At 44.1% G+C, this 144,179-nt stretch overlaps 2 protein-coding genes across 2 annotated transcripts; one reads left to right on the forward strand and one right to left on the reverse strand.

The window, feature by feature from the left end:
• Positions 1-8,526: 8,526 nt before the first annotated feature.
• On the reverse strand, positions 8,527-39,747 carry SLC25A32 (solute carrier family 25 member 32). Its single transcript, XM_082259158.1, has 7 exons — positions 39,473-39,747; positions 29,371-29,521; positions 24,298-24,383; positions 22,552-22,712; positions 17,651-17,764; positions 11,325-11,470; positions 8,527-8,786 (listed from the first exon to the last, which is right to left on the reverse strand). Exons 1-7 carry the CDS (start codon positions 39,636-39,638, stop codon positions 8,651-8,653), a joined length of 960 nt encoding a protein of 319 aa, XP_082115284.1. The 5' UTR covers positions 39,639-39,747; the 3' UTR covers positions 8,527-8,650.
• A 103-nt stretch (positions 39,748-39,850) lies between these two features.
• DCAF13 (DDB1 and CUL4 associated factor 13) lies at positions 39,851-85,986 on the forward strand. The gene is made up of 11 exons (XM_082257923.1): positions 39,851-40,005; positions 42,181-42,380; positions 47,119-47,226; positions 49,045-49,134; positions 55,093-55,248; positions 57,457-57,534; positions 61,154-61,236; positions 63,174-63,338; positions 66,344-66,479; positions 83,034-83,197; positions 85,827-85,986. The coding sequence occupies exons 1-11, from the start codon at positions 39,936-39,938 to the stop codon at positions 85,912-85,914; spliced, it is 1,338 nt and encodes a 445-aa protein (XP_082114049.1). The 5' UTR covers positions 39,851-39,935; the 3' UTR covers positions 85,915-85,986.
• Positions 85,987-144,179: the final 58,193 nt, after the last annotated feature.

Below are 144,179 nucleotides of genomic sequence, written 5' to 3' on the forward strand. Positions count from 1 at the left end.
CGATTTTTTTTGCGGGACTGCGACATTGCGGCGGACAGATCGGACCCTTAACTGACATTTTTGACACTTTTGGGGGCACCAGTGACATTTCTATAGTAATCAGTGCTATAAATATGCACTGTTACTGTAAAAATGACACTGGCAGGGAAGGGGTTAATTTTATTGGAGAGGGAGGGGTTAATGTATGCCTGGTGCTTACTAACGTGTGTGGGGGGGAGGTGACTGAGTGACACAGGGACAGATCGCATGTTCAGCTATGCTGAACCCTGCAATCTGTCACTGTTTGTCACTGAGGAGATCCGCCCGCATTGTTTACACAAGCGGGCGGATCTCCAAACTCGATTCCCCGACGATCGGGGAAGAGCAGCGGCAATCGCCGCTGCTCCTCCCCTGGCCCGACTCCCGCTGTGAATAAATACAGCGGGAGCGAGCCTCCGGCGGCGCGCGAGCGCCACCCACAAGGGGAGGAGTCCAGCGACGTAGTACTACCGCAGTAGAGGCACAGTGAGCGGTCGTAAAGTGGTTAATTATGTAAAAATTGCCATGCCTAAACTTCAGCTTTAAAAGGAAACCTAAGACAAAAGCAGAGGCAATTCAAAATGAGCATATGATATAAAAATGTATGAGCAGTTGTTACCGTCTGTGAAAACTGCATATTAAACAGATCAGTAGAATCAGAGTTATACAGTCAGGTCCATAAATATTGAGACATTGACACAATTCTAATCTTTTTGGCTCTATACATCACCACAATGGATTTGAAATGAAACAAACAAGATGTGCTTTAACTGCAGACTTTCAGCTTTAATTTAAGGGCATTTACATCCAAATCAGGAGAAAGGTGTAGGAATTACAACAGTTTGTATATGTGCCTCCCACTTTTTAAGAGACAAAAGTAATGGGACAGATTAACAATCATAAATCAAACTTTCACTTTTTAATTCTTGGTTGCAAATCCTTTGCAGTCAATTACAGCCTGAAGACTGGAATGCATAGACATCACCAGACGCTGGGTTTCATCCCTGGTGATGCTCTGTCAGGCCTCTACTGCAACTGTCTTCAGTTCCTGCTTGTTCTTGGGGCATTTTCCCTTCAGTTTTGTCTTCAGTAAGTGAAATGCATGCTCAATCGGATTCAGGTCAGGTGATTGACTTGGCCATTGCATAACATTCCACTTCTTTTCCTTAAAAAACTCTTTGGTTGCTTTCGCAGTATGCTTCGGGTCATTGTCCATCTGCACTGTGAAGCGCCGTCCAATTAGTTCTGAAGCATTTGGCTGAATATGAGCAGATAATATTGCCCGAAACACTTCAGAATTCATCCTGCAGCTTTTGTCAGCAGTCACATCATCAATAAATACAAGAGAACCAGTTCCATTGGCAGCCATACATGCCCACGCCATGACACTACCACCACCATGCTTCACTGATGAGGTGGTATGCTTTGGATCATGAGCAGTTCCTTTCCTTCTCCATACTCTTCTCTTCCCATCACTCTGGTACAAGTTGATCTTGGTCTCATCTATCCATAGGATGTTGTTCCAAAACTGTGAAGATTTTTTTAGATGTTGTTTGGCAAACTCTAATCTGGCCTTCCTGTTTTTGAGGCTCACCCATGGTTTACATCTTGTGGTGAACCCTCTGTATTCACTCTGGTGAAGTCTTCTCTTGATTGTTGACTTTGACACACATACACCTACCTCCTGGAGAGTGATCTTGATCTGGCCAACTGTTGTGAAGGGTGTTTTCTTCACCAGGGAAAGAATTCTTCGGTCATCCATGACAGTTGTCTTCCGTGGTCTTCCGGGTCTTTTGGTGTTGCTCACCGGTGCGTTCTTTCTTTTTAAGGATGTTCCAAACAGTTGATTTGGCCACACCTAATGTTTTTGCTATAGCCCCGTACATACGTACTGATCGTCAGCCGAACGATCAGCTGTCTTTTGTCCAGGGCTGTAGTGTCTGTTGAAAACTTCAAAAGACTGCACACGAATTTTGTCGGCCAACAACAGCCGACTGCAGAAGTGATGTCATGTGATGGTTAACTTTCCTTGTCTTTTTTCTTTTCTGAGCATGCCCAGTCTTGCTAATCTGCTGTCTGTCGGCCGAAATCTGTACTGACTGGCGAACAATCGGCCGTTCTGGTGTTGGCCAACAAAAATTTTAATGCCTGCACGACAGATTCTGTTTGGTCAAAAATGCGCTGTCGGAAGCATCATACTAACAAGCCTACAATTGGCCGATCGGTCGTCGGCCGAATATTTACGGCCTACAATCGGTACGTGTGTACGGGGCTTATCTCTCTGATGGGTTTTTGTTTTTTCAGCCTTGCTTCACTGATAGTGACAGCTCTTTGGATCTCATATTGAGAGTTGACAGCAACAGATTCCAAATGAAAATAGCACACTTGAAATGAACCCTGGACCTTTTATCTGCTCCTTGTAAATGGGATAATGAGGGAATAACACACACCTGGCCATGGAACAGCTGAGGAGCCAATTGTCCCATTACTTTTGGTCCCTTAAAAAGTGGGAGGCACATATACAAACTGTTGTAATTCCTACACCTTTCTCCTGATTTGGATGTACAGTGCCTTGCGAAAGTATTCGGCCCCCTTGAACTTTGCGACCTTTTGCCACATTTCAGGCTCCAAACATAAAGATATAAAATTGTAATTTTTTGTGAAGAATCAACAAGTGGGACACAATCATGAAGTGGAACAAAATTTATTGGATATTTCAAACTTTTTTAACAAATAAAAAACTGGAAAATTGGGCGTGCAAAATTATTCAGCCCCCTTAAGTTAATACTTTGTAGTGCCACCTTTTGCTGCGATTACAGCTGTAAGTCGCTTGGGGTAGTTCTCTATCAGTTTTGCACATCGAAAGACTGAAATTTTTGCCCATTCCTCCTTCCAAAACAACTCGAGCTCAGTGAGGTTGGATGGAGAGCGTTTGTGAACAGCAGTTTTCAGTTCTTTCCACAGATTCTCGATTGGATTCAGGTCTGGACTTTGACTTGGCCATTCTAACACCTGGATATGTTTATTTGTGAACCATTCCATTGTAGATTTTGCTTTATGTTTTGGATCATTGTCTTGTTGGAAGACAAATCTCCGTCCCAGTCTCAGGTCTTTTGCAGACTCCATCAGGTTTTCTTCCAAAATGGTCCTGTATTTGGTTCCATCCATCTTCCCATCAATTTTAACCATCTTCCCTGTCCCTGCTGAAGAAAAGCAGGCCCAAACCATGATGCTGCCACCACCATGTTTGACAGTGGGGATGGTGTGTTCAGAGTGATGAGCTGTGTTGCTTTGATGCCAAACATAACGTTTTGCATTGTTGCCAAAAAGTTTGATTTTGGTTTCATCTGACCAGAGCACCTTCTTCCACATGTTGGGTGTGTCTCCCAGGTGGCTTGTGGCAAATTTTAAACGACACTTTTTATGGATATCTTTAAGAAATGGCTTTCTTCTTGCCACTCTTCCATAAAGGCCAGATTTGTGCAGTATACGACTGATTGTTGTCCTATGGACAGAGTCTCCCACCTCAGCTGTAGATCTCTGCAGTTCATCCAGAGTGATCATGGGCCTCTTGGCTGAATCTCTGATCAGTCTTCTCCTTGTATGAGCTGAAAGTTTAGAGGGACGGCCAGGTCTTCGTAGATTTGCAGTGGTCTGATACTCCATCCATTTCAATATCGCTTGCACAGTGCTCCTTGGGATGTTTAAAGCTTGGGAAATATTTTTGTATCCAAATCCGGCTTTAAACTTCTCCACAACAGTATCTCGGACCTGCCTGGCGTGTTCCTTGTTCTTCATGATGCTCTCTGCGCTTTAAACTGACCTCTGAGACTATCACAGTGCAGGTGCATTTAAACAGAGACTTGATTACACACAGGTGGATTCTATTTATCATCATTAGTCATTTAGGTCAACATTGGATCATTCAGAGATCCTCACTGAACTTCTGGAGAGAGTTTGCTGCACTGAAAGTAAAGGGGCTGAATAATTTTGCACGCCCAATTTTTCAGTTTTTTGTTAACAAAGTTTGAAATATCCAATAAATTTCGTTCCACTTCATGATTGTGTCTTACTTGTTGTTAATTCTTCACAAAAAATTACAGTTTTATATCTTTATGTTTGAAGCCTGAAATGTGGCAAAAGGTCGCAAAGTTCAAGGGGGCCGAATACTTTCGCAAGGCACTGTAAATACCCTCAAATTAAAGCTGAAAGTCTGCAGTTAATGCACATCTTGTTTGTTTCATTTCAAATCCATTGTGATGGTGTATAAAGCCAAAATGATTAGAATTGTGTCAATGTCCCAATATTTATGGACCTGACTGTAGGTGGATTGCTTTATGTTGAAATGTTGACTCCTAAAAGTAAAAGTGGTGCTTGGCTGTGCCTTTCCTACCTTTTGAGTGTCCCTATTGGTCAACAAGGCTACCCATCATATCTACTAGGGTATGACACACTCTGCACGTGCGTGCATATACATATATATATATTTTTTTTGTTTATTATAAAAATATCTTTTATCTTCAGCTGCTGATAGCTCTGATTTGCATCCGCTGATCATTTTAACATGTAAAAGACAACATGTGCTTATGCATTTGGAAAAGAACAAGGGTCTCCAAACTTTTCAGTTTGAGGGCCACATTGTATTTTTTTACAAATATTTGTGGGCCAACCCCCTTACATTAGGGTCCCCCATCCTATCCCTCTCTAACATTAGGATCCCCAACAGTGTCACTATCAGAGATCCCCTTTACAGATCCAGGTGCAGGTTGTGGGGAGAGTTGAAGTGGAGACCATAGGCAGCCTCTGCTGACCTTAATCCTCAAGCCCTGCACATTGAGGATAGGGCCAAGCTGCATGCCTTTATTAAAAAAAAAAAAAAAAGCCATATGTGGCCGGTGAACCCTAGTTTAGAGACAGCTGGTATGGAAGAATCCAGTTGGTGAAAAGGGTAGCACAACTCACTGTGCTATAATTAACGATGCTGGCACTCATTCTACTTCGATTATTGCTCCGAGGATGGATTGAATGCTTCCCGGTCAATCATTTTGTTTGAGGAATGAGGAATATTGCCTTGAATCAGTGTGAGAAACAGCACCCCAAGGGCTGGAAAAAGACAAGCAAGGGGCGCACGTTGGAGAACACTAATCTAGGATTCTAAAACAAGTCGCACTATTAATGAGTAATGTAGATGTAAAGTCCATAAAAGTCCATCAATAGGTAAAAACTCAGTTTCCGGACCAGGCTCCTTATGGATGTATGCTTACCAGATAAGGTCAAATAAAGTGCAGGTTCTCTATAGTGAATCTTGTCCCCTTGACGGAAGATCAGAACCGGTATACTCGTGGTGATTCAGTGGCAGAAAAATTGTGTGTATAACCTCCACCAGTGTGAATGTTCACAAATCAATAATTATAGGAATAAAGAAAAGATCCCATGCAATAGGACACCTGATATGTACCCCTTACCAATGTGAAATAAGGGCAATCGCATATAACAATGAAGAGTATCCTTCACCAGCTGAAATCGCCTCTTACCATGCGAAAATAAGATAAATGCCAAAGTGAATGGAAATAATCATGTAAGTTTGCGTGCTGAACCTCCACCAGCTGAAATTGCCTCTTACCATGTAAAATAAATGAACAAGCCAAAGTGTACCAAAACCATCAAGTGTACCACTTACGGAACCAGTGCCAGCCTTCACCAGTAGAAGTCGCCTCTTACCACATTTAGATGTTAAACACGCCTGTAGATAAATCAGACTTCCTGGATAGAGACACTTGACCTGCAGTATGTTCTAGCCCGGATGACTCCAGAGAAAACCAGGGTATTCACCACCATAAAGAGAGAAAGGCTCCCATAGCGTAAAACCACTTTAAAATTTATTAAATTATGCAAATAACACTTACAATAAACCAGGAAGTACAGAGCCTTGATATTAGCCGCCGGCCGGACGACTCCGCTCGTCCGCACTCCCTAGTCGCAATCAGATGACGTCAGTACACCGTGTCCTTACGACGTTTCGTCACAGATGACGTTTTCAAAGGTGTGACCTGTATTCCTATAATTATTGATTTGTGAACATTCACACTGGTGGAGGTTATACACACAATTTTTCTGCGCCAATCACTGAATGATCACTATGGTGTCTCAGTCACTATAAATCGTTTGTGTTGGGTTTTACGCTATTGCGTTTTTCATTTATTTTTATGATTCAAGGACCACTGAATCACCACGAGTATACCGGTTCTGATCTTCCATCAAGGGGACAAGATTCACTATAGAGAACCTGCACTTTATTTGACCTTATCTGGTAAGCATACATCCATAAGGAGCCTGGTCCGGAAACTGAGTTTTTACCTATTGATGGACTTTTATGGACTTTACATCTCCATTACTCATTAATAGCGCAACTTTTTTTAGAATTGTTTTTTGGGGTGTGGTCACACTTGAAGTTGCAGCTGTATATACATTTTGTTTCCATTAGCACGGTTACTATCTCCTATTTTTCACGAATCTAGAATTGTTTGGCAACTCAGTCTTGTATGATCTAGTTGCTGGATCAGGTACTTGTTTTATCATGCCAGTGCCTACGTCACATAGCCATGGTTGATCTACATGACACTACTACAATACCTTATTTTATGTACAATTACATTGTGGCACTTATTCTGCCCCAGCAACTTATTCCAGTGCATTCACTGAAATGTCACATAGAATATTGCAGTGCTAGACAAGCCTGCCCTCTTGTGTTCTCTATGAGAATAACAGCCTGCAAAGAATAACGTTGGCTTTTCAAACTCAAATGAAGCAGTGGGCTGAACACAGCGGAAATAATCTTCGAGGGGTCGTATCATGTCCAAGGGCCCTTTTTACTTAATTCCAACAGAACCCTGCAGTACCTAACATTAAAATAGCAATCGTAACAAGTACTAAACTACCCAACTATGTAAGCGTAAGAGAGCAAGAGGGCCAATGCAACCACCACTTAATCAGCTGTAAGCAACTACTGGATCTATTGTATCTGATAATTGGCCCCCCTCTCAGGCTACTACAGCAGAGAAAAGGTCATCAAAATTGCCTTCAGGATTAGAGGACAGAAAACAATTTGACATACTAACTTCTTATCTTGGAAGTCTTATAGGAAAGACTGCTAATTCCATTAGCCAATAAACAGATGATTACTAAGGAGAGCAAAAAATAAATAAAAAAACTGTATATTAAATACAATAATCAAAATATGGAACAGCAAAGTAATAATTGTTTGCAAGAGCTCTATTACAATGATATGCAAAATGATCACTTACTGCAAATACACTATTGTTCCCCTTTAAAGCTGGAGGTTTTAATTTGCTAATTATTTGCTTTCCTTGGTTCTTAAATCATCCATCAACGTGGTAATGACATTTAAACATAAAACCATTTTTTATTATATACCTTATTTTAGGCCCACTGATATCACTAGGTCTTTGTGCATCTCTATGCAATGCATGCAAATCATGACCGGTGGGAAGGGGCAATCAGGATGCTGTACAAGGCTTCCTGAAAACATCACCAGCCCTAATGGAAGCAGTGAGCTGGGCTCTTGGGTGGAGTTATGCACATTATAAAAAATGCTTAATTAGGAAGAGATGTCAATCTGGAGGAGTGGGAATCCCCAGGCAGGCTGCATTTGCATGTAGACACCCGCATGTGAATCTAAGCCTCCATGATTGAAAGTACTGAAATCCAATAAATGAAAGGGGTGGGCCAGGAAGAGTCAAGACTGGGAAAATAAATGCTAGACGATTCTGGGAGTCCTCCAGACTGGAAATGAGGTGAAATCTGTCTGATTTCACTGCACACTGCTTCTCACAGTGTGCATTAGAAGCTGGAGCAAGTCAGAGTAAGTATTTTCAGTACACTTGAAGAGCTTTTGGTTTTATCAATTTGGTGCTTTATCTCTCACTTCTGTACATGGAGCTAAAACAATAAGCACTTGCACAACATAATTGCATCACCAGCAGTCTGAAAAAAAAAAAATGGTATGCACTTTTCAGTGATTAAAAAAAATAAATAAAAATACTAAAAAAAAAAAAAAAAAAAATGGACAACATTTCAATTTTTTATTGTTCTAGCTAACTATAGCAGCTCTGGCTCAAACAGTAAAAACCTTCTTATAGCAATAGGCTTTACGCAGATTCCTTTACCCTTACCGAGAGGTAAGAAAATATATACCTTGCACATTCTCCTTATACAGTACTTGTATACTGTAAAAAAAAAAAAAAAAAAAAAATTAAAACAATCTGATCTGTATAAAAAGAATTACATTCCCAAGGTGTAATAAAAACACAATTCACTCATATATACACATAGAAAAACCTTTACAAAAATATAATAAATTAAAAAGAAATCCACTCTTAAATTGCCCATACACAGTAAGACGAGTAGGCCAACCAACTAGGCAGCCAGCAATTCCATTTAGTACTGGGGAGCCACAGAAAGCCAACTTCAATTACTGTGTAGACACGCGTATGGGTGCAAAGTCCTGAATAAATGTCACTATTCCTTCTCTAGGCTATGTCCATTTTCCTGGGTCTTCCCGTTAATCCTGGAAACTTTACACAGAGGGACCCAAATGTGTCCGGAGCAGCATTTAATTCTGGTCTTTCCGCAGACCTAGCAGGAAACGGGAGACATTCTCATAGACTACAAAAGTGATACAGCATGCCGGAGTGACTCGAATCACATTGGTCACACTGCCTTTGTAGAATCCTTTGATGCCTTCTCTCCTTTGGGGAAGAATTAAAAAAAAGAAAGATGTCAGCATGTATAGTCACTGTAATAACCCCCAACATTTTCCAGTTACACAACCATGAATAAACAAGTAAATAAATATAGGAAATGCCGCGCAATATGAAGTGCTTGAAAAAACTTGTATGTGCAAAATCTATGCAATAAATATATAAGGCTGCATTCACATGTCAGCGTATGGATCGCGGGCAGAATCGCCGCGATTCCGCCCGCGATCCGGAGATCATTGCAAATCGCGGGACGCCTGTGCGTTGCCCGTGATTTGCAATAGCACCCCAAACGCTGAGCGATGTTGCCGCGATTTTCGCCTGCCGAATCGCGGTAACATCGCGCAAAAAAAAAATCGCGGGACGCATTACACCCAAAAAAGTACAAGAGCTTCTTTGGAGCGTATTGCGTCCCGCAATTTTTTTTGCGCGATGTTACTGCGATTCAGCAGGCGGAAATCGCGGCAACATCGCTCAGCGTTTGGGGTGCTATTGCAAATCACGGGCAACGCACAGGCGTCCCGCGATTTGCAATGATCTCCGGATCGCGGGCGGAATCGTGGCGATTCTGCCCGCGATCCATACGCTGACATGTGAATGCAGCCTAAGGTGCATCCAAGGTTGGTGGGATACTGTAACAGATAATCTAAAGTGCATTCAATATATTAATACATCAAACATACAATGAAAAAGGTAACTTCAATATTCTAGTGCTCAGTATAATTAATGTTTTTGCCGTAATAATAAATATTAAAACAAAAATAAGTATTTCAAATGATAATTAATCAGAAATAAAGTGCATGCCGTGCCCGAATATATAAAAACAATGGTATAATAAATAAACCTGTGCTGTTAACAACTAAATGGCAATAATATATTTATATTTAAATTTTTTCCAAAAGTTCAATAAAAGTGCAAAGAGTGCTATTTTCCAGTGCTAAATATTGCACTTCCCATTAATATCCGGAGAATAGTTCATTAGTGTGTGTATCCAATATTGATTTAGAGTGACCTCCACCGCAACACCCTGTGAGTTTGGGTTCTCACCTCCACTCATGAACAGTCAGTAAAAGCAAAACCTTTAGAGGGGACATGTCCCCCCTCAATCACACAAGGTGGAGAGCTACAGCTTTAATTGCAGGGATCCGTTTTTTATCTTTTAGGGTAGATGAAGACACCAAAGTCCAGCTAACCTCAGTATAAAATTATGAAATCCATTCCAGGTACTGTACATCAAAACAAAAAGGTGAAAAAGCCCAACTAAAAAATAAATGATCCCTTGCAGCGGGGCTGTGCATGCACCTCAAGGGTTAGGTGCTCATTTTTGTCTTGCAGGGGGAAAAAAAAATTTCACCCGATCCTCCACTCTTCCCTGCAGCTAAAACAGACCACGGAGCTTCTGCACCCCCACGCTTCAGCAGTCTGGGATCCTGACCAGACCAGGGTCTATAGCCCTGCATTAGACGTGAGGAAGCAGAGAGAAAATCCACTGCCGGATCGGGGGGGGGGGGGGGGGGGGCACTGCCTGCCAGGGAAGCAGAGGATCAGGTAAGTAAAAATGGTTTCTTCTCTCCCCTAGACAAAACAAGCTATTAACCCTTGTAGTGAGGGTACAACCCCACTGCAAGGGATACTTTTTAGTTGTGTAGAGTTCCCACTGTATCCAAAAGGGAAGCCTGTTGGACAGTGGAGGAAACCCAGCCAGTGACACACAGGCTTTTGTGGCAGTCCCAGTGGGAAGCACAACAGAAGTGCATCCTGGGATTGACCATAAAAACTGAGGGCACATGTGACAGGGTGTCTTTGGCAGGAAGCAGAGTCCCAGGAGAAGGATGATGGCTGTCTCTCCTTCTGCAGTCTGAGGAAAGTGGTTACAGGCAGTCGGCCTAGTAAACCAGGTGTGGAGCTGAGCCTTGAGGGTCCTGGAAAAGCTAACGGTAGAGCAGTGGACAGAGCTACCTGGGAAAAACAGTGTCCGTGAGTACCAGGGGGCTTGTCAACGGGTCTGCCGAGGAAGGGGGAACACTCCAGTGAAGTCAGTGGACAGAAGGTCAGCTCACACAGGCAGTAATAGAAAAGGGGGTGCCAAATAGAACCCTGAAGAGTAGAGCAAAGGGGGTTGTCAACTGGAACCCTGAAGAGTAATCTACCAAGTAGTTTGCCTTTCTATTACTTCACTTCAGTGGCAAGGTGAAGCAGCGGCCTTTCCGCACTCAACATAGCTAGAAGTCCTCAAGTTGTGCATATTTTATCAAGTTGGGAGTATCCCACTCATCCCTTCTCCTATCCCAAGTTCTAAAATAAAAACAACAAAAACCAAATCCCCTGGACTGTTTTCTGACTGAGCCAAACACTTAAAGTACTAAGAATTCATAAGTTGTTGCTATGGGAAACCCAGGGGAATCCGTTTCAAGCAGCTCCCAAGGGAATAGTGCTACATATGGATGGGGGAAATCGGTTGATTTTTTTATTGTTCAAACTGTTTTGTTGAACGAAAAGAAAAGTGGATCATGTACAGCTCTGCCTTACCTCCATGTCCGTCTAATAACATCTATGACCCCAGAATAGCGGTTGTGCTGATCTTGAAGACGCGCTCGAACAACTTGGTAGGGGTAAGTAGCTGCCACTGCAAAAATCTTCGACAAGGCTGCCATTGTGATATACTCCATAGTATTCTGAAAGAACAAGCAGTGTATGAGCTTCTGTAGAAATGACTCAGGACAAGTGAACAGATTTGGCAATGTGTGTATGGACAGCAAAAAACAGCTACACAGTGTCAAACCTGTATAAAACTTTTTCTAGGAGTCTACACATGCACAACCCGCCTTGCCTCCCCATGCTGATGTGTTTCACTCTGCAAGCAGAGCTTAGTAATGTCAACACAGATTTTCCTGAGGTCTGCTAACAACCTTCATAATCACAATGAAAATATTCATACGTCACAAAAGGCAAATTTTATTTTATAGCACACTGGGGTTGTGGCAAAATCAGACCTTTGTGGTCCCAGATTACTGCCTTCATTTCCTCCTATTTTGCTTTACCCGATATTTGTAATCCCACATGGTGTATGTTGGGTATTTTTGAAGATTTATATGTTTGCGCCACACAAACAACTCTTCAGGATTCTTCTGTACTATGCCGGAAAAACAGTGGTGCCCCAGTAGATACACACAGACCCTATCATTATTAATCTTTCAAAAAAATGTATGAAGCCAGGGGCTTTAGAAAGTAGTCAAGACTATGGGGTTGATTTATTAAAACTGGAGTGTACAAAATCTGGTGCAGCTCTCTAGTTTTTATTGTCAAAGCTTAACCGCTTCCATACAGAGCAGTTAGACACCCTTCCTGCCCAGACCAATTTTCAGCTTTCAGCACTCTCACACTTTGAATGACAATTGCTCAGTCATGCTACACTGTAACCAAACAAAATTTTTATCATTTTTTTCACACAAATAGAGCTTTCTTTTGGTGGTATTTGATCACAACTGGGTTTTTTTTTTTTTTCGTGATATATGCAAAAAAAGAGCAAAAATTTTGAAAAAAAACACACTTTTTTTTAGTTTCAATTATGAAATTTTGCAAAAAATTAATTTTTCTTCATACATTTGGGCCAAAATGTATACTGCTACATGTCTCTGGTAAAGTTAACCCAAATTAGTGTATATTATTTAGTCTGTGTGAAAGTTATTGAGTCTAGAAGCTATGGTACCAATTACTGAAAATTGATCACACCAGATGTACTGACTGCCTATCTCCTTTCTTGAGGTCCTGAAATGTCAGGACAGTACAAACACCGACCAAATGACCCCTTTTTGTAAAGTAGACAGTCCAAGGTATTTAGTAAGAGGCATGGTGAGTTTTTTGAAGTTGTAATTTTTTCCCACAATTCTTGGGAAAATGAAGAAAAAATTTTTTTTTTCTTTTTTTTCCCACAAAGTTGTTAATTTATAAGCTATTTCTAACACATAGCATGTACACAGCAAAAATTACACCCAAAAATACATTCTGCTACTCCTTCCGAGTATGGCGATACCACATGTGTGAGACTTTTACACAGCCTGGCCACAAAAAGAGACTCCACGTCCAAGAAGCACATTCAGGCGTTCTAGGAGCATAAATACACATAAAACTTTCTTACTACCCATCACACTTTTCAAGGCCCTAGAGCACCAATACAATGGAAAAGTCCACAAAATGACCCCATTTTGGAAAGCAAACACTCCAACGTATATTCTATGAGGCATTATGGGTCGTTTGAACATATTTTTTTCCACAGGTTTTTGGAAAATGTGGAAAAAAAAGAAAACTTTTTTTTTTTTTACACAAAGTTGTCAATTTATAGGATATTCCTAACACATAGCATGTACACAGCAAAAATGACACCCTAAAATACATTCTGCCACTCCTCCTGAGTATGGCAATACAACATGTGTGAGACTTTTTCACAGCCTAGCCATATAGAGGGGCCTAACATCCAAGGAGCATCATCATGCATCCTAGCCACTTGCCTAGGCCTATTTTTGACATTTGGTGTTTACAAGCTAAAATCAGTTGTTTTGCTAGAAAACTGCTTAGAACCCCCAAACATTATATATTTTTTTTTAGCAGAGACCCTAGAGAATAAAATGGAGATTATTGCAATATTTTTTATCACACCGTATTTGCGCAGCGGTCTTCCAAACGCAATTTTTTTGGAAAAAATTCACTTTTTTTTAATTAAAAATAGGAAACCAGTAAAGTTAGCCCAATTTTTTTCCATAATGTGAAAGATAATGTTACGCCGAGTAAATAGATACCCAACATGTCATGTTTGAAAATTGCGCACGCTCACGGAATAGCGACAAACTTTGGTACTTAAAAATCCCCATAGGCGACAATTTAAAAATTTCTACAGGTTGCCATCTTTGAGTTACAGAGGAGGTCTAGGGCTCAAATTATTCCCCTTGCTCTAACGATCGCGGCGATATCTCACATGTGTAGTTTGAACACCGTTTACATATGTGGGCGGGGTTTCTGTATGCGTTCGCTTCTGCGCGCGAGCTAACGGGGACAGGGCGCTTTCATTTTTTTTTTTACTATTTATTTTATTTATTATTTTTTATTTTTACACCGTTTAAAAAAAAAAAAAAAAAATTGATCATTTTTATTTCTATTAAAAGAAATGTAAATATTCCTCGTAATAGAAATAGGCACGACAGGACCTCTTTTTTGTGAGATCTGGGGTCAAAAAGTCCTCAGATCTCACAAGTACACTAAAAGATAGAAAAAAAAAAAAAAAAAAATTATTATATAAAATGAAAAAAAAAAAAAAAAAAAAAGGACCTTTAAACCGGTTGCTAGGCAACAACATTTTCCGTAGCTCCGGTCCTCCAAGACCATAGAGTCAAGTGAGGGCAAGCTTGCCCTCACTCGACATCCTGTCTGTGAGGATTCGGGACCGGATCGTTTTCCCCGCTGCCGGCGGGTCCGGTAAGCGGGGAAAAGGACCGGAACGCGTCGGGAGGGGGGGGGGGCGCCTCTTCCGCCATCCCGGAAGGGTGATCCCATGGCGAATCCGCCGCTGGGACCACCCTTATCGGAAAGCCAACCGTCCACCGTTTAGAAAAATACCAGGGTTATGGCAGCTATCTGCTGCCATAACACCGGTATTTAGGTTTAAACGGAGGACGTATATAAACCTTTTTGGACTTGGACATGGTGGCTGTATGAAGGGTGATAGGTACTCGGGTACTTTGTTGGGCAGGTGACAGGTACTCTGGTACTGATGAGCAGGTGGCAGGTACTCGGGTACTCCGATAGGCAGGTGACAGGTACTCGGGTACTCCGATGGGCAGGTGACAGGCAGGTAATAAGTACTGATGAGTAGTACTGATACTGATAGGTGATACTGTACTGATGGGTACTGATGATCAGTACTGATACGTGATAGGTACTGATGAGTACTGATGAGTAGTGATGGGTACTGATGAGCAGGCGGCAAGTACTTGGGTACTTCAGGCGTCAGGTACTCTGATGAGCAGGTGGTACTCGGGTACTCTGTACAGAGTACTCGGGTACTCTGATGGGTAGGTGACAGGTACTCAGGTACTCTGATGACGGGTACTCCGTTGACAGGTACTCAAAGTACCGAGTACCTGTCATCAGAGTACCCGAGTACCTGTCAGAGTACCCATCATCAGAGTACCCGTCAGAGTACCCGTCATCAGAGTACCCGAGTACCCGTCATCAGAGTACCCGAGTACCCGTCATCAGAGTACCCGAGTACCCGTCATCAGAGTACCCGAGTACCCGTCATCAGAGTACCCGAGTACCCGTCAGAGTACCCGTCATCAGAGTACCCATCATCAGAGTACCCGAGTACCCGTCATCAGAGTACCCGAGTACCTGTCATCAGAGTACCCGAGTACCTGTCATCAGAGTACCCGAGTACCCGTCATCAGAGTACCCGAGTACCCGTCATCAGAGTACCCGAGTACCCGTCATCAGAGTACTCGAGTACCTGTCATCAGAGTACCCGAGTACCTGTCATCAGAGTACCCGAGTACCTGTCATCAGAGTACCCGAGTACCTGTCATCAGAGTACCTGTCATCAGAGTATCCGTCATCAGAGTACCTGAGTACCTGTCATCAGAGTACCCGAATACCTGTCACCAGCCCATCAGAGTACCCAAGTACCTGTCATCTGAGTACCTGATGGGCTGGTGACAGGTACTCGGGTACTTTGATGGGCTAGTGACAGGTGCTCTTTATTGGGGGTGGGGGGGCAATCAGTGTGATTGGGGTGCACTGTAGTTGGTAACTAGCTGTTACCACAATCACTTCCTCACACAGGATCAGTGTGTGAGGAGGAGAACACGGTGACAGCTAGTTACCGTGTTCTCTGTTGACATTTGTGACCGGCTGTGATTGGACACAGCCGGTCACGTGGTAAAGAGCCAATTTTATTGGCTCTTTACCTAGATCGGGGATCGACTCTGTCCGAGGGACGAGCCTCGTCCCCGATCGCTGCTCTGCGCGCCCCCGGGGGCGCGCATTGCAGAGAGAACGAGCGGCTCGTGCTGGAGCCGCTCATGTGATCGGCTGTGATTGACACAGCCGATCACGTGGTAAACAGCCAATTTCTATTGGCTGTTTACCTTGATCAGGGATGGGCTATGTCCGAGGGACGAGCCTCATCCCTGATCGCGCCGCTGCGCGCCGCCGGGGGCGCGCACTGGCTGCTAGAACGGGCCGACGTCATATGACGGCGGCCCGGATCTAGACAACCACTTTGCCGACGTCATTTTACATGACTCGGTATGGAAGTGGTTAAAGTAATTGTAAAAGTCTCAATTTTTTTAAATTTGAAAATAACAAACATGTCACACTTACCTCCTCTATGCAGTTGGTTTTGCACAGAGCAGTCCAGATCATCCTCTTTTCGGGGTCCCTCGCTGCTGCTCCTGACCCCTCCCCATGCTATTGAGTGCCCCCACAACAAGCAGCTTGCTATGGGGGGCACCCGAGCTGCAGCTCCGTGTCCATTCAGATAAGGAGCTGCTGTTCGGCCCCGCCCCCTCTCTCCCCTGATTGGCTGGCTTTGATTGACAGCTGTGGGAGCAAATGTTGCCGCAGCTGTGTCTCAGCCAATCAGGAGGGAGAGTCCCGGACGGCTGAGGGACCCGTGGACATCGCTGGAGAGAGATGGGGCTCAGGTAAGTATTAGTGGGTGCTGGAGAGGCTGCTACACAGAAGGTTTTTTATCTTATGGGCATAAAGATAAAAAATAAACAGGCAAAAAATTTGGGGGAGCATATCCATGTATTTCCAAAGCTGCTGCAGCTATGAACCAAAAGACATGTATATTAAAAAAGAATAGCGCGCAAATGCAAAAGAAATTACTACCAAATCTGAAGAGAGTCCATAAATAAAAATGGGGGTTTGGTCCCACCATATGGCCATATCGTGCTCAAGCCCACTACTGCGTCAAAGTACCCCATTATCAGTGGGTCCTACACTATCCATGAAAAAGAGATGAATCCAGCCTTTCTAACCCTTGGAGATAATACTCCTTGCTGGGAAAAATGTGCAAATGGATTGTCTTCAGATTTGGTAGTAATTTCTTTTGCATTTGCGCGCTATTCTTTTTTAATATACATGTCTTTTGGTTCATAGCTGCAGCAGCTTTGGAAATACAAGGGTATGCTCCCCCAAATTTTTTGCCTGTTTATTATGTATTCGGTCTGACCAGACTATCGAGGTTGAGCAGCCCTCCCCACCCCCCACATACACCTGTACTCAGTGTCCACCATCAAGTGGATATAGGAGGAGTCCCCTGTAGTGCATTTGCACATTTTTCCCAGCAAGGAGTACTATCTCCAAGGGTTAGAAAGGCTGGATTCATCTCTTTTTCATGGATAGTGTAGGACCCACTGATAATGGGGTACTTTGACGCAGTAGTGGGCTTGAGCACGATATGGCCATATGGTGGGACCAAACCCCCATTTTTATTTATGGATTGTCTTCAGATTTGGTAGTTATTTCTTTTGCATTTGCGCGCTATTCTTTTTTAATATACATAAAGATAAAAAGCCTTCTGACTTTGCAACTCCTTTAAATGAACAAGCAGACAGAAGCTGATTTGGCTACCATGCACAGCTGCACCGGATTTTACACACTGCAGTTTTAGTAAATCAACCCCTACACTTCAACATAAATAGGCAACCATCATTTTCAGGGGGAGAGGTCAGCAATGGCAGCTGGTTTTGGATGCAGTTAATATAATGTAATAAATACTTTATATTATCACTTATCCAGTCATAGCCTTTTGTTAATGGAAATACAAAGCAATACTTATCAAACACACAGAAGCTTACCAATTTCGTATCACTTGGGCGATTAAGGTGCTTATTATATTCCAGTTTCAGTTGTTCATATGCCATAAATTGAAGGGCACCATGTGACGTTCCAAAAAGGCCTGGCACAAACCCCTGCAGACAGGTCAGTGACATAAGTTATTATTAATGCACACATCATCATTCATATGGGAAATAATTTATCACAAACTGTAGAGTAAACCTCAGCAGTGTCAGCAATATGTAAATAGAATGTGTTCCATAAAACATGGTCTGCCATCAGGCTAGAATATTTACTTGGAAGTTTCTCCATCATCAATCATGGGACTTCATAATAGCATCCATACCAGGATAAATAAATGTTTTCTTATTTATAAAGGGGAAATCTATTAATTTCAGTTAAACATGGTTGTAAAAGCTGAAGGTTTTTTTGAATGCATAAAAAAACCTTCTCTGTTCAACCCCCCCCCCCCCCCAATACTTACCTAACCCCCAGTGGCTCTCCTGGGTCTCTCCATCAGCCGCCATTGGCTCCCACAGCTGTCAATCACAGGCAGTGAGGAGGGAACGGGAGAGCAGGGCCAAGCAGCATGCTGTGTATCTTATGGACACATAGAGGCGGATCAGGAGCAAGAACGCAAGAGTGCCCCCATAGCAAGAGGCTTGTTATGGGGGCACTCGGCAAGGGAGAGGGGCCAGGAGCGCCAACAGGGGATTCGAGAAGAGAAGGTTCCGGGTTGCTCTGTGCAAAACCATTGCAATACCTCTTTAATATCCCTTTAAGTCTGCCAAACGCATTCCAGGTGAATTAAAACAATTTGTTCAATGTCAGTTTTCCTTTTAAAGCAGCCACAACATAAGAAACCCTGTCCTATTGCCATTAGATGCAGTGAGGGACCCTTAAATTCTGTGTGAAAGCAATAGACCCACTGCAGAGTTCCAACAAGCACCCTAGTGGGTCAGAGATATAGCTCTGCAAATCAGCAAAGTTCATGTTTCCAGCTAATTGTCTGGAAGCCATGGTCTCCCTACAGAGGTCTGACATGCCCCTTAATGAGCTACAGCACTGCAGAGAGCAAGTCTCCTACATTGCAGCATGCTGGCAGGATACAGGCTTTACTGCTCAGGCGATGGCTGATTTTAGTTCCTCTCCAACTAAGATTTTGCACTCCTTTTGCTTTGATGGAATGTATTTAGCACATTTTTACTGAAATTTCAATTGTTCTTTAAAATTGATGATTAAATTGATGATGGGCAGGGTACAATAAGATCACTGTTCATTTTAAGAGTCAATTTTAAAAGTCAGTTGCCTGTTCTTTACATTATTAATTTATGAGCAGAGAGAAGCTCCTATTTTTTTTTTTTTTTTTGCTGTATTCTTCCACATGTGTATGTATGCCTGTTAGAGCTCAGGAGACCCTATAAACTAAGTTTTTTTCCCCCCCTCAAAATTTAAGATTGCTGATAATCTCAAGAGAACTTCAACTGTACATCTGCCATGGACAGTATGCTGGCTTAGAATAAGATCATCATGCAAGTTTGCTATAAAATAATAAAACTCACTAAGGGTCCTTTCACAAGATCCGCCTTCCGACGATGAGCTCCGTTGGATCCGCTGATCCCCGCTGAGCAGGCAGATGACCGCTCCCTCTCCGCTCACTGTGTGCGGAGAGGGAGGTTTCAGAGCCCCGCTGCTCTCTATGGGGGAATCGATTGAGAACGGGCCGTCTGTCCGCTCTCATCCGATCCCCTGGACAGATGGAAAATAGGGTTTCCATCTGTCCGGATTTCACAGATAGGAATGGAATCGGATGGCAGCGGGTGTCAGCAGAGATGTCACCGCTGACATCCGCTGCCCCATAGGGATGCATGGAGGATCCGATCAGGTCTGCCTAAAAAACTGACAGGCGGATCTGATCGGATCGTTCGTGCGAAAGGGGCCTAAGGGCCAGTTCACACTATAGAAACACAGTCCGGATGCTTTCCTGCATACGTGTTTTTAATGCAGTCCAGTGCATTTTTCTTAACCTTAAATAAGGAGATGTGTGTTCCAGTGCATTTTACCATGTTCCAGTACAGTCCAGCTCAGAAGAAATGCAGCATGTTCTACATTTTTTCTGCAACTGGAATGCCCTGGAACGGACCACACTGGTGTGAACTAGGCCATTAAAAATCATATAACCTACTATGCATGCATTTTTGATGCAGAAAAAAAAAAAATGCACTGGACTGCCTGTGTTGTGAACTGGCCCTAAATCTATAAATTGTGAGAAAACAAAAAGGGGGTGTCCCAGGGGAAATTTGATTGGGTAGAGCTGTAGTTTGTATAGTACGTGAAAAAGTGCAGAAGTAGATAAAAAGTAGTATTAATACATTTTAAAAAAATGCACAGAAAGATGTACAAAATATCATAGAATACATATACATAAAAACACAATACAATGGGAAAGAGTGTTCAATTCAAAGGCTGGCGAACCAGTGTGTATGAGTGTGGTCACTAGCTCTTCATGCAATGAAAATGTTCAACTTGTTTCGGAATCTATCAAATGATTCCTTCCTCAGGGAATTAAGAATTGCAAGTGACAGGCTTAAAAGGGACACACACTAGGTAAGTAAGACTGGTGACTGAGATTGAACACTGACTGAGGGTGTAGTGTAGTACCTGAGTATCTGTGAGTACCTTTTACTACCCAAGTGCCTGTGAGTACCCATTACTACTGTGAGTGTTGTGCAACTGACCGGGCTGTGCGACGGAGTGTTGTGCAACTGACCGGGCTGTGCGACGGAGTGTTGTGCAACTGACCGGGCTGTGCGACGGAGTGTTGTGCAACTGACCGGGCTGTGCGACGGAGTGTTGTGCAACTGACCGGGCTGTGCGACGGAGTGTTGTGCCACTGACCGGGCTGTGTGACTGAGTGTTGTGCGACTGGGAGTGTTGTGCGACTGAGTGTTGTGCGACTGACCAGGATGTGCGACTGAGTGTTGTGCGACTGACTGGGCGGTGCGACTGAGTGTTGTGCGACTGCAAGTGTTGTGCGACTGACCAGGCTGTGCAATTGTGAGTGTTGTGCGACTGAGTGTCAAGTGAGTGTAGCGGAGTACCAGAGGGTGAGAAAGCAGAGTTAGGAAGCTAGGAAACAGCCACATAGGATAGACTAAAATTACTGAATCCCCATTAGATTAGATTAGTAGGTACAATGCCCGGCGGGTGTGGAGATGCGATCTGGTGTGCATCTTGTGATATGTATGCGTTCCTCGATCATGCGATCGAGGGCGAGTACAAATGCGCAAAATGTAAGCACGTTGGTCTTCATCTACATTTTCCATACTAATATAGAGTAAAAATTATATACTAAATTAGTATATACCCTCGTGCCTCTGGAGAGCCTAATTATAGGGGGTGCCTAAATAAATAAATAAATGTGTAACTAGTGATGTATATAAATAAATTAATAAATGGGTGAATAAATAATAATTAGCAGCTGCTATAGTTTAAAGTATATAGAGATTTGAATCCCACGGGGGTTAATATAGCGCTTGCTTCTAATCAGTCAGGGGTGAGCAATTCCTAGTACACACACCTGAGTAGTGAACAATCAAGTGAAGAAAATTCATTTCCTAAAGGTGATAGCAAAATTGTATAAACATATGATAAAGTGCAAAGTGCTGGGTGAAGTTAATTTACATCAATAGATAAATAAAATTAAAATCAATTCATCAAAGTATTATAAAATATTATAAAAGTCCCAATGTGAAATTTCTTTGTGATCTTGTGCAAATAATGTCCTAGTATTATTTCTCCAAAATTTCAGCTGCTGGTATAATCCGCATACGTTGTTTCATAAGGGGTGCACACTCACCGGACTTGTTGGGTCTTGAGTAGCGTATAGTACCAAGACCTTATGAGCTTATGGCTTCCCAAGCCTGTAGGTAACTGCTGGGCTCTATGGTTCACTCTGGTCCGTGGTACTCCTGTGTTTGAAGACTGATCCTCCAAGTCCAAATCAAGAGAAGGACAAAAAAAGTGCTCCGATAGTGCAGTACCCTTAAAACGTGTTTTATTAAATTTGCCGTTAAAATATATTGTACAAAGTAAGAATCGAGTAAAAGCAAGTAAAAATAAGTGAACGCCAGCTATGGGTAAGTTCCTGAGAATGGAGAGCGGCGACTGCCGGTTTGCGTCCCACCAGGCTACCCGGAACGCACGCCGTAAGCTTCCGGGTAGCCTGGTGGGACGCAAACCGGCAGTCGCCGCTCTCCATTCCCAGGAACTTACCCATAGCTGGCGTTTACTTGCTTTTACTCGATTCTTACTTTGTACAATATATTTTAACGGCAAATTTAATAAAACACGTTTTAATGGTCCTGCACTATCGGAGCACTTTTTTTGTCCTTCTCTTGATTTGGACTTGGAGGATCAGTCTTCAAACCCAGTAGTACCACGGACCAGAGTGAACCATAGAGCCCAGCAGTTACCTACAGGCTTGGGAAGCCATAAGCACGTAAGGTCTTGGTACTATACGGTACTCAAGACCCAACAAGTCCGGTGAGTGTGCACCCCTTATGTTACAACGTATGCGGATTATACCAGCAGCTGAAATTTTGGAGAAATAATACTAGGACATTATTTGCACAAGATCACGAAGAAATTTCACATTGGGACTTTTATAATATTTTATAATACCTTGATGAATTGATTTTAATTTTATTTATCTATTGATGTAAATTAACTTCACCCAGCACTTTGCACTTTATCATATGTTTATACAATTTTGCTATCACCTTTAGGAAATTAATTTTCTTCACTTGATTGTTCACTACTCAGGTGTGTGTACTAGGAATTGCTCACCCCTGACTGATTAGAAGCAAGCGCTATATTTTCCATACTACTCCAGTCTATAAAATTATGTACATTAAACTACCTTATAAAGTCCAGGGATTCCTTCTTGCCTGTATATTTTAGCCAGAGCGTGGAACATGCCTCTGTACTGGCGTTTTGATGGGTCAGCTCCAGCATCGTACTGAAGAACAAGGCGAGTCTTGGTAACCCATATCGGGTTTGTAACACACAGAGTTAAGGCTCCTGTACAAAGAAAGAAACATAAAAAAAAACAAAAAAAACACACAACTCAGTAAAGGTTTTTTTTAAATATTTATAGTCTATATATAATTTTTGCGTTTTGTACAGGTAGTTGGATGCATAGTGGTGCAAGCTGCTTCCTATAGTATATATATTTGAGTCATGAATGATTTATGCACAGGAATAGAGCGGAAAATTTTTACACATTTCCGAAATATTGCTTTTCCATGTGTAACATCATTCCTCCCAAGTGTCAGTGTTCTTCAAAAAAATGTTTAAACTGGAACTAAACCCAATTTAATGGTTTCTCAAAACAGTTACATTCAAGGAATGCCATTAATGATATTTGTCACAGTTGCTTGTGCTCTCAACTGAACAGTCAAGCCATCAAATGGCTGGTGTCATAACTGATCAAATATGCAGCACCATAGCAACTGCAGATCAAACAGAGGCAGCCTTTCTGCCTGTAAAGTGCTTAGTTCCTCTCTAACTAAAAAAAGGAGAGGGGTGTTTTTATGGGTTTTTTTTTGTAACATATTAAAATCTATATTATTTCTGGAATTAAAAAAAAAAGTTTTTTTGGTCAGGTAAATATGAAATAATTATATATTATATTTATTTTACTTAATATAAAAATTATATTAAAGTTGTATATTATATTTATTATATATAATAAAAATTACATTATAGTTGTATATTTATTATAATAAAAATTACATTATAGTTGTATATTTAAAATTATATTTTAGTTGTATATTTAAAATTATATTTTTTATATATATATATCTATATATATATATATATTCTAGATTGTAAGCTCTAACGAGCAGGGCCCTCTTATTCCTCCTGTATTGAATTGTAACCGTATTGTCTTCCCTCACATTGTAAAGCCCTGCGCAAACTGTTGGCGCTATATAAATCATGTATAATAATAAATATGTATGAAATATCTCTATATACATTATATATATATATATATATATATATATATATATATATATATAGTTGGAGTTGTTTTTTTCCTCAGTAGCTCAAGACAAAATTTACATATACAAATGTGTGCATCAGAGGAGTTACTCTCAGCATAAAGCAGGCAATAGATCATGCATTTTTTTTCTTTCAGCCACTGACTAGGTTGAGGGGGGAATCCCTCCCTCTGCATTATTGTATTCGGACAGCGGAAGGGTTCCCCCACCGTCAGAATACAATGACCACTGCTGGCAGCTATAGCTATAGCTGCTGGCAATGATTGCATGAGGAAAACCCAACAGGCTGGTTGCACTGTTCAATCGATCAATCTATTTCAGTACAAGCAGCCTGCCCATAGATATATCGAACATCAATCCCTCTATGGCTGGCCTAAGCCTGAAGGCAAACATGCACTACTGTGCGGTTCTAAAAACATCATGCTTGGTAAATACCATGTTATGGATGCCCCTGTATTAAAATTTTATTTGTAAAATTAAGGTTTTTATGCGTACTGCATATTTCTATAAATTTCTTTTAAAAGCACAATTTTAACAAGAAGGTTTCTAATGGTCAGAGCCCAATCCATCTACAAATTTCATCAGTACCAACAGCTACTTACCTGCTCCAGCTGCTGACAGGAGGTGTTCAGTGGCAGTCAGGTTTTCAGCTCTCCCCTCCTTCTTGTATGCTTTGATTGCACCATAGCTGCAGGACAAATCAATAACGCATTAATCAGAGTACATCATGCTGTTACATTCACTCCAAACCACGGACCGATCTGAATGGGTCTGGGAGAAATACGTCAGCGCTACATAAATACTGCGAATACACCAACAACATTCAACCTCCATCCATTTCAGATATTCCCCCACTTCCTGATCTGACACCCAGCAAATAAATATGGAATATGGAGACATCGAGCCAACAGGGCCACAGACTGTGGTAACGACTCTCAGCCGTCCTTATCCTAATATTTCAAAAAAATTGGAGTTTGCTCCCTTACATCTATCTATCTATATATATATATATATATATATATATATATATATATATATATATATATATATATATATATATATATATATATATATATATATATATATATGTGTAAAAAAAAATAGAAAAGCTGCAGCCCCAGCAATCCTTTACACATGCCCGGTCATAGAGAAACTCACCAAAGATAATATGAACACAAGCACTGTGCAGAATGGGAGGACAAGGACCGGTCGCATGAAAAAGGAAGTATAAAGACATTCATATACACTCACCGGACACTTTATTATTAGATACCCCTTGCTAGTACCGGGTTGGACCCCCTTTTGCCTTCAGAGCTGCCTCCATTCTTTGTGGATGGCAGGGATTCAACAAGGTGTTGGAAACATTCCTCAGAGATTTCGGTCCATAGTGACATGATAGAATCACACAGTTACTGCAGATTTGTCAGATTCACATGCATGATCCATCCCAACGGTGCTCTATTGGATGAGATCCGGTGACTGTGGAGGCCATTGGAGTGCAGTGATCTCATTGTCATGTTCATGAAACCAGTGGTGAGATGATTTGAGCTTTGTGACACGGTGCATTATCCTGCTGGAAGGAGCCATCAGAAGATGGGGACACTGTAGTCATAAAGGGATGGACATGGTCACCAACAATACTCAGGTAGGCCGTGGCATTAAAATGCTGCTCAATTGGTATTAAGGGGCCCAAAGTGTGCCAAGAAAATTTCCCCCACACCATTACACCACCAGTCTGAAACGTTGATACAAGGCAGGATGGATCCATGCTTTCATGTTGTTTATGCCAAATTCTGACCCCACCATCTGAATGTCACAGCTGAAATCGAAACTCATCAGATGTCTTTCCAATCTTCTATTGTCAAATTTTGGTGAGTCTGTGCGAATTGTAGCCGCAGTTTCCTGTTCTTAGCTGACAGCAGTGGCACCCTGTGTGCTCTTCTGCTGCTGTAGCCTATCTGCTTCAAGGTTGGATGTGTTGTGTGTTTATAGATGGTATTCTGCATACCTTGGTTGTAACAAGGGGTTATTTGAGTTACTGTTGCTTTTCTATTATCTTGAACCAGTCTGCCCATTCTCCTCTGACATCAACCAGGCCTCCACACAACTGCTGCTCACTGGATATTTTCACTTTTTTGGAACATTCTCTGTAAACCCGAGAGATGGTTGTGTGTGAAAATCCCAGTAGATCAGCAGTTTCTGATATACTCAGACCAGCTTGTCTGGCACCAATAACCATGCCACGTTCAAAGTCACTTAAATGCCCTTTTTTCCCCATTCTGATGCTCGGTTTGAACTTCAGCAAGTCATCCTCACCACATCTATATGCCTAAATGCATTGAGTTTCTGCCATGCGAGTAGCTAATTAGCAATTTGTGTTACCAAGCAATTGAACAGGTGTACCTAATAAAAAGTGTCAGGTGAGCGTATATATATATATATATATATATATATATATATATATATATATATATATATACACATACATACATACACATACACACACACACACACACATATATACATACATATACATACACACACACACGCACATATACATATATATATATATATATATAAAGAAAAACACACAATTTTGTTTTTCCTTCCCTTGGAGAATCATAACCATTTCCATCCCAACATCTCATTAATGCCCATAAAAAACAAAACAAATGTCAGCTTGCATGCGCTATCTGTGCTTGCGTGAGTTTCCTCCAGGTACTCCAATTTCCTCCTACACTCCAAACCAATGCTTGTATTTGGCTCCTGTCTAAATTAGCACCATATTGTAAACTGAATTAGGGACCATAGATTGTAAGCTGTGTGAGGGCAGAGACTGATGTGAATGTACAGTATGTAAAGCACTGTGTAAATGGTCAGCACTATATGCATACATGTAATAAGTAAAATAAAACATATGCTGTACACAACCTAAATCAAAATCTTTTTGCGCTCCTAGAAATGTACAAAGTGTGAAAAGAATAAACATGAACATAATATGTGAAAGAAAAGGGAGCTGCAGCCCCTTAAAGTTCAACTCCTAAGGCCCCTTTCACACAGGCGGACCGTTCAGAACTGTCTGTCCGTTTTTTTGGCGGATCTGAACAGATGCCCCATGCATCTCTATGCGGAGACATGTCCGCTGACATCCGATCCGTCACATCTGGACAGATGGAAAACCTATTTTCCATCTGTCCAGCGGATCGGATGAGAATGGACAGGCGGTCCGTTCCCATCCGATTCCCCCATAGAGTAGAGCGGGGACCTGACAGCTGTGTCTCCGCACACAGCGCTGAGACAGAGCTGCCATCCGCCTGCTCAGCGGGGGATCGCAGGATCGATCCCCCGCTGAGATAAACGGAATCCGCCGACGGACCGGAATGTGTGAAAGGGACCTTAAACCTAATAATGATATAATATTATATGCTGTACACTGGTTGCTATACAACTGACAAAACACAGCTTACTGTTTTACTTTATGTGAAAAAGCGATTTCTACAGGAGGTATTATTAAAGAGGAAGTAAACTCCGCCCCTCGAGTGCTCCTTCTAAGCAGTATAATAAATCTTTCCATTACATTCAACCTAGTTAGTGATCTTCCGATGTTTCTTACTGTTATTTGGTGTTTTTTGTTTTATTCCTTCATGTCTGAAGCCAGCGCCATCTTATATATTGTCTTACCGAGGAAGCAGCGGTGTCGGCTTCCGCCCTGTTTCTCCCTTCCATAATCTCGCACATGCCCAGTGAGGTTTTAGCCAAGCCTCATTTTCATTCTGGATTACCGTGGCAACCCCATCAGGTGGGATTCTCGCTCCTGTCCTGTGCTATGCACGGATGGTTACACCCCCTCTGATGTTGCAAGTCACATGGGGGTGTAAACAGGAAATTCTGAATGGGTCAGTACTCTCACGGGATTGCAGAGCAATGCCACAGAGAGGACATGACCGAAACACGGCATGTTGCTGAAAGGACTAATGGCATGATAAGCGTGCCGTTGTGACAGGAGTCACCTTGTTTGGGGGGGCTCGTGGAACCCAGTTACTTTAGAGAGGTCAGGAAACTCCTTGTCCAGCTTCCCCGGCCCCTCTTATGTGTAAGTCACCCGGTGTCTATTAGGGGCTCAGGGTGACCAAGAACCCCAGTAGGGTCTGCACTAATCAGACTCCCCGTTCAACCGCACCGGACTCAGCATTTCGTGTTACCCCGGTTATCCTGGGTTCTATATGTGTGGTTTGTGTTGAAAGAATGAAGGGCCTATTTCACTTGGGACAATAATATTTCTGAACAATATCCCTCAAGAAATATATAAAGATAAACAATTTGACTTTTCAGATTGCTTGAATATTGTTGGAGTCTCTCATAGACCCTTGCTAGATAGTGAGGAGGGGTGGGGGTTTGTTATTGGTTAAGTACCTGTATCCCATTGTTCTATTGTTTCTGTCTGCCTTAAGATCAACCTATTATGGGATGTATATGTGTTTGTGGATTGGCTGCTAAGGGGGAGGGGGTTGTCCCACAGTGTATATCCCTTTGTGCCTGTGTTTGAATAAACAGTTCTTATTCTGGAAGGTTCCAAAACTTATACAAGCTAAGTTGGCGGCTAGCTTTGAATGGGGTGGCTGGGAAAATCTGATATCTATGTCAACGACTGGGAGGAAGCAGTATACTGACGGAAGTCCACAAGTACAGTGTGGGTTGCAGATCCATTACAGCCGTAAACAGGGGACATTCTGCGCATGCGCCGGTGACGTCCTGCGCATGCGCCCAGTGACGTCATAGAACTGGACAGCGACGGATTGCAGGAAAAGTAAGCAGATTAGAAGAGATCTAGAGGCAGCGATTTATAGAGTATGTGCTGATTATTTAAATGGGGAAAATTGTATTTGGCAAGTTTTCTTCCACTTAACGGAGCAAAGTTCAGGATACTTCTAGTACAGCTCCCTTTTTAAAAAGTATACTGTAAAGCCTGTAAGAAAAGAAACGGCAGCACATCCAGGAATTCCAATTGCCTTTAATTTCCAAAGTGATGACACCAAAGACCCCAACATAGGGTCACGTTTCACACAAACATCTTGTGCTTAATCATTACCAAGGCAATTGGAATTCCTGGATGTGCGGCCGTTTCTTTTCTTACAAGTTTTCCACGGAGATGGGCCGGGGCCAGCACTCTATGGGATATTCCACCTCCAAGCTACCATCACACACCTGGAGCAGCGTTTTCTCCCTTCAGTATACTGTAAAGCCTAGTAAACACCTGCTGAATGTTGGCAGGTTTAATAGAAACTGGCGGACATTTGGCCCGTGTGTATGGCCGCCAGCTTCGGTCGAAGGCTCATGACCGAGTGTTCTGATGGGGGGGGGGAACAACAGCACAGCAGGGGGGATCGCTGTACTAACATTGAATTGTTAGTACTGCAGCTCCAACCTAAGCTGTAGTTTTTTTTTCCTTTTCAATCCGCTGGGTTGAACGGAAAAAAAAAAGAGCCAGTAGTCTGTACGAGGCTTTAGTCCTTGTAAAACAGGGGAGTTGCAGAGTCAAACACAAAAGTCACCTGGACCCCCTTGCTGGCACCACTATGAATGACAAGAGGCTGCCTGGTTTCTGGAAGACCTACCTGCAGAAGGTGGTATGTTATAAACAAGTCTAATACTGCACTGAACCAATAAACACTTACAAGAAGAAGTAAAGGCCCCAAGAAGCCCCGGCTCCCCACATATTGGGAGTCACCCCCTGGTAGAGGCCGCGTAGACCTTCCTGCTTCCATACAGTGGACATGCAGTGCAGTATGCTGTTGTACTTGGGTCGGAGCTCCAATCCATCGCTGACTGGAAAAAAACAGAAAAAAAAAAAAATAGTCATGAGCTTTAGTATAATAAAAGGCCATCAAATTAATGAAGACTGGTGCAGACAGATTTGACAAAAGTATGTATCTTTAAAGCAGCACAGCGTACACCAAATTCATATAAAAAAATACACAACCTATTCTCTCCTTATAGCGCTTAGAAGCATGCTGTAATAACCTAGATATGTGTCCTCTCCCTGAAAGGGACAGTCTTTTTACCAAGCTATAGCAAAGACAACAATTTTATTGCACCTAGGAGGACCATAGGACAAACCATAAAAAAACAGTGACTTGACAAGGCGTGCGAAACGCGTAGTCATAGCGACAACTACATTTAAATCTACATGAATCTGGTACACAGGTTGCTGTCAGAACCAAAAGTGTTGCAGATGCTTCAAGAATTTGGCTCAACACATTAATATGAAGGATCAACAAGGCCGTTGCAGACACAAAGTAAGCCAGAACCTAGGGCAGTGATGGCGAACCTTGGCACCCCAGATGTTTTGGAGCTACATTTCCCATGATGCTCATGCAGTGTAGTTGAGCATCATGGGAAATGTAGTTCCAAAACATCTGGGGTGCCAAGGTTCGCCCTCACTGACCTATGGGGGTTCATCTTAGGACAAAAGGGTGTACTGGTGGCTTTTTGCTTAAAAGGTTTTCCTTAAAGCCCAGTGATTTCACACCTTTTGATCTCTTTATAATCCTGTACCCCGCATGCCATGGTTTGGGAACCGATGCTCATTAGGAAATTCCTTAAAATAGATTTTGTCTTGGTGAAAATGCTGCTTCCTAAACTTTCTCACATATACAGTATTTACTTCACAGAGCTTATAGAACACCGGTCAAACTGCATAGATAGGGAAGTAGGAGCACTCCCTTGTGTCCGAAGTGAGCGAGATCACGGAGACCTCATCCACATGCTATGGAGATACGCCAAGTTATTAAATCGGAGGTCTTGGACATGATATCACATATATACATAGCTAAAGAAGTTCTAATGTGACGAAACGCATAGAGGCAGGACTTCTGGTGGTGATGTCCCTTCTGTTATTGTTTCTTGCACGCTGGCTTTGAATTGGTATGGTATAGTGGTGGTTCCTGAATAAAGTATTGGCGAGTCATTCTGGGTGCCATGGGAGGCACCTTATTATGTAAGATGTTTGTAATAAAGTTCACATCTAGGCATTTTTGGGAAATTTTCTGCTCTAAGCCTCAGCTCTAAAAACGCCCAACAAGATAAATTCCATTCATTTCAATAGACCTCGTTCACATCTGAGCATTCTGTCACCCTAAACAAAAATCCTATCGCTCAAAAAAAGTACACAAGCTTCTTTTTTTTTGGCAGATTACAGGCATTTTACCAGAGATGTATAGTAACTAAGTAGAACTACTTCACTACTGTACTTAAGTACCGAAAGGCGGTATCTGTACTTTCCTAGAGTAGAATTTTTTTCTCCTACTTCCACTTTTACTTCACTACATTTTTTCAATGATTTCAATACTTCTACTCCGATATTTTTTTTTTTGTGCTGCATAGTTACTTGTTACTATTATAAAAATCACCACTGCCAGAACAGTAGATGGCAGGTTTCATGAAGCTCAAAACATGTGTATTATCAGCGCATACGAAAATAAAAGCTACTGTATGCATGAATAAAAGCTGCATTTGAAATAATAAAAAACAATATGATGTTCAAACTTTTGACTTCTTTCTTTAATAACTACATAACACAGTACTTGTTCCTTTTACTTTCAGTACTTGAGTAGCAAAATTTTTAAAAAAACTACTTGCAATACTTAAGTACAAATAATGTTAAATACTTTAGTACTCCTACTCAAGTCACTTTTTGATAGAGCACTTCCACTTCTACTCAAGTCACTTTTTGATCGAGCACTTGTACTTTTACTCAAGTATGGGTTTTGAGTACTTTATACAACTCTGCATTTTACGGCTTTTCATTGGTCACTTGTCAACTCAAAACACCTGTACAAAAACGCCCAAAAAATGCCTGGAAAATGCCTGAAAAACGCCAGTAAAAATAGCAACGCCTAGATGTGAACGGAGCCTAATGGGCCATACACACTATACAAATGTCTTTAGATTTTTTCCTTTGGATTTACCAAAACCATATAATAGGAGATCAAATCTAAACACTTTCAATTTGTATGCAGTCAGGCAGGCCCTTGCACTACATAGTTGAAGGTAAATCTAAAGGAAATCGAACAACAAAAGTTGTATAGTATGTATCCAGCTTAAGTGTACAATTATTATTTCTGGGGCTTAACATTAATAAAGCATATTGTGTTATATTTCCCCTGGTCTGCTTTTTATTATACAGGGAAATAAAGAACTTGATCCCAATGGTGTCCCAGGAGTTAGTGATCGCAACTGAGAGGAAATGATTATTGTGCCGGTGACCCATTTGTTACAAGCGGTCCACTCCTGCGAGTGAGTGAGAACCCCGGTGGGGGTGAGTTGAAGCACACAGTGTGACCAATCCACAGAAACACATGGAGCACTTTTTTTTCCGATGAACTTTTGTTTGCCACTTTTTTTGAAGCAATACTTTAAAATTGGATGCACTTTTATTGTATTTTTGCACGTGGCATTTTAACTCATTGCACTTTATTATTGATATAGATTCCACAAAGTATTAACACTTCATGATTATATGTATTGGTATTTATGTATATTGCACCTATTGACTTTATCAAGAGAGAATTAGCGCAGGTCAGCTTTTTTTTTATATATAACTAAATACCTAGACTGTGATTTTAGCGGTCTTGGTCAACATACCACATTGGTGGAATTATTTGCGATCCTGCATTGTCTGCACAGACTGCGGGGATTGTCAGCGGTCACTGTCCATTGATTACATGAACCAGGAATGCTCAGGGTCAGGTTAATGCCTAATCCTATCCAGAATATTCAGGTATCAGAAAGACACAGGGGTGGATTTACTGAAACTGGAGAGTGGAAATCTGGTGCAACTGTATTAGAAACCAATCAGCTTCCAGGTGTTTTTTTTTTTTGGTCAAAGCTTAAGGCTGCATTCACATGTCAGCGTATAATCGCGGGCAGAACCGCCGCGGTTCCGCCCGCGATTCGGAGATTTATTGCAAATCGCGGGACGCCTAGCGTTGCCCGTTGATTTGCAATAGCCCCCCAAACGCTGAGCGATGTTGCCGCGATTCACGCCCGCCGAATCGCGGCAAAATCGCGCAAACAAAATCGCGGGACGCAATACGCTCCAAAGAAGCTCTTGTACTTTTTGGGAGCGTATTGCGTCCCGCGATTTTGTTTGCGCGATGTTGCCGCGATTCGGCGGGCGTAAATCGCGGCAACATCGCTCGGCGTTTGGGGGGCTATTACAAATCAACGGGCAACGCTAGGCGTCCCGCGATTTGCAATAAATCTCCGAATCGTTGGCGGAACCGCGGCGGTTCTGCCCACGATTATACGCTGACATGTGAATGCAGCCTAATTGAACAAGCTAAAGTTTGTTGCCATTTCAGAGGCACACACAATTTTAAGGTTTGACATGTTAAGTACAGTTGTGCTCATAAGTTTACATACCCTGGCAGAATTCATGATTTCTTGGCCATTTTTCACAAAGGGGTTTGAATGGCTATTAAAAGTTAACCATCCTCACCTGTGATCTGTTTGCTTGTAATTAGTGTGTGTATATAAAAGGGCAACGCGTTTCTGGACTCCTGACAGACCCTTTCATCCTTCATCCAGTGCTGCACTGACGTTTCTGGATTCTGAGTCATGGGGAAAGCAAACAAAGTATCAAAGGATCTGTGGGAAAAGGTAGTTGAACTGTATAAACAGGAGAGGGATATATTAAAAAAAAAAAAAAAAAAAAAAAGATATCCAAAAAACACTGGAGGAAAATTTGCATTCATCAGCACAAAAGCTGCGCTTGGGACATACTGTGGCATTCCAACATGACAATGATCCTAAACACAAGGCCAAGTCGACCCGTTGTTGGCTACAGCAGAATAGTGAAGGTTCTGGAGTGGCCATCTCTGTCTCCTGACCTCAATATCATTGAGCCACTCTGGGGAGATCTCAAACGTGCCGTTCATGCAAAACAGCCCAGGAATTTACAGGAACTGGAGGCTCTGCCAGGAAGAATGGGCAACTTTACCATCTGAGAAGATAAAGAGCCTCATCCACAAATACCACAAAACACTTCAAGCTGTCATTGATGTTAAAGGGGGCAATACACGGTATTAAGAACTGGGGTATGTAAACTTTTAATCAGGGTCATTTGGGTAGTTTCTGTTGTCAATATGATTGAAAAAGAGTAAACTCAGTTGGCTGATAATAAATGGCTTCAGCCAGGGCTTTTTTCCTCAGAAAATAAAGGAACTCAACTACGACCCCCCCCCCCCCCCACACACACACATCCTTCAAACCGCATTAAAAAGTGGGTGTGGCAAAATTTCACTAACAGTGGGAGGGTCTCAAAGGGGTATTTAAAGCGGAGTTCTGGCATCAAATACATTTTTTGACTAAAAATACCCCTACAATACTAATCCATCGCCCTTTACAGAACCGCTATTCTCATACTTACAAAAGGTGTACAGTATTGGATTTTAGTCAAAATCTTACTTTTAAAAAAGCTGTCTGAGCGTGGCCATCTTGGATGTGGGCATCTGAAGCCGCAGTGTAATCTGCTGTGTCCTTCCTGATTCCAGGGAGTGTTCTGGGAGTTCTTCCTGATTCCAGCCTCCTGGGAGTGATGACAAACAGCTCCCAGGATGCAATGCAAAGGTGGAAGTAAGGTCAGTGGCCGCGGCCACGGGGGGGGGGGGGGGGGGAGAAGGAGGAAGTACAATCAAAAATGCCCTGAAATAAGGAACCCCCGAGAAAAAATTGAAAATGCCCAATTGTTGATCAGCATAGCGAGCACTCCAGGAATCACTAAAGTTGCAAAATAGGCTGGAACTCCGCTTTAATACCAGGAGTGCATTATGTACAGAGTGCAGAGTTTGGGAGAGGTTACATACAGAGTGCAGAGTTCAGAGTTCAGATGCCCTACACACAGAGTTCAGAGTTCAGATGCCCTACACACAGAGTGCAGAGTTCAGATGCCCTACACACAGAGTTCAGAGTTCAGATGCCCTACACACAGAGTGCAGAGTTCAGATGCCCTACACACAGAGTGCAGAGTTCAGGTGCCATTCACACAGAGTGCAGAGTTCAGGTGCCATTCACACAGAGTGCAGAGTTCAGGTGCCATTCACACAGAGTGCAGAGTTTGGGGGTGTGCTACACACAGAGTGCAGAGTTTGGGGGTGTGCTACACACAGAGTGCAGAGTTTGGGGGTGTGCTACACACAGAGTGCAGAGTTTGGGGGTGCGCTACACACAGAGTGCAGAGTTTGGGGGTGCGCTACACACAGAGTGCAGAGTTTGGGGGTGCGCTACACACAGAGTGCAGAGTTTGGGGGTGCGCTACACACAGAGTGCAGAGTTGAGCCTTCTTCCACAGCTGCTTACCTCTGCATTTCCCATCCACATCTCACTTTCACCCCTCTTCAGCTCTGACCTTTGCATACAACCCCCCCTACACTGCCCCCATCTTCTCCTCACCTCTCTAAAGGCTCCACCATCTTCTACATGTCATACATTTGTTGCTGTATTGAGCTGAAGCACTCAGTCTCTTGTACCTCTTTGCACACTGTAGTTGGCTCTGCCTCTTTCACTTTTAGGGAGATCATCCAGTGGGGTTGTTGGCATCTGCACTGCACCCCAGGAACCTTCATCTCTATTGTCCCCATCCTGCACTCAGCTGTTGGGAGACAAGCTGTCCCTTGTAAACAGCCGTTTAGTGGTGAGTAGGGAGCAGAGGGCCTGAGCCAGAGGTGGTGGAACTGAGTTCCCGCCAAGTTCCAGATGAACAAAAAAGCCCTGGCTTCAGCCAAACACTAACCATGAGTGAAAGAAAAGTTTTTGTGTTATTCATATTGTCAGAAAAATGGCCAATAAATCATAAATTCTGCCAGGGTATGTAAACTTATGAGCACAATTGTATCCATCTGCTTGGTGCATCCTCAACGTTTATAGTTTACCAAAAAATTGGGTGGTATATTGTGCATATGTGCCCTAAAATTAACTTGAAGCTGATCTTTACCTTCTATATGACGTTGCCTACTCTCCATCCCTCGTTTGCTTTTTATACTTTTTAGTGTACGTTCACAGTGATGATTTGGGGAGTCATGTCATCAGCTGGTGTTGGTCCATTGGTTTTTTTTTTATTTTTTTATCAGGTCCAAAGTCAGCACAGCCCTCTACCAGGAAATTCTAGAGCTCTTCATGCTTCCCTCTGCTGACCAGCTTTATGGAGATGATTTCATTTTCCAGCAGGATTTGGCACCTCCCACACTGCCAAAAGTACCAATACCTGGTGTAATGATCATGGTATCACTGTGCTTCATTGGCCAGCAAACTCGCCTGACCTAAACCCCATAGAGAATCTGTGGGGTATTGTCAAGAGGAAGATGAGAGACACCAGACCCAACAATGCAGAAGAGCTGAAGGCCGCTATCAAAGCAACCTGGGCTTCCATAACACCTCAGCAGTACCACAGGCTGATCGCCTCCATGCCACGCCGCATAAGGCTGCATTCACACTTGAGCGTAGCGTTTTACCGCGTTTTTACCGCGATTTCCAGGCGTTTTTGGAGGCAGGCATTGACGTCATCTATCAAAAACGCTGGTAATCAGCCCAAAAAGAAGCTCATGTACTTTTTTCAGCTACAGGCGTTTTGCAAAACGCTCAGATGTGAACAGGGGCCATTTAAATGAATGGGGTTTTACTTGTTGGGCGTTTTGGAACGTTTTTTTTTTAGCGTTTTTGGAGCTGGAAAACACTCAAAAACGCCCAGGTGTGAATGGAGCCTTAATGCAGTAATTCATGCAAAAGGAGCTACGACCAAGTATTGAGTGCATACTATACTGTACATGGACATACTTTTCATTATGCCAATATTTCTGTATTAAAAATCTTTTTTTTTTCCCTTATTGGTTTGACGTAATATTCTAATTTTCTGAGATACTGAGTTTTGGGTTTTCCCTAGCTGTAAGCCAAATTCATCAAAATAAAAAGAAATAAATCCCTAAAATATATCACTCTGTGTGTAACACATTACATAAAATATAGGAGTTTCACTTTTTGAATTGAATTACTGAAATAAATTAATTTTTTGATGATATTCTAATTTTAGGAGATGCGTCTGTACTTTTGCTTTCTATGTCCCATTGGGGAGATTCACCTACACTTCCTGTCCCAAAACAGGAAGAGAGGAAATCCCTGCAAATTAAGGGAATTCCTTGGGGACCTCCAGGTCACCAGAACTAGTGTCCCCATTGGAAGATTTCCCCCACTATTACTTTTCTGCGGACAACCCAAAATGTGTTTTTTTTTTTTTTTTTTTTTTACTTTGACTTTAATTGATAATAGTAAACAGGACAAATAGAGAGGGAGAATCTCCCTGACAGCAATAAAAACTGACAGATGTTCTAATCCCTCTCCACTCTATTCAAAACTAGCTTTACCTTTAGTTTGACCTCGTCCCACCCATATTATAGCCAAAAGATGGCTACAGTGCGGGCCCACATTGCTAGGAGGGCATCCTCCCATGATTGTGCCGGCAGTGATCTGTGATCACAGACTGGGGTAAAGAACCAATCACAGCTGATCACAGTGAAACCAGGATTTGCCCCTGATAGGCAATCCTCTCCTCACACTAACAGAACACTAGGAGAGCAAATAGCTGTCAAATGCACACAGGGGACATCTACACCGATAATCAGGGTAGACCCAACAGTGCCCCCAAATGCTGCCAATCTGTACCCAGCAGTGCTGTCAATCAGTGCCCATCAGTGGAGCCAATCAGTGCCCATCAGTGGAGCCCATCAGTGCCCATCAGTGGAGCCCATCAGTGCCCATCAGTGGAGCCCATCAGTTCCCATCAGTGGAGCCCATCAGTGCCAATCCACTTAAAGCTGAACTATAGGCAAAACTTTTCTTTTCATGTTGGATGGAGTAAGGGAGGGTTATAACCCAGCCAGATTTTTTTTTTTCTTCACCATCTGTGTCCCATTGCCGAGATTTCCCTTCAATTCCTGTCCCATAGCCAAACAGGAAGTGCATGGAAATCCCTGCAAACTAAGGGCATTTCTTGGGGACTCCCAGAACTGGTGTCCCCATTGGAAGATTTCCCCTCTATTTATTTTCTGGGGACAACCCAAAATTCTGGATTTTCTTTTACTTTCACTTTAATGAGAACGATAAATAAGATAGAGAGGGTGAATCTCCCTAACGGGGGACACAGACAGCAATAAAAACTGGCAGGGGTTCTAATTCATCCACTCTATCCTGTTTATGGTTATCATTAACCACTTGCCGACCGCCGCAAGTACATATACTGCGGCGGTCAGCCCCGGCCAGGCAAAGTGACGTATATATACGTCACTAGCCTGTCACTTGCTTGTGAGCCAATAGCGGGCGAGCGCGCGCCCGCCCCGTTCCCTAACAAGTCAGTGCGGGTGACCAGCGGACCCGATGTCCGCCCGGGCACTCGCGATCGTTCGCTGGGAAGGGAGAAAGGCAGGCGGCTAATGTAAACAACCCGCCTGTCATTCTCCCCTGTGTAAAAATGGAGATCACACGGTTCTACTATGTAGGACTGTTGATCTCTGTTCTTACACTAGTAGCCATGTCCAATCACAGTTAGAATCACGCCCCTAGGACACACTTAACCCCTCCCTCTCCAATACAGTTAACCCCTTCCCTGCCAGTGTCATTTTTGCAGTAACAGTGCATATGTATAGCACTGATTACTGCAGTAATGTCACTGGTAACCCCAAAAGTGTCAAAAATGTCTGTCAAGGGTCCGATCTGTCCGCCGCAATGTCGCAGTCCCGCAAAAAAAAAAAAAAAAAAAAAAAAAAAAAAAAAAAAAAATCGCAGATCGCCGCCATTACTCGTTAAAAAAAAACACCAAAAATTACAAAAAATTTTCCCTTTGTTAGTAAACGCAATAACTTTTGCGCAAACCAATCAAAATACGCTTTTTGCAATTTTTTTACCAAACATATGCAGCATAAAACAAATTGGCCAAAAATGTTAAAAAAAATTTGATTTTTACGTTTTTTTGGGGGAATTTCATATAAAAAATGTGAAAAATATTGTTATTTTTGCAAAATTGTCGCTCTTTTTTTGTTTATAGCGCATGATCAAAAAATCGCACAGGTGATCAAATACCACCAAAAGAAAGCTCTGTTTGTGGGAAAAAAAGGACGTCAAATTCGTTTAGGTACGGCATCGCATGACCGCGCAATTGTCCGTTAAAGTCACGCAGTAAAAAAAAAAAAAAAAAAAAAAAAAAAAAAAAATCGCAAAAAAACCCCTGGTCAGGAAGGGGGTAAAATCTTCCAGGGCTTAAGTGGTAAAAAGTGAAAGTAAAAGAAAATCCTAAATTTTGGGTTGTCCCCAGAAAATGTCAGAGAAAGAAATACACCTAGAAATGTAACTAAGACAAAACTTTTGTTTTCTTTTTTAGTTTTGGATGGAGTGGAGGGATTAAAAAAAAAAAGTTTTGTCTTAGTTACATTTTTAGGTGTATTTTTTTTACTGACATTTTCTATTTTGGAAAGTGTTTCACGAATATCGTATGACACAAGAAAGGTAAAACTGACACGATTCTGCTTTCTAGGATGTCTATATAACCTTTGGGGGGGGGGGGGGTGTAATTTTCAGGCATGATACAATTTTTAAACCTGTGTGCAAACCGGTTCTGGCAGCAAACGTGTCAAACCAGGCAGGCTGCTGCATTGTGTGGGTGATGGGTGATCGCACGATCAGATCGCACAGTGCTGGGATGACCTGTCGGTGTCCCGGGGCGGATCTCGGTACCTGCGAATCGGATCTTGACCAGGTCCAGCGGGTGCAGCACCAGGGTGGAGATGACCCCTCCGCTCAGGCCGGCCGCCAGGTCCTCGTACTTGACATGTCGGAAGATGCTGGTGACCTGAGATCCCGGGGGGGCGGATCGTGTCACCGGGCCGGTCGGGGCGGCCATGTGTACGGAGATCACACTGACAGCCGAACCGCTACACACGTTGCATCAGTCGCCTGTGACCTCCAGCCTGAGCCCCCGCCCACTACTCACACCTTGCCCTTCCTAAACATGGCGGCCGAAGAGACTGACTTCCCCACGTGACCCTTTAGTACAGCGGTCCTCAGTCCTGACCAACCTAGGTAAGGGCAGTGTGGGCAGAGTACCGGAGTAAACATGGCAGCCGCGTCGTCAGTGATGTCATCTCTGTGAGCCGAAGTCCCGGTTCCGGCCACACGTGGTGCCCCGCCAGTGTTTACCATGAAGGTGAAGGTGCTTTGCCGGAATCCGGACGACTATGTGCGGGAGACTAAGAAGGATCTGCATAGGGGTGAGTGCTGTACACACCCGGGGGAACCTTTCCATACACTGTACAATCCCCTCCAGATCTGCTATTAGCTATGTAGTACAAGGGCCTGCAGAGGGGTGAGTGCTGTACACACCTGGGGGGGATCTTTCCATACACTGTACAATCTCCTCCAGATCTGCCATCAGCTATGTATTACAAGGGCCTGCAGAGGGGTGAGTGCTGTACACACCGGGGGAAACCTTTCCATACACTGTACAATCTCCTCCAGATCTATCAGCTATGTAGTACAAGGGCCTGTCTGATTGGATTCTGATTGAAGGAATCGGGTTTGTGTCCTCACTAGAGGTGAGCTCGGTTTTATAGACTTGGATCTAACCCACATGGGTGGGAAGCTGTCACCTGCATGGGCCAATCATGGCTTGGGCATTCCTCCCTATGTATGCGGGGGTCCAGGCACAGATAATTGGCCCATACAGGTGACCGCTCCCTGGCAGGTTCAGGTCCTGGTCCTAGCTCATCACAAGTCCTCCTAATACAAAGTATTTGTAAAACTAAAAAGCTTTGTACAATCTGATTGCATAAAGTATGGCCAACTTGTTTCCAAACCCACCTGAGATATGCCACCAGGAAGTTGTCAAAGCCAACAACCAATCATAGGTGTCAGGCATGCCTTGCAGTTTCATGTATACAAGAAAAGGAGGAGCCAGGACCGCTGGCAGGGGACCCAGAAAGAGGAGGATCGGCACGGCCGGCGGGGGACCCAAGAAGGGGAGGATCGGCACGGCCGGCGGGGGACCCAAGAAGAGCAGGATGGGGATGGCTGGCGGGGGACCCAGGAAGGGGAGGATGGGGGCAGCTGGCGGGGGACCCAAGAAGAGGAGGATGGGGACGGCTGGCGGGGACCCAAGAAGAGGAGGATGGGGACGGCTGGCGGGGACCCAAGAAGAGGAGGATGGGGACGGCTGGCGGGGACCCAAGAAGAGGAGGATGGGGACGGCTGGCGGGGACCCAAGAAGAGGAGGATGGGGACGGCTGGCGGGGGACCCAAGAAGGGGAGGATGGGAGTGGCTGGCGGGGGACCCAAGAAGGGGAGGATGGGGACGGCTGGCGGGGGACCCAAGAAGGGGAGGATGGGGACGGCTGGCGGGGACCCAAGAAGGGGAGGATGGGGACGGCTGGCGGGGACCCAAGAAGGGGAGGATGGGGACGGCTGGCGGGGACCCAAGAAGGGGAGGATGGGGGTGGCTGGCGGGAGACCCAAGAAGAGGAGGATGGGGACGGCTGGCGGGGACCCAAGAAGGGGAGGATGGGGACGGCTGGCGGGGACCCAAGAAGGGGAGGATGGGGGTGGCTGGCGGGAGACCCAAGAAGAGGAGGATGGAGACGGCTGGCGGGGGACCCAAGAAGAGGAGGATGGGGATGGCTGGCGGGGGACCCAAGAAAAGGAGGATGGGGACGGCTGGCGGGGGACCCAAGAAAAGGAGGATGGGGACGGCTGGCGGGGGACCCAAGAAAAGGAGGATGGGGACGGCTGGCGGGGGACCCAAGTAAAAAAAGGGTAGGGACTGCTGGCAGGGGACCATACACTGTACAATCTCCTCCAGATCTGCCATCAGCTATGTAGTACAAGGGACTGCCTGATTGGATTTTGATTGAAGGAATCGGGTTTGTGTCCTCACTAGAGGTGAGCTCGGTTTTATAGACTTGGATCTAACATATATGGATAGCTGGATGGGGAACGGCTGGCAGGGGACCCAAGAAGGGGAGGATGGGGACGGCTGGCGGGGGACCCAAGAAGAGGAGGATGGGGACGGCTGGCAGGGGGACCCAAGAAGAGGAGGATGGGGACGGCTGGCAGGGGGACCCAAGAAGGGGAGGATGGGGACGGCTGGCGGGGGACCCAAGAAGGGGAGGATGGGGACGGCTGGCGGGGGACCCAAGTAAAAAAAGGGTAGGGACTGCTGGCGGGGGCAACTAAGTAGAAAAGGATCAGGACCACTCTGCACAAAACCATTACACAGAGTAGGTAAGTATAACCTATTTGTTATTTTTTTTTTTTTTAAAAAAGCAATAAACCTTTAGAATCACTTTAATGGGCAAAGTAACAGAAGCTCTGGACCATAATTGCTGACATGATGTTATTGTTCCATATTTTAAGCTTTTTTTTTTTTTTTGCACACTTGTTTTTTTATTTAGTTCCTCGGAACTATGATCCCTCCCTGCACCCATTTGAAGTTCCTCGGGAATACACCAGAGCCCTCAATGCCACCAAGCTTGAGCGTTGCTTTGCCAAGCCATTCATTGCTTCATTAGATGGTCACAGAGATGGAATCAACTGTATGGCGAAACATCCCAAGAGCTTGTCAACGGTGTTCTCCGGAGCCTGCGATGGAGAGGTAGGGGCCTCACCATAACTTGTTATCAAGGTTTTACCCCAAACATTGGAAGTGGGACTCCACCCAAAACTTTTTATGTCTTTAAGTAATGCTATACCCTCAATAGTAAAATTATGTTTACATGTCACTTTAAAGCAGTGCTCCAGGAATTCCAGCACTTTTAAAAAGTGTATAGAGGATTAAAGTAAAACTATAGGCAAAACCTTTTTTTTTTTTTTTCATTTTGGATAGAGCTAGGGAGGGTTACATCCCCTGTCGGATTTTTTTTCCCCGTCATCTGTGTCCTATTGCAGAGAATGTCCTTCACTTTCTTTCCCATAAAACAGGAAAGGAGAGGAAATCCCTGCAAATTGAGAAACTTCTTGGGGACCCCCAGGTCACCAGAACTAGTGTTACCATTGGAAGATTTCCCTACTATTCGCTTTCTGGGGACAACCCAAAATGTAGGATTTTCTTTTAATTTCACTTTCAATGATCATAGTAAACAGGACAAATGGAGAGGGTTCATTTCTGTAACGTGGGCACAGACAGCAATAAAAACTGACAGGTGTTCTAAGCTATCTGCACTGTGTACAAAACTAAAGAAAAAATATTGCCTTTAATTATACTTTAAGTCCAGTGAGGTGTATCCCACCTTGTGGACTTATCTCCTTTATTCACTATTTGAATTTTTAATGAGTGCTGGGATATTCTGCTTGTATCTTTCTGGCTACTTTGTGGTAAAGCAAGGACACAAAAAAAAAAAAACCTTTAGTATATGAATGTGATTTTACTAAACAGGATGTTGCAAATAAAAACTGCTTACAATTGTAGAACAACTATAGAATACATACAGTGGACTACAAATATTCATACAACACACATATACACACTATCTAACCTTATACGCAAATGAGCATTGACAGTGGTCTGTATGCTATAGGGATACACTGAAAAGTCACTTAGCTTACTTTATAGCTGGTCCTCGATCTCTGTAGCAAACAGGACTCCAGGCATCTCAAGCAATTGCAGGCTACCGGGTTGTTGTTTTCCCAGGAACTGTTTTAATTAGTGTTCACCACTCATAGTTGTTTATGGAAAATGTATTGACATTTGAGACACCTATGCAGTAATTTACATGTACTATGAACTTTTCATTTTTCCACATATACTATCATATTGTTCCACATATGATTGTTGGGCAGAAATCACAGATTGGAGTTTTTTTGATGTTTATATTGCTCCTATCTTGAATACATTACATAATTTTTTGTAGCCGGTAAAAACGTTTTTTTAGAAATCAAGAATTTTTTCGTGACACCGTATACACTTTTTTCATCATTTTTCATTATTATGACTACTTTTTTATTTCAATGTCACCATCAAAGGTTTCCCACACACATCTTTTTATTTATTCTATGCTTTTTTACATATATATACCTTCATTCTATATATGATAAATGCACTAAAATATTGAATATGGGTTCCTTTATTCTTGATTGTTCCCTCACTCTAGCACTTATCATTAGGATATTTATTGTATTTTATTTACATTTATATACATGGAAAATGTTTTTTGCACAAGTGTGTTTAAATTTGGATTTCGTTGGGGTCACTCTGTCTGTGCAATCAAGCCGTAGATTCCCAACAGCTGACCGATGGGAAGAACAACTAGTTTAATGACTCCAATTGTTGCCGGCTGTATGTATGGGGTGTATATATGGCCGATGCACATCCAGAGTGAACTAGGTAATGAGTAAGCGACACATCTAGTCGTGAAACGCGTCTACCATTTTTGTCCTGCACTCACAGTGTGTACCTGTATTTGCCATTTGATTTATGTGGAATAAAGACACTCCTTTTTCTGAATTTCATCGGAAGTGCGGTCATTCCTTTTTGCTTGATGTAATCCTGGATTGCGGATCCGACCGGCACCTGATCCCAGTCTCGCCTGGAGCGGTCTCCCCGGCTTGGACTCTGCCTATTCCCAGGAACTGTGACTGAGCTGCCGTTGTCAGCTATGGAAGATCAGTAGGATGGGCTCCTGAACATGTTATTAATGTGAGGGCAATCACAGTGCTACATTAGGGATCGACCGATAATCGGCAAAGCCGATTATTGGAGGGCCGATATTCACTTTTACCGATATATCGGTATTGTCCCCGGAACTGGCCGATATTAGTGTATGTTAAATCCTAGCATCCACTTTATTAGTGTTTTATATAATGTCCAGTGTGTGTTTTTGTAATCGAATAGTGTGAAATTACCGTCATTACATCGGCGCTATGCCCTTCAATGACCCCCAGCTGTCAGTGGGGGAGGAGAGAAGGATAGCAGAGCGGGAGATTAGCTGAGCCCGGAGCAGTGATGTAACAAAGGTATTCCACACTATTCTAATTGAATACCCGGCGCTTCTGTGTACACTGCAGAGGGGAGGGGCGGAGATCCTCCTCTGACAGCTATTAGAGCAGAGCGGGAGATTAGCGAGGAGACTCCGGAGCAGCGATGTCATGAAGGTATTTCCCACTATTCTATTAAAAAACACACACTGGACATTATATAAAACACTAATAAAGTGGATTCTAGGATTTTAATGACACTAAACTAGGTTCACACTGGATTCCTGGCAGGCAGGGAGGGAAGGGAGGACCGCATATTACAGCTAAAAGACCCATCCCACATGTTCAGTACCAGATTTGTGTCAAAAATTGTCTTTATTTTTCAAAACTTTAAATGTACAAAATATTTGGCCGATACTTAAAGCGGAGTTCCACCCAGGGGATACTTTTTTTAATAAAAATACCCCGGGACAGTCAGGGCTAGTACATTCCACAATGGCTAGCCTCTGATCTGTCTCGGGTTGCACTTACCTTTTAGGAGAAATACTTACCTTGAAAAAGTATTCTCCAGAGCTGCCATCTCAGGTGTGGGCGGCTTGAAGCCAGCGCGATCCTCTTCTGCGTCCTCTTCCTTCTTCTTCGGTCCCACGATGCACTGCACCGGCCCCGCCGTCACTTCCGGTGCGCACGCGTCATCCCTCCACAGCTTCTGGGCATGCCCAGAAGCTGTTTAGAAGGGAATGACGCGCGTGCACCGGAACTGACGTCGGGGCCAGTGCAGGCGCATTGATTCCTGGGAGCGATGACGTTCAGCTCCCAGGAATCATTGCAAAAGCCAGGAAGTGACGAATCGCTGTGGCCGCTGAGGGGAGGAAGAAGGAAGTAAGGTAAGTATATTTTCTCTACAAGGTAAGTAAAAAAAAATTGCGATTATCCATTTGTTTTTCAGGTAACCCGGAGCGAGAAGATGGAGGTAAGTATAAATTTAGGGTGGAACTCCACTTTAAGTGACCAAGGTATCTTTATCGGCCCTGAAAAAAACATATCGGTCTATCCCTATGGTACATGATCAAGAGCCCCTCCTAGGGTGTCATGGCCAACTTAAAGGGTCGGCTTCCAGCAGCAGTAAGGGAAAACGTAGATATTGGAAGGATTAGTACCTCAGTCCTTTTTACTGTTGTGTGTGGCTCATTTGGAGGATTTTACTTTGACTTTGTGCCATTAATATTTCTATTGGGGCAGAGGGGGAAGTTGTCACTAGGAAAAGGGGGTGGAAAGAAACCTTGTAATGGGGGAATGTGTGTTCTGGTGACAGATGACAAAAGTGGTATTTCCCTTCCTGGTAAAGATATTTCATCTGACTTCTTGTTGTAAATCAAAGACAGGAAGCGAGAAAGCTTCAAAATGGGAAATTGTGATTCCGCAAACTCCATACAGTGAACATGCTGAGATGCCAAGCTGACAGGTGGTGGTGTTATCCATAAATGTCAGCAATATCCAGGAGTTACCAGCACATCCATGGTGAATCAAATGGAAGACATTTATTCTTGTCACAAGGACAAAAATGACATTTCAGGTCCCCAAAGGCCCTTTCATCCAAGGTGATCTGTAGTTTGCAGCAGTCAGGCTGTGTAGCACTGTACCTCTCATGTCCAGCCATCAGAATTGATGTGTCAACATGTTTGAAAATCTGTTAATTGCTTTGAAAAAAAGCAAATTTTGTTGTTGTGGCATTTTCAGCACATAAATCCATTTGTCAAATTGGAAGATCCCTGTGCCAATGACAGTCATTGATTGGCATGGTCTCATAGCCCATTGTTCTTGGTGGGATGTTTGCCAGTGTATGATTACCCATAGACATGCCTGGAGAGAGAGTGCAACAGTAACTGATATGGCTGCTCCCTGCCTACACAATATTAGAAAAGCCCAATAAATATATTTTAACCTTTTAGAAACAAACTGATATATATTCAGGGCTCAAAATATTTAAATTCCTAAACTGCTAGCCAGGCCTTAAATGTTACTTGCCACCAGTGGCCCCACCCAACCCCTACCCTGCCCCGCCCCGCCCCTAAACAGGCCCTCATAAATGATCTCATGAAATGACACTTTTAAATGTTTTATGCATTATTACGTTAAAAAAGTATTTTCTTTATCAGTGCCCTTCATTGCAGCCTATCAGTGCCTGTTTATTGCAGCCTCAACAAGTACCCATCAGTGCAGCCTGACCAGTGCCCATGAGCGCAGCCTGACCAGTGCCCATTAGCGCAGCCTGACCAGTGCCCAAAAATGCCCATCCATTTTGAGGACTGCATTTTGATAAGAGTAATTAAATGCTTTCCAATTCAGAAAAAAACTGTAGGTTCCCTTTTCATAGTGAGTAGTATAAAACTGACCACCCTGATGTTGGTTTTGCTCAGGTGAAGATTTGGAATTTGACCACTCGGAAGTGTACCAGGACCATACAGGCACATGAAGGATTCGTCCGAGGGCTCTGCGTTCGCTTTTGTGGAACATCGTTTTTTACAGTAAGTACATTGTACAGCCGGCTGATGTTTCATCTGTACTTTCTACTTGACTTTATTTTATAGTAAATGCAATGATAAGCTGATAATTTTAGGGAAGTCCAGATTTTGTTATCTTGTATCAGTTATTAAAAAGTTGTAGGATATTTAAATTGGCTAAATCTGTAATTACTATACCCAAATAAATGTAGCTTTCCTTTTGCTTTCTGTGTGTGGCCGTCCCTACAAGTCATACTTCAGCAGATGCTTCACACAGACGCTCCCATGGTGGTGCAATGAACATTTCTGTCCTCCTGTCTCTGAGCTGTGCTTTTAGCATGATATGTCTTCTGCATTGTACAGTTCCTTTGTATGCCAGCTGTGGCAGTTCTGATATTTCTGTTCCACCCCCACAGCACTGCCCCTTTCACATACCTCCTTACAACATTGTCCCATCTACATGACCCTGCTCCCCATCCTTCACAAGTTCTCACAGCCATGTCCTTTCCTTCCTTCACTCTCCTACCTTACACAGCGGAGAGGAGGAGGAGGGACAATCCTGAACTGAAGGCAGAGAGACAGCAGCACTGGATGGGGCGCGGGAGCTGTTGGGTAAACCGTTCATATTAGCAGCCAATTACCTCCTGGTTAATGTGAAAAGTTCATTCAGGCAGCAGCCTCAGTGCTGGTCCTGTCCCCAGTCCAGAATTGTCCCACCCGTCTTATGAGAGCGCGGTTGCGCGATCTCTGTTTCCGACCTTCCGCAAACAGCAGGTAGCAGCGGACATCTTTGATGTGGCAAAATGCCCCGGTACCCCAATTGGGAAATGCTGTACTAACCTAACACTTAAAATATAAGCTTTCAGGAGTTTTCCTCTCTTCCTCAGGTATTGCTTCAGACCAGAGAGAGAGGAAAACTCTCAAAGAGCTTTTCTTTAGCTTAAAGCAATTTCAGCAAACGGTTTACACAGTAATAGCTCCTTGTTATGGTGCCAGTTTGTGCAGCAATAGCTCCTAGTATTTGTGCCAGTTTATGCATTAATAGACCCTAATATTGGTGCCAGTTTATGCAGTAATAGTCGCTAGTATTGGTGCCAATTTACGCAGTAAATAAGCCTAGTATTGGTGCCAGTTTATACAGTAATACCCCCTAGTATTGGAGCCAGTTTATGCAGTAATAAAGCCGAGTATTGATGCAGTTTACGCAGTAATATCCCCTAGTATTGGTGCCAGTTTATGCAGTACTAGCCCCTAGTATTGGTGCCAGTTTACACAGTAATAAAGCCTAGTATTGATGCCAGTTTATGCAGTACTAGCTCATAGTATTGGTGCCAGTTTATGCAGTACTAGCCCCTAGTATTGGTGCCAGTTTACACAGTAATAAAGCCTAGTATTGATGCCAGTTTATGCAGTATTAGCCCCTAGTTTTGGTGCCAGTTTACGCAGCATTAGCCCCTAGTTTTGGTGCCAGTTTACGCAGTATTGGTGCCAGTTTACGCAGTATTAGCCCCTAGTATTGGTGCCAGTTTACGCAGTATTAAAGCCTAGTATCATTTACGCAGTATTAAAGCCACTAGCATTGGTGCCAGTTTATGCAGTAATAGTCCCTACTATTGGTGCCGGTACTGCTGGTGGTTACTGCTTTCTGATACTGCTGGCGGGTGGTGCTGTCTGGTACTACTGGTGGGTATACGTGGAACAGGTGAGTGTCTGTTTATTGAAAGTCAGCAAATACTCATTTTGTAGCTGCTGACTTTTAATAAACCCAAAATTGACTGGAACTCCACTTTAATCATTGAAAACATCCTCATTTACTTCTGGTGTTTTTTTTCTGTTTTTTAGGTGGGTGATGATAAGACAGTAAAGCAGTGGAAGATGGAAAGTCCAGGATATGGAGAGAAGGAGGAACCTATACATACAATACTGGGAAAGGTAGACAAATATATCCTTTTTTTTCTCTAGTTAAAATTGCCTTCTTTTACATGTGGCGCACATTTTACAGAACAACCGCAAGCTATATACTAGGCATGTGACGGTATCAGATTTCCATGCTGCGATTAATTGATTAAGGTTTTGCCACGGTATACTGTATTATCACAGTATTAAAAAAATGCAGTGGCCTTGAAATCCTTCCTGCTTTTGCACCATGCGACTTACCTGCAGTTCCTGCACTGTCAAGCTTTCTGCGTTTTTTATATAGGTGGGCCCAGCATTTAAAAACCGTTTGCGTGTGCACAAACTGCAAGTAAGTCGCATGGTGCAAAAGCAGGATGGATTTCACGGCCACTGCATTTTTTAAATTCTGCATGCACCTTTTTTCAGCCGAAAACGCAGGCATAGCAGCTCATTCGAATCAATGGGCTGCTATGCCTGTGCATTTAAAAAAAATATATATATATATATATATATATATATATATATATTAGGGATCGACCGATATCGGTTTTTCGTTGCCAGTACCGATATTTTGGCCATTGCATATCGGTATCGGCCGATAAGGGCCCATATTTTGAACATTTAAAGTTTTGCAAAATAAGCAAAATTTTCGACACAAATCTGTTACTGAACATGTTAATGTTTGTTTATTAACATTTTTTAAAATTAACCACTTAAGCCCCGGAAGATTTTACCCCCATTCCGACCAGGGGGTATTTTGCGATTCGGCACTGCGTGACTTTAACGGACAATTGCGCGGTCGTGCGACGCTGTACCTAAACGAATTTGGCGTCCTTTTTTTTCCACAAACAGAGCTTTCTTTTGGTGGTATTTGATCACCTGTGCGATTTTTTGATCACGCGCTATAAACAAAAAAAGAGCGTCAATTTTGCAAAAATAGCAATATTTTTCACATTTTTTTATATGAAATTCCCCAAAAAAAAAATTTAAAAATCAAAATTTTTTTACTTTTTCGGCCAATTTGTTTTATGCTACCTATGTTTGGTAAAAAAAAATCGCAAAAAGCGTATTTTGATTGGTTTGAGCAAAAGTTATCGCGTTTACTAACAAAGGGAAAGATTTCTGTCATTTTTGTTGTTTTTTTTTTTAACGTGTAATGGCGGCGATCTGCGATTTTTTTTTTTTTTTTTTTTTTTTTTGCGGTACTGCGACATTGCGGCGGACAGATCGGACCCTTGACTGACATTTTTGACACTTTTGGGGTTACCAGTGACATTTCTACAGTAATCAGTGCTATATATATGCACTGTTACTGTAAAAATACACTGGTAGTGAAGGGGTTAACTTTATTTGGGAGGGAGGGGCTGTGTGTATCCCTAGGGGCGTGCTTTCTACTGTGATTGGCTGGGGCTTGAGCTGTATGGACACTGATCAACGGATCTACATACTAGATCCGAGTGATCAGTATCCTAACAGCAAGGAGAATGACAGGTGGCTTGTTTACACAAGCTGCCTGACATTCTCCCTCTCCCCCGCCGATCGCCGAGTGACCGGCGGACATCGGGTCCGCCGGTCACACGCGCGGGGGGGTCCGAGACCACGCGGGAGCGGGAGCGCGCCTCCGGGGGCGCGCGCTCGCTCCCTAGACCCTCACAAGCTAGTGACGTAGCCCTACGTCACTTTGCCTGTGAGGGGCTGACTGCCGACGTAGATCGGCGTTAGGCAGTCAGCAAGGGGTTAAGGGCTCGTTCTTCACACCTTAACTGCATGAAAACTGATAGATAACTGCACCTGCAGGGACATCAGTTTCACATTATCTGATTGTGAATGATGCATAAACTGCTGCAGTAGTTCACTCACTCACTGCAATCATTTTAAATCTCTACTGCAGTGCAGTCAGTGCAAAACTGCTAGAAAGAAAAAGCTAGACAGTGGATTGGGTGTACTACTGCAGCAGTAGTCCACTGACTCCAATCCACTGTCTAGCTTTTTCTTTCTAGCAGTTTTGCACTGACTCCAGTTAGGGATTTAAAATCATTGCAGTAAGTGCACCACTGCAGCAGTAGTCCACTGACTCCTCTGTAGAGGTGACGGGGCTGAGGCGGGACGGAGTTGCCACCGCGTCATCGGGTCCTCACAGTGGGCGGGCAGATGGGAGAGCTGAGAGGAGGCGGGACGGAGGTCGATGAAAATTTTATGGGCGGAGAGCTGACGGAGGGGTGGCCATGTCAGTAATGCAGCGGGTCGAGGAAAATTTTAGAACACCGGGAGTCGGGACACCGCGGGGAGACTCAGGGGCAGTGTATGGAGTGAAAAATACGGTATTTTAAACTGCCCACTATAACAATACCGTGCTCATTCAGTACCGCGATTTATCGCATTATCGAAAACAGGCACTTCTCTACTATATACTATACTAATCATAGCCTTAAGGTGATTGTAAAGTCTCATTTAAAAAAATAAACAAAAATAGCAAACGTGATACTTCCTCTGTGAAGTTGGTTTTGCACAAAGCAGCCCCAATCCCCCTCTTCTCAGGTCCCTCTTCAGCAGGCACTCCTGGCCCTTCCCTCCTGTTGAGTGCCCCCACAGCAAGCAGCTTGCTATGGGGGCACCGAACCAAGTCACAGCTCCCTGTGTGCATTCAGACACAGCCACGACCCGGCCCTGCCCCTCTCTCTGCTGATTGGCTGGCTGACTGACTTTGACAGCAGCGGGAGCCAGTTGCGTCGCGCTGTTGTCTCAGCCAATGAGGCGGGTAGTCCCGGGCAACTGAGAAACTCCTGCAACATCGCTGGATAAAGATGGGCTCAGGTAAGTATTAGGGGGGCTGCTGCACACAAAAAAGTTTTTTTTATCTTAGTGTATAGAATGCATTAAAATTAAAAAATCCTTCTACTTTTCCAATCCCTTTAACTGAGGGAAATAAAGGAAATCACCTAATAGAGGTAGTATGCATATATGTGACTGTTTTACCTTCGAAATGGTTTAATCTGCCATTTTTTGCAGATCCCCAACATACTGCATAGCTAAAATGGTGACATTGTTATTTCCTAAGTCCTGTTTTGACCCTACACCTCCCAGTGTCACTTGCCCAAGGGGAGTGGAAACATTGCTGTTCAGGATCCTGCAAGAAAGACAAAATTTCCAATGGCTCTGTCAAAAACAAATCACTAAAGGCCCGTACACACGTACCGATCGTCGGCATACAAACGTCGGTGGACGAAGGATCTGCCGATTGTACGCGTGTTAGTATGGTGCCTCCGACAGATGTCTGCGCACAATCCGCGGACAAAAGTCTTTCGTGCAAACATGAAAATATTTGTATGCCGACACCAGAACGGACGATTGTTCGCCTGTCAGTACACAATTCGGCCGACAGACCGCAGATTTGCAAGACTGGGCATGCTCAGAAAATAGAAAACACAGGGAAAGTTAACCATTACATGACATCACTTCTGCAGTCGGCGGACAAAATTCTTGTGCTATCCTTGTGCTGTCTTTGCACTTTTCAGCAGACACCGACATCCCGGGGAGAAAAGAGGAACATTTGTAAGCCGACCATCGGTACGTGTGTACGGGGCTTAAGGCTCCGTTCGCATATTGTCGTCTCGGATCGGCGGCAGAATTACTGCAAGTCTGCCCCCGATCCAGAATCCTTGCAAATCGTGGGACGCCCGTGCAATTCCCGTGACTTGCAATTGCACCCCAAACGCAACGCTATTTTGCTGCGATTGTTGCCTGACGAATTGCAGTAAAATCGCTCAAACAGAATTGCGGGATGCCTGTTGCCCAAAAGAAGTTCTTGTACTTTTTTTGGGCGACAGTCGTCCTGCAATTCTGTTTGCACGATTCTACCACAGTTCGACGGGCGACAATTGCAGCGAAATCGTGCCCCGTTTTATGGTGCAATTGCATAATCACAGGAATTGCACGGGCGTCACGCGATTTCCAATGATTTGGGATCGCGCCAATATGTGAACGGAGCCTAAATCGCGACTTGGTGACAAAAAGTAAAAGCCGACTCCAAGTTGTATCATGTTTATGCTATGACCCTGTGATAACCTTTTTTCAACCTGACTAACTTAACTATGTAACTATCTAACCTAAGAATCCAGTGTTTAGTGATATTTATTTTTTTATTTGTATGGCTTTATGTGTATGGGATGTGGTGTCTTGACTCATTTTAGTAGTATTTGTAGTGTTTTTATCCAATAGCTCTGATGTACACCCAGTGAACCGTCATGGGAAATGTATTCCTTTATCTCCTAATAAACATATATTGGCACACTTAGGAAAATGGGAGAGGGGCTTCTTCTGCTGCCTTAAGTGATGTTAGGCTCTGGAGTGTTACTGTACCTTTAAACAGAAAAAAGGGGCCCCTCCAGGTAACCCTGCTCTGAATTTATTCATTGCGATATACATGTCCCATAGTAACACAGAGTATAACATTAGATGCAGTACACCCCTCACATTTTTGAGTTATTTTGAGGGAACAGCAAATGTACACTGTTATACAAGCTGTACACTCACTACTTTATATTGTAGCAAAGTGTCATTTCTTCTGTGTTGTCACATGAAAATATATAATAAAATATTTACAAAAATGTGAGGGGTGTACTCACTTATGGGAGATACTGTATGTGTATGTATATGTGTATATAATATAAAATAAAAAATCTACACATATGAACTTTAATGACATCCCAGTCTTAGTTCATAGGGTTGAATATTGAGTTGGCCCACCCTTTGCAGCTATAACGGCTTCAACTTTTCTGGGAAGGCTGTCCACAAGGTTTAGGAGTGTGTCTATGGGAATGTTTGACCATTCCATTTGTGAGGTCAGGCACTGATGTTGGAGAGAAGGCCTGACTCGCATTCTCTGCTCTAATTCATCCCAGTTCTATTGGGATGAGGTCAGGACTCTGTACAGGCCAGTAAAGTTTCTTCACCCCAAACTCGCTCATCCATGTTTTTATGGACCTTGCTTTGTGCAATGGTCCAAATCATTTGGTGGAGGAGGGATTATGCTGTGGGGTTGTTTTTCAGGGGTTGGGCTTGGCCCCTTAGTTCCAATGAAGGGAACTCCTAAGGCGTCAGCATACCAAGACATTTTGGACAATTTCATGCTCCCAACTTTGTGGGCACAGTTTGGGGATTGCCCCTTCCTGTTCCACCAGTGCACAAAGCAAGGAAGAATTCCTTTACATGTTATTGGGGCTGATGCATTGGACAGACAGCTAAGATAATCCAGTCAAAGAGCAAAAGTCTAACAATGGAACTTTAATATGGTGAATATTCTAGTTTATGGATTGCAAGGCTAAAGACCAATTCTACCTTCTGATATTGTTTTAAGTTCCATCCCTGTTCAGCATGTGACCTGAAACATGGTGCCATTCCCCAGCCCCCCACCCTCAAACAACCCTCTCTCTCGCCCAGATCATGGGGTTCTTCTGCCCATAGGCTCCTTTTGGCTTTTTAATTGGGTGCAGCTGTGAATGGCCCTGTCCACACAGTCGTGTCATCCATTCACAGATCCATTTACACAGAACTGTGAATGGAAGACTACAAACCCTATCTGCCACCGTGGTAGAGGGACCCATAGATGTTAATAAAGCACAAGTCTGGTGACATCACCACAGTTGTAGTCCCTTGATACTTCCACCCTCCCCCCAACCCCCATAACTGTAGGTAAGGACCTATGGGGAATTGCCTGCAGGAACCTTTGCATTGTGCTAGTGGCTGGTCTTGTCTCCACCCCTTCCTGTAGTTTTCTGCAGGCAGTCTTTAGTGGGTGGAGCCAGTTGGTCCCGTCACAGAGGTCAATTCTTTGTACAGCCTATGTATATCACATGAGCAGTGCAGAGCAATAGCAGAGATGATGTCACTGCTATTTTTATAAAGTAATATTTTGGTTTGCAAAAGCAAGCTCTCAGTGTAAGGACGTTTAGTAGTATTCAGATAATAATGCATTTTGGTGTTTTCTGTCTGCAGACTGTCTTTACAGGGGTGGACCATCATTGGAGGGATGCTGTGTTTGCCACATGTGGACAGCAGGTGGACATCTGGGATGAGCAGAGGACGAGTCCTATAAGATCTTACTCCTGGGGAGTGGACAGCATTTCAAGCGTCCGATTTAACCCTATTGAGGTAATATGTTTTTATAAGCAGCATATAAAATATGTCAGAATGTATGGATACTAGGTTCAGAGATATTAGGGGGATGAAGGGGGCACCGTGATTACTGCCGCTAGAAATAATTGCATGTAAAATACAACAGGCTGATTGTACCCAAGCTGATCGATCGATCAACCCTGGTACATTCAGCCTGCCCATACATGGCTCAAATCTCCAATAGTTCATTCAAGCCGTCTATGGCTGGCTTAAGAGTTCTGCTCCTATTTTTCGCTCCCTTGTTCTGTAGAAGCTATTGATGAGAAAAAGACAAACGCAGACTTTCTACAGAGCACATCAAGGCTTGGTAATTGTCTCTTACTGTAGGGACATTTTGAGAATGTTGGGCATATACAGAATATAACTCAGTTTTGTCTTTTGAGATCTCCCTCCCGCCTAATATGGCTCTATATATTCTAATAGAGAATCCACTAGAGCAGCCTTTTTCAACAAGGGTTATGTGAAACCCTTGGGTTCCTGACAAAACACGATATGCTGTATAATTTTTTCTGCATAGCCTCATGGATATGGCAATATTTACTACCCCTTATGGCTACCATTGCACAGTTAAGGTGGGCAGTTGCAGGGGAGGTAAAAAAACATCAACTACTCACTGGCCGTGGAATGAGGCCTGGGTGGGGGGTTGATTCATTCCAATGACCACAAGTATTTGGAGCATTCTTCTCAGGGACCGTCACACTAATGCAGTTTTTCTCAACTACAGTCCTCAGGGCACACTAACAGGCCAGGTTTGCAAGAAAACTGAAATACATCACAGGTGCTATCATTTGCTGCTCAGTGATTGCAGTATTCTAGTCTGCATCTCCCCAAGGTAATACTTAAAATCTGGCCTGTTAGTGGGCCCTGAGGACCGGAGTTGAGAAACACTGCACTAATGTACATTGAGCTGTATATATATAGTAATGATTAGCTGGGGTACCACGGGACACGGTGAGACAGGTCCTCTGGCTAAAAGCTAAGACTGTTCAGTCTGTCCCTGTCAGGCCAGCGGTAGAACTTCACAGTAGTATCCCATACAGCAGATGACCTGCTGAGCAAAACTTGCCAAGCTCCACTCAAAATTGGTGTCCAGTTTATGTGGAGTTCGTTTCTGATTTCAGCTTCAACTTCTTTCCTTGGTTCAGGTATTACCCCACAGTAGTTGATTCGATTGTAGAAAGAAAACAAACAGAAGGCGCCTCTAAGTGCAGAAAACAAGACTTTTAATGCCAAAGGAAAAAAAAATACACTTAAGCCCCGTACACACGCACCGATTGTTGGGCGTAAATTTTCGGCCAACGTCTGATCGGCCGATTGTCGACTTGTTAGTATGATGATTCCGACAACCGACTGCGACTTTTCGGCCGAAAAAAATCTGGTCTGCATGCTATAAAATTTTTGTTGGCTTCACCAAAACGGCCGATTGTTCGTCAGTCAGTACAGATTTCGGCCGACAAGTCAGATGAGCAAGACTGGGCATGCTCAGAGAAGAAAAAACACACGGAAAGTAAACCATCACATGACATCACTTCTGAAGTTGGTTGTTGTTGGCTGACAAAATTTGTGTGCAGTCTAGAGCACATTTCAACCAACACAACAACACTGGACAAAAGACGGCCGATCGGGCGGCCAACAATCGGTGCGCGTGTAGGAGGCTTTACTAGCATTAAAATAAAAGCAGGCTCATCATGGGATGTGGCAAGGAATCCAGTGACAGGTGGTCCCAGGGATGGTCCAATGTGCAGCTTGATGGGGGGGATCCCAACCGACCAGTAGAGTTGATTAGATTGTAAACATCTATGCTTAGCAGAGTCTTTGCTCTAACTTATAGATCCAATAAACATGTTTGGGGCACTGACTTTTTTTATTTTTTTTAGTGCAGTGGTCCTCAACCCTGGCCTACAGGGCCCACTAACAGGCCGGATTTTAAGTATTACCTTGGGGAGATGCAGACTAGAGTACTGCAATCACTGAGCAGTAAATGATATCACCTGGGATGTATTTCAGTTATCTTGAAAATCTGGCCTGTTGGCCCTGTAGGCCAGGGTTGAGGACCACTGTTTGTGTATTAATGAGTGCTTATTTCCATACTGCTACATTTTTTTTCAGCTGTATTTCATTGATTTTGTAATACATTTGAGGATAGTTTGATGTGATGAATTTATTGGTCTTGTTTGTTTTCAGACACACATTTTAGGAAGCTGCGCAGTTGACCGAAGTATTGTCCTGTATGATATGCGGAAGCCTACACCACTGAAAAAGGCAAGTCCTGTTCTGTCCTTTGTATATATTGACCTAGTCCAGTTGTTACAAAAGGCTGGAGAGTGTGTTCCATGCAATATCAACACATAGTGGATTCCAGTTCTGTTATAAATAATCACAGTACAGTCTCAAAATGAATCATGCAATTAAAGGGAACCTGTATTTGGAGGATTACTGAGGCTGTTATTTCTCAATATGTTGGTTACCTTTCTATCCCTGGCCTTAGTTCTTCTGGGTCACAGACCATGAACCTTCATGCAGTAACTTAAGTTAGAAATAAGTCAGGACCTCTGATCAGCTTGGTTGTTCTGGGTCAGTAACTCAAAGAACATAAGCATGTGGATCAGCATAACAGCCAGACAGACAACATTTTGAAAAAGAGAGACTCGTTTTTATGAGCCCAATCTATGGACGTTTTGGAACACAGACCCATGTGAGAGTAATTTACAGTACCCTCTAGGTATTAATAAGGTAAATGTGAAGAGGTGTTGCAGGGGGGGCGTTAAATATTATGCACACTTATGTTTAAAAAAAAAAAAAAAAAAAAAGTTTTAGCTAAGTGTATTCTAAATAATAGCCATTAACCGGTTGCCGACCGCCGCACGACTATATACTGCGGCGGTCAGCCCCGTCCAGGCAGAGTGACGTATGGATATGTCACTCGCCTGTCACTGACTTGAGAGCCAATTGCGGGCGGGCGCGCGCCCGCCGCGGCTCGTTCATTGACAAGTCAGTGCGTGTGACCGGCGGACCCGATGTCCACCGGTCACACTACGATCGCTCCGGTGAAGGGAGAAAGGTGGAGCGGCTTATGTAAACAAGCCGCCCGTCATTCTCCCTGGTGTAAAAATGAAGATCAGACGGTTCTACTATGTAGGACCGTTGATCTTTGTTTTTACACCAATAGGAATGTCCCTATACAGTTAGAAGCACGCCCCTAGGACACACTTAACCCCTCCCTGTCCAATAAAGTTAACCCCTTCCCTCCCAGTGTCATTTTTGCAGTAACAGTGCATATGTATAGCACTGATTACTGTAGAAATGTCACTGGTAACCCCAAAAGTGTCAAAAATGTCAGTCAAGGGTCCGATCTGTCCGCCGCAATGTCGCAGTACCGAAAATAAAATCGCAGATCGCCGCCATTACGCGTTAAAAAAAAAAAAACACAAAAAATGACAAAAATCTTTCCCTTTGTTAGTAAACGCGATAACTTTTGCGCAAACCAATCAAAATACGCTTTTTGCGATTTTACCAAACATATGTAGCCTAAAACAAATTGGCCGAAAATGTTAAAAAATTTTGATTTTTACATTTTTTTTTTTTGGGAATTTCATATAAAAAAATGTGAAAAATATTGTTATTTTTGCCAAATTGACGCTCTTTTTTTGTTTATAGCGCATGATCAAAAAATCGCACAGGTGATCAAATACCACCAAAAGAAAGCTCTGTTTGTGGGAAAAAAAGGACGTCAAATTTGTTTAGGTACAGCGTCGCATGACCGCGTAATTATCCGTTAAAGTCACGCAGTAAAAAATCGCAAAAAACCCCCTGGTCTTTTAGCAGCCAAATCCTCCGGGGCTTAAGTGGTTAATTGTACAGATTGTTTTCAACTAACAGTTTTTTCAGAGTTGGGCTATGTAAGCAAATCGGGGTACCTCATGTAGATGAATATTAAGTTTGACACAGTACTGCAGCAGAAGGCACCGTACCATGCATGCATTAGAGTTCTTAGTGCCAATTGTTTTGAATGCCAACCCAACGCATTTAAGCAATGCACCTGTGTTGCAGCATGCCATAATGTACTACCATACACCTCCAAAAACCAATCCGGTGCAGTTTCCTGTGCACTGGGGTACATTGTCAGCCCAATCAAATTGATTGTGTTCCTTTACATACATTGTAATGTGCGTTAGCACACCACATACCTATGAGCCTGGCCTTAGTGAAGTTTAGTCATTGGCCTCCAAGGCTTATCTTGCAGGACAGCCTTGGAGTGGGATACTTCTCTGTTCTCCACATGTGTTATTTCATCACATTCATTTAAATGTTGTGGTGTTCTGGAAATTCCATTATATCTGAATAAATGGCCGTAATCTGACTTAAAAGCAAAGCATATAACTTGCAGTTCCTTTTCCATATATATTTGGGGAGTAAGGCTTCGATTTGCAGGTCCTACTTCAGGTTTCTAAAAGATGAACTGTAGTCGAATGGGAGCTCCCTGTATCCATGCTCCTCTATCCTAAAGTCAATACATTCCTTTGCTCCAAGATTCCATGGCTGATGTTCTTATCAAATGCCTAGGTATCTGGTCATGTGATCTCTGCTGTAGTGAGGATCAGATGGACAAAATTCTGCACCTGTCCTGGAGATCACTCGAGTGGATTTGCTGAAATCCCAGGGCATGCATAACATTCTCCCCCTACCTGGATGATGCAATCTTTGTTTCTCCAGTCCTTATTTCCAAACTGAACCATTACCTGCTCTACTGAGAAGGACATGAGTACAATAAGGCTAATTCTTGGTAGGATCCACCAAATTTGTTGGTTAGCCAGGGCAAAGTCAAATAGAGTAGCAATTGTTTTATATCTTTAGCAACACGTCTAGCGTGGGATTTTAGGCTGAAGGAAGGTTTGAACATTCCTTTTTTTTTTATTAAAGCAGAACTACACTGCATCTGAGCACCACAAACCAAAAATGCTATTTAATTCATTTTTAATATTCAAAGAAAACTCCCCCATTCTTCCATGTCTCCATGCTTTATTTTGTTGAGAAATCACATTGGAAAACACCCCCTAGCATTTCTGGCCATGGCCATCTTGAATAAGGGCAGATGATTAATTTAGCATTTACTTCCTGGAATCTATTTTCCCTTAGCTCTGGCATGAAAGCAGGAGAATGTGCTTAGTTGAGAAAGCCTTTGACATCATTTGCCTAGGCATGGAAACCAGAAAGTAACTAAAGAAATGTAAAAAGAAAAAAGGTTAAATACGATATACTTTTCTATATATTTAATAATGCTAACTTCAGAAGGATTAAGACTATCAAAGTTGATTCAGAGTTTACGTTCCACTTAAGTGGCAGATTCCTTGATGAGGACTTTAGTGAAAAAAAAAAAGAATTTTTAGGTCCAAAGGAGAAGTATGGCAAAAGCATTTTTGGCTGTACTTCTCCAAGTTAAAGGAGCGCTGTTCATTCTGTACGCCTGTAACCTATTTGCAGCAGACAGCTGACCTCACAGAGCCGATCCAGGCTACGAAAAAATCATGGTCATATGGTTGGTATCCACCCAGAAGCCTGGACAGGCACCTTGGCTCAGCCTCTCAGCCACATCCCCAAGAGCCCTGGGCCTGCCCCTCCTGCTCCCTGCAATGCCCAGCACTTCCAGTGAGCGCTGGAGGGGCAGAGTAGAGAGCTGGAGACTGACATTCCTGGCTCTCTGCTCAGAGGGGAGAACTGAACGATCAGCGGGGTTTGATCGCTCGGTTCTCACTGCATAGCCGGCGAGGGACAGATGCTGCATCCACCTAGAAGAGTATAAATGTTTATTTTTCTTTTTACAAGTCCGTACTTCTTTTTTTAAATTGCAAGTTAAAACTAGCACAGTTTTCTCTTCTCACAGATTATTCTAGAAATGAGAACAAACGCAATCTGCTGGAACCCCATGGAAGCTTTTATTTTTACAGCTGCTAATGAAAACTACAAGTAAGTAGAGGAGGGCTTATCACAGGAATGATCTGTTAAATATGGCTCACAGGAGCTTCAGCTTGAAGCAGAGCAATATGTACAGCGAGCTTTTTAAAAGCATTTGCAAAGCTTCTAGCAGGCTTCAGCCAGTACTGTTTAGGCTTTTAAAGCAATCTTCAGGTTAATTTTGCAGATGTTAAAGGCACATTTATATGGGAGTACTGGCTTTCATTTTAAGCTGGTAGCAGGTTAAAAAAAAAGAGACAATTCTTTTCACCAACAATCCTCCCATACGTTTATATGAGCATTTAACATATTTTAAGCTTGTGATTTACCTGTAAAAGCCTCCGTTGTGTAGAGTTCCAAAAGGCCTGAGATTGCTGCTGGGCCCCACCATCGTAGATGTGATGTCAGCAGCTCCAGCACTCTCGAGGCCTTGGAAACTCAACACAAGGGAGGCTTTTATAGGTAAATATCATGCCTAAAATACGTTAAATGCACATTCAGTCTTCTAGGAAGAAAGTTTTTGAAATTTAATGATCAGTTGACATTTTCTCTTTATTTGATGACTTTCCAAAAGCTTGTATAAAGTGACAGCCCTCACTCATTGACCCTCAATAGCAGGGGTGTCAACTCAATTTCATCACGGGCCGCATCGGTATTATGGTTGCCCTCAAAGGGCCGGTTATATCTGTAAGATTAGATGTCCAGAGCACCCCACATCCCCTTACATGAGATGTCAAGAATCCCCGCCATCATAAGTCAAGAGTCTCCCACCCTTCCTTACATCATAGTGCACCCAATTACCTTGTGCTACTGCCAGGAAGAAAATGCGGGTGGATCTGGCAAGAAGAAAGTGCAAGGTCTGGAGGAGGACCAGAGGAGGCTGGAGTCAGCTTACACAGTCTGCTAAATGCTGGGACCAGGTAGGCAGAGACAAGGTAGTGTTGTGGCTGCACAGAGAGGTGCAGGATATGTAGGAGGAGTTCTCCCCTCCTCTCTGCTGCAGACTGCTGAGAAGGGGGGTTGGGCTAAGACAAGCTTTTCTGCAGCAGCACAGAGAAGCACATGATCTGGCAAAGGAGTTCTGTCCTCTCTGCTGCTGACTACTGAGACAAGGTGGGGGCAGAGACAAGGGGGGTGCTGCAGGAGAGGTGCTAAGGCCACATGAAATGGCCTGGGGGGCCACGTGTTTGACACCTGTTCTCTATAGTATTCCCCTTTACCCCTCCCCCAGCTTCTACATTAAAGATTATGTAAGGAGGTAAAGGGTTGGGCAGAGGAGCTGGGTCAGCATAGACAGTAATTAGACATAACTAGAGGGTTATGACCTGCAAGGAAGGAGGGGGCTGTGCTAGGGAACTGCTGAGTCCATTTGTCTAGAAAGTTCTAAGGCATCATTTATGGTAAAGAAAAGCACTGCAAGTGAACATTTAATAGACTTAATTTTTCTGTGCTTTTGCCTGCTATTTCAGTTTGTGACAGCATTTCATTAATTTTCCTGTAGCACTCAAACTACCTGCAACCTCCTAGCAGCATGTTTAAAATTACAGCCATTTTCCCATTAATATATGCATATAACACTTCTAAACTGAAGCTGTAGGTTGCATTTAGGTTTTCTACCAAGCTGTTTGAAGCTTCATTAATGCATTGTAAATGTTTTGTAAAACTTTTGCTGTATGGGTTCGGGTCCCACAAGAGTCACCAAAAAAAAAAAAAAAAAAAACTTTTGCTGGACATAGGCCTCAGGAATTGGAAGGATATTTATTTATATAATAATTTTTTTTTTTTTTTTTTGTGCTAGCTGGCTGTACAGCATGGACCAAAAAATTGTATTTATCTTTTGTCAAACTTTATATGCCCCAGTCTCATCATAGGCTTTAATATATATATATTTTTTTTTTTTAATTGATCATCTTATTTGCATCTGTTCATGCTAATGTGTCTCTATACAGACTGTACACCTATGACATACGCTACATGGACAGTCCAGTAAAGGTGCACATTGACCACGTGTCCGCTGTCCTGGATGTTGATTATTCCCCTACTGGAAAGGAATTTGTATCCGCCAGCTTTGATAAATCCATTCGCATCTTTCCGGTTGAAAGCGGCCACAGCAGGTGAGAATATTATCAGCCTTACTGTAGAAAGTTCTGTATGAAGGTCTTTTTCACAGCAGTATGTGATGGAAAACATATGTTGTACTATGTGCTTTTAAACATACGTTTGTGATTTAAATTTGTGATTGCAATGACATTTTACCTGACTTGAATTGTGAACTGCAAGTCAACACCCTCCAAACTGCAGCACAGGGTGAGAATTCTGAAGTGCAAAAAAGGTTGGTGATGGCGCTAACCTGATTTTTGTGTGTATTGCACAAGATCCCGTGTATGAAAGAAAATAGTGATTACCTTAACAGGTAAATAAATTAACTTATAATAAAGTCATAAAAAGTGCAAGTGCCAAAGGTCAGGATCTATATATTGGGCTCAATAATGCATGCCCCAGAAAGTGCTTAAGTGATGAGAATAAATGTGCAAACATCCAATCAAAGTGCGTTTTATTTTTCACAAATAGTGCATAAATAAATAAATAGTGCAGGTATTTATTGGAATGAATATAATATAAGCAGGTAAAAATTATTGTCCATAAAACTTCCAAGCTCTGTAGTGCCAAAAAGGTGGTGCTAGTGCAAGGATGGATGGTGAAAAAACACTAAAAGCCGTGAAAAAATGGTAAAGGTTGTGCCTATAAAAGGACACTAGGTGTCGCACTCACCCCCTTAGAAGGCACACTATAATGGCAGGCTGTGTATGTTCGGATACACCAAATGGGGACGAATAAGTGGTCTTAGGCTGGGCAAACCTCAAAGGATCCTCCAAGCATGGGTCCGGTCTAGGTGCTCAAAGACAAAAAAAGCCCCATGGTGTAGTATATCTCCGTAATGTACAGGCAAGTGTAGGTAAACTCATGCTTTGGGTTGATCAAGTTCAGTCTCGGATGCAGACGCCGGACGCTGAAGCTTCTTCTGCGTTCCACGGCTCCCAACTGCAAAAACCGGAAGTGACGTTGACGTACAAACTCCGCCCTACGCGATTCGTCATCTGACGTCTACTGGTGAGAATTCGCCTCCTTGTCATCAGTGGATTTTTTTTTTTTAAGAAAACCTGTACTGAGAGAAATATGGGGCTGTCTTTGCTGATCTTCTAAGGATACTAGTTCTCCGGCTTCCCTATTTCCTCAGTCACTGACTCAAATTCAGTATGTAGAGTAGAAATTCAAAGACCAAGATGTCTGAACTTCTGATTACCATCTTTGTTCAAGGTCAGTTACTTGGAAAGTTTAAAGTTACTAAACCCTGCATTCATTATATCTGGTCTCCCACAATACACAGAACATGGAAATGCAATTATTTTAATAAATTTAACCTGCAATCTTGTGACTTCTATCAGTGTCTGGCCAAGCACTGGTTAAAACTTGTAGGAGGAGTTTTCATTCTCCTCTGATGTCTGAGGATGCATGACCCCTGACCCTCTGTCAGGACAGTGCTAATTGGCCCATGCGCCCTCCCAAAAAAGAAAAAGATTTAGCAATACACACCAAACTGAGCATGTGCAGAGTGCCCCCAAGGCTCTGTACTATCATTGGTGACAGTGGAAGAAGGGGAGGATCAGAGAAGACCAGATCAAACAGTCTTTTTACACAATGCGGAGGATTAACCCCTTAGGTTTCATAGTGAGTACAACAAACATGCTTTACTGCATATACAGACTGCTTTTACTGTTGTGGGTTTAGTAACACTTTAAGGGTGCACTCACACTGGAATAGTGCCTGAGTTTGATTGTTTCTCCCCCACTGGTCTGCACCCGCACTGGACTTTGAAGAATGTATTCCCAGGCACACTTACATAACCTCTGCCTCTAACCTGTGCTCTGTGATCTATGGAGAGTTCTGTGCTCATGCATGATTTGCACTCACACTGAAGCAAACTATACCAAACCAGTGAACTGTGCCCAGGACCACCTATTTCTAGTGTTCCTAGACACAGTCAGCTTAACTTTCTAGGCAACCTTAAAGCCATTGAATCATTGAAGTGGTAGCCAGTAACTAGCATAGGCAGAAGGAATGGTCAGCCATAGTATCCTCAATATTTTTTCAGTACAGGTTTTCCTTTCAAGCAGTGGTGGCCCGTCCATTGGGGGTGCAGGGGCGCTACCCCCTCATCCATGCATCCGGCCCCCCTAATCTACATGCAGGGCACCGGACGCATGGATTCCAATGAGGGTTTTTTTTTTTTTTTTGAAGCACATGAATAGAGCCAGAACCTATAATAGGCTTCAAAAAAGGGTGGGCTCGGGGGTGCAGAGCACTGCGCCCGAGCCCACCCAGTTGTGTGACAATAGAGAATGAATATTCGCTATTATAGCACTGATTCTCCTCCCAGCCAATCAGGAAGCGTTCCTGAGACCGGTTTCCCGATTGGCCGAATGCTATTGGCCAAGGAGGAGACGCAGGGGAAGCTGCCGCCGCTGGGGAAAGCTGCTGCTGCCTGCCCTCCACGTCAGTCCAGGGTGAGTGAGCCGGTGACGGGGGTGGTATGGTGGGTGGGCTTGAGCTGGTGTGGTCCATGGGGGGGGGGGGGGGTCGGTATGGTGTGGTCCGTCTGCATTATCGGGTTGATTTGCTAATACTGGAAAGTGCAAAATCTTGTGCAGCTCTGCATAGAAACCAATCAGCTTCCAGCTTTTTGTCAAAGCTTAAAGTTGAAATTAGAAGCTGATTGGCTACAATTCACAGCGGCACCAGATTTTGCACTCCAGTTTCAGTAAATCACCTCCCATTTGTGGGCCATGTCAGGGACTGCATTTGAGGTCCCTTTAACTCCTACATTGATGACCACTGTTATAGAGGAGTAAGGTAAATGCATAGTTATATTGGACCAAGCTTGACCAATGGAACTGTAAAAAAAAAAGCCATACTTGGAATTCTTCTTTAATGTGAACAAACAGGACAGTAAGGGAATCGTATAGTGATTTTCTGTAACCAATAGCATTATGGTGAGGCTAGGGTGATGAAATGTGTTTACTGTAAGTACCTTAACCGTGAGCTGTCTTATTGGTCCTAGGGAAGTGTATCACACAAAGAGAATGCAGCATGTAACCTGTGTCAGATGGTCAGCGGACAACAAATACATTCTGTGTGGATCAGATGAAATGAACATTCGCATATGGAAAGCCAATGCTTCAGAAAAACTTGGCCTGGTAAGAACGCTTGTCTTGTCCAATAAAGTAATCTGTTAATTGTGGCTGCAGAGAGACTGCATAGCCAGAGTGCAGAGCATAGCTTCTCCTCTGACTCATTCTATACAACCTCAGATCTTGGCCTGAGTCATTAGCACTTCCAGTGCTTTTCCTTCTTTAATTAAGATGCAGTCATTGTATTTTCTTAATTTTATAGAAAGAATCCTTTCCTTTAAGGGAACCTGCAAAGATAAAAATCCGAAACTGCCAGTGCACGCTTATTTCTGGGAGTGCAGACTCTGGGGTGTTATCCTCCTTAGTCATTGCCTTGGAACAGAACTCCAGGTTTTAGTAGCTTAAATAGTTCACTTGTACCAAGATGGTCCAAACAAACAATTACTTCATTAATAGATGCAGCAGCTGTGTGCGCTATATAAACTGTAGCCTGAGCTAGGCCTCGTATACTGCATTGGCCCCCAAACTTTTTGGTACCAGGGGCCGGTTTCATGGCAGCCAGCAGCGTCTTCACAGAATCGTTCCTCAGACTTTCTTCACACCGCATCCCAGCCCCCCCCCCTTCCCTTTACAGTACAGTTCCCCCCTTTTATATTGGTTTCCACAGTTCCCCTTTGCATCAGAGTTCTCATTTTAAAGCAGTGCCACAGTGTCCTGTGTTCCTCTTCACATCACAAGGAAGGGGATTGCATTGTAAAGGAGGGACGTGATATGAAGGGGACTGCACTGTAAAGAGTCGCTGTGATATAAAGGGGCACTGTGATGTAAAGGGGATTGGCACAGTAAAGGTGTGCTGTGATGGGAATTGGACTGCACTATAATGGGGCACTGTGATTTAAAAGGGGGCTGTAATGTGAGGAGGACTGCACTGTAAAGGGGCACTGTAATGATTACTGTGCAGTCCCTTTTTGTTTTTATATTACAGTGCCCCTAGCAATTACATCCCCCCCCCTTCCCACAACAGAGTGCCCCTTGCAGTCATGGCTGCCCCCCCCTCCTTTCTCCATAACGTGTCAATGCCCCTTCTCACTCACTGCCTCCCCTGCACAGTCCTACCTTTGGCAGGGCAGAGGCGGGAATCAGCCTGTGACCTCTCCCGACTCTCCCTCCCCACCGACAATGTCCTCCTATCAGCAGGGCAGAGGCGTGATTCAGCCTGTGACCTCTCCCGACTCTCCCTCCCCACCGACAATGTCCTCCTATCAGCAGGGCAGAGGCGGGATTCAGCCTGTGTCCTCTCCCAACTGCTCCTCCCTGCCCACAATGTCATCCTATCAGCAGGGCAGAGGCGGGATTCAGCCTGTGTGTCCTCTCCCAACTCCTCCTCCCCGCCCACAATGTCATCCTATCAGCAGGGCAGAGGCAGGATTCAGCCTGCGTGTCCTCTCCTGACTCCTCCTCCCTGCCCACAATGTCCTCCTATCAGCAGGGCAGGGGCAGGAGGAGCTGCAAATCTGGAGCTGCCCAACTTTTCATATTATAACAAGTGGGTGATTGTTAATATGAAAAGACACCCACTCTCTGTGCAGATCTCCAGCTGCTCCTACCCCCTGCCATGCTGATAGGATGACCTTGTCAGCAGGGAGGGAGAGCCAGGAGAGGATACAGGAATGGCCGCACAGCGAGTTGAGCAGCGACAACAGTCTGTGATGGTCCGGTCTAGGCCGTGGTTGCTGCTCACCTGGTGTGCGGCCCAGTCATCAACAGGACACAGACCGGGGGTTGGAAACCCCTGGTATACAGCACTGTGTTCAAGCAGAGGGATGGGAACTTTTCTCATCCTGCTCCTGAAAACAAAATTGAGTTGGGCTGAATGTAGTTTAGCCATTCAGAGGAAGCTTTGTGTTCTATAAATGATTACAAAACGTCATCTAGTAGAAATGATGCTTTGCAATCTGCCAGTCTGCAACATCCTTCTCGCTTAGTGAACACAGCAGCTCATGGTTATCCCACATGTCTTCTGCTTGGTTTGGAAAGGGTTGGGGTTTGTGATGTTTCGTTCTTAGAGAAGCCACGCCCCTCTGCTGTCTATGCGCTATGCCGTAGTGTGGGTGAGCTAAACAGGATAGTGTGGTATTTGCGTTATTTTCGCTGCACGTTGCGCAACCGGTTTCATTTGCCCTAATATTAAATCGAAGTGTGCTTTTCCAGCGATTCCTAATTTCACGAAGCTGAACACCATGATAAAACAAACCTTGTCAAAATACAAGAATCATGCATGTGCTTTATCCACTTACCCACTTGGCACTTATACCCCCTTCCTAACCAGGCCAATTTTCAGCTTTCAGTGCTCTCACATTTTGAATGACAATTACTCAGTCATGAAACACTGTACCCATATGATTTTTTTGTCCTTTTTTTCACACAAATAGAGCTTTCTTTTGGTGGTATTTAATCATCACTTTTTTTTTGCGCTATAAATAAAAAAAGACAGAAAACTTTGTAAAAAAAAAATAAATAAAAATGTTTCTTATTTTCGGTTTAAAATTTAGCAAATTTCTTCATAAATTTTGGCCAAAAGTTATATTTCTACATATCTTTGGTAAAAATAACCCAAATAAGTATATATTATTTGGTCTTTATGAAGGTTATAGAGTCTACAAACTATGGTGCCAATCATTGAAAATTATTCACACCTGATGTACTGCCAGCCTATCTCTCATTTTTTGAGACACTAACAAGCCAGGAAAGTACAAATATCCCCCAAATGACCCCTTTTTGGAAAGTAGATAATCCAAGGTCTTTACACTGCTCAAAAAATTAAAGGAACACTTTTTAATCCGAGTACAGCATCAAGTCAAACTCCTGGGATATTGATCTGGTCAGTTAAGTAGCAGAGGGGGTTGTTAATCAGTTTCAGCTGCTTTGGTGTTAATGAAATGAACAGGTGCACTAGATGGGCAACAATGAGACAACCCCTAAAACAGCAATGGTTTTACAGGTTGGGGCCACTGAAATTTTTTTTTCCCTACTTATTATCTTGCTGTTTTTCACTAGTTTTGCATTTGGCCAGGGTCAGTGTCACTACTGATAGCATGGGGCGATACCTGGAACCTAAAGAGGTTGCACAGGCAGTCCAACTCCTCCAGGATGGCCCATCGATACATGCCATTGCCAGAAGGTTTGCTGTGTCTCCCAGCAAGAGCATGGTGGAGATTCCAGGTGACAGGCAGTTACTGTCTGGGAAAGCTGGACGTTGCTGTAGAAGGTCCTTACCCCATTAGCAGGACTGGTATTTGTTCCTCTGTGTGCTGAGGAACAGGATGAGCACTGCCAGAGCCCTGCAAAATTACCTCCAGCAGGCCACTGATGTGAATGTCTCTGACCACACATTTAAAAACTGCCTTCATGGGGGTGGCCTGAGGGCCCGACATTCTCTAGTGGGCCCTGTGCTCACTGCCCGGCATCATGGAGCTCGATTCGGCATTTGCCATTGAACACCAGAATTGGCAGGTCCGCCACTGGCACCCTGTGCTTTTCACAGATGAGAGCAGGTTCACCCTGAGCACATGTGACAGACGTGAAAGGGTCCGGAGAAGCCTTGGAGAATGTTATGCTGCCTGTAACATCATTCAGCACAACCGGTTTGGTGGTGGGTCAGTGATTTTCTGGGGAGGCATATCCATGGAGGGAAGCACAGACCTCTGCAGGCTGGACAATGACACCCTGACTGTCATTGGGAATCTTGATGAAACCATTGGACCCATTGTCGAACCCTATGCTGGTGCAGTAGGTCCTGGGTTCCTCCTGGTGCATGACAATGCCTGACCTTATGTGGCGAGAGTATGCAGCCAGTTCCTGGAGAATGAAGGAATTGATACCATTGAATGGCCTCCATGCTCGCCTGACCTAAATCCAATAGAACAACTCTTGGGACATTATGTTTCGGTCCATCCGACGCTGCCAGGTTTCACCTTAGTCTGTTTAGGAGCTCAGTGATGCCCTGGTCCAGATCTGGGAGGAAATACCCCAGGACACCATCTTTTGTTTCATTAGGAGCATGCCCTGACATTGTCAGGCATGCATACAAGCACGTGGGGGCCATACAAACTACTGAGTATCATTTTGAGTTGCTGCAATGAAATTTCAGCAAAATGGACTAGCCTGCTGCATTATTTTTCCACTTTGATTTTCAGGGTGTCTTTAAATTCATCCCTCTGTTGATAATTTTAATTTTCATCAAACGGTGTGGCATCCTTTCGTTCCTAACATGTTACCCAGTCCATATCGGTATAGATATCCAGCATGATATTCTTCCCCATTGAGATCTGATGTGTTTTCAAAGTGTTCCTTTAAGTTTTTTTTGAGCAGTGTAGTAAGAGGCATGGTAGGATTTTTTTAATTTTTATTATTTTTATACAAAATTATTATATTACCAAGTTATTTCTCACACACTGTATAGGCATACTTGCAACTACACCCAAAAATACATTCTGCTACTCCTGAGTATGGCAATGCCACATGTGTGAGACTTTTACACAGCCTGGTCACATACAGAGGCCCAACATCCAAGTAGCACCTTCAGACGTTTTAGGAGCATAAATTACACAAACAATTTCCTGACAACCTATCACAGTTTTGAAGGCCCTGGAGCACCAGGACCATGGAAGTGCCCGCAATATGACCCCATGTTGAAAAGCAAACACCCCAACCCATAATCTAGGAGGCATTATGAGTCTCTTAACAACATGTCTTTATTTTCCACAAGTTTTTATAAAATGTGGAAAGAAAACGAAAATGCATTTTTTATTTTTTTTTAACACAAAGTTGTCAATATAAGATATTTATATTTGTATAAGATATTTCTAACACATAGCATGTACATAGCAATGTGAGACTTTTACACAGCCTGGCCACATACAGAGGCCCAACATTCAGAGAGCTCCATTAGGTGCTCTAGGGACATAAAATTACAACTCTAATTTCCTGACTACCCATTACACTTTTGTGAGGCACTGTAGTGGCACAGATGGGCATGGATGAGGCAAGGATGTGCATGATTGGGGCAGGGATAAGGCAGGGGTGAGCGGTGCTGCATTCTCCCTCTCCTCGCACGCTATACCGATCGCTGTGTACAGTGTGCAAGGAGAGAACTGAACCGGACATGCTATATCAAAGAAAGAGGAGCAGTAAGTGTACTCGCATGGTAAACCAGGGCAAACATTTGTGGGAAAATCTGTCTATGGTTTGCACAAAGCAGCCTTATTCCCCCTCTCGTGGGGTCCCCTGCTGGTGCTGTCTGCTCTTCCTCTTACTGCTTGTGCCCCCATAGCAAGCTGTATTGTATTGCATAAAGCAGCCTTATTCCACCTCTTGTGGGGTCCCCTGCTCGTGCTGTCTGCTCTTCCTCTTACTGCTTGTGCCCCCATAGGAAGCTGTGTACTATGGGGCAGCCGTGCGGGCTCCCTCCTGAGTCTGGCAGTTTGTGTCCATAGCCACCAAGTCAGCAGCCACTGACACTGTAGCTATACATCCTATGCTATCCTTTAATATAAGGACACTTCCCTTTCCAGGGATCCAGTGATCTCGGCACCCCAAGCTGATTCTTCAGTTGGCTTCAGGTGCAGGCGCCGGAATCTTCACTAAGGTAAACCAGCAGCTGGTTTCCTACTGAGCGCACCTTTTAAGGCCCTATATGCACACATATGCAGGTGTTTGCGCTACATGCATAGGGCAGCTCATACATTTTGATGGGCTGCCCTACACGTAACAAATGCAGCAAAGTAGACTTTGCACCTCTTTGGAGAATAAAGCTTTGCATGTTGCTGTGTTTTTCCATGCTAAAAACCACGTCTGCTCATCATGTTTGTTTCACCATTACCAATGAATGGCACCACATGCACAACACGTGGTATTTTCAGATTTGCATTAAGGCATGGAAAAATGCGCGGTTTTGTGCACGTTCATAAAATGCTATAGTGTGAATGCAGCCTTTAAATAAAATAAAACAATTCTGGCAGCCCTTTAACACTTGGGTTGTAGATTGAAACACTTGTATTGGTTATTCTTCTACAAATGGACCTGTAATATAGACTTCTCTACACCATGTTAGTTTGCCAAGAATTAAAATCCCACAAATCTGTATCCTGATGTTTGGGCGAAGTTTGATAAACCACAACAACAAGAAAGCTTCAAAACAATGTGAATAATTTATTGTGTTGTTCAGTTTTGTACTAATTACTTACAGGAGTCTTCTAGGTTATGTGTTCATTTTCTGGCCACATGGAGGCGCTATCCAGCTTTTCACCACTGCGGGAGACTGAAGTCTCCTGTAAATAGAGCTGTTTTTCAGTGTACAGGTCATTGCTCAACACTTTAACAAGAAAGCACAATTAATTGAATCCTAATTTGTTTTTCTCCTAGCAGGAGGCCAATGTAAATAGCCAAGATCGCAGTTCTCTCCTAGCTGTTTAAAGACAAGGTGGGGGGGGGGGGGGGGTTCTGCAGGGTATCTGATGGAGGGGGGCTGAATATTACACTTAGCATCCAGTAGCAGTGAATGTGACTTTTATTAAAACACATGCAACTGGAAGATTCACCTGCATTGAATGATTGTCAGATTCACTGCTTTATATTTATACCCCATCAAATCATCTTCCCTTTTTTATTTTCTTATGATGTCTTTACATTCTATCTATGATGAGCTTCAAGACCCTTGATCCTGGTTTTAATCTATTACCCCCCCCCCCCTCGCCCACTTCCCTAGCCCATCCTATCCAATGAAAGCATCCTATTGTGACAGCTCTTGAACTGATTGTGGCCTGGAAAGAAATTGGTTATGTCAGAAACATGGAGGATGCTATTAAAGTGATAACTCTTTCATAGGCCCGCTGGAGTGACTGGCCTCAGTTGGTACACAGCGATGAAGCAAAAACCTGCTACTTAAGCTGTACTTGTTTATCTGCATCCCTCACTCTTCCACAGCCTTCCATAATACACCAGAGGGTATTTCTCATATTCCAGGAGCAAGGGGCAGGGATCTGATGTCACACATTGCGCAGCACAGAGCTTAGTGTAATCTGATACCTAAGTGGAGGGAATGGACACACCCCGTATACACAGTCTCATTGGAGGAAATGCACAGCTCAGGCTGTCAATCACCTGCTGTTTGCTTGAGGGGGGCAGGAGATACTCCGAGGATTGCTTGGTGTCAGGAAAAACTTAGTAGTGACTCATAATGGAGGGAGCAGAGAGCAGACAAGATCCACACTAAGTGCTATGGCTGAGGCAAGTACACACTATAGAAGGGAAGGCTTTGCTCATCTTTCATTTTGGGGTTTGCAACCACTTAAGCCCCGGAAGATTTTACCCCCTTCCTGACCAGGGGGTATTTTGCGATTCGGCACTGCGTGACTTTAACGGACAATTGCGCAGTCGTGCGACGCTGTATCTAAACGAATTTGGCGTCCTTTTTTTCCCCACAAACAGAGCTTTCTTTTGGTGGTATTTGATTACCTGTGCGATTTTTTTTTTTTTTTTTTTTTTTGGATCATGCGCTATAAACAAAAAAAGAGTGTAAATTTTGCAAAAATAGCAATATTTTTCACATTTTTTTTTTATATGAAATTCCCCCCCAAAAAAATGTAAAAATCAAAATTTTTTAACATTTTCGGCCAATTTGTTTTATGCTACCTATGTTTGGTAAAAAAAATTGCAAAAAGCGTATTTTGATTGGTTTGCGCAAAAGTTATCGCGTTTACTAACAAAGGGAAAGATTTTTAACGCGTAATACCCTTGACTGACATTTTTGACACTTTTGGGGTTACCAGTGACATTTCTACAGTAATCAGTGCTATACATATGCACTGTTACTGTAAAAATACACTGGCAGTGAAGGGGTTAACTTTATTTGAGAGGGAGGGGCTGTGTGTGTCCCTAGGGGCGTGCTTTCTACTGTGATTGGCTGTGGCTTCAGATGTATGAACCGTGATCAACGGTTCTACATAGTAGAACCGTATGATCATCCTTCATACACAGGGGAGAATGACAGGCAACTTGTTTACACAAGCCGCCTGACTTTCTCCCTCTCCCCCGACAATCGCAGAGTGACCGGTGGACATCGGGTCCGCCGGTCACACGCGCGGGGGGGGGTGCGTGACCGCGCGGGAGCGCGCCTCCGGCGGCGCGCGCTCCCTAGACCCTCACAAGCTAGCGACGTAGACCTACGTCGCTTTGCCTGTGAGGGGCTGACTGCCGACATAGATCAGCGTTAGGCAGTCGGCAAGTGGTTAAAGTATATGGTCAAAATGTATAATCCTATATTACTTTTTGCATTGTATTGAAATTATTTCTAGACTGCCCCTTTTTAATCTGAATGATCTTGAAGTTTGGAAATTTACTGTGTGAAGATCCCCACACATTTACTACTTTGAATTCTGTGACACGCAGTCACTGTGCCTTGTGGGGTTGGCACTGCTGTGTCACATTTCACAGAGCCGGCCTTTTGAACTACAGAGGTGCTGAGAGGTGGAGTTTGAGGAGGCGGAGTCAGTACAGGACCTGTCAAAACTTTCAGCGCCACTCCAAGCAAGGGCATAATATGGTGTGGTTCCCCGCTGGTGCTCAAAAGAGAGCTGGCGTCCAGTTTCATACATCTAGAGTGTCAGTAAGAAAGGTATAAGACACTGCTCAACCAATCCGATCCATGTTTGGTGTAAATGACCGCCTCAGCCAGCACTGCTCCACTGACCAGGGCTGACGCATTTCGCCTTGCCCAGCATGGCTTAGTCATAAAGGAATCTACAGGAATCCCTGTTTTCAGACAGCAAGGTACCATGGGATATGTAGTCCTTATTGACTAATCGTAAACCAAGAAGCTGCAAAGCATGCAGGGATTCTAGGAAGTTGTGGAAAAAGACTGCTAGCAAACAGGCAGAACTTACAACATGAAAGGAGATTTTTAAAGTAAGTTTATATTGGATTGTTTAATTTTTTTTTTTTTTTTTTAAATTGTTGTTTGGGGAACAAAACATCAAACTTTTGGGTCCATGGCCAGAAAACTCCACAGGCCTTAATCCCATTGAGAACTTGGTCAATCCTCAAAAGGATGGTTAACAACCCCCCCCCCCCCCCCCCTACAAATTCTGACAAACTCAAAGCATTGATTATGCAAGAGTGGGCTGCAATCAGTCAGAATGTGGTCCAGAGGTTACATGACAGCATGTCCGGGTGAATTGCAGAGGTCTTCAATAAGAAGGGTCAACACTGCAAATATTGACTTTTTGCATAAACTTCATGTAATTGTCAAAGCATTTGACACTTATAAAAATGCTTGTAATTATACTTCAGTATACCATAGTAACATCTGACTAAAGGAACTAAAAACACTGAGGAGCAGACTTTGTGAAAGTTAATTGTGTCATTCTCAAAACCTTTGGGCAGAAATATATACTTATTTAAAAAAAAAAAGAAAAAAAAAAAAACACCCCTATTAGCCTTACTACAGGCTACATTCATTCTTTCAGGACAGCATGATGGTTGGCTTGTCTGAGAAGCGAGCACGCACACATTAATTTACAATTCCGGCCCATACACACAATCAGAAAATCGTACCTAAATACCACTTTCAAAGCGATCGTCCCATAATCTGATCATTATATTAGTACACAGCTTTCGAAAGCCGATCTCGACAATTTATGTGAAATTATCCGATGGGACAAACGCAAACATTTTCTTGTACACCAGTTCGTGCGATTTTCGTTTAATCATTACAGTTGTCTTCCAAAAATGCAATACAATATGACATCACTTCCGAATTTTCAGTCTGCCGTACGAGAACGTTCATAACTTTAGTAACCTCTTTATTTTCAATATGCGACTAGTGTGCAAAAAAAAAAGGACGATCGTTCATCCGATGATCTCATCATGTGTATTAGGCTTGGCTTTCGACCTCCTCTGTTCACAATGAGTCAGGCCAGCTGCTCAGCACATTTCCCAGGTGTAAGTGGAGATCATTGGAGTAGCAGTGTCTACTATAGTGATTTCCAGCTTCCGGGGGTATCAGCCAGGTATGGTATATATTATACATAGTTACATTGGTCCAAGGTGGATCATGGTAACTATTAGGGATAGACCGATTATTGGCAAGGCTGATATATCGGGGGCCGATATGCACTTTCCCCAATATATTGGTATCAGCCCGGAACTGGCTAATATTGCCAATATTCTTTTGACGTCGTTCTGCCTTCTTAGGCCGCCTCCCTCGCCTTGGACAGTCTCGTCTGGAGTTGGGACTAGTCTCACGGGAGTGTATTACAGCCATACACCCACCCACAGCAGCCTGGTGCCAACCAGCCACCCACATCCACAGGCACTGTACCAGCCAGCCACTCACAGGCACTGTACCAGCGAGCCAGCCACCCACAGACAGGGTGCCAGACAGCCACCCCGCCCACAGGCCCTGTGCCAGACAGCCACCCACCACAGGGTGCCAGCCAGCCAGCCATTAAGCATTAAACAAAAATCAACATATTCAGTACCAGATTTGTGTAAAAAATTATCTTTATTTTTCAAAACTTTAAATTTACAAAATATCGGCCGATACGTTGTGACCAAAATATCAGTATCGATCTATCCCTAGTAACTATGTTTAATATAGGCATACTTGCAATTCTTTAAACTTCAAGCAATCGTAAACTGTGGTATTTAATATAAATAAATATTCCCTGCAAGGCAATGGCATAATGTGCTAGTATGCATCATGTACTAGCACATTATGAAATACTTCCCTTTTTAAAACCAAGTCCTGGCAGGGCTTCCATCTTCACCTGGTCTTCCTTCCAGGTTCACGGGCTCCGGCATCTTTGAATGGCTGAGCCGCGATGACATCACTCCTGTGCATGCCATGCTATAGCACTCTGAAGGCACGGCATGGGTATGGCATTGCTTGAGAGTGCATGCGCCAGTGACGTCACTGGCTGCCAAAAGAGTGATTATCTCCTAATCCGCGCACGTTTTAGGGAATATTCGATTTACCTGTAGGTGAAAATCACAAAGCAGACTTTTACTGTACATGCCTGTTAGTCGGCATAGTAATGACTCATGGTGATGGGTGGTGTTTGTAACACATTTCAGACACAGGACAGCAAAATCCTATTGACTTTAATTAAAACGGTAGTAAAGTCCCGCGTTACGGAAGTCTTAGCACCGGCACACCGCTCTGAGGGAACGGCACAGGTACACCTTTCCTTCAGAGCACATGCACGGGTGACGCCACCAGCTGCGGCTCACTAGAATAACCTGTAAATGGTGCACATTTAGGAGATTTTCATTTTACCTACAAGTAAGCTTTATTATAAGCATACCTGTAGGTAAAAATAAAAAAAAAGTGAGTTTACGAACACTTATGCCTCGTACACACGCAACGATTATCGACCGACCGATCGTCCGACTTTTGTCCAGAGTTGTGTTGTGTTGGTTGGAATGTGCCTAGACTGCACATGAATTTTCTCGCCCAACAAAAATCAACTTCAGAAGTGATGTCATGTGCTGGTTTACTTTCCGTGTGTTTTTTCATCTCTGAGCATGCCCAGTCTTGCTCATCAGATTTTTGTCTGTCGAAATCTGTACTGACTGACGAACAATCGGCCGTTTTGTTGACGGCCAACAAAAATTTTATAGTCTGCACACCAGATTTTTTTCGGCCGAAAAGTCGGAGTCGGTTGTCGAAAGCATCATACTAACAAGCCGAAAATCGGCCGATCGGACGTTGGCCGAAAATTCCCGGCCAATAATCGATGCATGTTTACGAGGCATTACCAAGTAGTTCACGTGACAATTGGGGGGCCAGTTTACAGCACATGCAGTCCAGTGTGTGTGTTTTTTTTTTTTTTCCTGCATCAAAAACGCATGGAAAGTAGGTATATGGTTTTTAATGGCATAGTTCACACCAGTGCTTGCAGTTCCAGTTCTAGAAAAAAATAGAATATGCTGCATTTTTCCTGTACTGGAATGCTGTAACATGCATCAAAAATGCACCGAAACACATGTCCTTATTTAAGGTGAAGAAAAAAAAAAGGGGAAAAATGCACTGGACTGCATTAAAAACTCACCAAAAACGCACTGGAACGCATGAAAAACGCGCATGCAAAAAAAGCATCTGGACTGCATTTCTATGGTGTGAACTGGCTCCTAAAAGGCTGCCTTTGACCTGCATTGCTCTTGTTTGGTAGTCGCATGTTCTGTTAATATTCATTTGACCGGCAGGAAAATCGGGTCAAACAGCCTTTTCCAATGCTGCTTTTTCCATTCAAGCCTTTGCATAGATGTAGTTACTATTTAACCCCTTTTCCAGTCCTCTCTTCTGCTCATCAGTGAACAGTGAACACTTAAATAGAAAGAAATCTAGTTAAACCAGTACTATGGGTAACATTTAAACATATACTGTATGTGCTTCAGTATGTCACTAGCATAAACACAGCAGTCATTTTAGTTTTTCTGAGTGCCCCCCCCCCCCCTCCTGTATCATAGTTTTATTACAGTCGATCCTGCCAGTAGATTTTTTTCCACTTCCTGCAATTGGGTGACAACGCTGGTTGCTCTGTAGTGAACTCACTGCAGTGTTGTCACCCTGTGGACAAGGTTTTCATAAATGGAGTTTTGGACTATAAACAGGAAAAAAAAACAAATTATAGTCCAGCTCCAGTACCTTCTAACAGGGGATTTCAGGCTATGATCTGGTATTACAGCTCTACCTGCATAGAAAGGACTTGGGCAGGCTGGCTCTGTTTTCCATAATGAAATGTTTTCTGTATACAGCATTAGATTGCCCTTCCTCTGCCAGTACAGTATACGCCGATCGGATATGTGTGATGAAACAGTTAATCGGAGCCTCCTTGCTCACCATGTAATGTAATGTATGCATACATACAGGGTCTCATCTACAAAACTGTTTAGGTTGTACTAAATCAGCAACAGCACTTTGCTTTTCCTCAATAAAATTAAAGAAAATCATTGCTTTTAATTAGAATAAAAGCCCTCTCACGCGGAGGCTGTTGACAACTTGCTGCACAATGGGAAAAAATGTTGGCTGTGTCTAGGCTGGCTCAGGAAGATGTCCGGGATTACGGTGTGTTTGGGGGCTGCTAAGTAAAGTTGGCAATTTTACCAAGTATTTTTTTAGGGAGGTCATAGTACTTATTTCACTTAATGGGGGTTTTCAGCTTAAAGTATACCGGTTTGCTCTAACGCAGCCTCTTTGCTGGCCACTGGGTGTATTTCACGCTTCGGGTGAGTGGAATGCCCACTTACCAACTGCGTACTGTGGTTTCTCCCACCAAGTACATACATGACTACAGGTTCCCCATCCTGGTGGGAGGAGCCACATCCTATGGTGGGGGAAACTGTTTTTGACCCATCTGCCTGGTCAGATACCTGTAGGGGCCGGCAAAGAGGTGTCATTTAAACAAACCGTAAACCAGAAAGGTATGTTTTTGTTTGTTTTTTTTTTAATAATTTTTTTTTTTTTCTTCATTCAGCACGTATGTAATCATAAATGCATAAAAGTAAACTTGTGCTGACAGAGTACCTTTTGATGTAGATTTAAACCCTAACTCAATTTCATTTTAGTTTGCAATGGCACTTTGTATCATATGCCATTAATATTTTTTTACCTTTTTTAAAATGGTTTCATAATTCTCAACCAGCTGCTGCACCTGCAGGGCTCTAATGAAGAAAATTGCAGGGTCTGCATCCCTTTTTAGATGTAGATTTCATGCTGGGAGTATCTCACAAAAAATGACATTTTTGTTGCAGGGGATGCCTGAAATCTGACTTGTATCTTAGTGCAGACTTCTAAAAAAATCAGTGAGCCAATCACACAAGCAGGAAATGATGTTTCTGGGAGGCGTACTATACAAATTCTGTGTACAGAACACCTCCAGGTAGCCATATTGCATTGCATTTTACAGAAAATCACAGAGCAGCAGATTGAAAAGGAAAGATCATTTTTAATAACATTCAAGTATTATATGACTTGTGTTGCAATTGTATACGCTATACTATTACTTTTTTTTATTTGCTATTCCTCCCCCCCCCCCCCCCCCCCCCACAAAATTGGAGTTATCCTTTTAAAGAACCTAAAAATTACATTTCTATGAGATTTTAGTTATTGAGTTTTTATCGACCTTTAAAGAAAATTGCCACTTCCTCTTCTGCTAAACCACAGGATGGAACCCTCTCTTATCTGCGTTATTATCACAAGTGACTGGCAGCAATAAGGCTATTACTTGATTTTGGTAATGGGTCGGCCATTCAAGGCAGGACAACTCTACTGATCAATGGGTTAGGGTTGTAGAGGTTTTTCACATTTTCTGGGAGACTGAGCAAAAAAACATCCTCAAAAGCAACAAGCAATATAAATCTACTTTGTGTGCACCAAATGCTTTTTCAAATCCAGTTATTGCCTTGTAAAAATAGCAGTAAACGTGTGTAAACATGCGTTTTTCAGGTGCTCCTGTTAAAGTCTAGGAGGTCAAACCCATACAGATATACAAGGAAGCTTATGTACTTGTTCAAGCTTCATGCATCAGGCAATAAACATCATATCATTTAGGTGTGAATGGGCCCATTGAGAATAATAGGATTCCACATCTTGATGATTGTTACGCATCATAACGGTTTACCAGGCCATAGTTCACTTCTAAATTAGACTGATTGCATTCTTAATGCTGGAGACATAAAACAAACCAGTCTCTTGCAGGAAAGTTGCAGACATAGACAATTTGTGTGTTCATAGGTCTGTAGTATGTAGGACAGTGTACAGAGGTCAGTAAGAGGTAGGGAAATGTCCAGGAATCAGGATGTAGGGCAGTGTACATAGGTCAGTAGTAGGTAGGGTAGTGTCCCAGAGTCAGTAGTAGGTAGGATAGTGTCCCAGAGTCAGTAGTAGGTAGGGTAGTGTCCAGGAGTCAGTAGCATGTAGGGTAGTGTCCAGGAGTCAGTAGCATGTAGGGCATTGTACAGAGTCCAATAGTATTTAGGGCAGTGTTCGGAGGTCATTAGTATGTAGGGTAGTGTGCAGAGGTCATTAGTATGTAGGGTAGTGTGCAGAGGTCATTAGTATGTAGGGTAGCGTGCAGAGGTCATTAGTATGTAGGGCAGTGTGCAGAGGTCAGTTGTATTTAGGGCAGTGTGCAGAGGTCATTGGTATGTAGGGCAGTGTGCAGAGGTCATTAGTATGTAGGGCAGTGTGCAGAGGTCATTGGTATGTAGGGCAGTGTGCAGAGGTCAGTTGTATTTGGGACAGTGTGCAGAGGTCAGTTGTATTTAGGGCAGTGTGCAGAGGTCAGTTGTATTTAGGGCAGTGTGTAGAGGTCATTATTATGTAGGGTAGTGTGCAGAGGTCATTAGTATGTAGGGCAGTGTGCTGAGGTCAGTTGTATTTAGGGCAGTGTGCAGAGGTCAGTTGTATTTAGGGCAGTGTGTAGAGGTCATTATTATGTAGGGTAGTGTGCAGAGGTCATTAGTATGTAGGGCAGTGTGCTGAGGTCAGTTGTATTTAGGGCAGTGTGCAGAGGTCAGTTGTATTTAGGGCAGTGTGCAGAGGTCAGTTGTATTTAGGGCAGTGTGCAGAGGTCATTAGTATGTAGGGCAGTGTGCAGAGGTCATTAGTATGTAGGGAAGTGTGCAGAGGTCATTAGTATGTAGGGCAGTGTGCAGAGGTCATTAGTATGTAGGGAAGTGTGCAGAGGTCATTAGTATGTAGGGAAGTGTGCAGAGGTCAGTTGTATTATGGGCAGTGTGCAGGGGTCAGTTGTATTTTGGGCAGTGTGCAGGGGTCAGTTGTATTTTGGGCAGTGTGCAGGGGTCAGTTGTATTTAGGGCAGTGTGCAGAGGTCATTAGTATGTAGGGCAGTGTGCAGAGGTCATTAGTATGTAGGGCAGTGTGCAGAGGTCAGTTGTATTTTGGGCAGTGTGCAGGGGTCAGTTGTATTTAGGGCAGGGGTCAGTTGTATTTAGGGCAGTGTGCAGGAGTCATTTGTATTTAGGGCAGTGTGCAGAGGTCAGTTGTATTTAGAGCAGTGTGCAGAGGTCATTAGTATGTAGGGCAGTGTACAGAGGTCGGTAGGATGTAGGGCAGTGTACAGAAGAGCAGTGCACTGGGATCCGTAGAGCAGAGAACAGGGTTGAGCAGGACAGGGGGTTAGCAGAGCAAGGGACAGAGAAGTCGGGAGGACATGGTGCAGGGGGTCAAGAGAGCAGAGAAGCAGTTTCCTAATGCAAAGAGGCACAGGGAAGCTGCTGTAGCAAATCTACTTGTTGTGACACACTGATTCCTTGCTTACCTCTCTTTTCCATCCCAAATTATGTTGTCCACAGACGCCTTGAATGTACTATAGAGGGGTCCAGTGGAGATCAGTGCACTACACTCAGGAGATGAGCTTAGGTGTGTTTGGACAAGAGCCCAAACCCGCCCAAGCTGTTCGGACTGAAAACTGTCAAAGCTGACAGCGGCAGAGGCATTCCCCTTGGTAGCAAAATAAAATAAAAAAGGCTTTGTTTTTTGCCACAATCTATAATCGAACCTGTCCATGCAAGCCTTTTATGTTTTTTCGTTTTTAGCTGACGCCTCGTGAGAAGGCCGCTCAGAACTACAACCAGAAGCTAAAGGAAAAATTCCAGCATCACCCACAAATCAAGAGAATTTCAAGACACCGACACCTCCCGAAATCCATATTCAGCCAAATAAAGGAGCAACGCATCATGAGGGAAGCTCGTCGCAAGAAGTATGTAAACATTTTTGGTTGTTACCTGAAGTATATTGGGCAGACTAGATGGGCCAAATGGTTCTTATCTGCCGACACATTCTATGTTTCTATGTATTGTACTTGTGTTCAAAATGAGCGTAAAATGTGGCAGTTTTGGTTGAAAAGTCTAAGGCTCCGTTCACTTTATAGCGTATGGATCACGGGCAGAACCGCCGCGGTTCCGCCCGTGATCGGGAGATTATTGGAAATCGCGGGACGCCTGTGCGTTGCCCGTTGATTTGCAATAGAACCCCAAACGCTGAGCGATGTTGCCGCGATTTCCGCCTGCCGAATCGCGGTAACATCGCGCAAAAAAAATCGCGGGACACAATACGATCCAAAGAAGCTCTTGTACTTTTTTGGTCGTATTGCGTCCCGCGATTTTTTTTTGCGCAATGTTACCGCGATTCGGCAGGCGGAAATCGCGGCAACATCGCTCAGCGTTTGGGGGTCTATTGCAAATCAACGGGCAACGCACAGGCGTCCCGCGATTTGCAATAATCTCCCGATCCCGGGCGGAACCGCGGCAGTTCTGCCCGTGATCCATACGCTATAATGTGAACGGAGCCTAATTCATATTGGAAGGGTTCTGGCAATTCCCCGTCCCAGGGGAGCCATGGATGCAGTGTACAGGCTAATGAATGGCTATGCATGACCGTACCCTTGTAAATGCCAGTGCTTTGTTGCATTGGCATTTATCCCCTCATTCGTGTCCATGTGTGTGAACTGTTACTGCTGTTTCATTTAAAAAATCTTTCTCCTATGAACTTCTGAAATTTTCAAAATGAGAGCCACATCAATAAGACCCCCCCTGGTATTTTAGGACAACTGTTAAATCTTGATAAATCCAAGGCTCTGTTTTTTAGGACCCATGTCTAAATTCACTAGGTGTAGATCTTTACCTCTCTCAGATTATCTCAAAGGCCCGGCACGGGAAATCGCTAGAAGAATAACTCTAGGTAAAAGAAAATGCTCATTTTAGTCTTTGCGCATGAACCTCAAACGGAAAGAATCTCTACTGAAGTTTTGTAAAACCCTTCCAATATGAATTCTATCAGGGCTCAAAATTTCAAGTCCTGAGCTACTAGCCAGGCCTTAAGAGTTACTCGCCACCAGTTGCCCCACCCAACCCCTACCCTGCCCTGCCCCTAAACACATCCTCATAAATTATCTCATGAAACTATACTGTTAATATTTATTTTTGTTACTTAATTCTGCATAAAACATTTAATGCAGCTTATCAGTGCCCATTTATGCAGCCTGATTAGTGACACAGCATGGATTTGAATTGCCCGACGGCCGCAGTCAAATGAAGTCCCACCTCCTGGATCGGCTCCTATGATAGACTTCACACTACTTCAATTTCCCGACATTGGACCAGTGTGCTCTCTATCATAGCTACCCATAGTCAATCACTCATGACTTGTCTGTCAGGGAGCAAGCTATGTGATTTGAATATTCTTTGCAACTCCATTTACTAAGCTCTGGATCAGGTGCACTTGCAGTGCACAGTATATTTACCTTTTAGATAATCCACCCCAATGTGTTACAAGATATATAATTTTATGTGGCTGGCAACATTACCTTCCAACCTGTATCCAGCACAATCCTGATGTCAGAGAATATTTATGGATGATGGAAGTTGAATTTAGTTTCAGATACAGAACTACTCTAACCCTGATCTTGTACTCCCGTAAAACCTCTCATTTGGTCACATTGCTGTGACTTGGGATCCGACTTGTGAGACCCCCGAGTCGCGTGACATGTGAAATCCTCTAATATTAGTCAACGAGAGCTGTCTTAATTGGCACTACTGAAGTTGTTCCTGTACTACTTCAAGTTCTTCAAAGTAGTACTTAAAGCGGAGTTCCACCCACATTTTCAACTTAACGGATTTGAGTAGTCTTATGCTTTTTAAAAATGAATTAGGCAATTTTTTTTTATTTTTTTTTTTGGGTCACTTAACCTTATTTTATAGGATTCTTTGACCTACTTCCTTCTGCGGCCATGGCCCCGGACGTCCCTTCTGGTTTCGCATTGCGTCCTGGGAGAGGAGTCATCAATCCCAAGAGGCAATGGGCATGGCCGGCCGCTCCTCTGATTGCCGATCACTATCTACAGCACATGCGCAAGATTGCGATCAGCATTCTGGGTAGCCAGAAACCAGGAAGAGGGGACACAGCGGCTTCAGACGCCCACACCGGAGATGGCCGCGCTCTGCAATCAATTTTAAAGGGATACTGTACTGTCCCGTTATCTGTGAATAGTGTTAACGTAATTGGCGATGTTATTATTAAAGTGGTATTTTTATCTTAAAGTATTTAACTCCGCTTTAAGTCGCCAGGAAGTCATCTGGCAAAGTCACACTGCAAGTCGCAGCAGTGTGAACTGAGCCTTATATATATATATATATAATATATATATATTTTTTTTTTTTTTTTAGTTGTCCTTAGGAAAACAGTGAACAGACCTGGTCGGAATGTTGATGATATCCTTATAATTCATAAATCTATGCTGTAAAGTTTATTTTATAATACAGCATCTGTATTAGCAAAATGAGTTTTTCTAAATATTATTCACAATTTATTAACTGTAATCTCCTTTCCAGGGACATGAATCGTCGCAAACACAGCAAAGCGGGCACAGTGCCAATTGTGTCCGAGAAGCAGAAGCCTGTGGTGGCCGTGGTGGACTAAGGCGGTCGTTTGCTGTGTCAGTTTGTGGACGTGTGGAAATGGGGGCACAGTATTTCTTTCAATTCTTTTGGGACTGGGACAGCAAGCCCAAAAAATCTATTTCATATCTGGACAGAGTCATCCAGAAACACGTCTGTTTGGGTCGTTTAGAATATCCCTTGTAAAATGTTGTTTTTTTTTTGTTTTTTTAAAACAATATGAATATGCGACTTAAGACATCTCAAAGTAAAAATAAATGGGGAATGTGAGTGAGGCAAGATAGGGGAAGAATGTCATCTTCACTCAGACATCTTTGTACCACAATTTTAAGGCGTGACATGTTTGTTATCTATTTGATCAGCGTAACATCATCTTTTATATTTAAAAAAAAAAAGAAAAATTGGATATTATATCATGCTTGTGTTCACTAAAATTTATTAAAGTGTATTTTTTTCCAAAAAATTGTGTTTGAAAAACTACTGTGCAAATAATGTGCAAAATTAAAAATTGCAGCACCCGTCATTTTATTCTCCTAGAGCAGGGCTAGTGAATTAAAATTGAAGGAGGTCCGGTTGCTAAACTTTCTGACCAAGGTCCGAATCACAAGTCTGTACAATGAAAGATTGTACGCATCTACTTTATTTATTTTTTTTGGTGCAAGCCGCTCTTTTCTTACTGTTAACTCCACACACTCTGGTAATTCTCTGTAAATGTTTCCAATTGTGTTCCTCCTTACTTCAGGTGCCCCTACCAGAGTAATTCATTACATTGAGCGCCCCCATGAATCATTTGCCACCGTCAGAGTACCCTCCTATACTCTATATGTGTTCCCATCAGAGTGCCACCTTACATCAGGTATTCCAGTCAAAGTGCCCACTTACATCAGGTTTCTTCATCAGAAGGCCCCCTTACATCTGGTGTGCCCATCACAGTGCCCCTTTACATCAAGTGTCCCCATCAGAGTGCCCCTTTACATCAAGTGTTCCCATCACATCAGATGTCCCCATCAGAGTGCCCCTTTAAATCAGGTGTTCCCATCACATCAGATGGTGCCCATCAGAGTGCCCCCTTAACGTGTGCCCCCTTAACATATGTGCCCATCAGCATGCCCCTGTAACATAAAATGTGCCCATCGGTATGCCCCCTATTTTATGTTATGGGGCACTCTGATGGGTACATTTATATTATGGGGCACTTTGATGGATACATTTATGTTAAGGTGCACTTTGATGGGCACAACAAAATGTGCCCATCAGAGTACCCCTTAACAAAAAATATGTCCATTACAGTGCCCTTTGTTTTTTGTTCACACTAATGAGCATATTTTATGTTAAGAGACTAACTGCTGGGCACATTTTGTTGTGCCAATCAGCGTGAATCTTACATTAAATGTGCCCATCAGTGTGCCCCTTAAGAGAAAATGTGCCCATCATCATGCCCTTGTAAACACCCCACATACCTTGAGACAGGCAGGGAGCGGGAGCCAGCAGAACTAACAAGCTATACCGTGAGCTACAGGGTTCGAGAGCCGCGCCGGTTTGCTGAAGGAGGCGGGGCACGTGTATCACGTCATACCTCGTGCCCGGTTAAGTGAAAGAGGCGAGATGACAAGCAGCAGGGGGTGGGGGCGTCACGTTACGTCTCACCTCAGGGCCTGGCCAGGAGCCGTGAAAGAGTAAACAGGAGGCAGGGACCTTCGTGGTCCTAGCAACCAATGACTGTGGAGTGGGGATGTGGCACTGTACACTGGCGGCCTGACCGTCTGGACTAGAGCATCGCTCGGTCTGTGTTTGGACCGCGGGCCGCAATTTAATGATGGCTGTCCCAGGGCCTCTGCTTACAAAAATATTTGTTTGGGGTTCTAAATACTTTTCTAGCAAAAAATAAAAAATGCAGAATTATCAGACTTGGCTTTGGCAGCTAGTGGGTAAAGTGAACCTTATATATTTCTATCATGACAAATTCCCTTTAAAGTGAAGTTGCAATTGTGTTTTCTTTACACAAACACAATTCTTTAGGACTATTGTACATGCATTTTTGTAGATTAAAAGTTTAAAGACCAGTGAAAGTCTCACATTTTTTTTTTTTTTTTTTTTTTTTTATTCGCATGTTGTGATTTGTGTCTTAACTTTCTTAGTAATTGCCTAAAAGTAACCTTTTTTTTTTTTTTTTTCTCTCTGTGAAAATGCTCTTCCTGCTCTCACACTGTAGTGCTCTGTACTGGCAGAGCTGAGTAATAGCCACACCCCACCCATCAGCACAGGTATCTTCACACAGGCTTGCGTATAAAAATGAGAGAGGTGTGTGTTTAAAACAGGTCTGTTAAATTGGAACTTTGCCCAAGAAAAAAAATTGGGAATGTGAAGGTTTCTTTTATTGCATACATATTCTGGAGTCTTTTTTATAAAACAAAATGTGTGAAATGTGATTTTATGCTGTTAAAGTTGTCTTTCACAGGGAAATGGAACATTCTTTTGTCATATCATGCTTATTGCAGTGTTGTCAAATTCAATCAAATTAGAATGTGTTCACTGTTAAAGATGTTACATAGTTACATAGTAGGTGAGGTTGAATAAAGACAATAGTCCATCCAGTTCAACCTGTGTAGGTGTGTGTGGCTGTAATCATCTCACATAGCCCTGAATGTTCTGATCCTTGAGATGTACGTCTAAGAGTCTTTTGAAAGCCACCATGCTTCCCGCAGAAACCACCTCTTGTGGTAGAGAATTCCACAATCTTGTAGCCCTAACAGTAAAGAACCCCCCACGTTGCCGGAGGTTAAAACGCTTCTCCTCTAATCGCATTGTATGCCCTCGAGTCCTCATGCAATCCCTTCGACTGAATAGCTTTTTTTCTAAGCTGAGATCCCCATTGAGATATTTATAAATTGCTATCATGTCCCCCCTCAGGTGTCTCTTCTCCAGGGAGAATAAATCAAGCGATTGCAGATGCTCTTCATAATTAAGGTCCTCCAATCGCCTAATTAGTTGCCCTTCTCTGGACTCTCTCCAGCTCCAACACATCCCTCCTGAGGACTGGCGACCAGAACTGGACAGAATACTCCAGATTCGGTCGGACCAGAGTTTTATAAAGTGGAAGGATTATAGTCTTATCTCTGGAATACATCCCTTTCTTTATGCATGCTAATATTCTGCTGGCTTTGGCAGCTGCCGCTTGACATTGCATGCTATTGCCTAGTCTATCGTCAACCAAAACTCCCAGATCTTTCTCCATTTTTGATTCCCCCAAGGGTTCCCCTCCTATCGTGTATTGTGCTTTTATGTTTCTAGTCCCCAAGTGCAAAACCTTACACTTCTCATGTTAGTATATGGATTTCTCTGGTAAAAATACCCTAAGAACATTCAAGCAGAAGAGAAAATACGCTAAGAACATTCGATTTTGTTCTATTCATACAATAACCACAGCTTTATACATTGTGTGAAAAATCCCTGAAACTAAAATGCAAATGCTGGTAATTGACGCACAATAAATGCGCATGATTTTTTTTTTCTGGATGAATAAGCTATGTGGTTTTTTTTTTTTATTTCTCCTGAATAGTCCCCAGAGGTCTCTCTTGCAATAAAAGCTTATTACCTTCCTGATCACAAACGTCTGTAGAATGTACATTGATCTGGTTTGCCTAGCTTCAGTGTACATTCAATGCGTGCAGAGTTGAATTAACTGCTGTGCGCATGGGCGGGAGTAACTTCGGTACTGTTATTACCAATTTGAGGCAGGATTTACGTCATCCCAGGCCAGCCAATCAAAATGGCAGGAGATCCAAAAAGCTCTGAGAAGATGTAGGTGATGTCGAGGGAGCTAGCGGATATTGCATCACTGGATGAGAGATATTTACAGTCTTCTGCTTTAAGTTGGAGCGTACTGGGCAAAATTTTCAAACTCTAGCATTTATATTTGGTCCTGCACAGCTGCTAGAACAGGAAAGTTGAAACAAGACTATGAAAATAGGGGCTGTTATTTAGTTTGACAAACTACAGTGCATTGCGGAAGTATTCGGCCCCCTTGAACTTTTCGACCTTTTGCCACATTTCAGGCTTCAAACATAAAGATATAAAACTATTTTTTTTTTTTTTTTTTGACGAATCAACAAGTGGGACACAATCATGAAGTGGAACAAATTTTATTGGATATTTCAAACTTTTTTTAACAAATAAAAAACTGAAAAATCTTAAGTTAATACTTTGTAGCGCCACCTTTTGCTGCGATTACAACTGTAAGTCGCTTGGGGTATGTCTCTTCAGTCTCTCGATGTGCAAAACTGATAATTTTTGCCCACTCCTCCTTGCAAAACTGCTCGAGCTAAGTGAGGTTGGATGGAGAGCGTTTGTGAACAGCAGTTTTCAGTTCTTTCCACAGATTCTCGATCGGATTCAGGTCTGGACTTTGACTTGGCCATTCTAACACCTGGATATGTTTATTTGTGAACCATTCCATTGTAGATTTTGCTTTATGTTTTGGATCATTGTCTTGTTGGAAGACAAATCTCCGTCCCAGTCTCAGGTCTTTTGCAGACTCCATCAGGTTTTCTTCCAGAATGGTCCTGTATTTGGCTCCATCCATCTTCCCATCAATTTTAACCATCTTCCGTGTCCCTGCTGAAGAAAAGCAGGCCCAAACCATGCCACCACCATGTTTGACAGTGGGGATGGTGTGTTGAGGGTGATGAGGTGTGTTGCTTTTACGCTAAACATAACGTTTTGCATTGTTGCCAAAAAGTTAGATTTTGGTTTCATCTGACCAGAGCACCTTCTTCCACATGTTTGGTGTGTCTTCCAGGTGGCTTGTGGCAAACTTTAAAGGACACTTTTTTTATGGATATCTTTAAGAAATGGCTTTCTTCTTGCCAATCTTCCATAAAGGCCAGACACCCCCCCCCCCCCCACTTCGGTGAAGAGGGGTCCTGTCAGAAGATGGCGCCTGCCGGTTCCAGGTATGGTGAGTAATTGTTCCCCCCTCTCCCCCTGGTGGATTTTGGGGTGGACATGGGTCCCTCCTTAGGACGGTTGGACCTCCGGGTTCCCCTCTGTTCTGTTACACACACCCCCTTACCTGTCCCCCCTCCCCTTCTCCTCCCCTCACTTACTGGGGCTATGGGATACTTGAAGCTACCCCCGGGGGTTGGGGATCGGGCATCATGCCAACGGGGGGGGGGGGGAGTCTCACCTGTCACTACCAGGGCCCCCCCATCCTCTCGATCCCATCCAGGAGGCTGGGGGAGTCCCTTCCAAGGTCCCCAGAAGTTCCGCAGGCCGCACAGGGCCGCCATTTTCTTGTAACCCATGTGCTAAGAAGAGTGGCATTTTGCGGTTGATTGCAATTGAAAATCAATGGTGGCCATGTTTTCGGAGTCCCTAGAGGCATTTTTTGGCAGTGAAGACCCTCCTTATACCCTAGTGCTGACACTCTTTCTAAATGCAGACCTGTGCTGTACAGACATCCTGGGCCTTCCTGGTGCATCTTGTGTGCGGGTGGTCTCTCTCTCTATCTATCTCTCTGCTGGGGGTTTTCAGTGCTTTGGGCCTGACCTCTTGGGGGTGCTATAGCGCATTGCGATGTTCCTAAACAGTGTTTTTTTTTTTTTTCAAATATTTTCTGTGGGTCCCCCTGGTGCGACATGGACCCTGTGAAACACTTTTCCCCACCTGACCCTGCCTACCCCTGCCTCAACTGATGTGTCAGATTCTGAACTTGATTCGGTCACCGCAGACGTGGGTCTCACTCCTGGGTCTACTACCTCACACTTTACCTTGTCACGATTGTCATATTTGGATGTCCAGTCAATAAATCTGGATTTTGACTCAACCTGGAGTGCTGCCAATTCCTTTTTCTTTTATCAAGTTTTCACGGAGGCGAGCCGGGGCATGCACCTGTGTGAGTCATCAGGCAATTACACCACCTTGAGCAGTGAGTCCTTGTCTGTTCAATTACTACCTCACACCCTGTCTCCTCTGATAGTGAGGATGACACCTCTCCCTCCACCACCACGCAGGAAAAGGCGCTGGTGGATGCACTGGTTGTATCTGTGCGTGAGACCCAAAAAATGGAGGAAGCAGCTGTGACTGAGGCGCAGGTTACTTTTGGCACTCACAAACCATCCAGAGCGGCAAAGGTTTTTCCCTTCTATTTTGACAACATGGTCAAAAAAGAGTGGGACTGCCCTGGGGTGCCTAAGCGGATTGCTAGATGCTACCACTTTGAGGAGTACCTTATTAAAAAGTGGACTGTGCCACTACGGTGGACCCTCCGATCTCCAGACTGAATAAAGTTACCATGGTCCCAGTGGAGTATTCCCAGTCCTTTAGGGATCTGGCGGATAGAAAGGCAGAGTCTGTGGCCCACAATATGTACTCCTTTGCGGGGTCTGCACAAAGACCGGTGATTACTGTTGCCCTTGTGTCACAAACCTTGACTGAATGGGCTAAGTTACTGCGCCGCGACCTGGAGGGGGAACAACTCCCCCTGCGTTTGCGAAGCTGGCGGACCAGTTCAGAGGTTGCAATTTCTTTGCAATGCCTCGCTGGATGCGGCTCCACTATTGGCCCGACTGTCAGTTTTGGCAGTGGTCATCCAGCATATACTTTGGTTAAAAATCTGGTCTGCGGATCAGACCTCAAAGAAGACCTTGTCTGACCTGCCTTTTCAAGGTGATCGCCTGTTTGGGGCTACCCTTGATGACATTATCAAAGGTCTTAAAGAGGGTAAGAGTACCTTTCTCCCACAGGCTAACAAGGGTAAAGACCCTCGTCATAGATGGGGTCCCTCCTTTTCAACACACAAGTTTTTTCCCGTCCCTCAGGGTCAATTGATAAGGCCCTCTCGGGTGGCTCCAAGCGACCTTGGTCTGGCAAACAGAAATTGGATTTCTCCAGCCCTGTGCATAAGACTCCTTTTGGCTCAGCCAGGGTGTTTCTTCCTCCGGACAAACTTCAAAGACTCCAGACTGCGAGTCAGCAATTGCTATCCAGCAAATGGTCGTCCTTTCGGATTTGTATGAGAGTTCTGGGACTGATGGTGTCGTCCTTCGATGCGGTCCCTTTGGCTCAAATCCACATGAGAATCCTCCAGAAGGAAATCCTTCTCAAATGGAACAAAGATCCAAAGTCCCTGGACAACCAGATCCAGCTGAGCCAGGTGACTAGGGGGTCCCTGATATGGTGGCTTCAGTCCCCGATGCTCAAGCGAGGAAAATCCTTCCTCCTTCTATATTTGACAGCTGGTTGTCTGTGCACGCTTTAAGAACTGTAAAAAAAAAAAGTGACTGTGTTGGCGTCCTCGGATGCTAGTTTTGGCTGCAAGGTATTGCAGGCGGTTGTTTAGAATTCTTAGGCACCCCTTGGGGTGGTCCTAAGTGTTGGCATTTTGCTCTGGGTTTTGGCTCTCCATTTATTGGTTTTTCCCACCCCTCATTGTGGCACTGCTTGAGGACATCCCTGTTTGGTCATGGACAAAGAAGAAAGCTGTGTCCGTCAATCACCCTAAAATCCCTTTCTCTGAGTTCATTGAAGAATACAGCACCCTCCCCTCTATGGAAAGTCTCCTTTTGACACTGCTTGCGACTTCCTGGAGGCCTATAGCAGAGAGGGGGTTTTATGCCCAGAGAGGACTGCCCATATGAGGTGCTGAGTCTCTTTTTCTGACTAGTGTCCTACTCCTGTAGGTGGGGCTATGAAACCCTGTTTTGTCATGGATAAAGAAGAAGCAGCTGTGTCAGTCAATGTACTCAGAGAAAGGGATTTTACAGTAACAAAAAAATCTTGCTTTTTTTTTTCTTATGAATAAAATACCTAAATAAATACAAACTAATAGCCAGTGAAGTGTGGTGTTGCTGCATTTTGACGTTTAGGTGCTCTAAAGTCATTCTGAGGTTCTTTGTGTTTTTTTTTTTTTGCATTGTTCAGTATTGCAAAAGACCCCATCCATGTGCTAGGAGTCTCCAGTTGCCTTTGACTTCTTGTATGGTGTTGTACCATTACAGTTATATTGACATGTTCTCTTGATAATATATACCCCTCCACACCAACTGTTGATTCCTTTTCTTACTTTTTGCTGTCATTCTGTTCTGCCTAGGCTCTGAGTCTAATTCATGTGTAAGCTCTGTGACAGTCTATCTTAGAGCTTACACAAGGTTTATGACTCACCTGCCCCACTCTTTAAGAAAATATAAAGTTAAAAGTTTAAGTCTAGGGCCTTTTTCAACCAGGGTAACTTGGCAAAAAAAAACAATTGCCTAAAAACTGTATGTAAGCCAGCAGGTGGATCAAACCTGCCTTTTAGTTATACAAAGCCACAGGCTTTCATTGTGCACCATTACATCCTTCTAGCCGCTGGCCTTCTATCAACCAATGATGGCAAGGAGGTCATCAGACTCATGCACAGCACCCTTTTTTGAAGAGAAACGCTGGAATACTGGTCAGTACCAGTTTGCAAAGGTGTGTTTGCTTTGTAAGAATAAGTCATCCCAAATGTTGGTTGTCCTACAAGTGCTGATGTTGCTGCGTTATGCTAAACTATTAGTTTCGTTTTTTTGCATTTTTGAATTTGGAGTGCCTTGAGATTGTTCATAATTTTAAAGGGAGCCTTGACTGGAAAAAAGGTTGATAAACATTAAGCTAGGGGCATGCACTCTCTTCTACACACTATCCCCTGGTATCCTCACATCCAGCTTAGAGCACCAGAGCATATTGGAGAAGGGGCTCTAGGGACGGTCTTACAAACCCAAGGAGCCTACGGGAGTGCTTTTTGTGTGCCCCTAGACCAGTGATGGCAAACCTTTTTGAGCCCGAGTGTCCAAACTGCAACAGGTGCAAGAGCAGCGTGCCAGAGGTCATGTGACTGCATCCAGAGGAGGGGGAGGACAGAACTCCGCTCACTCCCTCATATGTCTGATCCTCGGGAGGAGATCACACGGCTTGCTACGGTAATGGCCCCTTTAGGAGTCCCCGCCTTTCCCAGCAGGCGCAGCGCCCGCTCCCCTCTCACCTGTGCACTTTGCAATCCCCATCCTCCAGGGGCAGCAGTGACACCCAGCACTGCTCAGGGGTTGAGAGAGAGAGGGGGGCTCTGCCCCCCCGTCTCTCTCTGAAGGTAGGTCTGTGTATGTCATGTCTTATACATTCCATGCCAGTCCCTGTGTGCCCTCTGCTCTGTTCCTTCTAGCGGCTCCCTTGTAGCCTGCGCCTCCCGCCCGTCCTCATCTTCCGGGCCCCTAGTCAGCCTGTTCTCCTGGCCTCACTGTTGGTGTTTTAGCAGAGGGGAGGTTTGAGGAGATCAGGCTCTGGGGGGCCCTGGGATGCTACGCCCGCTGCTCGCCTCTTCGAGGGTCAAGGAGGTAGTGAAGCTTTTGTTATCCTTCTCGGGCTCTCCGGCCTATCTCTTCCCCTACCCCATCGAGGCTGCAGCACCGCTCACTCACCCACCTTGTGCAGATAGATTCCCACACCTCGCCCTCGACACCTCACCCTCGTTGCTGTTTGCTGCAGTGGGACTGCCCCCACCATCTCCCTCTACCTGCGATCACCAGACTGCTCACGTGCCCACAGAGTGGGCTCTGCGTGCCAACTGTGGCACGCGTGCCATAGGTTCGCCATCACTGCCCTAGACCTAAATGAGTATTTAGGCCTTGCATCTGCAGGGGCAGTCCCACTGCAAGGCAGCATTTTTTTTAAGCCCCCAACTGAGTTCAGCTTAGCTGCAATAATATCACTGTTTGGGAATACTTCATGAATTTTCCTTAACCTGATGATAGGAAGCTATTCTACTTTCAAGGGTTAAGGCAGACCCCCTGGAACTCTGACATAAGGCCATTCATAAAACACAAAGAAAGTCATATAGGCTATACAGATAATATAAACATAATTAGGTCTTTGATTAAAACAGTTTGTCACTGAAGCAATATGGCTTTATTCCCCAGCAAGGCATTGTACACGTAAGTTTTCATATTTTACTGCTCTATGCCATTAATTTGATTCCCTGCATTTCTCCTTTAATCAGAGTAATGAATAAGAAGTGGCAGCAAAGGCTTCTGGGAAAGCCTTCACAGCACAGGCTGCGTAGAATCAGTAAGAAGAAAGGGAACCTGACAACAGGGGGCAGTTCTATTAATTAGGACAAAGAAATAAAGAAAAAATACAGAGGTCTTTGAATCAGCAGAAGTGACTGCCACTTTGTATCTAAAACTGCTCTGAACAAAAGTACAAAGTGCATTATTCAACATTGCAGTGGCTGAGATTTGAGACTAAAGTAAACCTGTCAGCACCATAGTGATACAAAACAGGATGCTGCACTACAATATAGGCGTCCAGTGGTCCCTCTTCATACCTGTTAGATGTGTCCTGGTACCCTGAATACCGGGGCCTACCCCTACCGGGCTGTTGGCTAGTATTGCCATTCTTCACAGTGATGGTACCAAAGAAGCTTGTGGGAAGCAGTTGACTTTACCAGAAAATGTTGAAGTTTGTACAGTATCTCACAAAAGTGAGTACACCCCTCACATTTTTGTAAATATTTTATTATATTTTTTAAATGTGACAACACTGAAGAAATGACACTTTGCTACAATGTAATGTAGTGAGTGTACAGCTTGTATAACAGTGTAAATTTGCTGTTTCCTCAAAATAACTCAACACACAGCCATTAATCTAGTTTAAACCACTGGCAACAAAATTGAGTTCACCCCTAAGTGAAAATGTCCAAATTGGGCTCAATTAGCCATTTCGCCTCCTCAGCATCATGTGACTCGGTGTTACAAGGTCTTAGGTGTGAATGGGGAGCAGGTGTGTTAAATTTGGTGTTATTGCTCTCACTCTCTCATACTGGTCACTGGAAGTTCCACATGGCTCCTCATGGCAAAGAACTCTCTTGAGGATCTGAAAAAAAAGAATTGTTGCTCTACATGAAGATGGCCTTGGCCAGGGATCCTCAAACTACGACCATCCAGCTGTTGCGGAACTACAAGCTCCATGAGGCATTGTAAAACTCTGACATTCACAGATAGGACTAGGCATGATGGGAATTGTAGTTTCTGAACAACTTGAGGGCCATAATTTGAAGACCCCTGGCCTAGGCTATAAGAAGATTGCCAAGACCCTGAAAGTGAGCTGCAGCCAAGACCCACAGCGGTTTAACAGGACAGGTTCCACTCAGAACAGGCCTCGCCATGGTCAACCAAAGAAGTTGAGTGCACGTGCGTAACGTCATATCCGGAGGTTGTCTTTGGGATATAGCCGTATGAGTGCTGCCAGCATTGCTGAAGAGGTTGAAGGGGTGGGGTCAGCCTGTCAGTGCTCAGACCATACGCCGCACACTGCATCAAATTGGTCTGCATTGCTGTTGTCCCAGAAAGAGGCCTCTTCTAAAGATGATGCACAAGAAAGCCCGCAAACAGTTTGCTAAAGACAAGCAGACTAAGGACATGGATTACTGGAACAATGTCCTGTGGTCTGATGAGGCCAAGATAAACTTATTTGATTCAGATGGTGTCAAGCGTATGTGGCAGCAACCAGGTGAGGAGTACAAAGACAAGTGTGTCTTGCCTGCAGTCAAGCATGGTGGTGCAAGTGAAATGGTCAAGGGCTGCATGAGTGCTGCCGGCACTGGGGAGCTACAGTTCATTGAGGGAACCATGAATGCCAACATGTACTGTGACATAATGAAGCTCTTCGGAGACTGGCCTGCAGGACAGTATTCCAACATGATAATGACCCCAGACATACCTCCAAGACAACCACTGCCTTGCTAAAGAAGCTGACCATAAAGGTGATGGACTGGCCAAGCATGTCTCCAGACTTAAACCCTATTGAGCATTTGGGGGGCATCCTCAAACGGAAGGTGGAGGGGCACATGGTCTCTAACATCCACCAGCTTCAAGATGTCGTCATGGTGGAGTGGAGGAGGACTCCAGTGGCAACCTGTGAAGCTCTGGTGAACTCCATGCCCAACAGGGTTAAGGCAGTGCTGGAAAATAATGGTGGCCACACAAAATATTGACACTTTGGGCCCAATGTGTACTTTTGTTACCAGCTGTTTAGACATTAATGGCTGTGTGTTGAGTTATTTTGAGGGGACAGCAAATTTACACTGGTATACAATCTGTACTACTTTACATTGTAGAAGAGTGTAATTTCTTCAGTGTTGTCATATGAAAAGATATAAAATATTTACAAAAATGTGAGGGGTGCACTCACTTTTGTGGGATAGTGTATATCAGAATGCCATATGCCCCTCTGCTCACTCCATCATTCTCCTCCTGCATCACTAATTAGCTAACAGAAATATCAGCCTGGATTTCACACCACTTCCTCAAACTCAATCTATCCAAATCTGAGATCATGATATTTCCTTCCCCAGACTTTTCTGTAAAAACCAACCCAGCCCCGCATGCAAGGGTGCTAGGTGTAATCCTGGACTCTGAACTCCCCTTTCAGCCACACATCCAATCACTTTCCAAAGTTGGCCGCCTCAACCTCTGCAACATCTCCAAAATATGCCCCTATCCTAACCAAGGACACAACAAAGCTCCTAGTTCTCTCCCTGGTTATCTCTCGCTACTGCAACTCCCTCCTCATTGGCTTACCTTCAAAAAGGTTATCCCCCCTTCAGACCATCATGAATGCTGCTGCCAGACTCATGCTCCTTACAAACCACTCAGCATCTGCTATGCCTCTCTGCCAATCCCTTCATTGGCTTCCACTTACCCAACAAATTAAATTCAAAATGCTAACAACTTAGGCTCCATGTACACGGGACGCTGGAAATGGCCGTTTAGGAGCAGTTGGGCGTTTTTTTCAGAAGCCCCTGAACCCATCTACATTTTATCTTATCTGTCCATGTACACCAGGTCATTTACAGTCATTTGCAGGCAGTTGCGTTCAGGGACTGTTTTTAGAACGCAATTATTTGCGTTCGAACGCGTGTTTCCTGGCGTTTCAAACGCACAAACGCGATGACCCGCGTTTAGCGTTCGCGTTTTTCCATTTTAAAGGGGAATAATTTTTTTGACCTCTAGGAACGGTTCTAAACGCAAACGCCCGCTAAACGCGGGTACAAACGCGACTGAACGGACGTTTGAAACGTTGAAACGTTTGAAACGTCCTAAAAATTCCAGCATTCAAAGGGACTTTTAACAACGTCCCGTGTACATGGAGCCTTACAAAGCCATCCACAACATTGTCCCCAGCAACATCACTAACCTAGTCTCAAAATACAAACCAAATCGCCCTCCTCATTCCTCCCAAGACCTCCTGCTCTCTTGCTCTCTCGTCACCTCCTCCCATACTCGCCTCCAGGACTTCTCCAGAGCCTCTCCCGTTCTTTGGAATTCCCTACCCTAATCTGTCTATATATCTCCAACTCTATCCACTTTTAGGCAATCTGTGAAAACTTTTCAGAGAAGCCTATCCTGCCTCCACTTAACAACTGTAAATTAATTTTATTCATCAGCCTCTACCCCCACAGTTATTACCTTTGTATCACTTGACCCTCCCTTTTAGATGGTAAGTTCTAATGAGCAGGGCCCTCTGATTTCTCCTCTATTGAATTGTATTGTACCTGTACTGTTTTCTCAAAAGTTGTAAAGCGCTGCACAAACTGTTGGCGCTAAATAAATCCTGTATAATAATATGATTGAGAGGAATGGGAGGGGGCATTGCAGAGCATAACTTAAAGAGTATTCCAGGTATGGATATTTTATATATAGTTATATTGGTGCAGCTTTGACCCATATACACTGCTCAAAAAAATTAAAGGAACACTTTTTATTTAGAGTATAGGGTCAAGTCAATTAAACTCCAGGGATAATGATCTGGTCAGTTAAGTAGCAGAGGGGGTTGTTAATCAGTTTCAGTTGCTTTGGTGTTAATGAAATTAACAACAGGTGCACTAGATGGGCAACAACTAGACAATTCCAAAACAGGAATGGTTTACAGGTTGAGGCCACTGACAATTTTTTCCCCCTACTCATCTTTTCTGTTTTCATGTTTTTCACTAGTTTTGCATTTGGCTAAGGTCAGTGTCACTACTGGAAGCATGAGGCAATACCTGGACCCTATAGAGGTTGCACAGGCAGTCCAACTCCTCCAGGATGGCACATCAATACGCTCCATTGCCAGAAGGTTTGCTGTGTCTCCCAGCACAGGCTCAAGAGCATGGAGGAGATTCCAGGAGACAGGCAGTTACTCTAGGAGAGCTGGACAGGGCCGTAGAAGGTCCTTAACCCATCAGCAGGACCGGTATCTGCTCCTTTGTGCAAGAAGGAACAGGATGAGCACTGCCAGAGCCTTACAATATTACCTTTAGCAGGCCACTGGTCTGAATGTCTCTCGCCAAACAATCAGAAACAGGCTTCATGAGGGTGGCCTGAGGGTTCGACGTCCTCCAGTGAGCCCTGTGCTCACTGCCCGGTACCGTGGAGCTCGACTGGCATTTGCCTTTGAACACCAGAATTGGCAGGTCCACCACTGGCACCCTGTTCTTTTATACAGATGAAAGCAGGTTCACCCTGAGCACATGTGACATACGTGAAAGGGTCTGGAGAAGCTGTGGAGAACATTATGCTGCCTGTAATATCGTTCAACATGACCGGTTTGGTGGTGGGTCAGTGATGGTCTGTGAAGGCATATCCATGGAGGGATGCACAGATCTTTGCAGGCTAGACAATGGCACCCTGACTGCCATTAGTTATCACAATGAAATCCTTGGACCCATCGTCCTACGCTGGTGTAGTGGGTACTGGGTTCCTCCTGGTGCACGACAATGCCCGGCCTTATGTGGCGAGAGTATGTAGCCAGTTCCTGGAGGATGAAGGAATTGATACCATTGAATGGCCCCCCCACCCTCACCTGACCGAAATTCAATAAAACACCTCTGGGACATGTTTTAGTTTATCTGACACCGCCAGGTTGCACCTCAATCTGTTCAGGAGCTTAGTGATGCCATGATCCAGATCTGGGAGAAAATACCCCAGGACACCATCTGTCGTCTCATTAGGAGCATGCCCTGACGTTGTCAGGCATGCATACATGCACGAGGGAGTCATACAAACTACTGAGTACAATTTTGAGTTGCTGCAATGAAATTTCAGCAAAATGGACTAGCCTGCTGCATCATTTTTTCACTTTGATTTTCAAGGTGTCTTTGAATTCAGCCCTCTGTAGGTTCATAATTTTCATTTCCATCAAATGATGTGGAATCCTTTCATTCCTAACACATTACCCAGTCCATATCAGTTTAATTATCCAACGTGATATTTTTCCCTATTGGGATCTGATGTGTTTTCAAAGTGTTCCTTTAATTTTTTTGAGCATTGTATATGTATATAACATACCTGGTCGATGCCCTGGAAGCTGGAAATAACCGAAGAAGACACCAGTGGCTGCCCTGCTGCATTCTGAACACAGGAGGTCGGCTGCTTGGCAGATCATATAACTATTGTACACAATGAATGGCTTTGATTTATATCATTCGTTGTGTACAATTTTGTTGATTTCTGTGATTGGTCAAAGTAATCCCATGGTACAGACAGGGCCAATCACTGCCCATCTGTACCAAATAATTAGCTATGCCCAATCACAGCTAACCACAATAGTAAACACTGAATTAATCAATTCCATTCAGTAAAATTGGTTGCTTATAAGTAAAGCTTACTGGTATAAGCAATTTATAAAAAAAAAAGTCTTATCTTAATTAACAAATTTATTTTTCTTTTTTTTTTACATACTGTCACCAGTCGCTGTCCTTGATCACTGCCACACCAGTTATATGATGACGCTAAACTGCACTGGTGACAGTATTGTGAAAAAAAAAAAATTATTTGGAATTTCTTCATTTTCCAAAAAATGTTGACATAAGATTACAACTTCAAAAGACTCTCCATGCATCTTACAAAATACCTTTGACTGTTTAGTTTCCAAAAAGGGGTAATTTGGGGATATTGAATTATGGAACTGTCCTGGCATTTTCGGGCCTCAAGAAATGAGAAAGGCCGTTGGTATATCAGTATTGATTAATTCTCAGATATATACCATAGTTTGTGGACTTTTAAACCTTCCTACGGACAAAATAATAAATACTGATTTGGGTTATTTTCACCAAAGAAATGGAGCAGAATGCAGTTTACCCTAAATTTACAAAGAAAGATTATTTATTTGCAAACTTTTGCAACAGAAACAAAGAAAAACGGGAGATGGCGATCTACTTGAACAATACTGATAAAGTTAAAGGTCACGGGGCACAGTCTACCGAACCCCCACCACCAAAAAATAAAAACAGTAAGACCGATCTACTTTTTTTGTTTGATAAAATATTTTTACTCAGAACAAAAAAAAAAAATCAGTATTACAAGAGAGTGCAGGGTTTAGGAGTGCGTTATGCAGAGAATACAGGTTTCACCAGTGCATTACTCTCAGAATGCAGGGATTATGAGTGCGCTGCGCTCAGAATGCAGGGTTAAGGAGTGTTTTACGCTCAGAATGCAGGGTTAAAGCGGAGTTCCAGCCTAAAAATAAACTTTGCAGCATTAGTTAGCTTAAAAAAAACCTGAAAAATAATTGGATAATTAATATTCTTTTTTTGTTTCACTTACCTTGTTTTTAATGAAAATAAACTTACCTTCCTTCCTCTTCCTCCTTGTGCGGCCGCGGCCCCCGACGTCACTTCCTCCTTTGCATTGCGTCCTGGGAGATGAGTGTCATCAATCCAAGGATGCAATGGGAATGGCCGTCCGCTACTCTGAGTGCCAATCGCAATCTACAGCGCATGCGCGGGTTTACGATCGGCATTCTGGGTAGCCCATAACCAGGAAAAGGGACACTGTCGGGGACACCATGGCTTCAGATGCCCACACCGGAGATGGCCGCGCTCTGCAATCAATTTTAAAGGTAAGTATTTATCTTTATTCAGTAAATGTAATGTACTGTAATGTGGGGTTAGTGTTAGGGTAATTGGGGATAGTTTAGGATTAGGGGGGTATTTTTAGCTCAAAAAAGTGTATGTGGCCAGAACTCCACTTTAAGGAGAGTGTTACGCTCAGAAAGCAGGGTTAGGGAGTGCATTATGCTCAGAATGCAGGGTAAGGGGTGCATAACGCTCAGATAGCAGGCTTAAGGAGTGCATTGCGCTCAGAATGCAGGGTTAGGGGGTGCATAACGCTCAGAATGCAGGGTTACGGAGTGCATTATGCTCAGAATGAAGGGTTAAGGAGTGCATTATAAGGAGTTTGTTGCGCTCAGAAAGCAGGGTTAAGGAGTGCATAATGCTCAGAATGCAGGGTTAAGGAGTGCATTATGCTCAGAATGCAGGGTTAAGACGTGCATTATAAGGAGTTTGTTGTGCTCAGAAAGCAGGGTTAAGGAGTGCATAATGCTCAGAATGCAGGGTTAAGGAGTGCATTATGCTCAGAATGCAGGGTTAAGGCGCACATTGTGCACAGAATGCAGGGTTAAGGCACGCATTATGCTCAGAATGCTCAGAATGTAGGGTAAGGAGTGTGTTGTGCTCAGAAAGCAGGAGTGTGTTGCGGTCAGAAAGCAGGGTTAAGGAGTGCAAAATGCTCAGAATGCAGGGTTCAGGAGTGCGTTGCGCTCAGAATGCAGGGCTCAGGAGTGTGTTGCATTTAGAATGCAGGGTTCAGAAGTGCATTGCGCTCAGAATGCTGGGTTCAGAAGTGCGTTATGCACAGAATGCAGGGATCAGGAGTGCGTTATGCTCAGAATGCAGGGATCAGGAGTGTGTTACACTCAGAATACAGGGATCAGGAGTGCATTTCTCTCAGAATGCAGGAATCAGGAGTGCGTTGCACTCAGAATGCAGGGATCAGGAGTGCGCTGTGCTCAGAATGCAGGGATCAGTAGTGTGTTGCATTCAGAATGCAGGGTTCAGGAGTGAAATGCCCTCAGAATGCAGGTTTAAGGAGAGCATTGAGCTCAGAATGCAGTGTTCGGGGATGGGGTTAATGTGAAGGGTGGTAGAGGGCACTGCTATGGGATTAACCCTGCCCATAACTTTGTCCTCTGCCCCTTCACATCCCCCCCCCACACACACACACACACACACACACACACACAGTGGTGTCTTCTGCCCCCCCCCCCCTTTCCCCTATAGCAGTATCCTCTGGCCCCCTTCCTTCCCATAACAGTGTCCTACCTGTTTCCACAGCAGAGACTGGGAGGCAGCACCATTCTGGAAAGAGGGTGGGATCTGGCAGAGTGACTTTTCATATTAGCAAGCTGGTGAGTGGTTGCTTGGGACCACCATGTGTCCTAGCAACCAATCCCCTGTGGTTTAACTTAAGATAGTTTGGCCAGCTCCTCCTCTTGCCCTTCATTCTGAGGTGTGCTGCCTCCCGGTCCCTGCTGTTAACTGATGACAGCGGTGGAAGTGAGAGATAAAGACCGGGACATAGAAGGTGCAGCGGAGCCACAGAGGAGGCTTGAGGCTGGGAGGAGAGAGAAGTACCAGCACCTAAAAGGTGGGGTCGGCAGCAGAAGAACCTGTTCACAGTCTAACTGTCACCTGTCCATGGTCAACAGGTGAACCATGCCGACCCCGCTCTAGTGTAAAATAATAGGGAAAGTGCCGAAAATCCAAAAAGGACATAAATTGCGGAGACTTCAATGCCCTTATGGAACCCTCTATGGACACTACCAAGAAAAATCATACTACCAGAGTAGGTTTGAGCAAAATTTTTCACCAAGAAGACCTGTTTGATCCTTGGAGGTGCCTTCATTCCACTGAAAATGACTTCACATTCTTTTCCAATGTGCATAAAACCCAGATCTACAACATTTTGTGGTCTGATCATGCTCCAATTACATTAGACATAGAAACAGGCAACAATGCCAAAATTCAACCCTATGGAAAAATAACACATATATTCTGGCCCAAGGGAAATATTTTTCTAGGAAGAAAAGTAAATTGCAAATTTTTTTTAAGTTTAATGATACTGACTCTACCTCAAGCGCAAATCTTTGGTGTACGCATAAAGCATTTGCCAGGGGATTACCAATACAATATTCCTCTAGGGAAAACAAAAAGGCAAATAAAATAGTTGAACTAATAAAAGATATAGCAGGGCTAGAAGAGAAGCATAAACAATTTCCCAAAGACCCAAACCTCCTACAACTACTTAGTAATAAAATGAATGAACTAAGAAATATACTAATTGCTGATCATGATAGGAACATTAAAATATTAAAATTAAACTACTATTCCAAAGGTAACAGGGCAGGTAAACTGTTAACCTCACAACTACACCAGCCTCAAAATAAAAATCAAATCTTAAAATTGGCCCATCGTAAAACTGGAAGGATAGTGTACAGTTCACAGGAAATAGGTGACACTTTCTCTCTCCCATCACACTAGGTAAATGAAACAAACCAATATTCATTAAGGAAACATTTAAGGCCATCAAAGCTATACCACTAAACAAGGCACCAGGCTTCAATAGACTTACTGGTGAACATTATAAGGCTTTTGCTCCATTTTAGCACCCTTTTTAACGAAATAATTTATTTATGCAGCTATCAATAATAAATTCCTTAAAGAAATGCTGGAGGCTATTGTTATTACTATTCCGAAGCCCAGAAAAGATCCCACTTCTTCTACCAATTATAGACAAATATCTCTATTAAACTCCAACATTAAAATATTTGCCAACATATTTGCCAGTCGATTATTGGAGATAACAGCCTATCTTATAGGCCTGGATCAGGTAGGCTTCATCCAAGGCCATTAAGCTCGATGAGCGAGACAAATCATCAATCTGATCAATCAAGTAGAGAACAGTGGAATGCCTTCTTTGCTTCTTGCCTTGGATGAAGAGAAGGCATTTGATAGAGTCCATTGGGGCTATTTTTTTAAAACACTATTAAAATTTGGCTTTAAAAGATTTATATATGCAGCCATAATGTTCTTATACTCACAACTCTCTGCTAAGATATTCACCTCTGGTATTATTTCCAAAAGATTTGACCTGACCAGTGGCGGCTGGTGCTCAAAATTTTTGGGGGGGCGCAAAAAGAAAAATGTAATAGGTATTGCTTCGCGTCAAAAAACGCAGTAAAAAATTGCGTGACTTTGAAGTCATGGTATAGGCATGGCACAGGTGATGGTACAGGCATGGCACAAGTGATGGTACAGGAGATGGTATAGGCATGGCACAGATATGGTATAGGCATGTCACAGGTCATGGTACAGGAGATGGTATATGCCCCCTTTCAATGCAGAGACCAGTGTACATGCCCCCTTCAATGCAGAGTTCAGCGTGCATGCCCCCTTCAATGCAATGAACATTGTGCTGTGCCCCCTTCAATGCAATGAACACTGTGCTATGCCCCCTTCAATGCAATAAACACTGTGCTGTGCCCCCCCAATGCAGAGTTCAGCGTGCATGCCCCCTTCAATGCAACTGTGCTGTGCCCCCTTCAATGCAATGAACAATGTGCTGTGCCCCCTTCAATGCAATGAACAATGTGCTGTGCCCCCTTCAATGCAATAAACACTGTGCTGTGCCCCCTTCAATGCAATAAACACTGTGCTGTGCCCCCTTCAATGCAATGAACACTGTGCTGTGCCCCCACAATGCAGAGTTAGCGTGCATGCCCCCTTCAATGCAACTGTGCTGTGCCCCCTTCAATGCAATGAACAATGTGCTGTGCCCCCTTCAATGCAACTGTGCTGTGCCCCCTTCAATGCAATGAACATTGTGCTGTGCCCCCTTCAATGCAATGAACAATGTGCTGTGCCCCCTTCAATGCAATAAACACTGTGCTGTGCCCCCACTAGGCTTGTGACGGTATCAGATTTTCATGCTGCGATTAATTGATTAAGGTTTTGCCACGGTATACGGTATTATCACGGTATTCTATTATTAAATTTCCACCTCACTTCAATTTCATTGCTGAATTTAGGGGCTTTGGTTCACTTATGCACATTATTATATAGTCAGTCAGTACAGACTCTGTGAACCAGGCCTAAAATAGGTCATCAAGCAGTGTCTGGCCTAACTGGTGATAACTGGTCCTGGCGCTCGGCTCCGATCCGATGGCCTGGTCATTAAGAGGGCAAATCCTTGTGGTCAAGAAGTGGTTAAACCTGAAGGAGGTGTTGTTTATAAATTACTTTACTATTGCTTTAGGCCTGGTTCACATGTATGCGGGTTGGTGGTTCACATGTATGCGGGTTGGCGGTTCACATATATGCGGGTTGGCGGTTCACATGTATGCGGGTTGGCGGTTCACATGTATGCGGGTTGGCGGCCCACATTTGCACAGGCATAGCAGCCCATTGATTTGAACGGGCTGCTATGCCCTCATTTTCCGCAGAAAAAAGGTGCATGCAGCATTTTTTTAAAATTCAGTGGCCTTGAAATCCATCCTGCTTTTGCACCATGCGACTAACCTGCAGTTCCTGCTCTGGCAAGCTTTCTGCATTTTTTGTATACGTGGGCACGGCATTTAAAAACAGTTTGCGTGTGCAGCAACGGCAGGTAAGTCGCATGGTGCAAAAGAAGGATGGATTTCATGGCCACTGCATTTTTTTAAATTCTGCATGCACCTTTTTTCAGCATACATGTGAACCAGGCCTAAAGCAATAGTAAAGTCATTAATTGGTTAAACCTGCAGGAGGACCGGTGTTTTTATCTATTAATGACTTTACTATTGCTTTAGGCCTGGTTCACATGTATGCGGGTTGGCGGCCCACATTTGCACAGGCATAGCAGCCCATTGATGTGAATGGGCTTGAGCTGCTATGCCTGCGTTTTCAGCTGAAAAAAGGTGCATGCAGAATTTAAAAAAATGCAGTGGCCATGAAATCCATCCTTTTGCACCATGCGACTTACCTGCCGTTGCTGCACACGCAAACTGTTTTTAAATGCCGTGCCCACGTATACAAAAAATGCAGAAAGCTTGCCAGAGCAGGAACTGCAGGTTAGTCGCATGGTGCAAAAGCAGGATGGATTTCAAGGCCACTGAATTTAAAAAAAATGCTGCATGCACCTTTTTTCTGCGGAAAATGAGGGCATAGCAGCCCGTTCAAATCAATGGGCTGCTATGCCTGTGCAAATGTGGGCCGCCAACCTGCATACATGTGAACCGCCAACCTGCATACATGTGAACCAGGCCTAAAGCAATAGTAAAGTCATTAATAGATAAAAACACCGGTCCTCCTGCAGGTTTAACCACTTCTGGATCGCAAGGATTTGCCCCTTTAAAGACCAGGCCATCGGATCAGAGCGCCAGGACCAGTCATCACCAGGTAGGCCAGACACTGCTTGATGGCTATATAATAATGTAATGTGGGCTGCTATGCGTGTGTGTGTGTGTGTGTGTGTGTGTGTGTGTGTGTGTGTGTGTGTGTGTGTATATATATATATATATTAGAGCTGCACGATTCTGGCCAAAATGAGAATCACGATTTTTTAGTTTGGAATAAAGATCACGATTCTCTCACGATTCTCTGTGTAACAAAAAAAAAAATTGGGATAACTTTACTGTTATGTTTTTTTTTTTTTTTTTATTCATTAAAGTCTAATCATTGCGTTTGAAAGACTGCTGCGCAAATACGGTGTGACATAAAATATTACAACAATCGCCATTTTATTCTGTAGGGTCTCTGCTAAAAAAATATATAAAATGTTTGGGGGTTCTAAGTACTTTTCTAGCAAAAAAAAAACTGATTTTAACTTGCATGCAACAAGTGTCAGAAAAAGATCCAGTCTTTAAGAGGTTAAACTTCCTTTCTCCCTGGCAGAGGTAAGGAAAAGATACAAATGTAATCATTTTTGTTTATAGTTAGGAGACTTAAATGCTGAAAGGTGTTAGCTGAGTGAGTGAATGAGTCATCCAGCTCACTGAAATGTATCAATTCACAAGTCAGGCAGACTTGACAGAGAAACTCGGTATTTTAAAAATGCCACAATAACAATACCGTGGCTATGCAATACCGCGATATATCGAATTACCGAAAACCGGCATATGTCTAGCCCCCACAATGCAGAGTTCAGCGTGTGTGCCCCCTTCAATGCAACTGTGCTGTGCCCCCTTCAATGCAATAAACACTGTGCTGTGCCCCCTTCAATGCAATAAACACTGTGCTGTGCCCCCTTCAATGCAATAAACACTGTTCTGTGCCCCCTTCAATGCAATAAACACTGTTCTGTGCCCCCTTCAATGCAATGAACACTGTGCTGTGCCCCAACAATGCAGAGTTCAGCGTGCATGCCCCCTTCAATGCAATAAACACTGTGCTGTGCCCCCTTCAATGCAATAAACACTGTGCTGTGCCCCCTTCAATGCAATAAACACTGTTCTGTGCCCCCTTCAATGCAATTAACACTGTGCTGTGCCCCCTTCAATGCAATAAACACTGTGCTGTGCCCCCTTCAATGCAATAAACACTGTGCTGTGCCCCCTTCAATGCAATAAACACTGTGCTGTGCCCCCTTCAATGCAATGAACACTGTGCTGTGCCCCCACAATGCAATAAACACTGTGCTATGCCCCCTTCAATGCAATAAACACTGTGCTGTGCCCCCTTCAATGCAATAAACACTGTGCTGTGCCCCCACAATGCAGAGTTCAGCGTGCATGCCCCCTTCAATGCAACTGTGCTGTGCCCCCTTCAATGCAATAAACACTGTGCTGTGCCCCCTTCAATGCAATAAACACTGTTCTGTGCCCCCACAATGCAGAGTTCAGCGTGCGTGCCCCCTTCAATGCAACTGTTCCGTGCCCCCATCAATGCAGAGTTAAGCGTGCAAGCCCCTTTCAATGCAGAGCGCCACAGCATTGTCCCCAATCACTGCAGAGCGCCACAGCATTGTCCCCAATGATTGCAGAGTGCGCCACAGCATTGTACCCCAATGATTGCAGAGTGCCCACAGCATTGTACCCCAATGATTGCAGAGCACCACAGCATTGTCCCCCAATGATTGCAGAGTGCCCACAGCATTGTCCCCCAATGATTGCAGAGTGCCACAGCATTGTCCCCCAATGATTGCAGAGTGCCCACAGCATTGTACCCCAATGATTGCAGAGCGCCACAGCATTGTCCCCCAATGGTTGCAGAACGCCACAGCATTGTCCCCCAATTATTGCAGAGCGCCACAGCATTGTACCCCAATGATTGCAGAGTGCCACAGCATTGTCCCCCAATGATTGCAGAGCGCCACAGCATTGTCCCCCAATGATTGCAGAGCGCCACAGCATTGTCCCCCAATGATTGCAGAGTGCCACAGCATTGTCCCCCAATGATTGCAGAGCGCCACAGCATTGTCCCCCAATGATTGCAGAGTGCCCACAGCATTGTACCCCAATGATTGCAGAGCACCACAGCATTGTCCCCCAATGATTGCAGAGTGCCCACAGCATTGTCCCCCAATGATTGCAGAGCGCCACAGCATTGTCCCCCAATGATTGCAAAGTGCCCACAGCATTGTCCCCCAGTTATTGCAAAGCGCCACAGCATTGTCCCCCAATTATTGCAGAGCGCCACAGCATTGTCCCCCAATGATTGCAGAGCGCCACAGCATTGTCCCCCAATGATTGCAGAGTGCCACAGCATTGTCCCCCAATTATTGCAGAGTGCCACAGCTTTGTCCCCCAATGATTGCAGAGTGCCAGCATTGTCCCCCAATGATTGCAGAGCGCCACAGCATTGTCCCCCAATGATTGCAGAGTGCCCACAGCATTGTCCCCCAATTATTGCAGAGCGCCACAGCATTGTCCCCCAATTATTGCAGAGCGCCACAGCATTGTCCCCCAATTATTGCAGAGTGCCACAGCTTTGTCCCCCAATGATTGCAGAGTGCCAGCATTGTCCCCCAATGATTGCAGAGTGCCACAGCTTTGTCCCCCAATGATTGCAGAGTGCCAGCATTGTCCCCCAATGATTGCAGAGTGCCAGCATTGTCCCCCAATTATTGCAGAGTGCCAGCATTGTACCCCAATGATTGCAGAGTGCCAGCATTGTCCCCCAATGATTGCAGAGTGCCACAGCTTTGTCCCCCAATGATTGCAGAGTGCCAGCATTGTCCCCCAATGATTGCAGAGTGCCAGCATTGTCCCCCAATTATTGCAGAGCGCCACAGCATTGTCCCCCAATTATTGCAGAGTGCCACAGCTTTGTCCCCCAATGATTGCAGAGTGCCCACAGCATTGTCCCCCAATGATTGCAGAGTGCCACAGCTTTGTCCCCCAATGATTGCAGAGTGCCAGCATTGTCCCCCAATGATTGCAGAGTGCCAGCATTGTGCCCCAATGATTGCAGAGCGCCACAGCTCACTTACCGGTGGTGATCGAGTCTTCTCTTCCAGTCCAGATGACCTCCACTCCTCTGGAGACGCTGCGCGGCTGCGGCCTGGTGAGGTGACTGCCTGGTCGGGTCGTCCGTCTCTCTGAAGCCGATTCCGGTGTCCGGTCTGCTCTCCGAGTCTCCGCTGAGTCCGCTCCGCTCTGCTGTGCCCGTCCGTCCACCGCACTGACTCGTGACTGACGTACGCGACGTCAGCGGGGTCACGGGTCAGCATCGGATGTCCTGGATGATGATTGGTCCAGGCTGGAGACTGGACCAATCACAGCCAGGACATTCCGAAAGTGGGGGTTTCCTAGCGCTGTACCCTGCGCCCAGGTTACGCCCCAGAAGGCAGCCAATTGGCGCCTCTTCTGGGTCGTAAACCCCACCCCCCCACAGCCTCCATATAGGCCGGCGAACACAATTTTTTTTTTTGAAAACTTTATCGATTTTTTTGTAATTTTTTTTTTTTTTTTTTAAATTTTTTTTTCTTTTCTTTTTTTTAGGGGGGGGGGGGCGGCGCCCTGGCGCCCCCTATGCACAGGCCGCCACTGGACCTGACAAACAGAACCAGACAAGGCTTCCCACTTTCACCCATAATTTTCTCAATAGCAATTGAACAGTTAGCAGAATCAATCCGCTCCAACTACTCTATTATTGGGATAAAATTTGGCCAAACCGATCACAAACTAGAAATATTTGCAGATGATATAATACTAGCATTATCTAACCTTGAAACTTCTCTTAGTGCAGTACAAAACACGTTGGAAGCATTCGGGAAAATATCCTTCTATGTGGTTAAAAATAACAAATGTTATGTCTTTCCCATGAATATGCCTAAAATAACTATGTGATAAGGTGAGAAGGAACTCTACTTATAATTAGGATGAATCTTCCATTACTTACCTAGGTGTTCATCTTAACTTTCCAACTTCTAAATTGTACAAATTCAGCTTCCCAAATTTACTAGAGCAGATTTACAAAATATTCTGAAAATGCAACTATCCTGAGTCGGGAAAATGGCTGCATTTAAAATTACTTTCGCCCCCCTCCCTATTGCTATAGCCCCTAAGTTCATCAATCAGGGGAACATAAAATTGAGAAATTTTATATGGAATGGGAAAAAACGAAAAACGGGGGAGGGGCGTATTAAGTACCTCATCCTTGTTTCACAATTACAAAAAATAAGGGGAGAGGGAAAAAAAAGAAAAAATGTGGGGGCAAAGTGTCAGACTTTACTGGTATCAAAAAGGAGGACTATACACAAATATATAAAAACTAACAAAATGTATTGCACAATATCTTAAAAAAAAACTAAAGAACTTTGTTGAGATATAAAAAAAAACGTGGCTCTTTTACAGTATATACCAAGCAATCTAATCTATGCTGAAATTTCCAAGAGGTCAACGCGTTTCGCATTTAGTTGCTTCATCAGGACCTAGATAGCTTGGCAGCACAGATAATTGTCCTAAATAATGAAAAAGAGACACAAAGAGCCTAATTCAATAAGAAGAAGGAGTAGAAATGTTTGCTCTCCGTTTAATTACTCCATCTTAAAACAATTAAGACCTCAACTAGGTGAACATGCGGACGTAGAATTATAGCCAGATACAATAGTGAATTCCATATCGGCATAGGGAGAATCGTGGTCACATTTTTTTAACTGGCAATTCCTATTCAGCTATGATTATTCCTGTATATGTTTGCCAATAAACCATTGTTATATGGGATGTGTTCTATCTCGTGTGCGGCTATGTGTTTTGAATAAAAGCATTGTGTATAGTCTTTTTTCTTCTTTTGCTAACGAATGCTTTTCTGAATGATTTTTACAGAGCAATGTCAGCTATTCTGTAAGTTTACAATTATTTTTTATGTATAGTTATGTATCTGTTATGTGTTTTAACTTTTAGATTTCCTAATAGGAGACTATAGAGTTCTCTAATTATCAATGTTCATTCTTTATTCATCTGAAACTTTTAGGCATGCCTAATTGTACTCATCACATTGGTGTAGTAGTGTACACTTATGTACGAAGACTGTTAGGTCATGAGTTCTAGTCCCAACCACACTAACACCCTGTGTCTTTGCTGGTGTGTGATTATTGTTTTGCCACATAGTGATACCTTGGCTACAATAAGCATATGCATCCCTACAATTGGATGCATATGAGCATGCATATTAGGGAAACATATATGCAAATTACCATGACTAATAACCATAAGTATATGTATATGGCATACTTCATATGTACTTCATAAATATGGCATATGTATATGGCATAAAGAAGCCAAGGAAAGATGGAAAAATCTCCAAAAGTCATTAAATTACAGATTAGACATTCTTATAATATGTCAACAAAAGTTCGATTTTATTTCCATCATTTACACTTTCAAAATAACAGAAAACAAAAAAAGGGCATCTGCAAAAGTTTAGGCATCCTGCAGAGTTAATATCTTGTACTGCCCCCTTTGGCAAGTATCACAGCTTGTAAACGCTTTTTGTAGCCGGCCAAGAGTCTTTCAATTCTTGTTTGAGGTATCTTTGCCCATTCTTCCTTACAAAAGTCTTCCAGCTCTTTGAGATTTCTGGGCTATCTGTCACGCACTGGTCTTTTAAGGTCTATCCATAGATTTTTCAATTATGTTGAGGTCAGGAGATTGTGAAGGCCATGGCAAAACCTTCAGTTTATGCCTCTTGATGTAATCCCCTGTGGTGTGTTTAGGATCATTATCCATTTGTAGAAGCCATCCTCTCTTTCACTTCACCTTTTTCAAAGATGGCATCAAGTTACCATCTAAAATTTGCTGAAATTTTATTGAATCCATTTTTCCTTCTACTCGTGAGATGTTCCCTGTGCCACTGGCTGCAATACAACCCCAAAGCATGATTGATCCACCCCCATGCTTAACAGTTGGACAGAGGTTCTTTTCATTAAATTCTGTGCCCCTTCTTCTTCAAACGTACATTTGCTCATTCCGGCCAAAAAGTTAAATTTTAACCTCATCGGTCCACAGAATATGTTTCCAAAATGCATCAGGCTTGTCTATATGTTCATTTGCAAAGTTCAAACGCTGATTTTTGTGTTGAGGACGTAGAAGAGGTTTTCTTCTGATGACTCTTCCATGAAGACCATTTTTGTGCAAGTATCTATTTATAGTGGAATAGTGTGCCACAACTCCAGTGTCTGCCAGATCTTTCTGGAGGGATTGTGCAGTCAAACGTGGGTTTTGAATTGTTTTTCTCACAATCCTGCGAGCTGTTCTGTCTGATATTTTTCTTGGTCTTCCAGATCTTGCTTTAACTTCCACTGTTCCTGATGACTGCCATTTCTTAATTACATTCCAAACAGAGGATATTGACATCTGAAAACCCTTTGCTATCTTCTTATAGCCTTCTCCAGCTTTATGAGCATCCACTATTTTCAGTTTCAGTTTTCTAGGCAACTGCTTAGAAGATCCCATGGTGCTGATTGTTGGGGCAAGGTCAGATGAGTCTGGGCATTTAAAACCTTTGAGATTGACATCACCTGGTCTTCCCAGACGTTGATTGAGAACAATCCATGACACTGGCAGGTCTCAGCCTTGCAAAGGGGGCAGTGCATGCTATAAATTCTGCAGGGTTCCCAAACTTTTGCAGACGCCATTTTTTTGTTTTCTGTCATTTTGAAAGTGTCATTGATGGAAATAAAATCTAACTTTTGTTGACAAATTTTAAGAATGTCTAATCTGTAATTTGATGCCTTTTGGAGATTTTTCCATCTTTCCTTGGCTTCTTTATGAACATTAATACAAATGTTTACCTTGGGTGCCCAAACTTTCGATCACCACTGTATCAAGAAATGCGTGGATATGAAAAGTGCGTCTGCTCAAGGCTCAACGCTTTTTGCAGTAAGCTTCATCAGGAACTTATACAGACAGTTGTATTCTCTTCCAAGCAAACAAGACAAAGGATTGGCTTTGGGCAGACACAGGGAGTAAGTGGAACCAAACACCGATTGCTATCTTCACTTGTGAAATTGAGAGATGAGTATATCCCACTTATACAAATAAATTATATAAGGGATCTAGTTGCTAGTCTGGTTACTAGGGTAAATACGTAACCATTATTGTAAATGTACTAATGTAGGTTCTTACATCAAACCAAAGCACAAGAATAGAGATCTGTGCTTGGTTGTCCAGAGAAGTTACAAACTCCAGATAATGAAGGTATATAGTAGGGAAGGTAGATGAACCATTATCTCAAGCTCCACATTAGGCAAAGGGCCCTGCAAGACCGCATGTATGGAGTAACCAGAAGACCAATCGGGTGGATGAATCTCAGATGTGCCGCCCCAGTCCGCCAAGATTAGGCATTTGCAGCTGACTAAAATTGGAGATGGCATGCCTGGTATTTAAACCCATTGTTTCAGTGTTTATAAATAGCAGCAATAACCACTAAACCATTGAGTTGAGCACAATTATGTTTAGAATATTAAGTAGTCCCATGCATGCTTGCTTGGTTGATTGATTGATTGATTGATTGATTGATTATTTAAATAATTGACATAAATCTCAAAAATATATATTGTGCTCAAATGCAAGATCAGTATAAAATCTACACCAATTTGTAACTGTGACTTGTTTTGCTGATATTTATAGGTTTCTCATTAATGTACCAGTTATATCTCTATTGTATACAGTATAAGACAGAATTTGGGAATGTCGAATTTCTATTTTTGCCAAAAGTTGGGTTTTATCAGTTCAGTTTGTAATCCTGGTACCTCTTTATATTATAGGTCTAATTGGGTTCAGCACAATGACAGTCTTTAGGACTCACTGTTAGTGCACTCACTGTTAGCAGCAATTAGGTCATAAGTTCAAATCCAAACCATGCTACCAGCCACCTAAATGTATCTCTGGCGAATCGGTAGGCGCAGGAGCGATTGCACAAATGCAAATCAACACACTGCACAGTAAATCGTGTTCAATACTGTCTGATTGTTTCAATTTTCAAGAGTGATGATATTCTTGATAAAATACCATTGCATACATGTGAAGCATACAAATTTTGTTCACAATCATGCTGATGCGGCTGTGGCAAATTGGCGTTCACCTAATTTCAGCATTCGCAACTGACTAAAATTTAAAGTGGTTGTTGAGCCACTATGGTATCTTTACATCAGCCCCTCTGTTAGATTACAAACTGTATCCTAGTGCCTGTGCTTTATTTTTAAAAAAAGCCGATGTCTACCTGTTTACACAGCTCCTATCGGCAATCACGTGACTCCGGGCTCTCTCCTCTCCCCGTCTGACAGCTTCAGGGGGCGGGGACAAGAAGGTCCTCTGATGTCAGCTGGGGAGGCAGAGAGGAAAGGAGGAGAGAGACGAGAGTCACATGACAGCCGAGCGGCGCTTTGAAAACAGATATAAATCAGCTTTATTTTAATAAAGCATAGGAACTAGGATACAGTATGTAATCTAATAGAGGGAGTGATGTAAAGATACCACAGTTTTGCAACAGCTGGGAGGGGAGCAGAGTGGAGCCAGTGAGCTGATAGGCAGGGAGAGGAGACAGAGGAGGACAGAGCAGGGCTGCGGATGAGGTAAACACATACGCTGACCATGGTTTCAGGGCTCAGCAGCCTTGATACACGATGGTCAACATGCAGAGGGGAGGGTAGAAATTGGCAGGATCAGACAGGTATTTTAGGTGATAGAATGGGCCAAAATTAAACAGCACAAGCACTGTGATGTATAAAATGCTTTAAGGGAACAGGATCTGATTTTTTTTTTTTCTTTAGGGTAACAAATGCTTTATATAGGTAATAGAATGGAGTGCTAACCATAGACAGGAGTGCACGGCTAACCACTAAACCATTGAGCTGAGCACAATTATACTTACAATATTAAGCAGTACCATGCGTGATTAATTAACGTACACCTCAGAAATATATATATAGTGCTCAATTGCAAGATCAATGAAAAATTGTCAACAGTTTGTAGCTGTGGGTTGTCAGCACCCGGGGCAAGGCAAGTAATTTGCGCCCCCTAACCCGCCGGATTTTAGCACTCAAATCTCTTCCACTAGATTAGATAAAGAAACCCTTACCCCCTAAGCACATGTATTGTTTGTTATGAAAATACTGATGTAATTAAAGTAAAATTCATCTAAATGCAAGTTTATTTTCAAACACTTTATTGAGTGCGAACGTGCCCCCTTTCAATGCAGAGTGACCAGCGTGCCCCCTTTCAATGCAGAGTGACCAGTGTGTCCCCTTTCAATGCAGAGTGACCAGCATGCCCTCTTTCAATGCAGAGTGACCAACATGCCCCCTTTCAATGCAGAGTGACCAGCGTGCCCCCTTTCAATGCAGAGAGACCAGTGTGCCCCCATTCAATGCAGAATGACCAGTGTGCCCCCTTTCAATGCAGAGAACAGCAGGCCCCCTTTCAATGCAGAATGACCAGCGTGCCCCCTTTCAATGCAGAGAGACCAGCGTGCCCCCTTTCAATGCAGAATTACCAGCGTGCCCCCTTTCAATGCAGCGAGACCAGCGTGCCCCCCTTCAATGCAGAGACATCATCGTGCCCCCTTTCAATGCAGAGTGACCAGCGTGCCCCCTTCAATGCAGAGAGACCAGCATGCCCCCTTTCAATGCAGAATGACCAGCGTGCCCCCTTTCAATGCAGAATGACCAGCGTGCCCCCTTTCAATGCAGAATGACCAGCGTGCCCCCTTCAATGCAGAGAGACCAGCGTGCCCCCTTTCAATTCAGAGAGACCAGTGTGCCCCCTTCAATGCAGAGAGACCAGCGTGCCCCCTTTCAATGCAGAATGACCAGCGTGCCCCCTTCAATGCAGAGAGACCAGCGTGCCCCCTTTCAATTCAGAGAGACCAGTGTGCCCCCTTCAATGCAGAGAGACCAGCGTGCCCCCGTTCAATGCAGAATGACCAGCGTGCCCCCTTCAATGCAGAATAACCAGCGTGCCCCCTTCAATGCAGAATAACCAGCGTGCCCCCTTTCAATGCAGAATGACCAGCGTGCCCACTTCAATGCAGAGAGACCAGCGTGCCCCCTTTCAATTCAGAGAGACCAGTGTGCCCCCTTCAATGCAGAGAGACCAGCGTGCCCCCTTTCAATGCAGAATGACCAGCGTGCCCCCTTCAATGCAGAGAGACCAGCGTGCCCCCTTTCAATTCAGAGAGACCAGTGTGCCCCCTTCAATGCAGAGAGACCAGCGTGCCCCCGTTCAATGCAGAATGACCAGCGTGCCCCCTTCAATGCAGAATAACCAGCGTGCCCCCTTCAATGCAGAATAACCAGCGTGCCCCCTTTCAATGCAGAATGACCAGCGTGCCCCCTTCAATGCAGAGAGACCAGCGTGCCCCCTTTCAATGCAGAGAGACCAGCATGCCCCTTCAATGCAGAGAGATCATCGTGCCTCCTTTCAATGCAGAGTGACCAGCTTGCCCCCTTCAATGTAGAGAGACTTACCTGCAGCGGCGGCTTCTCCTCAGTTCCCTGCGTCTCCTCGAGTCCTCCCGCCTCCTCCTCGGCCAATGGCATGCATTCGCCTTTCGGCCAATCAGGAAGCGGGTCTCATAATGGGTGGCCTCTGGCTCTAATCAGGTGATTAAAAAAAAAAAAAAAACCCCATTGAACTCCATGCATCTGGACATATCCCAGCCTAAAGATTGAGGCAGCCGCAGACAGTGTGTTAACTGTGTATGTCAGAGTCAGACAGAGTGATACTGTGGATGCGCCCCCCCAGATGTTGCGCCCGGTGCGGCCAGCCCCCCCTGCACCCCCCACGCTACGCCACTGCTCTATTATATACATATATATATATATACTGTATATATATATATATATATATATATATATATATATATATATTGTGGGGATTTAGCTCGATGGCGGGTATGGATGACCCCTTGGGGGGGTGCGTTTACACAGGGAGATAGCCGAGAAGAGGTTGCAAACAACAGTTTGGTTAATTCTTGCAATTTTCTTCACACAAGTGCAAGCCTCAAAACATCAAAATAAAAATAAAACACAAAATAAATCCTTGCCACTGTGGGCGGCTACCTTCTCACACACAGGAACCTACCTAAGGAGTCTGTCTCCAACCTACTGTTGGGCAAACTTTGCTGATCCTACAGCAGACACTCAATAGTCCATGTTTTTTCTCTTCACTCAACAAATGTCCATTGAACATGTCCCTTTTCTTCTTCACGTAGAACACATTCCTTTGTTTGTCTCTTCACATAGCAACCATTCCTTTGCTTGTCTCTTCACATAGCAAACAGTTCATTTATTTCTTCCCACATAGAAACAATCCCAGACCTCACCTTGAGTAGTCTTCAGTCTTAATTCATTTCCCCTTCGCACAGGAAATGTCGATTGGTTTCTGTTCACATAGAGACAATCCAAGACCTCACCTTGAGTAGTCCTCACACTTTTTGCCCTCCTCAGCGCACATCGCTTCAGGAGGTCTTCCCCTCACAGCTTCAGGGGGCATTCCTTTGGACTGTCCTCCTCTACCCACACGGCGTCAGGAGGCAGCAATCCTTCTCCCATGCTCACACAGCATCGGGAGGTACACATCTGACTGTCCTCCTCTCCCCAGCTCACACAGCATCAGGAGTCAGCAATCCTTCTCCCAGGCTCACACAGCGTCGGGAGGCACACATCTGACTGTCCTCCTCTCCCCAGCTCACACAGCGTCAGGAGGCAGCAATCCATAGATTTCCTCTGGACAAATTATAGAGGCCTTAATTGCCTCATTCTGAATAGCTGCAGTCTGTTCAACGTCCTTAGACAGTTCTACCTTTGCAGCCGACACCCTATAGTAATTGGTGAATTTTCTAAACCAGGTGGAAATGTATCTCCTGTCTGTGAATACATCCACAGATTTACCTGACTTCCTGTCACAATATATATATATTAGTGATTGACCAATATCGTTTTCTTAGTGCCGATACCAATATTTTGGTCATCGGATATCGATATCGGCCGATATTGGCTGATATTTTCAGATATTTAAAAAAAAAATGTTCCCTAAACCCCTTCTCTGCACTTAAAAGCCAAGTTTGGCTGTTTTGAATGCTCTCATTTTTTTTAATTTGCTGCCGAGTACCCGGAAGTACATGACATCACTTCCGGGTTTTTTACATGGAGACCCGATCAGAGCCGAATGCAGCTTTGATCGGGTCTTGTCTTCAGCGGCCGTGCAGGTAGGATGCCCGGGTCTCCCAGTGGGACGGGAGACCCGGGCGAGCCGCGGGAGGGGGGGGGCTCCTTGTAATGACAGCTGAGCGGCTTCTCAGCCGCATCGGTTGTAATTACAAAACAGTCCACCGTCGGCTATGGACGCCGGTATCGGGGTGATGCCTCTAGCTGCAGGCATCACTCCGGTACAAGCACTTTCCCGAAATATCGGCAAAATCGGTAACCTCAGGGGCCGATTTTGATATATCGGGGAAAGTGCATATCGGCCCCTGATATTTCAGCATTGCCGATAATCGGTCGATCCCTAATATATATATATATATATATATATATATATATATATTTATATATATATATATTCATATATATATATTCATATATATATATATATATATATATATACAGTGCCTTGCGAAATTATTCGGCCCCCTTGAACTTTGCGACCTTTTGCCACATTTCAGGCTTCAAACATAAAGATATTAAACTGTAATTTTTTTGTGAAGAATCAACAACAAGTGGGACACAATCATGAAGTGGAACGAAATTTATTGGATATTTCAAACTTTTTTAACAAATAAAAAACTGAAAAATTGGGCGTGCAAAATTATTCAGCCCCCTTAAGTTAATACTTTGTAGCACCACCTTTTGCTGCGATTACAGCTGTAAGTTGCTTGGGGTATGTCTCTATCAGTTTTGCACATCGAGAGACTGAAATTTTTGCCCATTCCTCCTTGCAAAACAGCTCGAGCTCAGTGAGGTTAGATGGAGAGCGTTTGTTAACAGCAGTTTTCAGTTCTTTCCACAGATTCTCGATTGGATTCAGGTCTGGACTTTGACTTGGCCATTCTAACATCTGGATATGTTTATTTGTGAACCATTCCATTGTAGATTTTGCTTTATGTTTTGGATCATTGTCTTGTTGGAAGACAAATCTCCGTCCCAGTCTCAGGTCTTTTGTAGACTCCATCAGGTTTTCTTCCAGAATGGTCCTGTATTTGGCTCCATCCATCTTCCCATCAATTTTAACCATCTTCCCTGTCCCTGCTGAAGAAAAGCAGGCCCAAACCATGATGCTGCCACCACCATGTTTGACAGTGGGGATGGTGTGTTCAGGGTGATGAGCTGTGTTGATTTTATGCCAAACATAACGTTTTGCATTTTTTCCAAAAAGTTTGATTTTGGTTTCATCGGACCAGAGCACATTCTTCCACATGTTTGGTGTGTCTCCCAGGTGGCTTGTGGCAAACTTTAAATGACACTTTTTATGGATATCTTTAAGAAATGGCTTTCTTCTTGCCACTCTTCCATAAAGGCCAGATTTGTGCAGTATACGACTGATTGTTGTCCTATGAACAGTCTCCCACCTCAGCTGTAGATCTCTGCAGTTCATCCAGAGTGATTATGGGCCTCTTGGCTGCATCTCTGATCAGTCTTCTCCTTGTATGAGCTGAAAGTTTAGAGGGACGGCCGGGTCTTCGTAGATTTGCAGTGGTCTGATACTCCTTCCATTTCAATATTATCGCTTGCACAGTGCTCCTTGGGATGTTTAAAGCTTGGGAAATCTTTTTGTATCCAAATCCAGCTTTAAACTTCTCCACAACAGTATCTCAGACCTGCCTGGTGTGTTCCTTGTTCTTCATGATGCTCTCTGCGCTTTAAACGGACCTCTGAGACTATCACAGTGCAGGTGCATTTAATGGAGACTTGATTCCACACAGGTGGATTCTATTTATCATCATTAGTCATATAGGTCAACATTGGATCATTCAGAGATCCTCTCTGAACTTCTGGAGAGAGTTTGCTGCACTGAAAGTAAAGGGGCTGAATAATTTTGCACGCCCAATTTTTCAGTTTTTTATTTGTTAACAAAGTTTGAAATATCCAAAAAATTTAGTTCCACTTCATGATTGTGTCCCACTTGTTGTTGATTCTTCACAAAAAATTACAGTTCTATATCTTTATATTTGAAGCCTGAAATGTGGCAAAAGGTTGCAAAGTTCAAGGGGGCCGAATACTTTCGCAAGGCACTATATATATATATATATATATATATATATATATATATATATATATATGTGGCAGACTTGAACATAGATCAAGAGAATCTATATTCTCCTCAAATACAAATCAAGCTTACGGTGCCGAGCAGCAGTACACTTCCAGGGGCATGTGCACCCAATTGTACGATAATGCATTTCTGGGCTGGCCCGTGTTAATGCATATGCGCCATAGGGAACATCTTTGCCTTTTTTTTTTTATGTTGGTGTTCTGAGAGAATTAAGATTTAACTTTCAATAGATTTTTATTGAAGATTAGTTTGTAACAAGACAATGCATAAGAATACATAAAGAGAAAAGGTATCTCATAAGAGGTTTGTTATAAAAGAAAACAATTAAATGCAAGGTTTATAATTCCTTAAGAGTACATAATACAAGGAACAGCAACTGGCAAGATACATGAAACAGAATTGGTGTTGGTTTGGGGCGTATGTTTCAGTCTGCCCAAAAACATAGCCAGACCAAATACCTTTGCAAGTCCCTGAGCACGGAAATCGATAACAAGAATGACTTAAAACATTAACTGTCAGGGAAATTACCAATGTAACATCGTAGAAACTTCACATCCAACATAAGTGTAAACAGCTTTGTAATAAAAGGGCTAAACCAACCAGCAAAAGAAGTAACCTCTCTGGACTGCCATTGCAGTTATAACTGTGAGATACCCAAGAGTTGTTTATCCCACGGTCAAAAGGCCAGAGAGGGAGTAAAATGTAGAAGAAAAGAAAGGAAAGAGAAGAGAGAGGAGCAGAATAATAACAACTGGTCTCCACCAGAAAACAATGACTCAGACTAATGGTGATCTAGTCCAGGGATCAGGGATATTCCTATGTAGGAAGCCCATGGTTCCCAGATTTTTTCAAATTTTTGTACCGAGTCAGTGAGTACGCTAAACACTTTTTATTGAGTCATAATCCATGTTACCTTATTCCTGATTTTCCTCGTCGAGACCTTTTGCTGTTTCCATGCACCTGCAATGGTAATTTTAGTACCTAGGAGGATGAAATAGATCGATTGTTGGGTATGTTTCGGTATGTTAGGAATAAGCAAATTAAGTGGGGCAATGGAGGGCTTTCTAGGAATCCTATGTTGCGTGATTTTGTAAATCATGTTAAAGATTTTGTTCCAGGTGCTTCTCAGCTTCGGACACTCCCACCAAATATGTAGCATAGAGCCCGTCATCTGGCAGCCTCTAAAACAATGGAGTAAGGAGGAAGGGTACATTTTGTTTAGTCTCATTGGTACCAAGTACCAGAGAGTGATAACCTTCAACCTGGCTTTGATCAGAGGCACATTTCTGATCCCCTTATAGGATGGGGAGCAAGCTGTGCCCCATTCCTCCACCTCCCATGATTCCGCTAGGTCCGATTCCCAAGTCTTCATATAAGACAATTTTTTAGGATCAGAGGCCAGTGACGAGTAGATCACAGAGATGCCCCCTTTCTGTTCCGTGGAATTGCCGCACCATACCTCATATTTGCTAAAAGATGGGGGGGGGGGGGGGGGGATCACATCCGTCGAAATGGAACTTAGGAAATTAGAGATCTGTAGGAACCTAAAAGTTTCAGATTTCGGCATTTTGAGCTTGTCGTAACAATGTTTTAAGGAAACTGGGCCTTTGTTAGTAAAGAAGTGACCTATGCGATATAGGCCTTTATCAAGCTACCACTTGAATGCTTTAATATCTTGACCTGGGGGAAAGTCAGGGTTGTTAAAGATGTGTGCTAGCAGGCACAATTTGGAAGTAAGAGAAGGAAGTGTTTTAAGTGCATCCCAAAAGGCGAAGAAGGATGATAGCGTTGGTGATAAAATCGGAGGTCTATGTTTGGGGGGGGGGGGGGGAGGCACCAGAGGAGAAAATCAAGGGTGTAAGAGGGTATCACTTGTCTTTCTATTTTGACCCAGTCCGGTTTTTCGAATCATGAGTATACCTCTGAGAGTTGAGAGAGTCAAGCGGCCTGGTAATATACCCAGAGATTAGGAACCCCCATACCCCCCCCCCCCCGCTTCCTTGGGCTAAAAAGTACCTGACGGGATAATCTATGGCCTGTTTTCCCCCAAATAAATTTTATTACGGAGTTTTGAAATTTCCTCAGTTGATCTCTATGCACCGGGATTGGTAAAGCTCTGAAGAGATACAGGATTCTAGTCAGCAGATTTATTTTTATAGTGTTTATCCTGCCCAACCAAGATAAATATAGGGCGACTAATCTTGTAGTTCCCTTCCTAGGGATTGATAAAGAGTTTTGTAATTGGTTTTGTGAAGGTTCTCCATTTAGATGTCAGATTAATTCCCAAGTATTTAATATGTGAGTCACTCCAAGAAAATTCAAAGGAGGATTGTAAACATCTTGCTTCCTGGTGGTTAATAGATATGTTCAAAATGGAGGATTTTGAAAGATTAACCTTTAAACCGGATACCTTTGCAAATTTATCCAATAAGGAACAAATGTTTGGGAGGGATGTGGAAGGTGAAGTTACAAACATCAATACGTCGTCTGCAAAGAATGCGCATTTGTGTTCATATGGGCCGCATTTTACTCCCTTAATATTAGGGTCAGTACGTTTTGCTAATGCTAGCATTTCCATTGTGATTGCAAAAATAAGCGGAGACAAGGGACAGCCTTATTTTTTCCCTTTAGAAATTGGAAAGGAGTCTGAATAGAAGCCCTGGTATCTGATTCTAGCTTCAGGGAAAGAGTAGAGAGCTTTGATTGTTCCCAAAAAGTTTTGACCAAAGCCCCAACGTTTAAATATTGTAAAAAGGTTTGGCCATTCAACTGAGTCGAATGCCTTTTGCAGGTCTACTGACAGAAGAAGGCCCTACTGTTGTCCGCTGCCATCCCACCCAGATTGAAGTAGAGAGATAATGTCAATTGCTCGTCCTACTTGGTACGGTCCTTGTCTCCCCGGGATAAAACCCACCTGATCTTTATGGATGTATTGGTTAATGAAAGATGCTAATCTGTTGGCTAGAATTTTAGTTAGGATCTTCAAATCATTATTAATTAGTGAAATTGGTCTGTAATTGCTAATCTCGCCCGGGTCCTTGTCCGGTTTTGGAATGACTGAGATGAATGCCGAATTGATGTTTCTATCAAGGGGGGTTCCTGTCCTGAAAGCATTATAAAATCTAGTCAGATAGGGGGAAAGAAGCTCTGAGTATGTTTTATAATATAATGTTGAGAAATTGTCAGGGCAAGGTGCGGAACCCACCTTGAGGTCCTTGATCACCAGTTTAACCTCTGCTTCAGTAATATGCTCTTCCAGAATATCCTTATGCTGTGTGGAAATGCTCGGTATAGGTAGATCCTGCAGGAACTCTGAAATGTGAGAGTCCCTCCCAGGCATGTCTGAAGTGTAAAGCTCTTTAAAAGTAATTGGAAAATGCTTGCATAATGCGTTTCGGGTTCTGAGTTTTGTGGCCTTCAGGGATTGTGATCTTAGGAAGCGAAAGTGTTCTAACGCGTGGTCTGAGTTTCGAAGCTAACATGGGGCCTATCATGTCTCTGTGGTGATAAAACCTAGCACCCTGGCATCTGATATACTTTTCAGCCATGTTGGTCAGGGCCAGATTCAGTTTCGTTCTGGCTTCATCTAGGACAGGCATAGGAACCGATTTGGGGTCCTTCTTGTGTTGGGCACTGATGGATGTAAATTCCCTTTCTAGGTTTTCAATGTGGACGTGTCTCTCCCTTTTGATTTTAGAGGCTAGCTGAATCAGTTTTCCCCTAACTATAGATTTGTGGGCAGCCCAAAGCGTTTCTGGGGAGGTCCCTTCCAGGTCATTCAAAAGAAAGTATTCTATAATAGCACATTCAATTTCAACCACTCTGTGAGGTTCACTTAAAATTAATTCATTAAGCCTCCATTGATAGGAGCCTGTGGGAGCATTGGAGCGAGATAAAGCCACAATTACTATGGAGTGGTCAGACCAGACCACATCCTTGATTGTGGCCGACTATAGAGATGGGAGCAAGGACTGTGAAACTAGCAATTGATCAATGCGGGCAAATGTTTGGTGCGGATGAGAAAAATGTGTATAATCTTTTAGAATGGGGCTAATTTCCCTCCAACTATCCACCAATCCCATTTGGTTAATTAGTTTAGCTATTCTTGCATTGTGTTTGGGTAATCTAATCGTTTGGGAACCATGTGGTTTAGATTTGTCTAGACTGTAGTCGAATGCTGTTAGAATCCCCACCAAAAATAATGTGACCTTCTAGAAGTGGAAGTAGCTTCTTGAACATATTTTGGAAGAACTGAGTTTGGTTTTGATTAGGGGCATAATATGAAACAAATGAGTACAGTTGCTCGTCCAGTTTGCCTTTGACTAGTATGCATCTGCCCTCTGGATCCTTCAGTTTGGATTGAAGAGAGAATTTACAGGATTTAGTGGATAAAATGGCTACCCCTCATTTCTTATCATCCGCTTTGGCCATGTAAAACGTAGGGAATTTAACATGAAGAAAGGTAGGGTTGTATGTCTTAGGGAAGTGGGTTTCCTGTAGTAAAATAACATCCACCCTCCAATGGAGGTATTCCTGTTTTTTTTCCTATTCCTGAGTGCTTTCCTTTGCTTTATAGGTGAATGTAGACCTTGCGTGTTGTGGGTGGCCATTCTGAGGTATGGTGCAGGAACCTTAGAGGATGCCATGGAACGCAGAAATAGTGTGCATCTCGAGATACACATCACTTACCCATGCCCGGCTCGTTGCAAGCAGTCTGAAAAAACCCCCTGATCCGTTAATATGGAGAATTGGGATCAGATAGGAAACTGGATCCTGGAGACTGGCTGTGAGAAAGAATACTAGAAGTAAGAGTAGGAAAGGAAGAAGAAAGAAGTGCAGCAGACCAGTGTCCAAAAAGGACTCTAACAGTCGAGGTGAGGTCCGCAGCACCTCAACTGCATAGTGGAGAAATTTCCTTCACCTCGTCCGGAGGGACCGGAAGTAACCACATGGGAGATACTGAGGCATTTCCCTGTGGCAAGTGGAGGCGCCATCTGGCCGCCCTGGCAGAGCTCCCGCCCAAAATAAAGGCTATATGTATGTAAGAAAATATGAACATGGAAAAGGATATTATTGCTGTATGTCTGACCTATTGTAAAACAAAATGTAGATACCAGAATACCAGTGGAGGAGAGAGTTACAATATCAGAGTAATGAAACCGAGACTAAAATGGTCAATATTAAATAAATAAATAAATAATAATAATTTGTTTTTTTGTATTTTGTATAGAACCAAAGTATCTTATATACATTCGTGCATAGTTTAAGGTCCTGAGTGCATTCATTCAATAGTTTAAGGTCCTGAGTGCATTCATTCAATAGTACTGGTGCTGTTTATGCACTTAGGGTGCCCATAAAGAGAAAAAAATGAATGCCAGACAGGCTACAGTCCCTTAGAATTACACGAGAGCAAAAAAAAAAAAGAAGACACAAAAAAAAAACAGTAATTCAGAGCCAGCATGAGGGGAGTCACAAATGAGAGCCTAAGCTCTAATTAAGAGTGAGATCAAGATGCCATTCATTTCAGGGAGGGTTGCATTCCTTGGAGCGCTTGAACTTCATTTTATTCCACAGTGGAATGATTGGGCTGGATGGATTTGGGCGTTTGGTAGATCCGGAGCTGGTGGAAGGAGCTTGATGATCCGGCGATTGAGGAAGCAGATTCAAGAGTAAGAGCAGTCTTTCACCTTCTGAGAGATTGAAAATGAATAAGTTTTATTCTTGAAAGCAAATTTAAGCGCAAATGGAAATGCCCACCAATATTTTATTTCCTTTTGGACCAGGATTGAGAGAAGAGGCTTGAGGGATCGCCTTCTTTGTATTGTGGAGGGAGAGAGATCAGTAAATATTTGAACTTGATAACCTTGGCAGGTAAGCTGTGTTATATCTCTGGCTCGGCAGATAATTTCCTCTTTGACTGAGTAGAAGTGTGGTTTGACAACCACATCTTTTGGGTTACCATGTTTCCTGGGTGGTCCAAAAGCTCTATGGGCTCTATCCAGCTCAAGCTTATGTTCTGGTATGTTAGGAATGAGGTCTTTAATCAATCCTTGGATAGCAGAGGGGATGTCAGTGACAGAGTCTGGGAGTCCTCTCAGCCTGAAATTGTATCTGCGGGATCTGTTTTCAAGATCCTCTACTTTGAGTAGGGCTGAGTCTAGTTGTTCCTGAAGTGTCTGGATGAGCCCTGTGTGTTGGTTAGTCTTAGCTACAGTCATGTCCAGCTTATTTTTAATCGCCTCCATTCTGGATCCCAGGTTTTGAAAAACAACTTTCAGATCAGATGTGATTTTGGTAGCAATCTGTGATAAACCCCTCTCCAGGAGTGTGGAGAGTTTGAGTATTAGATCGTCAATATCTAGCTGATCAGACCTGCTTGCTCCCGCCATGCTGGATAACATTGTGGGGACAGCTGGGGAGTTGCAGATAGGTGAGAGAGTGTAATCGTCCATAACTCGCCCCAATAAGGATTCTGTGGATGCCGGTGAAGGGGTTAACAGGAGATTTGTACTTACGGATCCCCGTGGGGTTGATACGTTGAGCCCTCCGGCTGTTTGGGTTGTTTGCTCCGGTTCCCCCTCCTCCATCATTTGTCTGAGGCGCCGGATCCGCCATTTTAGAAGGAGCAGCCTCCTCTGCTGCTGACTGGTACTGGCTCCGGAGATCCCTCCGGACCCGGTTTTTTGTCATGCACCAGTCGCCGGTGACTGCCTGTAGGGTAAGCTGCGGTCCGTTCCCGCATGTATGTCTGTTTAGCGGCTCGAGGCGGGAGAGTGTGCCAGGGGGGCGCGGAGCTCTGGGCTTAAGCGGCCATCTTGGGAGACTCTACGCATGCACCTCAAGAGAATTAAGATTTAGTTGACATCTTTCATGGTTTACCTAGGCCACCAAAAAAGGGATTGAGCCATGCATGAATCCAGCACTGTAGCAGTGTTGTTTTTTTCTTTATTTATTTATTTTTTTTAATATTTGCATTTATCCCCCAACCCCCCATTCTCTCTACTTTATTAAAATGACATGCACATGTGCAAAAGAAAATGATTGGATATGTAATTAGATTTTCTACCACTTTGAAGAGGTACAAATAGTTTACACTTCTCGTTAATTTCTAGTCTGCAACAAAAACATAATGCAATAAAACAACAATTTATTAGAACATTAATATCAACATTTGGTATATTAATGGTTAGAAGGGTACTACTCCAAAGAGCTTACAATCTATAAGACACAAATAATTGCACACACCTTAACATTCACATTCTAAAACAGGACTAAAAATAAGACTAATAAGAACCAGGAGAAACATTTTAGGAAAACACCATCAAAAGTTTAAGTGCAGGATAAGCAATATAGACAAAATGAATATTAAATCCAAAAAAGGTAGCAATGGAGCTTCTTTTCCATCTAAACCATAACATTAACTAGATTAACATTAGGAACATGTTCTAACATGTGAGGTTTAGAAGTGACTAGAAGAAGATATGGCTCCACAGAGGCTCGCACATAAACACATAGTCAGACTCGACAAAGACACACAATTTTGAAAAAATGCCCACGAAAAAACCTTTGGAGGGCCAAAAGGCAGAACTATTACAGCAAATGATCATCAAACCACAGCTTTAGTGGGGTGTGGGTCAGTCATTATGCACGCTATCTCCCCCCCCCCCCAAAAAAAAAAAAAACCCACTTCATAACAAATGCAAGCAAAGATTATGTCCTCTTCACAAGCAAAGCAAACCACACTAGTGAAGACCTTTATATAACATAGGTTGGACCTACACCCACCCAGTAAAGGACACGCCCACCAGTGTAATTAATTCTGTCCCTTCATGTCTTAAGTACTCACACATGTGGTTCAGGAACATACACTCTTGGCAAATGAAAGAGTGCATCAGCATATGTACAGTATATGTGCAGGGTAAACCCGAAAAAAGACAAAATGTCCCAGGCTCGGGCCAAGATCAGTGAGAATAAAAATAAAACTATTCAAGTTGTAAGTTGTTGGCCATGTGGAGGGTACAAAGCAGGAAATGTCAACTTTGTGAGGGCTGTTTCCCTCAAATTGTTGACCAAACACATTCGTCATTCATCATCAGCAGATAACATTAAAATAGGAGTGCAGGATCATACATCTATATCTGTTCCCAAACACACAGTTGTAGATTGGGTGCAAAACCACAGTCGCATTCTTTAGAATGTAATTTCTTGGTTTTCCATTATATGAAACCCATCAGAAATAGAATACCTTATGAAAATGAAACTAGAAGAGAGAAACATCTAGCTAGGTAGTGGAAGGTTTGTGATTCTAACCAACAACCCTGGTGCTGCAAGGCAGAAGTGTTAACCAGTTAGCGACTGTGCTGCCACATGCATGGAGCCTCCATTTCTGTGGTGTTAAACAGCCCTAAGTCCCTGGGGTGCCTAAAGGTAATCAATGCACATGTACCCTGGAAGTCCTGAGTGTCATTGAGCAACCTGTTTCTGTGATATGCCATCTGGGTCCAAGGCTGGGTATGTCTGATTAACGTCAGCATGCTCCTATAGCCCATCTCTAATTTTGAGGCTTTTCTTGTTGGTAAGAGGCTGCAATTGGTGTTGGTGTGAAATTCACAAAGGCTACTTCTTGTCCTTCCCAGTGGAACACATCTGGCAAGATTTGCAATGGTGGTGGAACCCTCCTACACCAAAAAAAGTAAATTTCTTGGTTCATTTACCTACAGGTGTAATTAGATCAGTCTGGAGTTTTGTTTCTTGATTTATTCTGTGATATTTTTTGAATATTGGTGTGTGAGTGTAGAATAGTGGTGTTACCCTCTGAATTTTGGTAATGACATTTGGATTTGGATTAATGATGTTGGTACACATATTACATTTTTGTGGTGAAAAAGCTTATAATTTGGAAATACTAAACAACACACAAAATTGTTACTAATATAGCAGGTTTTCCAGGCATTGGGCCTGATGTGGGTCTGCCATTGTTACCGGTTACCTCCCCAGCCCATGTGAGCTGCGACCCTGCCTGTGAGAACTGAGACACTGACAACTCCGGCATCTTGGTTTTGTAGTTTTATTGTAGATAAAGGGGATGGGAGAAGGGAATGAGTGGGATACTCCTTTAGGCTTAACTAGACATCATTTGGGACTTTATCCAGAAAATGCCTGTTAACTCTGCCTTGACGCCAGCCGACGCTAGCCAGAGCTCACTGACGCTTAGAACACACTGTAACTTGACAGAAGTGCTGAATCCTCAACTCTGGGTTCAGAAGACTCAGGACTGTGGAGCATAGAACTACTGACACTGCTGCACTGCAAAGTCACTAACCACTCTCTCCAGCCTGGCACTGGCTTGGTATTTCATGTAAAATGATGGGGAATCGACTCTAACAGGGCATCTCCCACACTCACTGCTGGTGCTGGAAGAGGACACTTGGGTGACTTCTATCTTGACAGGCTGTGGAACAGTAATAGGGGCGGATCCCGTCAGGGCCCTTGCTGTAGGTATCTCTGGCCACTCTCCTACAGTTTGGGTGGACACCGATCCCCTCCATATGGAGCTCTGCGACCGAACTCCCTTCCTGCAGACTGTAGGCCCACGACTGCTGGCAGGGCCTCCAGCTGCATCATCAGCCTGAACATGCACCTTCCTGCTCCGCGGAGGAACTTGGACTCCTTCCCCGTCACCTCCTGGGTGAGGCCTGTCTCCCACATAACAGTCAGCTTCCTGGGACGGCCCTCACCCTTCTCAGCCCTGAGCAGCAGATCACCACATTGCCCACATTGAACCCACGCCTGCACTTTCAGAGTATTGGTGGCACATTGGGGACATACCACTCCAAGGAACTCTCAACCTTCTCCGGTGCACAACGTGAGTCCGCCGTCCGGCACCATCCGGATACTGGTATCCCAGACTAGGGGGGGATAGGGCTGTTGAATCTGCTCCTGGCTTTGCTCCGCAGGTTTTTCGCCCATGGTGGCAGTAATAGCGGGAACACTCTTCGCTCCTCTGGTGAACGACATGCCTCCTTCTCCTACACGTGTCTCCCGCACGGCCGCTCCCGAAGGAGGGAATATAATAATAGAGTCCCCGGGATCACTCCTGATTGGCCGGAGGTTCCCAGTATCTCCACCCTTTCGCCATATTGGGCGGTTACTCCTCCTACAGGGCAGACCGGCATGTGGCACGCTTTCCCGCGCGATACTGTAACTCTTCCCCTGCCATGCTGCTTCGCTGCAAACCTTTGGGAAGTAGCTGCAAAGAGGACTGTGTCACTTGCTAGACACACGTCCGCCCATCTCAATTGCACTAGGGCCTCCTGACTGAAGCCAGCTGTCTCTTCTTGCTTGGCAAGAATTGCATTCCGCTGCCGGTTGCACGGCCTGATTCTCTTCTTCCTTGCGACACACGTGCAATCCTCATCTTCCATACTGGTTCCGGGACTAGCCCCACTGCCCTTCTCAGCATGGCCGACTACGATCCTAGAGTATGTGTGCAGCAACTAAAGAATAAATGTCCCGCTGTCAAATGCACGGTCAACATCCTTCCACATAGTGTGCACCACCACCAGGTCCCTGGCACCTCTCTTCCCGTGCCCCAGGCCCCTATTTTCACCGTCCACACTAGGACCTCCGGCGTCCTCTTCTCTTTCCTCCCTGGGATCCCTGACGCCATCTTCACTGCCCACCATGGGGCTTCTCACTGTTAAGCAGTTGCAGCATTCATACAGTCGGACACATTTGCCTCCTGCTCTCCATTTTCTCATAGCAGAATACAATTCATAATCTACATGAAAAGTCTTTGTCACATTACAATTTATCTTAGAACATTTACGTTGCCACAAACATCCTTCCATGTGGGCTTCCAACTTCAACCCACTCTCCCTGCCTCCCATGGTTGCAGTCTCACACCCGGTCTGGCGTTTGAATAGCAGTTCCAGACACAAAAAGGGATTTTTTGGACTTTTCTTTTTGCCATTGCCAAGGGCAACTGGCCCAGCGACTAATGGCAAAATCCCAGACGAGCCCCCAAATGTAGCAGGCTTTCCAGGCATTGGGCCTGATGTGGGTCTGCCATTGTAACCGATTACCTTCCCAGCCCATGTGAGCTGCGACCCTGGGTGTGAGAACTGAGAGATTGACAACTCTGGCATCTTGGTTTTGTGGTTTTATTGTAGATAAAGGGGATGGGAGAAGGGAATGAGTGGGATACTCCTTTAGGTCTAACTAGATACAATTTGGGACTTTATCCAGAAAATGTCTGTTAACGCTACCTTGACGCCAGCCGACGCTAGCCAGCGCTCATTGACGCTTTGAACACACTGTAACTTGACAGAAGTGCTGAATCCTCAACTCTGGGTTCAGAAGACTCAGGACTGTGGAGCATAGAACTACTGACACTGCTGCACTGCAAAGTCACTAACCACTCTCTCCAGCCTGGCACTGGCTTGAGGTAGCTTGCTGTGAATTACTGTATAGCTGCAACTCTCAACTGGCACAATTCAGGGCCCAAACCGCAGGCGTCCTCTTTACACTTTTAGCTCTTCAGGGTCCACTGACTATGTACCCCCTCTGTTGCTTCAGGGTCCTCAACCTAGGTACCCCCTTTACAACTAGCTGACACTGGATCCCAGAACCTCCTCCGGAGTGGTCTCCTCTAACTCTTTAGGCAGACCCCCAGGGGCAATCCTCAGTACTCACAACCTGTGTAGGCTTTCCTGGGACTGGACCCCTCGCTCTCCGCTGGTTCTCGGCACATCGGATCCCGTCAGCTCAACTCAGCACTCTCTGGATTCTCGAGCGGCACCCCGAGACATCAGCTTCCTCAGGCAGGAGGGGAGACAGCCTTTCTCTCCCTCCTGGGACTCTGCTCCCGCCAAAGACGCCGTGTCACGCGCTTCCCCCAAACTTATACCCACTCCCAGAATAATTTGCAGCATAATTTGCCTTCTGGGGTAGTTACAAGCTTGAATGTGTCCCTTGATTGGGCTTCCTCCACTACCCTCTCATAGGAGCCAGTGGGGAGACTTCCCCTTCAGCAGGCACACCTGGAAACCATGACACCCTAACCAAAGAAATCATGGCCCTGCTATTAGGCAGACAAGGCCCACTATACATTTACCTAGCACCTACCTTTAGGGTGCTACACCAATTTTAAATTTTCATAAGCAATGGTTTTGTGTGTGGTTTGTGAAGACAGCTGTGGGGGTTTCGGTTAAGATTTATGTGAGATGGAGAGCAAGGAGTGCATTATCTATCATTTACTTATCAGATGTCAGTGTTTGAGCATGCTCAGTGTAATCAGAGATATGTCTCAAACAGAAAAGTGTTTGCATACACAATGCACATTGCAGTATTTCTCTCTCTCTCTCTCTCTCTCTCTCTCTCTCTCTCTCTCTCTCTATCTATCTATATATATATATATGTTAGGGATAGACTAATATGATTTTTTTCAGGCTGATACTGATATTTTGGTCATAACATATCGGTATCGGCCGATATGGGCTAATATTTTGTACATTTAAATTTTTGAAAAATAAAGAAAATTTTTGACACAAATCTGGTACTGAACATGTTCATTTTTGTTTAATGCTTAATGGCTGACTTTCTGGCACCCTGTGGTTGGTGGCTGGCTGGCTGGCAGCCTGTGGTGGGTGGGTGGCTGGCTGGTACCCTGTGGTGGGTGGCTAGCTTGCTGGCACCCTGTGGTGGGTGGCCAGCTGGTTGGCACCCTGTGGTGGGTGACTGGCTGTCTGGCACCCTGTGGTGGATGGCTGGCTGGCTGGCACCCTGTGGTGGGTGGCTGGCTGGCTGGCTGGCACCCTGTGGTGGGTGGCTGGCTGGCACCCTGTCATGGGTGGCTGGCTGACTGGCACCCTGTGGTGGGTGGCTGGCAGGCTGGCTGGCACCCTGTGGTAGGTGGCTGGCTGTCACAGGGGCTGTGGGTGGCTGACTGGTACAGGGCCTGTGGGCAGCTGGCTTCTACAGTGCCTGTGGCTGGCTGGTACAGGGCCTGTGGGTGGCTGGCTGTCTGGCACCCTGTCTGTGGGTGGCTGTCTGCCTGGCACCCTCTGGTGGGTGGCTGGCTGTCTGGCACCCTGTGGTGGGTGGGTGGCTGGCTGGCACCCTGTGGTGGGTGGGTTGCTGGCACAGGGGCTGTGGGTGACTGGCTGGCTGGCACAGTGCCTGTGGCTGGCAGATACAGGGTCTGTGGGTGGCTGGCTGGCTCGCTGGTACAGTGCCTGTGGCTGGCTGGCTGGTACAGGGCCTGTGGATGTGGGTGGCTGGCTGGCACCGGGCTGCTGTGGGTGGGTGTATGGCTGTGATAAATACTGCGAGACTAGCCCCGGCTCCAGACAAGGCTGTCCAAGGTGAGGGAGGTGGCCTAAGAATGCAGAATGACGTCACACAAATATCGGCAATATCGGCCAGTTCCAGGGCCAATACCGAAATATCAGGGAAAGGGCATATCGGCCGCCGATATATCGGCCTTGCTGATAATCGGTCTATCCCTAATACATATATATATATATATACATATATGTAGAGAGCGAGAGAATATAATATCTGTTGCAAAAAAAGGAAAACATTGCAGATTGCTAGCATTGTTTAAAATAAAAAGGAATAAGAAGCAAAATAAAAAGCCAGCAGAGACAATTGTCTTTAGGAATTCAACAATTCATACCAAAATTAAAATGTATGCTTTTGTGTAAATAACAGTGGTACAATTTGAATCAAAGGATGACACTTGCTTTTATATACCTTACACCTTTTTTTACTGCCAGGTAATCGTATTAAACATTCGCAAATTCACTATAAAAATCTCCCCTTCGTAGCCAGTCCAACGCACACCTGAAAAAAAATACAGGCCTCCAACCTCCCCTCATGGCTGGTCCAACGCACATCTGAAAAAAAATACCTCCAACCTTCCCTCATAGTCGGTCCAACGCACACCTGAAAAAAATACAGGCCTCCAACCTCCCCTCATAGCTGGTCCAACACACACCTGAAAAAAATACCAGCCTCGAACCTCCCCTCATAGCCAGTTCAACACATGCCAACAGAAAAGGCTATTGGACTCTCGCCTCCCCTTATACCTGGTCCAATGCACGCATGCAGAAGACTACCAGCCTCCAACCTCCCCTCATAGGAAAATGTGTAATCAAGCGCCTTGGATGTTAGCTTTGGAAAAAATTAAGGACCATTCACATATAAGATCAATTTACATATAAGTGGGGTCAATAAAAAATATTTTTGCATTATATATTTTGATGGTGGGTCTGTTTTAAGTTTTGTTGCACACATTGGTATAAGGTTATAGTAACACTAATATTCTTGTTTTATACATTTTTTCAAATTATTGATTATTTTGGTATAAGTTATTTCATAGATGTTTGCACTATAGTCACTTTATACTTATTTTGTCACACAACTGCCATCTAGTGGTCAGTTTATTTAAGTAAGCACATTTTTTGAATTTTTAGTTGCATTTTTGCTACATTTGCACAATAGACTTTAAATAATACAATCACTCTATTACATATTATTTTCATAACATATGCCATTGAAAGTTTATTACTATATGAATTCAGATTTACAGTATTCATTTGCACTATAAATACACATTTTTTTACACCTTATCACATAATTTCCAGCGTGCAGGACTGTTTTTACATTTGTCAATTTTTATACATTTTACCAAACTAGGTTAACTAGCTGGGAGTTGTGGTCTCTAGATTCTATTATTTATCTCTGCATCTAATATAGATGCACTGGCACTTTAAATTATTACAGTCTGATCAAATTAGTCCATCCAAAGAATTATTTTAGCCACAGTTGGGTCTAAATAGAATTTGCGCTAGTTTTATAAATTTTTTTTAACCTCCCCTCATAGCCAGTCCAACACACGCCTGTGGGAAAGAAGGACTTTCTGCCTCCAACCTCCCCTCAAAGCCGGTCCGATGCACACTAGTGGGAAAAAATGAATACAGGCCTTCATCTTCCCCTCATAGCGAGTGCCATGCACACCTGTGCAAAAAAAAAGAACTACCTACCTCAAACCTCCCCTCATAGCTGGTCCAAAGCACACTAGTGGGAAAAAAGTGACTACCTACCTCCAACCTCCCCTCATAGCCAGTCCGACGAAGACCTGCAGGAAAGATACTGTGGTACTCCTGTTGAAGTAATTCAAAAGAGAGGTTTTAGTTGCACATATTTGCAATCATATGTGAAATTACCTTCCATTACAGGCTGTTCCAAACTTGCCTGAAAAAAATACTGGCCTCCAACCTCCCCCCTCTTAGCCGGTCCAACACACGCCTGAAAAAAATACCAGCCTCCAACCTCCCCTCATAGCTGGTCCAATGCAGGCCTGAAAAAATACCGGCCTCCAACCTTCCCTCCCAGCGGGTCCAAAGCACACCTAAAATAAAATACCGGCCTCCAACCTCCCCTCAAACCGGTTCAATGAACACCTGAATATAAAGTACTGGCCTCTAATCTTCCCTCCTAGCTGGTCCAACGCATGTCCAGATAAATGTACTGGCCTCAAATCTCCTCTCTTAGCTGGTCCAACGCACACCTGAAAAAAGTACCGGACTCCAACCTGCCCTCATAGCAGGTGCAACGCACACCTCAAAAATAAAGTGCTGGATTCCAACAAGCACTATGAGTGGATCATAGCCTGACTAACACATGCCTGAAAAACATGCCGGCCTTCAACCTTCCTTTATAGCCGGTTCAACACATATCTGCAAAAAAAGACTACTGTCCTCCAAGTTCCCCTCATAGCTGGTCCAACGCACGCTTGAATAAAAGTACCGGCCTTCAACCTCCCCCATAGCCGGTCCAACGCACGCCTGAAATAAAAATACCAGCCTTCAACCTCTCCCCATAGCCGGACCAACAGGCGCCTCAAAAATATACCAGCCTCTAACCTCCCCTTATAGCCGGTCCAACACAGACCTGAAAAAATACTGTCCTCCGACTTCTCATTATAGCCGGTCCAATACACACCTGAAAAAAATATGGTCCTCCAACTTCCCCTCATAGCTGGTCCAACACACGCCTAAATAAAAGTAACAGCCTCCAACCTCCCCTCTTAACCGGTCCAACGTAAGCCTGAAAAAAAATGCTGGCCCCCAACCTCCCTTTATAGGCAGACCAACAGATGCCTGAAAATAATACCCGCCTCCAACCTCCCCCTATAGCCGGTCCGACGCATGCCTAAATAAAAGTAACGGCCTCTAACCTCCCCTCATACCCAGACCAACACAGACCTAAAAAAAATGTACCGGCCTCAGACCTCCCCTCATAGCTGGTCCAACCCATGCCTGAATAAATGTACCAGCCTCCAACCTCTCCTCTTAGCCGGTCCAATGCACACCTGAAAAAAAGGACTGACCTCCAAACTCCCCACATAGCTGTACCAACACATGCCTGAAAAATATATTGGCCTCCAACCTCCCCTGATACTCGGACCAACACACACCTGAAAAACATACTGGCCTCCAACCTCTCCTCATAGCCAGACCAACACATACCTGAAAAACATACTGGCCTATAACCTCCCCTTATAGCCGGTCCAACACACATCTGCAAAAAAAGTTACTGTCCTCCAACTTCCCCTCATAGCTGCTCCAAAGAATGCTTGAATAAAAGTATCGGACTCCCACCTCCCCTCATAGCCGGTCCAAGGCACGCCTGAAAAAACATACCAGCCTCCAATCTCCCCTTATAGTCAGTCCAACACACATCTAAAAAAAAAAAGACTACTGTCCTCCAACTTCCCCTCATAGCTGGTCCAACACATGCTTAAATAAAAGTACTGGCCTCCAACCTCCCCTCATAGCCGGTCCAATAAACATCTGCAAAAAATGCCAGTCTCCAACCTCCCCTCATAGCCGGTCCAACTCACACCTAAAAAAAGTACCGGTCTCCAACCTCCCCTCATAGCTGGTCCAAATCACACCTGAAAAAAGTACTGGCCTACAACCTCCCCTTATAGCTGGACCAACACATGCCTGAAACACATACCGGCCTCAAGCCTCCCCTCATAGCTGGACCAACATACACCTGAAAAACATACCGGCCTCCAACTTCCCCTTAAAGCTGGTCCAACACAGATCTGCAAAAAAAAGACTACTGTCCTCCAACTTCCCGTCATTACCGGTCCAACGCATGTAAAATACCTGTCTCCAACCTCTCCTTATAGCCGGACCAACACATGCCTGAAAAATATATACCGGCCTGCAAACCCCCCCCCCCTATAGCCAGTCTAACACACACCTGAAAAAAACAAGTACCGGCCTCCAACCTCCCCTCATAGCCGGACCAACACATGCCTGAAAAATATATACCAGCCTGCAAACCCCCCCCCCTTATAGCCAGTCCAACACACACCTGAAAAAGAACAAGTACCGGCCTCCAACCTCCTCTTATAGCCGGACCAACACATGCCTGAAAAATATATACCGGCCTGCAAACCCCCCCCCCTTATAGCCAGTCCAACACACACCTGAAAAAAACAAGTACTGGCCTCCAACCCCCCCTCATAGCTGGACCAGCACATGCCTGAAAAACATACCGGCCTTCAACCTCCCCTCATAGATGTAGCACACTCCTAGGTAGGTGCTAAAGAGAAAGTATAGTTTGGGCTCTGTCTGCTTACCCAAAGAGCTTCAGGTAAATCTATATTGTTCTCTGCCTACCAGAAAGCAGGATCTGTTAGTGATGCCTGCTCATTGTGCTTAGAGTGCAACCCATTCTGTCTAGAGAGTGTTTCACACTGGTCCAATAGGAAGGCATGTTGGACAGTGGGAGGCACCTGACGAATAGGTGCATGGGCTTTTGATACAGTTCTGATGATTGGCAGAGGGAAAGTTTCCTCGGTGCATGTTGGGATACTGTATAAAAGCCAGGAGCACATGTACTCAAGGTCTTTCGTTGGGGAGCAGAGTCCCGGAGGGAGGGGGCGGCTGCCTCCTCCCCTGTAGAGGTGCCATGCAGCCTCAGGGGGTTGGCCAGAAGAGTAACAGAGAGGAGCTTAACCCAAAGGTCCAGGGAAGCTGGCTGAGAGGGGAGACACTGGAGGTCCTGTTTCTGCAGTATTTTGAGTACAGGAACTTGTGTCAAGGGGCCTGACCTAAGGGAGGCCACCCCTGCTCCTAGGATAGTCAATGGACAGGTGTCAGCAGAGAGGGGATGCTAGTGAGAGTGCCCTGAAGATGAGATACCAATCCCCAAGCCGTCTTGTCAGAGAGTAAAGAGAGCAAGAGGCTTAACCCCCCATCTACACTTGTGGCAGTGTGGATTAACAGCCTGGTTGTGCCTGATCACTAAAGAAGTTCCGAAGATAGAAGTCCTCATTTGTGTGAATAGTCCCATTATTCCCTTCTCCTATCACAATTACAAATAAACAACAAAAAACCAACACCCCTAGACTGTTTATTTCTGGTAAGAGCCAACAGGAGTAAGGAGGGACTCAAGAACTTTATTTACTTATAACCATGTGTTGGTAACCAGGGGAGCCCGCAGAGTTGATATCCAGCACTCCCTGTGGGGGCAGTGCTACATTTGGGGGCTCATCTGGTATGTTCCCCTGGGTTACAGCAACGGTTACTACCGGCAGTTGCACCAAGTAATGCCATGTCTTTCCAAGTAAAGTGCTGGAGTGTCAGTGAAGAAAATAATGTCTGGGCTACAGTGATCAGTGAAAGTGTGCTGTTAAGTCATGATTACGGGAGCAGTTGCTATTGGCAACGATCGGACATTGACCAAAGAAACAGTGTGTTTTCTCAAGTGAAGTGCTGGAGCGTAGATGGAGAAAGGATGTGCTGTATTGTACAAGAGAATTGTGTCTGCTTTACAGTAATCGGTGCAAATGTGCTTTCAAGTGTTAGAGAAAGCGGTGACCCGGGACGCAGGGATCGGTGCATAAGGGGTCATGTCTGTACATGTACTGTGAAGAAAAATTTTGGCCGTGCTGTTGATGACAGCGGGACAGTTCTCAATGGCAGTACAGGAGATTGGTTGGCTTGTGAAGGAAGAAGTGCAACTGAGTCTCAAGTAGAGGCAGATGTGTGTGTGTCAGTGTCAGTGAATACAGTCTGCAACGCAGTGCCATTCATGTCGGCTGGGCAGAGATATGGCACCAGCAAAGGGGTTACTGCACAGCGCGAGAAAGCACACAGTAAAGAGATCTGCCTTGCAGGAGGAGCCACCGCCAGAGAGTCAGAAAGTCTGGAGTCGTGGGCGGAGTCGCCAACCGCGAGCTTCTAATTCAGGGGGGAGGAAGAGTGCTGAGACATCACTTCCACCTTCGGGTGTAGCTGAGAAGCAGACATGTGTGTGGAGGAGTAAGATGGCGGATGCCGGAGTGAGCCGAGCGCAGGGGCTATCCCACATGTTGGCGGAGTACCTGGGGAGCGGGCTGAATCACTGAATTCAACCCTGTGGGACACAGGGGTGCAATTGGTGGCTATCAGAAGACTGGCCCTGTGCAGCGGAGGAGACAAGGAGCATCTCGGGCTGGAATGTAGCCGGTGCTTGAATGTGTCTTTGCAGCTGCTGGCATGGTGTCAGTGTGGGTGTCAATATGCTGATGCAGGCAGTGCAGAGTGATTGTCGGCCCAGAAGACTGAGCGTGAGTTGGGAGACAGAAGTCACTCAGGAGATGCTAGACTCTACAATGGGGATCCCTGTGGGCAGAGGAAGAGGAGTGCTGAGAGTGCTGCTGGGGCCAGGATCAGTGACGCAGACCTGCACTACAGTATGCCAGGCCAGGGAGACCCGTATCTCAGAGCTGAGATGTACGCGGATTGTGAAGGCCTAGCCACGGCCACAAGATGCGCCAGCAACCACTGCAATGGCAGAAAGCACCACATCTAAAGTGGCAGGGGGGAGTCAATGGGTTCCTGAGGGGAAGGCCTCTATTGTGTCAGGTTAGGGAGAAGCTGGAGCCATTGACATAGGGTTGCCCTGTTTCCAATGTCCTTTTGGGTCCCTTGAAGAGGGCATTGATGTGTGGAAGTCGGAGGAAGAAACTGAATGGGACTGGGGAACAGAGAAGAGAAGTAGTTCTGCAAGTCCTAGTTCACTCCCTGATAAGGCCGAGGGGGCTGTTATTCATATGCAGTGTGCCAGGAACTTGGGGCTCTTTTAGTCCTATGCCACAAGGGTCCCAGATTTATCCCCACCTTGCACCTACACCCGGGCTCGGGACCTACACCTGGGCTCGGGACCAGAATGATACGCCAGTCTCATCAAAAAGGAGGAGATCCTATACACCTCACCTGGAAGAGGAGACAGACAGAGATGGCTTGCACCCGAGGATTCTTAAAGAGCTCAGCCAGGTGATTGCCAGACCATTATTCTTGATCTTTAAGGATAGTCTACAGACGGGTATGGTGGTAATGGTGCCAGCTGATTGGAAAAAAGCCAACGTGGTACCAATATTTAAAAAAGGGCCAAGATATATCCCTGGTAACTATAGGCCGGTGAGCCTAACTTCAGAAGTCTGAGAGATTTTGGAGGGGATGTTAAGGGACCACATACAAGACTTTAGTAATGAAAACGGTATTATTAGTAGTAATCAGCATGGATTCATGAAAAATCGTTCTTGCCAGACCAATCTATTAAAGCGGAGTTCCGGCAACAAAATCGACATAGTCGATTTTGGGCCATCCGCTTCCTATTTGTCACCTGAAAAAGAAATGGGAAGTTACGATTTTTTTTTTACTTACCTTGTAATTGCAGAAAAAAAATACTCACCTTTCTTCCACTTCCTCCCTCGGCCGCGCAGCCCACGCCGTCTCTTCCGCTTTGCAATGATTCCTGTGAGCTGAACGTCATCGCTCCCAGGAATCAATGCGCCTGCACCGGCCCCCGACGTCAGTTCCAGTTCAGGCGCGTCATACCTTGCTAAACAGCTTCTGGGCATGCCCAGAAACTGTGCAGGGATGACGCTGCGGCCCCGGAAGTGACGGCGGGGCTGGCACAGTACATCGTGGGACCGAAGAGGACAGAAGAGGACGCAGAAGAGGATCGCGCTGGACTTCAAGCTGCCCACACCTGAGATGGCAGCGCTGGAGAAGAAATTTTAAAAGTGAGTATTTCTTCTAAAAGGTAAGTGCAAACCGGGACAGATCAGAGGCTAGCCATTGTGGAATGTACTAGCCCTGACTGTCCCGGGGTATGTTCATTGAAATTTTTTTTTTGTGGCAGGAACTCCGCTTTAACCTTCTATGATGAAATGAGCTGCCACCTAGATAAAGGAAAGCCTGTGGATGTGGTGTATCTGGACTTTGCAAAGGCATTTGACACCGTTCCCCACAAACACTTACTGTACAAACTAAGGATTGTAGGTATGGACCATAGGGTGAGTACCTGGATAGAAAACTGGCTCCAGGCGAGAGTCCAGAGGGTGGTGATTAATGGGGAGTACTCGGATTGGGCGGGTGTGGAAAGTGGGGTCCCCCAAGGTTCTATCCTGGGACCAATCCCGTTTAATTTATTCATAAATGATCTAGAGGAGGGGATATCTAGCACAATCTTGTTATTTGCGGATGATACTAAACTAATGCCTATATCTTTTATGCAGGATGTGGAAACCTTACAAGCGGACCTAAACAAAATAATGGGGTGGGCCACTAATGGCAGATGAGGTTTAATGTTGAAAAATGTAAAGTAATGTACTTGGGCGTCAGAAAC

This window comes from Pelophylax lessonae, assembly GCF_965119305.1.
Source record: "Pelophylax lessonae genome assembly, chromosome: 5".
NCBI classification, from domain to species: domain Eukaryota; kingdom Metazoa; phylum Chordata; class Amphibia; order Anura; family Ranidae; genus Pelophylax; species Pelophylax lessonae.

What these genes read in the sequence shown, in the direction of transcription:
- SLC25A32 (XM_082259158.1), bottom strand. Translation starts at nt 39,638, where the DNA reads ATGGCCGCCCCGACCGGCCCGGTGACACGATCCGCCCCCCCGGGATCT. An exon ending in TGGGGCCTTTACTTCTTCTT is followed by an intron (nt 24,384 to 29,370) that starts GTAAGTGTTTAT and finishes TTTGTCCTGCAG; the next exon opens with CTATGGTGCAATCAAAGCAT. An exon ending in GCCCAAGTGATACGAAATTG is followed by an intron (nt 11,471 to 17,650) that starts GTAAGCTTCTGT and finishes TTGTTCTTTCAG; the next exon opens with AATACTATGGAGTATATCAC.
- DCAF13 (XM_082257923.1), top strand. Translation starts at nt 39,936, where the DNA reads ATGAAGGTGAAGGTGCTTTGCCGGAATCCGGACGACTATGTGCGGGAG. An exon ending in GCTGCTAATGAAAACTACAA is followed by an intron (nt 61,237 to 63,173) that starts GTAAGTAGAGGA and finishes GTCTCTATACAG; the next exon opens with ACTGTACACCTATGACATAC. An exon ending in CTTCAGAAAAACTTGGCCTG is followed by an intron (nt 66,480 to 83,033) that starts GTAAGAACGCTT and finishes TTTCGTTTTTAG; the next exon opens with CTGACGCCTCGTGAGAAGGC.